Source organism: Phyllobates terribilis, unplaced genomic scaffold (assembly GCF_046119375.1).
Source record: "Phyllobates terribilis strain yellow unplaced genomic scaffold, ASM4611937v1 Scaffold_7__3_contigs__length_470593459, whole genome shotgun sequence".
NCBI classification, from domain to species: domain Eukaryota; kingdom Metazoa; phylum Chordata; class Amphibia; order Anura; family Dendrobatidae; genus Phyllobates; species Phyllobates terribilis.
In genome coordinates, this window is record NW_027362767.1 from 255,347,068 (window position 1) to 255,491,246 (window position 144,179).

The 144,179-nt window shown below is 47.7% G+C and overlaps 1 protein-coding gene across 3 annotated transcripts; it reads right to left on the minus strand.

The window, feature by feature from the left end:
* Window positions 1–7,277: 7,277 nt before the first annotated feature.
* On the minus strand, window positions 7,278–121,506 carry PLXNA3 (plexin A3). Of its 3 annotated transcripts, XM_073640350.1 has the most exons (32): window positions 121,369–121,506; window positions 96,751–97,991; window positions 87,555–87,737; window positions 74,585–74,713; window positions 73,356–73,456; window positions 60,198–60,321; window positions 59,950–60,103; window positions 58,670–58,769; window positions 41,117–41,231; window positions 39,006–39,206; window positions 37,382–37,478; window positions 37,120–37,304; window positions 36,462–36,607; window positions 28,042–28,162; window positions 26,571–26,707; window positions 25,715–25,885; window positions 20,408–20,501; window positions 19,532–19,774; window positions 18,394–18,537; window positions 17,972–18,206; window positions 16,639–16,781; window positions 16,026–16,282; window positions 15,485–15,551; window positions 15,209–15,355; window positions 14,962–15,121; window positions 12,268–12,371; window positions 12,084–12,180; window positions 11,811–12,001; window positions 11,551–11,720; window positions 11,225–11,437; window positions 10,971–11,121; window positions 7,278–10,116 (listed from the first exon to the last, which is right to left on the minus strand). In XM_073640350.1, the coding sequence occupies exons 2-32, from the start codon at window positions 97,894–97,896 to the stop codon at window positions 10,021–10,023; spliced, it is 5,622 nt and encodes a 1,873-aa protein (XP_073496451.1). In that variant the 5' UTR covers window positions 97,897–97,991; window positions 121,369–121,506; the 3' UTR covers window positions 7,278–10,020. The 3 variants fall into 3 exon arrangements, with proteins under 3 accessions (XP_073496451.1, XP_073496449.1, XP_073496450.1); XM_073640348.1 differs by having other exon boundaries at window positions 12,084–12,371; XM_073640349.1 differs by having other exon boundaries at window positions 14,962–15,355.
* Between the last annotated feature and the right edge of the window lie 22,673 nt (window positions 121,507–144,179).

The following is a 144,179-nucleotide window of genomic DNA, read 5'->3' on the forward strand; positions in this document are numbered from 1 at the left end:
AAGAATATAACTACTATAATACTGCTCCTATGTACAAGAATATAACCACTATAATAATGCTCCTATGTACAAGAATATAACTACTATAATACTGCTCCTATGTACAAGAATATAACTACTATAATACTGCTCCTATGTACAAGAATATAACCACTATAATACTGCCCCTATGCACAAGAATATAACTACTATAATACTGCCCCCTATGTACAAGAATATAACTACTATAATACTGCTCCTATGTACAAGAATATAACTACTATAATACTGCTCCTATGTACAAGAATATAACTACTATAATACTGCCCCTATGTACAAGAATATAACTACTATAATACTGCTCCTATGTACAAGAATATAACCACTATAATACTGCTCCTATGTACAAGAATATAACTACTATAATACTGCCCCCTATGTACAAGAATATAACTACTATAATACTGTTCCTATGTACAATATAACTACTATAATACTGCTCCTATGCACAAGAATATAACTACTATAATACTGTTCCTATGTACAAGAATATAACAACTATAATACTGCTCCAATGTACAAGAATATAACTACTATAATACTGCCCCCTATGTACAAGAATATAACTACTATAATACTGCCCCCTGTGTACAAGAATATAACAACTATAATATTGCTCCTATGTACAAGAATATAACTACTATAATACTGCTCCTATGTACAAGAATATAACTACTATAATACAGCCCCATATGTACAAGAATATAACTACTATAATACTGCCCCCTATGTACAAGAATATAACTACTATAATACTGTTCCTATGTACAAGAATATAACTACTATAATACTGCTCCTATGTACAAGAATATAACTACTATAATACTGCCCCATATGTACAAGAATATAACTATAATACTGCTCCCTATGTACAAGAATATAACTACTATAATACTGCTCCTATGTACAAGAATATAACCACTATAATACTGCTCCTATGTACAAGAATATAACTACTATAATACTGCCCCCTATGTACAAGAATATAACTACTATAATACTGCTCCTATGTACAAGAATATAACTACTATAATACTGCTCCTATGTACAAGAATATAACTACTATAATACTGCCCCTATGTACAGGAATATAACTACTATAATACTGCCCCTATGCACAAGAATATAACTACTATAATACTGCCCCCTATGTACAAGAATATAACTACTATAATAATGCTCCTATGTACAAGAATATAACTACTATAATACTGCCCCTATGTACAAGAATATAACTACTATAATACTGCTCCTATGTACAAGAATATAACTATTATAATACTGCTCCTATGTACAAGAATATAACTACTATAATACTGCTCCTATGTACAAGAATATAACTACTATAATACTGCTCCTATGTACAAGAATATAACTACTATAATACTGCTCCTATGTATAAGAATATAACTACTATAATACTGCTCCTATGTACAAGAATATAACTACTATAATACTGCTCCTATGTACAAGAATATAACTACTATAATACTACTCCCTATGTACAAGAATATAACTACTATAACACTGCCTCCTATGTACAAGAATATAACTACTATAATACTGCCCCTATGTACAAGAATATAACTACTATAATACTACCCCCTATGCACAAGAATATAACTACTATAATACTGCCCCCTATGTACAAGAATATAACTACTATAATAATGCTCCTATGTACAAGAATATAACTACTATAATACTGCCCCTATGTACAAGAATATAACTACTATAATACTGCTCCTATGTACAAGAATATAACTACTATAATACTGCTCCTATGTACAAGAATATAACTACTATAATACTGCTCCTATGTACAAGAATATAACTACTATAATACTGCTCCTATGTACAAGAATATAACTACTATAATACTACTCCCTATGTACAAGAATATAACTACTATAACACTGCCTCCTATGTACAAGAATATAACTACTATAATACTGCCCCTATGTACAAGAATATAACAACTATAATACAGCCCCTATGTATAAGAATATAACTACATAATACTGCGCCTATGTACAAGAATATAACAACTATAATACTGCCTCCTATGTACAAGAATATAACTACTATAATACTGTCCCTATGTACAAGAATATAACTACTATAATACTGCCCCCTATGTACAAGAATATAACTACTATAATACTGTCCCTATGTACAAGAATATAACCACTATAATACTGCCCCTATGTACAAGAATATAACTACTATAATACTGCCCCTATGTAGAAGAATATAACTACTATAATACTGCTCCTGTGTACAAGAATATAACTACTATAATACTGCCCCCTATGTACAAGAATATAATTACTATAATACTGCCCCTATGTAGAAGAATATAACTACTATAATACTGCTCCTATGTACAAGAATATAACAACTATAATACTGCTCCTATGTACAAGAATATAACTACTATAATACTGCTCCTATGTACAAGAATATAACTACTATAATACTGCTCCTATGTACAAGAATATAACTACTATAATACTGCTCCTATGTACAAGAATATAACCACTATAATACTGCCCCTATGCACAAGAATATAACTACTATAATACTGCCCCCTATGTACAAGAATATAACTACATAATACTGCGCCTATGTACAAGAATATAACAACTATAATACTGCCTCCTATGTACAAGAATATAACTACTATAATACTGTCCCTATGTACAAGAATATAACTACTATAATACTGCCCCCTATGTACAAGAATATAACTACTATAATACTGTCCCTATGTACAAGAATATAACCACTATAATACTGCCCCTATGTACAAGAATATAACTACTATAATACTGCCCCTATGTAGAAGAATATAACTACTATAATACTGCTCCTGTGTACAAGAATATAACTACTATAATACTGCCCCCTATGTACAAGAATATAACTACTATAATACTGCCCCTATGTAGAAGAATATAACTACTATAATACTGCTCCTATGTACAAGAATATAACAACTATAATATTGCTCCTATGTACAAGAATATAACTACTATAATACTGCTCCTATGTACAAGAATATAACTACTATAATACTGCTCCTATGTACAAGAATATAACTACTATAATACTGCCCCATATGTACAAGAATATAACTACTATAATACTGCCCCTATGTACAAGAATATAACTACTATAATACTGTTCCTATGTACAAGAATATAACTACTATAATACTGCTCCTATGTACAAGAATATAACCACTATAATACTGCTCCTATGTACAAGAATATAACTACTATAATACTGCTCCTATGTACAAGAATATAACCACTATAATAATGCTCCTATGTACAAGAATATAACTACTATAATACTGCTCCTATGTACAAGAATATAACTACTATAATACTGCTCCTATGTACAAGAATATAACCACTATAATACTGCCCCTATGCACAAGAATATAACTACTATAATACTGCCCCCTATGTACAAGAATATAACTACTATAATACTGCTCCTATGTACAAGAATATAACTACTATAATACTGCTCCTATGTACAAGAATATAACTACTATAATACTGCCCCTATGTACAAGAATATAACTACTATAATACTGCTCCTATGTACAAGAATATAACCACTATAATACTGCTCCTATGTACAAGAATATAACTACTATAATACTGCCCCCTATGTACAAGAATATAACTACTATAATACTGTTCCTATGTACAATATAACTACTATAATACTGCTCCTATGCACAAGAATATAACTACTATAATACTGTTCCTATGTACAAGAATATAACAACTATAATACTGCTCCAATGTACAAGAATATAACTACTATAATACTGCCCCCTATGTACAAGAATATAACTACTATAATACTGCCCCCTGTGTACAAGAATATAACAACTATAATATTGCTCCTATGTACAAGAATATAACTACTATAATACTGCTCCTATGTACAAGAATATAACTACTATAATACTGCCCCATATGTACAAGAATATAACTACTATAATACTGCCCCCTATGTACAAGAATATAACTACTATAATACTGTTCCTATGTACAAGAATATAACTACTATAATACTGCTCCTATGTACAAGAATATAACTACTATAATACTGCCCCATATGTACAAGAATATAACTATAATACTGCTCCCTATGTACAAGAATATAACTACTATAATACTGCTCCTATGTACAAGAATATAACCACTATAATACTGCTCCTATGTACAAGAATATAACTACTATAATACTGCCCCCTATGTACAAGAATATAACTACTATAATACTGCTCCTATGTACAAGAATATAACTACTATAATACTGCTCCTATGTACAAGAATATAACTACTATAATACTGCCCCTATGTACAGGAATATAACTACTATAATACTGCCCCTATGCACAAGAATATAACTACTATAATACTGCCCCCTATGTACAAGAATATAACTACTATAATAATGCTCCTATGTACAAGAATATAACTACTATAATACTGCCCCTATGTACAAGAATATAACTACTATAATACTGCTCCTATGTACAAGAATATAACTATTATAATACTGCTCCTATGTACAAGAATATAACTACTATAATACTGCTCCTATGTACAAGAATATAACTACTATAATACTGCTCCTATGTACAAGAATATAACTACTATAATACTGCTCCTATGTATAAGAATATAACTACTATAATACTGCTCCTATGTACAAGAATATAACTACTATAATACTGCTCCTATGTACAAGAATATAACTACTATAATACTACTCCCTATGTACAAGAATATAACTACTATAACACTGCCTCCTATGTACAAGAATATAACTACTATAATACTGCCCCTATGTACAAGAATATAACTACTATAATACTACCCCCTATGCACAAGAATATAACTACTATAATACTGCCCCCTATGTACAAGAATATAACTACTATAATAATGCTCCTATGTACAAGAATATAACTACTATAATACTGCCCCTATGTACAAGAATATAACTACTATAATACTGCTCCTATGTACAAGAATATAACAACTATAATACAGCCCCTATGTATAAGAATATAACTACATAATACTGCGCCTATGTACAAGAATATAACAACTATAATACTGCCTCCTATGTACAAGAATATAACTACTATAATACTGTCCCTATGTACAAGAATATAACTACTATAATACTGCCCCCTATGTACAAGAATATAACTACTATAATACTGTCCCTATGTACAAGAATATAACCACTATAATACTGCCCCTATGTACAAGAATATAACTACTATAATACTGCCCCTATGTAGAAGAATATAACTACTATAATACTGCTCCTGTGTACAAGAATATAACTACTATAATACTGCCCCCTATGTACAAGAATATAATTACTATAATACTGCCCCTATGTAGAAGAATATAACTACTATAATACTGCTCCTATGTACAAGAATATAACAACTATAATACTGCTCCTATGTACAAGAATATAACTACTATAATACTGCTCCTATGTACAAGAATATAACTACTATAATACTGCTCCTATGTACAAGAATATAACTACTATAATACTGCCCCATATGTACAAGAATATAACTACTATAATACTGCCCCTATGTACAAGAATATAACTACTATAATACTGTTCCTATGTACAAGAATATAACTACTATAATACTGCTCCTATGTACAAGAATATAACCACTATAATACTGCTCCTATGTACAAGAATATAACTACTATAATACTGCTCCTATGTACAAGAATATAACCACTATAATACTGCTCCTATGTACAAGAATATAACTACTATAATACTGCCCCCTATGTACAAGAATATAACTACTATAATACTGCTCCTATGTACAAGAATATAACTACTATAATACTGCCCCCTATGTACAAGAATATAACTACTATAATACTGCCCCTATGTACAGGAATATAACTACTATAATACTGCCCCTATGCACAAGAATATAACTACTATAATACTGCCCCCTATGTACAAGAATATAACTACTATAATAATGCTCCTATGTACAAGAATATAACTACTATAATACTGCCCCTATGTACAAGAATATAACTACTATAATACTGCTCCTATGTACAAGAATATAACTACTATAATACTGCCCCTATGTACAAGAATATAACTACTATAATACTGCTCCTATGTACAAGAATATAACTACTATAATACTGCTCCTATGCACAAGAATATAACTACTATAATACTGCCCCCTATGTACAAGAATATAACTACTATAATAATGCTCCTATGTACAAGAATATAACTACTATAATACTGCCCCTATGTACAAGAATATAACTACTATAATACTGCTCCTATGTACAAGAATATAACTACTATAATACTGCTCCTATGTACAAGAATATAACTACTATAATACTGCTCCTATGTACAAGAATATAACTACTATAATACTGCTCCTATGTATAAGAATATAACTACTATAATACTGCTCCTATGTACAAGAATATAACTACTATAATACTGCTCCTATGTACAAGAATATAACTACTATAATACTACTCCCTATGTACAAGAATATAACTACTATAACACTGCCTCCTATGTACAAGAATATAACTACTATAATACTGCCCCTATGTACAAGAATATAACTACTATAATACTACCCCCTATGCACAAGAATATAACTACTATAATACTGCCCCCTATGTACAAGAATATAACTACTATAATAATGCTCCTATGTACAAGAATATAACTACTATAATACTGCCCCTATGTACAAGAATATAACTACTATAATACTGCTCCTATGTACAAGAATATAACTACTATAATACTGCTCCTATGTACAAGAATATAACTACTATAATACTGCTCCTATGTACAAGAATATAACTACTATAATACTGCTCCTATGTATAAGAATATAACTACTATAATACTGCTCCTATGTACAAGAATATAACTACTATAATACTGCCCCATATGTACAAGAATATAACTACTATAATACTGCTCCTATGTACAAGAATATAACTACTATAATACTGCTCCCTATGTACAAGAATATAACAACTATAATACAGCCCCTATGTATAAGAATATAAATCATGTAATAGGAGTGAGAAATCTGGAAATGTAGTAGGATTTATGATGCTTGTAACGGCAGGAACAGATGAGAAAAGATCAAGAAAAACTCAGGTTTTTAAAATCATTTATTTTGAAAAAAAAAAATGAAAACAAGAAAATAAAAACAAAATAAAACTGATCATTAAATAAAAGCGCCATGCTCACAGTATCGGATCCGCTGCCACCGTAGACATAAAGTGCTGATAAAATACTGTGGACCCTGCACGCGTCGTGGTGTCACCTCTGGTCAGATCCCATGGGGTGGAGTATGTTACTAAGGCACCTAAATCCCTTCATTCAGTGGTGGAGATTTTAACCCCTTGGATGCTGGACAAGAAATAAAAACATCTCAACAGGTCACCATTCCTTCCGGCAGGAAATGGCAGGGATTGTGAAGGGGGTTATATGTGGGATGAGGAGGGAGGATGGAGGGGCGGACACAGGACAGTGGCACAGATTTACAAAATATATATATATATATGCTTCATCATATTTACACACTGACACCGCGGGGACCCTGCAAGTGTGAGGTATGGTAGATAGGGCACACACCACACGCCCACGCTACTATGGAATGTTTCCAGTTTGGCAAAGAAGAACATTGGCAGTCATGTGCCCATTACCTGGAGAGGGCACAGGGCACTCAGGTATCCAAGCCTGATGACTGGCATGAGAGTAGAAAGGTGCGCACAGCCATGCCAGGGACACAGGAGCCTGGTAACAAGTGGCAGGGAATCATGCAGCATGGCGGGGGCAGAGGATGAATAGCCTGGCACTCAGAGTGCCCCTAGACGGTGCACAACCAAAAACACCCGGTGCCTGGAGCAGCAGTGGGCAGGAGTAAGCACGAGCATACCAACATGGAGGAAAGGGAACCAAGAAGCAATGAGATGCCAGCGGGTGGTTTGTTATTGCTTTCTAGTATATACTTTGGTTTGGGTCCCCAATAAAAAAAGAAAAGGGGGTGCAAGCGATCAGCTGGCAGGGGAAATCCTGGCCGACCCGACACCCACAGAGGGGCAGGTCACATACAAACAAGTCATTACAATGTAGGAACTGCGCCATGTAACACCTCACACACCATGGGGGGAGTAATGGTCAGAATGCCAGGAGGAGGGATAGGGTGATATTCAGGTCACAATGCCAGGAGGAGGGACGGGGTACTCAGGTCAGAATGCCAGGAGGAGTGACGGGTGTACAAGTCAGAATGCCAGGAGGAGGGACGGGTGTACAGGTCACAATGCCAGGAGGAGGGACGGGGTACTCAGGTCAGAATGCCAGGAGGAGGGACGGGTGTACAAGTCAGAATGCCAGGAGGAGGGACGGGTGTACAGGTCACAATGCCAGGAGGAGGGACGGGGTACTCAGGTCAGAATGCCAGGAGGAGGGACGGGTGTACAAGTCAGAATGCCAGGAGGAGGGACGGGTGTACAGGTCACAATGCCAGGAGGAGGGACGGGGTACTCAGGTCAGAATGCCAGGAGGAGGGACGGGTGTACAGGTCAGAATGCCAGGAGGAGGGACGGGGTACTGAGGTCAGAATGCCAGGAGGAGGGACGGGGTACTCAGGTCAGAATGCCAGGAGGAGGGACGGGGTAAATATATGATATTATCGGGGTCCCCAGCGTCAGTCACACCCCAGCGGTGATGGACAGCACATTGCACGCAGCCTCACACTCTGCAGCGTAGGAGAATAAATTAAATAAATTAAATTAAATATAAAAACCAAGGTCTAGATACCAGAGCCTGGAGAGAGCGCAGAGCCGGCGTGTGCCCGCCGCACACAGGTACAGGGGATGGGGGGGGGGGGGGTTAAACCAGGAGGCAGAGCACAGAAATTATAATAAAATCTATATAAAACTCAGTCTATTGCCCGGTGCCAAAGCCTCGGTGTGACCCTGCACCACGTGTCCGCACTCCAGTCTTTCCACAGGACAAGAATTACAGAGGAGGAGGAGGGTGAGATGTGGGAATGGCCAGGCGCCGCTCACATCCAACAGCACCGATACCGCATGGCACAAATCGCATCAACAAAACGGGGTCCCTCCTACCTATGACACCTAATCTGGGGACCCCCGCGTTTCACATCACAGATATGTAGTAGCTCCACCTGCTCTCCACAAAAGTCTGGAGGGATGCACTTAAAACACATATGAGGAGCAGCAAGAAACTGGGGAGAGGGGGTACAATAGTGCAGTGAGATTATTAGTGGATCGTCACGAACACAGGGGCGGGGGAGGGGGCAGGCGTCCCTCTGAGTCATATGGCTTCACTTTACCAAATCAGTCATGTCCTCACTGTATACAGGCTCCTGACCGGCGAGGGAGTCCAGGGACGAGAGGGGTGGTAGTAGGTGAGGACGCGGTCCCTTTAAGGAGTTTGCAGAGCTTGAAACGCCGTTGTGCACACCAGCACCACCCAGTGGTCAGCAAGGAGTATTACAGCAATGCGCAGTCTCCGCTCTGCTCTCCCAAGCACAAGGCACTGAATACGGGCACCTTGTCACACGGACGTAGAAGAAAGATGAGGAATGGGCATGCCATGGGACGGCGCTGTACCATGGCTGGTGAAGGTCTGCTGTTTGCCTGGGTGAAAGGTTCAGGCGCTGGTCACACAGGTCCCATCGGTGGCTCGCGTTGAGTCTCTGCGGCAGTGCCATAGCTTTGCACATTTGCCCGTCACCCCTCCATGTCACCTTGTGGTAATATTGGCCTCCAGTCGGGCCCCTACCTATCAGTTTGTGATTCCTCTTGGGGTCCTGGGGAGTTAAGGTTGAGGGGGTAGAAGGGGCTGAGGGGGAATTCACGCCATTCAGCTGTTACTGGAGACCATGTTAATGACTTGTTCCAGCTTCTGCCGCAGTTTGTGTTTCCGGCAGTAAGAATCGCGATCCAGAGCGGTGAGGATCTAAGAGGACAGAGATGAGAAGCCATTATTACCCCGTACACACCCCATCTATCGTCTTGGGGGCCCCTCTATTTGCACTATTGAAAGGGGCACAGGACCTACATCTGCACAGCATATGGGGACGTCACCGCTCAAACAGTTGTTAGACCACTGCAGCCTGTGATTGACTGTAGCAATCAGGTGACTTGGGAATATTTTTCTAATGATACGATGCTCAGAGTCGCCTGACCGCTGCCGCCAATCACAGACCAGAACAGTCCAAAGGCTGGCCACATCCTATACCGAGGCAGAGGCAGAGAACAGAGCACCCTGCACTGGATCCAGGTGAGCATTTATTATTTTATATAGATCTGAACCCCTTGGGGAAAGTTTTTTTTCTACTCCAACAAACCCTTAAAGGGTAGGTCAGATTGGGGGCGATCCAAAACCCCCACTGTTCAGCTGATACCAGGGGTCCAAATAGCATAGCTCCATACACTAACCAGTGGACATTCTAGGGTACTGCAGCTTAGCCCTTACTGAAGGGAATGGAAGATGAGCTGCAGTACCGAGAACGGCCACTACACTGTTCCGGCCCTGTGTAAACCACACAGCCACAGAAGCTGCAGACAACTGGTAACTGGGCGTGGGACCTACACGGATCTGATAGTGACAACCTAGCCTAAGGACAGGTGGTCAATATCCAAGCACTGGACAAGCCCTTTAAGACTCTTTTTGCTTGGATATGGCATCAGTGTTTACCAGATGGAGGTCCAAGCACAGTCTCGTTGGCCTTCTTCCAAGGTTCATTGAAGTCAATGGCTAAGTGTAATTTAACCCTCTCTTTTCCTTCACTCCCCCCGACAACCTCTCACCTCTTCCCGGTATTTGTTCACATAGAAGAAGAGCTCGCTGAGAGCGCTGAGTGAGTTGAACTCGTTGGCGTGCAGACGGGATTGCTCCACCAGGTAGGCGTCCATGTCCTGGTCGCTGATTGCAGGCATCTTGTTGATGTCTCTGTAATATCTATGCAGGAATATAAAAAGGGAAAGTGAGTGGGATGCAATACCAGACGGCGCCCAGAGAGGCGCTGCAGAGACCAGTGCCATGCACCCGACCCTCCGCTCACCGCTCCACCCAGGTCTTGTAATTCGGGATGTCCTTGGCGTACAGCAGCTTGTTGCTCGGCGAGTCTTTCCCGAGCCGATGTTCGGAGGTGGAGCAGGAGTCCATGAAGGTTTGGGCCACCACGGACAGGCAGGCGTCTGTGATGCTGTTCTTATGGATGTCGAAGACGAACTGCGGGTTCTTTATTACGTTCACCCAGAAACGCAGCGGCAAGCTAGAAAGGGGTTAAAAATGGAGGATCGAATCAGATGTCTCTAGGTTCTCACGCATTTCTTTACCCCCATCGCAGTAACATGAATGCCGCGTGGCCCCTTGTGCGCCATTTACCAGTTGCTTTTCCACGTGTGCCGCACGTCCGGGTCGGTGATCTGCCTCCGATCCGCTTGCTCGTCTAAAAAGTCAAACATGTACTTGATGGCGAGCGGGAGGGCGCTGCCCCTATGCGCTGTGCTGAACACCGTCTCAAATAGGTCGTCCACAAACTTCTGCAGAGTTCCCTGCAGGGGGCAGTAGAGGACCGGAATCAGCCACAGATGGCCACGTGTGCCCTCCGCAGTCACTGCCGCCATCACAAGCGTCACCCTCACCTTTGTGGCCAGTAAGCGGGTAAGGTAGATCTCCGATACCATCTTGCTGCCTCGGTCGCCCTCCTTGTGGTCCGTGTGGTCGTGGTTTTTTACAAGATGCCAGAGTTTGGTGCCGGTTTCTTGGTCGGGCGTGATCATTGGGGCTCGTGAACGCAGGCTATCGGGGCTGCTGGAGGTGCGGAGCAAGCTCTCTGCAAAGGAAGGTGACGTCAGGTATACGGCGTATACCAGACTCAACCATGGTGATCAGCTGATGCAAGCACCGATACCTACCGTACCGACTGAGCGAGCGGGTGAAGGTGAACGAGTTGGTGATGTTGTATGCGGACACCTGCTTGGGGATCAGAGCCACGGTGGACCCGTCTGTGACCTTATAGGAGAGAAGTACAAGATATGGTGGTCTGTGGAAAACCAAGGGCACATCCTGGTCAGGGAAGTGGTGCACGAGCGCCCTCACCTGATAGTGTGCCAGTGTGTTCAGCCTCTTCCAATCACACTCGATTTTGGTGGTGACATCCTCATCCTGAAGGACGATGCGGGTGATGCGACCCTGACGCCACTCTGCAAACAGCCCAGAAGAGGCGCCATTATTGTCAGATCTACCATCTACCACCTCCTGCTGCCACGGCCTCACCGGGTACAACAAGAATCCATGGCCCAAAACCTACAGCCTGGCCACGGCCATCAGGAAGGAGCACACCATGGAAGAGCTACCGTTGTATACAGGGAACACCCCACAAGACCCGTTGTATACCAGGAACATCCCACAAGACCCGCAGTATACAGGGAACACCCCAGAAGACCCGCAGTATACCGGGAACACCCCCACAAGATCCGCCTTATACCGGGAACACCCCACAAGATCCGCCGTATACTGGGAACACCACACAAGATTCGCCGTATACCGGGAACACCCAACAAGACCGGCCGTATACCGGGAACACCCCCACAAGACCCGTCGTATACCGGGAATACCCCACAAGACCCGCCGTATACCGGGAATACCCCACAAGACCCGCCGTATATCGGGAATACACAAGACCCGCCGTATACCGGGAATACCCCACAAGACCCGCCGTATATCGGGAATACACCACAAGACCCGCCGTATATCGGGAATACACCACAAGACCCGCCGTATATCGGGAATACCCCAAAAGACCCGCCGTATATCGGGAATACCCCACAAGACCCGCCGTATACCGGGAATACCCCACAAGACCCGCCGAATACCGGGAATACCCCACAAGACCCGCCGAATACCAGGAACACCCCACAGGATCTGCCGTATACCGGGAACACCCCACAGGACCTGCCCTATACCGGGAACACCCCACAAGACCCGCCGTATACCGGGAACACCACACAAGATTCGCCGTATACCGGGAACACCCCCACAAGACCGGCCGTATACCGGGAACACCCCCACAAGACCCGTCGTATACCGGGAATACCCCACAAGACCCGCCGTATACCGGGAACACCCCACAAGACCCGCCGCATACCGGGAACACCCCACAAGACCCGCCGTATATCGGGAACACCCCACAAGACCCGCCGTATACTGGGAACACCACACAAGACCGGCCGTATACCGGGAAAACCCCCACAAGACCCGTCGTATACCGGGAATACCCCACAAGACCCGCCGTATACCGGGAACACCCCACAAGACCCGCGGTATATAGGGAATACACCACAAGACCCGCCGTATATCGGGAATACACCACAAGACCCGCCGTATACCAGGAACACCCCACAAGATCCGCCGTATACTGGGAACACCACACAAGATTCGCCGTATACCGGGAACACCCAACAAGACCGGCCGTATACCGGGAACACCCCCACAAGACCCGTCGTATACCGGGAATACCCCACAAGACCCGCCGTATACCGGGAATACCCCACAAGACCCGCCGTATATCGGGAATACACAAGACCCGCCGTATACCGGGAATACCCCACAAGACCCGCCGTATATCGGGAATACACCACAAGACCCGCCGTATATCGGGAATACACCACAAGACCCGCCGTATATCGGGAATACCCCAAAAGACCCGCCGTATATCGGGAATACCCCACAAGACCCGCCGTATACCGGGAATACCCCACAAGACCCGCCGAATACCGGGAATACCCCACAAGACCCGCCGAATACCAGGAACACCCCACAGGATCTGCCGTATACCGGGAACACCCCACAGGACCTGCCCTATACCGGGAACACCCCACAAGACCCGCCGTATACCGGGAACACCACACAAGATTCGCCGTATACCGGGAACACCCCCACAAGACCGGCCGTATACCGGGAACACCCCCACAAGACCCGTCGTATACCGGGAATACCCCACAAGACCCGCCGTATACCGGGAACACCCCACAAGACCCGCCGCATACCGGGAACACCCCACAAGACCCGCCGTATATCGGGAACACCCCACAAGACCCGCCGTATACTGGGAACACCACACAAGACCGGCCGTATACCGGGAAAACCCCCACAAGACCCGTCGTATACCGGGAATACCCCACAAGACCCGCCGTATACCGGGAACACCCCACAAGACCCGCGGTATATAGGGAATACACCACAAGACCCGCCGTATATCGGGAATACACCACAAGACCCGCCGTATACCAGGAACACCCCACAGGATCTGCCGTATACCGGGAACACCCCACAAGACCTGCCCTATACCGGGAACACCCCACAAGACCCGCCCTATACCGGGAACACCCCACAAGACCCGCCCTATACCGGGAACACCCCACAAGACCCACCATATACCGGGAACACTCCACAAGACCCGTTGTATACAGGGAACACCCCACAAGACCAGTCGTATACCAGGAACTTCCCACAAGACCAGCCGTATACCGGGAACACCCCACAAGACCCAACACATACCACGAACACCCCACAAGACCCACTGTATACAGGTAACCCCCCCCAAATCCTGCTGTTTTGGAGATGCTCTGACCCAGTCAACTACACATCATAATATAGCCCTCGTCTGACTTCTGTTTGCCCATTTTCAGTGTCCATCGCTCGGCAGCACTGACTGCTCAGTCGCTGCCTGACATACTCCATACCTGCCGGGCTCTGAGATGATCAGTGGATGGATTTACCCAGAGTCCTCACCTAGGTCCATGTCTTCTGCCTTTGGCCTCTGGGTGTAGGAGATTCCCTTGTACACCGCATCCAGCAGCTTGTCCTTCACCTGGGTGACCGTATCGCAGTTCAAGACCTTAACGGGGATCTCGGTGCCATTCTCACTGTCTGGACAGATGCAGCTCAGCGTCTGCAAGGGAGAAGAAGTCAATGATAGCAATGCCAGCCATTGTGACGGGACAGGAGACCCCGCAGGGGTTGGGCACCGTGCACTAACCAGGACTTTGTAGTCAATCTGCTGCCGGATGAGCTTGTCCTCACTTAGTGAGTAGCGCGCCTCCCCGGTGATGGCGTCTATAGGTCCCTTCTCCATCTGTTGCTTTATGGCACAGAAAAGCATGAAGAGCGGCTCTCCGGCACATTCCTAGGGAGGAACGCAGCATATACCATCACTAATGCCCCTATATACAGCCAGGTGGGGCATGGCACAATGCGGGGCACTGAGTGACTGGTGACAGCAGGGTAGTGTCATGGATTAGCTCGATTTCCTCACCTTCAGGAACTTATTCAGCAGGAAGGTAAACCAATTCGTCAGCATCTTCTCGGCTACCGACTCCGTCCTACAAAGATATATGGAGATATTAACCCTTCTGCTATATGAACGCGTTAAGTGCATGTGTTCTTTCTTCCAAAAACAGGGCCACACCTGTTCACAGGTTGTGTCTGCTATTGCAACTCTGCTCCAATTAAGTGAATTGGGCTGAGCTGCAGTACCACACACGACCTGGAAAAGATGTGGCGCTGCTGGAAAAAAGCAGCCGTGTTGTTCTAATACTGGACAACCTATTTAAAAGGGGTTCTCCACCTAATTTTTCCAAAACTGTGATGAATATGACTGGAGGAGAAAAAGACTGGCATGATGGGACGGCTGCAAGTACAACACCAATTTGGTTTGGGTTTTAAAGTTGAAAACATAAGTGGCGGTCCGATTTCTAGGAATACGCTGCGTAACGACCAAAAGTTGTCAGGCAACAGGTCCATATCAACCAGATCCCGGGACAGCAGCGGTGCAGACCCCCAGGACCGTATCTCACCTGCGCAGTAACAGTTTGGGGTGGTTCTTGCTCTCCAGGTTCTTCTCTATTAAGTCACTGAGCAGCTGCTTCAGGAGGACGGTAGCGTACTCCATGCGGCCTTGAAGGGATACCATGACCAGCGAGGCCACGTTCCCCCGATCCCGCATGGAGAAGCTGCGCTGGTTTTCCAGGGTGTGAATGAACGTCAGCAGGAAGGTTTTATTATTTAGGAGCTGCCCGAAGAGTCTCAGCGCTTTCTCCACATTGGGAGGGATCTGCACAAAAGAAAAATGACATATAAAGCAGACAAAATAGGTAAATGGTTCATAGGACACTGGTTCAGCACCACACTGGTAGTCCACGGCTAAGCCTTGACGGTAGGCCTGGCACAACTTCATCATTGCATCGTGCCACACGCTAGAAGAGGAGCCGGCAGATGGGAGGTTCACAGGGCTCTGGTCCGGCAGCCACAGGCGGCTACTGACGTGGCCACTGGACCAGGGTCCTGCAGATCATTTTGCTCAACTCTGGAAATAAAATGTTACATACATATAAAATATGAGGATGACGTCTCCATCACCCACAGGAGCAATGGTGGAGAATGACATCCCTAACACTGGGAATAACTCACATCCAGTTCTTTGAGCACCGGGTGGTCTTCAATGCCAGGAAACAGGACCCGCATGGCGTACGTCTTGTAATCCAGAAACGGGATCTTCACGCCGTCCATATTATTGGTCAGCTCATTGATGTCTGTCTGCAGCTCGGCAAATGCTGGAAACATTAATAGATGGAGGTCGGTTACCAACATGGTCGGCAGACAGGTAAAGCACCACAAATACATTATGTGGGTATACGTGCGCCACACGGCAGCTAATTCCTCCCTTTCTATCAGGAACACAGGCCGGGTTGAAGGGTGGATGTGTGCGGGGATCAGAAGGAATAGCTGCCTTGGGCAGAGCAAACAGGAAGTGTTGTCATGAGGCCACAATAGTTGGAAAACATGGAAGAGATCCAAAAAAGGGGAAGAAATATCAATAAGGAGCTGCATATAACCAGGAGCATTAGGCTGGTGGGGGGGTGGGGAGGGTCTGTTTTATACGTTCTCCTTCCACCTGTAGGGTACCATCTCTCAACGCCAGTCCCGGCGCCTAGTGTGCCCTCGGGATGCCGGATCGGACAGCTGCTAATATCTGTGGGGAATGTGCTGTTATTGTATCCAATCAGACTTCTCGCTGCTAATGAAGTCCCAGGAGGGGGGAACTTCAGTGATGAAAATGTTCATGCCAGAGGGAAGGAGCCGATTCCAAAAACCCTGAGTGTTCCAGTCAGAAATAGGACTAAATGCGCACAAGACCCACACAGCCCGCGCACGTGGTGGTGGCAATACACCAGCCACAATGGCCAGTCCTCAGCTACCTGCTGATAATCCACAGCCGGCAAACATGGAAGTCATGGTGCCAGGGTGATGCCAGTCTCCTTGGTGGCTGCTGCACCCCATTACCTCCAGGAATGGACGTCAATGTGTCTGATCGCCCCATCAGTCGCCCCGTGGAGTGAGGACGCAGCCCTGCCGCCTGTGGACGTGCACCATTAATCACACCGCCATTAGCTTATCTTATGCTTACTCCTAATTGTATTCCCCACCCCCATCCCTGATCAACAGAGCACCAGCGTAAAGCTTTATTGATCCAGAGAAGAAAGCGCAGAGACACAAGGCATTCGCTTGTATGAGGTCATGCCTGCTCAATTAACCCCTGGCATGACAGCACTTAATACCTGATAATGAAACACCAGAATAACCATCCACATGCGATATAGGGTTATTGCCCTTTATTAAAGTGCCCCTGTGCAAAAGACGAGGGTAATAAAAGCTCCCAGGAAAGCTGGGTAACAGGCAATATGGCTGCCGGGCTTGTCACCCAGCTTACCAGACCCCAGAGTAGGGCTCGCTCGGTACCCACCTTCCTTGCACTCCAGCGCCACCCGTGACTCCAGGTTATCCATCTGCATCTGGAGCCTCTTGAGCGTGCGGTCCGCGTCCCTCGTCTTCCTCTTGTATGCGATAAGGACGGTAATGATGGCAAGAAGCAGCAGCCCTCCCCCGGCCCCGATCCCCACGATGGCTGGCAGGGTGAGGGAACTGTCCGAGTAGATCCTAAGACTTCCAGGGGAAAACTCCATCCCGCCCACCAGGATCTGTAAGGGAACAGCAAACTAAATCCTAAGGATAAACTGAAGACGTTTTCCAAAGTGGTAACTCTGAAGACAGGATAGGAAGAAAGCAACAGGAGTTGTGTGTGAGGGTATTCAAGGGGCACAATGAAAAGTGATCCACTGGATTCCCGAATTTAAGGCAAAACTCAGAAACACAAGTAGTACTCACAGTGACCCGATGCTCTCCGGTTTGGCTGGGGGAATCGCACAGCAGCTGGGTGTCCGACACAGTGAGAGCGCACGGGACATCACCAATCAGCACAGTGTAATTCAGCTTGGCTCCTCCGGGGGCAGCAGGCTGCAAATTCCTTCCCTGCACAGAAAGTGAAGAATGGTCCAATCACTGACAATTACAGTCGACTCCAGACACTTTCCCTCCAATGTCAGAATATTAAATGCATGGTGCAGGCGGACTGTCCCGCCATGATCATACTCCGGTCCCATTCACTATGATAGGACCTGTGCTTGACGGTCGCTGGGCATTACACGGCTCCTCATGCTGTTGAGACTTTCCATGACAGATTGTGTAGGAGAACATGTCTGGCGCTACTTCTTGGCAGTGGTTGCATCTGGTATTGCAGCTTAAAGGGGTTGTCTCATCTTGTTAGGAGGGTAAAATTGCAAAGTGCTTTAAAAAACAAGCAACTCTGCAATATACAGTACCTCTTGCTTAAAATCCTCTCAGTTCTCTTTCACAGTTTATTGCTCGTTGCCAAGGTTACTGGCCACCTCTGCGATCTATCAGTGATGGCCACTTTCCTAGTGCAAGATCTTTGGTTTAGCGCTTGTAATCACTGCTGTGATGGTGGCCAGATCGCTGGCACTCCTCTGATACTGCAGGCGCAGAGTGGCCTCTGTTTGCAACATCGCAGAATGTATGGCTTAGACCAACGGCGCCACCATGGCAAACCGTCAATCTTCAGGAGCGCACTGCCTCCCAAGTACGAAGGAAGAGGGAGGCTGGGGAGCGGTGCACCCCTGAAGATGAGACAAACCCTTAAAACCCATTTAAGGGAATAGGACTGTGCTGCAATACTAGCCACAGCCCACAGACAAGAGTGGCGCTGCTCCTGCCAAGAGGTTTTTACTAATCTCATAAAACCTGTGTCAGGCATTAGATCTACACCATGTCATTGTTTATGTGTAGTGCCGTCCTCATCCCCAGATAATCCATAATCCTCTCTAGTCCGGATCTGACAATTATCTACTTAGAGGAGAAATCAAGACTCTGACCAAGTCCTACAATGAAGAGGCCGGTGCAAAGCTCATTTTTTATCATGATTTCCTAATAAATAAAAAAGTCCCACCTTGAGGATGACATGTGACCCTGGCTTGATCTCCAAAATGCCACCAGACCCGAACGTCTCCACCACGGGGTTGGGGTAGTAGGTGAAGGAGGTGAAGTTTAAGGTGAGGAGACTTGTCACGTTGTCCAAGATGAAGCCAAACTCATCTGGAGGGACGCCGTCATTGGGGACAATCTCGCCAATCAAGAGATGAATCCCGGGGGCCTTACACACCATCAGGGTGTCGTTCATTATCTGGCAGGTCTGAAAATAAAAAAAAAAGGACATTGTGTTATCGTCCTGATAGTGGGGCACATAGATGAATTAAACAGTGATTTTCCAATGACAGGCAATCAGATATCAGCTTAAATCTGAGAAAGTATTAGAAAGTCCTAGAGCGCCGCCACAGGACAAGTGAAGCATTACACAGTAGCTATTAAAATGAATGGGTTCTTATGTAAAGCATGGACGAGAAAGGTCCTCTAAAGCTACAGTTACTCTCTCTGTCTCTTGGTGGGACACAAATTACTTCTACTGTCAAGGGGAAAAGAAAGACAGCCCAAAGGGGATCTTACCCTGGCAGATGCTGTCCATACAACTGAAGCAAAGTGTATGGGGATGGGCAATCAATAAAGTGATCGTTCAGTCCCCATAAAAATCGGCGTATGGTCATTACATAAGGAGATGTGCTGCCGGCAGCCATGATACTTAGGGACCATGAAACCAGCCATGAACCACTGCTTTGCTCGTTCGCTGGCTCATCGGTCGCAGGCTTACCAGTTCTGATCATTGTGATTTTTTTGGGCACGTGGTCATCTACATATATAACACTAAATCAACTTCTCTGTCCTTGTTAAATCAGAAACGCCCATCAGCCGACACCTGGCAGATACTCACATTGTTTGTCTCATGGCTGGAATACTTGGCGCGGACTCTGGGCTCTTGGATGGTGAGTAGATGGGTCCCGGTGACGGTGATTGCGGTGCTGCCGCTGTGCAGGAAGAGGATATACAAGAGAATGAGGAGAAAGGACCTTCATCAGACATAGGAGATAACAAGGAGCAAAGTGGCCCCAGAGATAGCACATATCATGTAGCATCATCCAGAGAGATAGCGGGAGCCAGGTCTGATAAGGGACTGACCAGCGCTGCACAAATTACTGACAGATAAACCGTTCTTCTATTTTTACTGACTCAAGAAAAGGAGGAACCTAGATAAGGGACGGGCTTTACAGATAGCAATTGTTTGGTGCTTATTATTTTACTGACATTTGTAAGACTAAGCACATACATGCGGTGTCTGGAGCGTGCCGGACATATCATCCACGTACGCTGCAGCCTTCCTGATCTGAGGGCTTCCTGTCCCTGCCAGGAGCACGGACGGGCAGTAAATACTGCACAAAATGGCGACACGATGGGACACCTGTAACATACCTGGCGGCGTCCTTGCATGGTGGTCCATCTCCCACTGTGCAAGAGGGCGCACTTGATCTCCTGTCCAGAATGTCTCTCTGGCTTCCCTCCATGCTGTCTGTTTGTGTCTGTTTCTGCTGCTTAAGGGCGGCGCCCGATCACTTCCTGCCTTTTGTACCTGCTGTGGGTCACACCCCTTGTGCGTCCTCAGCCTATTGCTGTCTGTCACTTGGTATATAGCTCAGCAGCTCCCTTCTATCCCTGCCTGAGCATAGTGTTTCCTTCAGTGTGTGCTTGCACTCTGAAGGTGCCAGGTCCCGTCTCTTGTCTCCTGCTTTTTGTATCAGTTCCCGTGTCTGAACTGTGTCCTGTATGTCTCCTGCTTTGCGGTATCAGCTCCCGTGTCTGAACTGAGTCCTGTATGTCTCCTGCTTTGCGGTATCAGCTCCCGTGTCTGAACTGAGTCCTTTCTGTGCTCTCTTGTCTGTCCTGTCTGAACACGCTCCTAGCCTGTTCCTCTCGCCTTCTAGTGGCCGATTTCCTAGACCCGCTCCTGTGTCTGGTCTGTCCTGTCTGAACACGCTCCTTGCCTGTTCGTTCCGCCTTCTAGTGGCCGATTTCCTAGACCCGCTCCTGCGTCTGGTCTGTCCTGTCTGAACACGCTCCTTGCCTGTTCGTTCCGCCTCTCTGGGGGCCGTATTCCCAGACCCGCTCCTGTATCCCTCTGCAGTGTCGGTCTCCTCCGTACACTCAGTTCCAGTCTGAACTCTCTCCTGTCCTTTACCTGTTTTACCTCTATGTCCGTTCCCTTCCTTTTTCTGCAGAGTCTGAACTCGTACCTAACTCCTGCTTGTTGTCTCTGCAAGTACTGTGTGAGTATCTGGCTCTGTCTTTCCCTTCCTGTCTGTTCCGTGTGAACAGAGCCCTGTCCTCCCTGCTCAGCCTTGTCTGCACTCTAGCTGTGCTTGCCTGTAACCCTCTGCCTGTATTGTTCCTGAGTCCCGGTGTGTACTGGGTCCTATCCCGCCTGTGTTCCTACCTGCTAGTGCCTCCCTGTCTGCACTCTAGCTGTGCTTGCCTTTACCCCCCTGCCTGCATACCCGCCTGCCTGCATACCAGTCGTGCCTGCCTATACCCTCCAGTCTGTGTGCCAGCCTACCAGCCTGTTCCTGTATTCCCCTGTGTGGGTCAACAGCCGTGTCCGGGGTCTGTCCTGGAGTAGCACCTGGTCCCTCTGCTCGGTTCCTCCTTGGTGCACTGGCGTCGTATGCCGTCGTGCGACCCTGGTCGGATCGGGTGAATACTTAGTCACGCCCCTCCAGGCATTCACTCTCCGGCACGGTCCAGTGGAATCACTACCAATCACACGCACACGCCGCTTAGCCCGGGCGTGTGCATAACAGCATGCTCAGGCCATGGTTCCCGTTGAGCCCCACGGCCTTCGCTCTTTGAGAAGTTTTTCCAGCGAATACATGCATTAAAATAAAATAAATAAATTTTTTTTCCCCCTTTAGCTGAGTTCCAGGCGAATTACGCACCCGTCCAGATGGATCTATCAGCCCTCGTTCCTGCGGATCCGCCACGTTACTATGGGGATCCAAGACAGTGTCGTGCATTTGTGGAGCAATGCATGCTACACTTTAAGGCCTACCCTCTCTATTTTCCTTCCGATTGGGCTAAAGTGGCCTTTATGATTGACTACCTGGCGGGTGATGCCTTGAAATGGGTCACCCCCCTATGGGAAGCATGGGATCCTGTCATCCTTGACCTGCAGGCCTTCCTGGTGGCCTTTCGTATGGTCTTCGAGGACCCTAACTCTGAAGCCCCTGCTGAAGCTTCACTTCCCAATATCCCGGAGCAGCCCCGACGGGTAATGTGTGTGGGTAGCGCAATAGTCCTCCAGCCCAATGAGACTACTGCCCACCCAGAATCCTCACAGGGTGACTACGCTTTCCGGAATACTTCTCTCAACCTCAAGAGGCAGTCCAGACGTGCTAGACTTAGAGGCAAGCCGTCACGCCAGGGTCTGTCCTCCCTGAGACCTCCTGACCCCAACCTTGAAGTCCCTACTGAAGCTTCATCTCCCTGTATCCCGGAGAAACCCCAATGGGTAATGTGCGTGGGTAGTGCACCAGTTCTCCTGGCCGAAGAGACTTCTGCCCATCCAGACTCCACACAGGAGAACTTCCTGCACCCGGCATCAGATGCTTCTTTCTCTTTAACCGGTGTGCATGTCCAAGGATGCTCCAAAGCTGTGGTTACCTCAGAGTCTGTGCACCTCTACTACCTGGCGGAGGATCCCCTGTTGCCTCCTGAACCCTCCGGGATACCACTCGATGACAAATGGAGAGAGACTTCTCTACACCCGGTACTCAATACTTTGTCCGCTTCGTCCTGTGAGCTTGACAATGGGTACCCCAAAGTGGTAGTTACCTCCGAGTCTCTACACCCCTCCGACCAGGCGGAGGATCTCCAGTTGTCTCCTGAACCCTTCGGGGTGCTACCTGGTAGCGAAAGGACAGAGACTCTCCTATACTCTGTACCTGATACCTCGCTCGCTTCGTCCAGTGAGTCCAACTTAGTGTACTCCGAAGCAGAGGTTACTCCTGAGTCTCTACACCCCTCCGACCAGGCGGAGGACCTCCAGTTGTGTTCAGAATCCTTCGGGGTGCCACCTGCTGGTGAATGGACAGAGACTTTCCTATATCCTGTACCTGATACCTCGCTCGCTTCGTCCAGTGAGTCCAACCTAGTGTACTCCGAAGCAGAGGTTACTCCTGAGTCTCTACACCCCTCCGACCAGGCGGAGGACCTCCAGTTGTGTTCAGAATCCTTCAGGGTGCCACCTGGTGGTGAATGGACAGAGACTTTCCTATATCCTGGATCTGATACCTCGCTTGCTTCGTCCAGTGAGTCCGACCTAGTGTACTCTGAAGCAGAGGTTACCCGTGAGTCTCTACACCCCTCTGACCAGGCGGAGGACCGCCAGCTGTCTCCAGAACCCTTCGGGGTGCCACCTGGTGGTGAATGGACAGAGACTTTCCTATACTCGGTACCCGATACCTCGCCTGCTTCCTCCAGTGAGTCCGACCTAGTGTACTCTGAAGCAGTTGTTTTCTCTGAGCCTCTGCACTCTTCTGACCCGGCGGAGGACCTCCAGTTGTTTCCTGAATCCTCCGGGATACCACCAGATAACAAAGAGACAGTGACTTTTCCTCATTATGTACCTGATAACCCGTCTATTTCTTCCTGTGAGCTTGACAAGATGTACCTCGAAGCAGAGATTACCCTTAAGTCTCTGTCCCCCTCCAACCCAGTGAACGACTGGTCCTCGAATTCCCTGCGGAAGATTCTGGCAGGCCTGAAGAAGAGGGGGCGTAAGGGGGGAGGTACTGTAACATACCTGGCGGCGTCCTTGCATGGTGGTCCATCTCCCACTGTGCAAGAGGGCGCACTTGATCTCCTGTCCAGAATGTCTCTCTGGCTTCCCTCCATGCTGTCTGTTTGTGTCTGTTTCTGCTGCTTAAGGGCGGCGCCCGATCACTTCCTGCCTTTTGTACCTGCTGTGGGTCACACCCCTTGTGCGTCCTCAGCCTATTGCTGTCTGTCACTTGGTATATAGCTCAGCAGCTCCCTTCTATCCCTGCCTGAGCATAGTGTTTCCTTCAGTGTGTGCTTGCACTCTGAAGGTGCCAGGTCCCGTCTCTTGTCTCCTGCTTTTTGTATCAGTTCCCGTGTCTGAACTGTGTCCTGTATGTCTCCTGCTTTGCGGTATCAGCTCCCGTGTCTGAACTGAGTCCTGTATGTCTCCTGCTTTGCGGTATCAGCTCCCGTGTCTGAACTGAGTCCTTTCTGTGCTCTCTTGTCTGTCCTGTCTGAACACGCTCCTAGCCTGTTCCTCTCGCCTTCTAGTGGCCGATTTCCTAGACCCGCTCCTGTGTCTGGTCTGTCCTGTCTGAACACGCTCCTTGCCTGTTCGTTCCGCCTTCTAGTGGCCGATTTCCTAGACCCGCTCCTGCGTCTGGTCTGTCCTGTCTGAACACGCTCCTTGCCTGTTCGTTCCGCCTCTCTGGGGGCCGTATTCCCAGACCCGCTCCTGTATCCCTCTGCAGTGTCGGTCTCCTCTGTACACTCAGTTCCAGTCTGAACTCTCTCCTGTCCTTTACCTGTTTTACCTCTATGTCCGTTCCCTTCCTTTTTCTGCAGAGTCTGAACTCGTACCTAACTCCTGCTTGTTGTCTCTGCAAGTACTGTGTGAGTATCTGGCTCTGTCTTTCCCTTCCTGTCTGTTCCGTGTGAACAGAGCCCTGTCCTCCCTGCTCAGCCTTGTCTGCACTCTAGCTGTGCTTGCCTGTAACCCTCTGCCTGTATTGTTCCTGAGTCCCGGTGTGTACTGGGTCCTATCCCGCCTGTGTTCCTACCTGCTAGTGCCTCCCTGTCTGCACTCTAGCTGTGCTTGCCTTTACCCCCCTGCCTGCATACCCGCCTGCCTGCATACCAGTCGTGCCTGCCTATACCCTCCAGTCTGTGTGCCAGCCTACCAGCCTGTTCCTGTATTCCCCTGTGTGGGTCAACAGCCGTGTCCGGGGTCTGTCCTGGAGTAGCACCTGGTCCCTCTGCTCGGTTCCTCCTTGGTGCACTGGCGTCGTATGCCGTCGTGCGACCCTGGTCGGATCGGGTGAATACTTAGTCACGCCCCTCCAGGCATTCACTCTCCGGCACGGTCCAGTGGAATCACTACCAATCACACGCACACGCCGCTTAGCCCGGGCGTGTGCATAACAACACCTACTTGAAGATACTCCATGCCGGTTCCAGGCGGGTGATGGTGGGATCCTCCGTGTACGTGTAGATCACATCCCGGTTCCATATGCTGGCCTTATCTATCCTGAGAGTGATGGCGGCCGCGCTGGGGCCCTGAGACGACGCCGGAGAGATGCAGACTATTTCACTCCAATTCCTCCTGGTGAACAGAGCACATGTCGGTGTGTTGTGTGGAAGTATATATATATATATATATATATATATATATATATATATATATATATATATATATATATATACACACACACTATATACATACGCATTGTACACACATATATGAGTGAATAAATCACAGGTTCCAGCTGTCAGGTCAGTATGCAATGGCCACTGGACGAATCACTTCCTTCTCGCCGGCGCCCCCTGTTCCTCATTTGATTAACTAAAAGAGGAGTCAGTGATGCCAGTAGGCAGGAGGAGGTTCGCAGGGCTCCTGTCCAGTGGCCACGGACTACAAACGTGGCTGCTGGACTAATATGGCATATTAATTAGTGCTGGCTTTAACGGCCTGTGTTCCTATGATCGTTCCATCCATGCATATTGTCAGCCCTAATAAGACACGGAGATGTGCTGCCGACATCGGCGATTTTTAGGACACATAAAATATATGTGATTGGCCGACTAGCGAGCTGATGGCTGCCATGTTTACATGGACCAACAATCAGGAATGAGCATTCTTGCACTTATCAGTCTGAAAAAAAGTTGTATCCTGGCAGTTCTCCATCCCATTTGTGTGATTTATACATATACTGTGACTGTCCGCTAATTCAGAATACCTGATACTCCACAACCTAGCAGACCCCACTGGTGTCAGATAATAGACCTACATGATAAATCGGCACTCGGAGTCTCGGATGAGAACGGACACGGAGCTGCCGGCGTTCAGGTTTTTCCCACTGACTGTGAGCAGGGTGCCTCCTGAGGCCGGACCCCGCATGGGAGTCACGTCATCAAAAGTCGGAGTCTGAAGGAAAAGAAAAGTACAGATACAAGATTATTAGTAATAAATAACAGAACAGGATCCAAGAAAAGGAGATTAACCCCTTCACGACCTGTGACGCATGTCAAAAGTTGTGTCCCCACCTTTGATGCGGGTTCACACGCCGAGCCCGCATCTTTTCCCGCACATGATGGCTGATTTAATCACCCATCATGTGCCTCTAACAGACGCGGGTGCAGTTGAGCTCAGCACATGCTGTTAATTCCAGCAGAGGGTGCGTCATTTCACTCGCCCATCGGTGTGGTGCAGATGAGATGCCAAGACAGCTGGGGGTCTGCTGAAAACCCCCGTGCCGATCATAACAATCCTACTATGAAAGATAGACTGTGGAAGGCATTCATAGGAGATCATGATTTTCTCTAAACGCAGCAGCGCTGCAGTGGTGAAGACAATTGCAGCTTCAAGTCCCCTAAGGGGACTAATGAATACAGTAAAAAGCTTTTAAAAATATGAAAAAAAAGCACAAAAGTTCAAATCTCCCCCCTTTTCCCTATTAAAAATAAAAATGAAAAAAATATATAAAAAATACACATATTTGGTATTGCTGCATTCGTAAAAGTCCTATCTATCAAGATAAAAAATTAATTAATCCGATCAGTCAACAACATTGTGAGAAAAAAAAACAAACACCAGAATTAAGCTTTTTTGGTCGCTGTAACATTGCATTAAAATGCAATAACGGGCGATGAAAACATCGTATCTACCCCCAAAATGGTATAACTAAAAGTGTCTGCCCAGGGTGCATAAAAATAAGCCCTCACCCGGCCCCAGATCCTGAAAAAAGAAAACGTTACGAGTCTCGGAAAATGGTGACACAAGCAATAACATTTTTCCTTGCAAATTTCTGAATTTTTTTCACCATTTAAAAAAAACAACAAAAAACTATATATGTTTGGTATCCGTGTATCCGTACTGACCTGGAGAATCCTATTCCAGGTCAGTTTTACCATATACTGAATATGGTAAAAAAAAAAATCCAAAAAACAATTGTGCAATTGCACTTTTTTGCAATTTCAACGCACTTAGAATTTTTTTTCCCTCTTTTCAGTGCAGCGCATGATAAAATGAATGACGGCACTCAAAAGTGCAACTCATCCCGCAAAAAGCAAGCCCTCATATGGCTAAGTGGTCGAAAAAATAAAAGGTATTGCTTTTGGAAGAAGGGGAAGAAAAAAAAAAAAAAGGAAAATCACAAGGTCGTGATGAGGTTAGGGGGCAAAGTGCTGGGATGTAGATGCACTTTTATTTGTGCTTTTTCTGACCTGTCGCATGTGATGGTGAAGAGTGCAATATCTTACCACAAAGGTGTAGAGCTGGTCAGACTGGGTCCTGTACTCAGAGCTGCAGTCTCCGATGCACAACTCGACCACACCAGGGGCAGGTTTAGGGACAAGCGACTCCTCCATCTCACACACTATCCTGTTAAAAGGAAAACAAAATGTGTACATGCAGATGCTTTCTAAAATGTCCATATAGTTAGGTCCAAAAATATTTGGACAGTGACACGTTTTGGCAAAACATATTTAAGATACAGTTATATAATCAATATGAGCTTAATACGCAGACTCTCAGCTTTAATTTGAGGGTATTGACATCCTAATTGGAGAAAGTGTTTAGGAATTACAGCTCTATAATATGGAGCTACTTCTTTTTAAACGTGCCAAAGGTACGGTAGTTGGACAGTTATCTCAAAAGCTCTTTAATGGGCTGCAGGGACTTTGCCCTTGTTAATCCATCATCAATTAAGCAGTTAAAAGGTCGGGAGCAGATTCCAGGTGTGGCATTTGTATTTGGAAGCTGTTGCTGTGAACCCACAACATGCGGTCACAGGAACTCTCAATGGAAGAGAAATAGACCATTATTTTTTTTTTTTTTAAACCAATTATTTTTATTTAGGTTTCAAAAATTTACAGCAAACATTTATCAATATACATATAACAATTCACATAACGTGTAGTAATACAGTCAAAACCCTCTCCCCCCTCCCGCCAATACTCCTTATGCCGGGCATACCTGGGAACATTGACAATCATATTACCGCCATCCATGCGGACCATATTTTCCCAAATGTTCTCTCTCCATGCCTCCGCCTGTAAATGCTTTCCTCTAAATGCATTACCGTACGTGTCTGAGCAATAAATTCCCTCCTAGTGGGGGGTTCCGAATCTGTCCATTTTCGTGCTATTAGTTTGCGTGCCACATATAGCAATCGCGCTATCGCCACTTTGTAATGTTCTGAGACAGGTATTCCATCCACCTCCCCCAAAACACACAGCACCGGGTTTCTGTCAATTGTACATGTATAAGCCCTCTCAATTTTGTTAACAACGACCAACCAATAAGCCACTAGCCGCGGGCATGACCATAGCATGTGTAGCAGTCCGGCCTGGTCCGTGCCACATCTAGGGCAATTGGAATCTCCCCTCAAGCCCGCCTTGTACAGGCGCAGCGGTGTTTTGTATGTCCTATGTATTATGTATAATTGGGAGATCCGTGCCTGCTCGCTTAGAGAGATCTTCGGGACATATTCTAGAATTGCCTCCCATTGTTCTGTTGTGAGGGTACCCACCTCCCTTTCCCATTTACTCTTTGCAATGAAGTGATTTCCCCCCAGATAGGAGTGCAGTAGGTCATGATATAGGCTCGATATGACTCCCCTCGTCCCTCCCTTCATGCACACAGAGTCTAGTACAATATCACCCTGAACCGTCATGGCTCCCAATCCACACTGTGCCCTCCAAGCATGTCGAAGTCTATAGTATTGAAATCCCCACACCAAAGGCAAATCAAATTCTTCTCTCAATTTCTCAAAGGTCTTCAGGTCCGTTCCACTCTGCAGCTGGCACACATATCTCACTCCTTGCGCCTTCCAATTGCCCATTTGACACAGCTTATTAAGTTCCGGCAGATGTTCATTGCCCAACACCGGTGAGTACTTAGTCAGCCCGTCCACCCCCCTGATCTTTTTAATAGTGTCCCATACCTTCTGAGTCAAGCCTAAGGTAGGATATATTGCTCCCAATTTCTTAAAGGTACCATCCTCTAACACCTGGACCAGTGGGCGTCTCCCCGACACATGTACCAGCACCCGGCAAGCTGCCCCTCCACAATCGGGTTCTCTCCATCCCCTGACATGCTGGCCCTGTACTGCCAAGAAATAGACCCAGGGATTGGGTGCGGCCAATCCTCCCTCCTCCTTCCCATTTTGCAGCGTTCCCAATTTAATCCTTGCCTGCCTCTTGCCCCATATCAAGGATCTGAAGATAGAATCAATACTCTGAAACCGTTTTTTTGGTAGCCATATCGGTGAGTTGTGCAAAACGTACATTAGTTGTGGCATAAGGACCATCTTAATCAGGTTAGTTCTACCCGTCACCGTCAAAGCCAATTGGCACCATGCGCCTATTTTCTTTTTAAATTTCTCTAGCAGAGGAACTAAATTCAGATCCGTGAATCGTGTCAATGGAAGCGCCACCCATATCCCAAGGTATTTAAATTGTGAAACCAGCTGGAGCTGCTTCCCCCTCTCATCTATCTCCTCCGCTTTTATTGGTCTATCTACAGCCATGACATAAGACTTGTGCCAGTTTATCTCCAGTCCCGAAATGCTCCCAAAGTGTTTAATTACATCCATCGTGCACCCCAATGTCTCTCCTGCATTTTCCAGAAATAACAGGATGTCATCGGCATACAGTGATATTTTTTCTTCCAGCCTCCCAAATTTAAATCCGACCACTCCTCTCTCAGCTCTTATTTTGGCCGCCAGGGGCTCCACTGCCACAGCAAACAATAGCGGGGACAGCGGGCACCCCTGCCTTGTGCCCCTATGTAAGTCAAACATCCCGGACCGTTCACCATTCACCTTAACTACCGCCCTTGGGGATGAGTACAATAACTTCACCCAGGCCATGAATGCGGGGCCAAATCCCATTATTTCCATGATTTTCCATAAATATTTCCATTCCACGCTATCAAATGCTTTTCTAGCGTCCAATGACATCACTATTCTCCCGCCACCATTATCAGCAGGCAGCTGCATATTAAGAAATAATCTTCTCAAGTTAACAGCCGTGGAGCGGTTGGGCATAAAGCCCGACTGGTCCTCGTGAATAACAGTATGCGCAACCCCGGTGAGCCGGGTGGCCAGGATCTTAGCGAGTACTTTGACATCCGTTGTCAACAACGATATGGGCCTATACGACTCCGCATCCATGGGGTCTTTCCCCTCCTTTGGCAGAACCACTATCACCGCTTCCTCCATTGATCTCGGTAACGCCCCCTTCACCAAAGCCTCATCAAACACAGATTTCAATTTTGGAGAAAGCAGTTCCACCAGCTCCCTGTACACCTCTCCAGGTAGACCATCAGCACCCGGTGATTTGTTATTGGGCATAGACAGAATTGCACATTCCACCTCCTCCACACTCACAGGTTCATCCAACCTCATCCTATCTTCCTCAGACAATTTAGACAGTGAGATGCCTTCCAAAAATTCCTCTACGGCCCCCTCCGTGTCCCGTACTCTTGAATTGTACAGTGCCATGTAATATTCCTTGAAGACCTCCAATATGTCCTTTGTGTCTGTCAGAGTCGTCCCCGTTTGGTCTCTCAACCTGTACACCCTGGAAGACTCCCTCTGTGCCGCAGATATCACCGCCAACAAGTGACCCACTCTCTCTCCTTCCTCAAAGAATTGGGCTTGCTGAAATGCCCTTTTCTTCTCAGCTTGCATCATGTGCAGTTTATTAACTGCCTCCTGTGCCAATTTTAGTCTATTGTGAGCTACACTCGTTGGCGCCAAAATCATGTCTGCCTCTGCCCTTGTCAAGTCATCCTTTATTTGTTGATCTGCCAATTTAGTTTTGGTCTTACACCGTGAGATCTCACTTATAAAGAGTCCCCTCGTAAATGCCTTCATAGCCTCCCACACCACTGTGGCCTCAGCACTCCCTTCATTCACTTGGAAGAAGTGCTCTAGTTCTTTGGTTATGCCACCCATATCCACCACTTTAAGCCACGTCGGGTGAAGACGCCAACCTCCCCTCTGACCCTGAGCAGATCCCACTAGAAGCGTGACAACCATAGGACTATGATCCGATAGAGTCCTCTGTAGGTATTCCACCTCCCCAACCATCCCATCCATAGCAGTATCCCCAAAAGCCAGGTCTATCCTTGACAGTGTTCCGTGTGTAGCCGAGTGACACGAGAAGGTCCTCTTACCCTCATTTCGTACTCTCCACAGATCCACCAGCCCCAGCTCCCCCACGTAGGTGCCAAATGCAGTCATTCCGTCCCGTCCAGCTTCCATACCTGCCGGACGTACTTTATCCCAGTAATCATTCATGGTGTTGTTAACATCTCCCATAATCAACATCGGAGCCTCCCCCCATCTGGCCGTCAAGTCCATTACTGCTTGAAGTTCCTTTTTAGAATAAGGTGGAGGGATATATAAAGCCACTAAAATCATTTTGTGTCCATACAATCTGCACGCAATCCATACATACTGCCCTTCACTGTCTACTTGCACTGCCAGCTCTTCATAATGAGCGTTTTTGTGTATTAGGACTGACACCCCCCTGGAGTACGAGGAATAAGTGGAATGATATGTCTTTAACATCCACCCTCTCGATAGCCAGTGCCTAGTATCTCTAGTGAGATGGGTCTCCTGTAAGCACGCAATCATAGGATCACAAGATCTGATGTGATTCAGAACTGCTGACCTCTTAATCCGGTCAGATATACCACGTACATTCCAACTTAAAATCCGAACCGTACGGTTACTCATTGTGCATTAGAAAAAACAATCCACCATCATCAAGTAACATCTTTCCATTTTGTTCCCCAGCATACCAGGTCAAACAGCATAAGCAACCCCATTTTCCCGCAAATCCAACCCATCCACCTCCCCCCCTCCCTCCCCCTCCCCTCACCCTTCTCTTGTCACTCTCTTCCCAACGTGAGAGTGGGAGCTCAAAGAACCTGAGCAACATCGTAGTATACCACATATCAACATGCGCCGTGTCCTCCTCCAGCATTGGCAGTCTCTCCACCACATAATCAATAGTATGCATAGTCCCGAACCATTAATCAAACAAATTAACTATAAAACTATAAAACGTAGATCCCAGCGGGGGTTTCTCCCCCTCCTCTGCGGTTTCGCAGAGCAATGCAGAGCCACAACCCTGTCCAGTGGTCAGGATAGCAGGGTCGTGCATTCACCGTGCCGAGTCCTCAGCTTCTCTCAATTTGCTCCGGTTCCGCTCCAACCACGAGGCGGCCTCTACCGGTGACGGGAAAAAATTGACCTTTCCAAAGGCTTCCACTCTTAATTTGGCAGGATAAATTGTAGAGTATTTCACATTCAAAGAGCGGAGCTGTTTCTTCACTTCACCATACCGTAGCCGCAGCTTTTGCACCTCAGCCGAGTAATCCGGGTATATTTCAATGCGTTTGCCCTCCAGGGTAAGATCTGTCAATTTTCTGGCCTTACGTAAGATAGTGTCCCGGTCTCTGCAGTTCAGGATTCTGGCTAACATCGTACGAGGGCCCTCTCCAGGCACTGGGGGTCTCATGGGCACTCGATGGGCACGCTCCACAGCAAACACCCTCGACAGGATATTAGACCCAAACTTTCCCAGCAGCCAGGTTTCAACAAAGGTCGTGGGGTCAGCACCCTCAGCTCTTTCAGGGATGCCCACAATACGCAAATTGTTCCTGCGTGACCGGTTTTCCAGGTCATCGTTTTAGTTAGCCACTACCGTGATCCTCTGAGTGTGCTGTTGCTGCGTCTTTTGCACTGAGGTTAAATGATCTTCTGTTACACCAACTCTGCCCTCCACCTCAGTCAATCTGGCTGTAACTTTCTGCATAGAAGCCTCAATGCCTCCCATGTCGGCTTTCAGACCGTTCACCTGCTTTGTCAGAGCAGTTAAAGCAGTCTTGCAGTATAAGACAGCCTGGAATACATCTCGCAGAGTCGGCTCTGCCTCATCTGAACTTTCAGCTGCCAGCACAGTGTCACCATCCCCCTCCTCCTGCTGTTCATTATGTAGCACAGGCACAGGCAGCTCCTCACCATCTTCCTCCTCATCTCCATGCTTCTCACTGCCTTCACTTCCTTCTTCATCTGCCTTCATGCCCCTCGCATACCTGTGCAGCCGTGCTGAAGCCTCCAGCCTCCGTGCATAGGCTGTGTTCCTCCTTCCCGCCTCTTCCTCTGTCTCGGTGCCATCTTGGGCTGAGGCACTGCTGCAGGCCCCGGCATCCTTCTGCCTTTTGCGGCCCATGTTGGACTCTCTGAGTCTGGCAGAAGCTCGCCTCTGACTCCCGAGACCCTCAGACTGCAGTTCCTGATAAGGGATTTGGCTGGTTCGGGCTCTGTGCAGGATAATTGAAGCTAATGGTGGTGGAGAGGCACTGCCACCCGACCTCTCACATCAAGAGCTAGGCCACGCCCCAGAAATAGACCATTATTAGGCTGAAAAAAAAATATCCATCAGAGAGATAGCAGAAATGTTAGGAGTGGACAAATTAACAATTTGGTACATTCTGCAAAGAGAGCACACTGGTGAGCTTGGGAACTCAAAAAGGCCTGGACAGTAAATGGAAGACAATGACAATGGAAGACAACAGTGGTGGATGATCGCAGAATCCTTTCCATGGTGAAGAAAAACCCTTTCACAACATCCACCCAAGTGAAGACTCTCCAGGATGTAGGTGTTTCAGTATCTACATCTACCATAAAGAGAAGACTTCATGAGAGCAAATACAGAGGGTTCAGAACAAGGTGTGAACCATTAATCAGCCTTAAAAAAAAAAAAGGCCATATTAGACATTGCCAAAGAAACATCTGAAGCAGCCACCCAGTTCTGTTAAAGTATTCACAGGACAGATGAAACTAAGATCAACCTGCACCAGAATGATGGGAAGAAGAAAGTCTGGAGAAGGCTTGGAACGGCTCATGATCCAAAGCACAGCACATCCTGTGTAACACATGGTGGAGGGGTGTGATGGCGCAGGCATGCATGGCTTACAATGGCACCGGGTCACTAGTGTTTATTGATGATGTGACTGAAGACAGAAGCAGACGTATGAATCCTGTGTGTACAGGGCGATACTTTCTGCTCAGATTCAACCAAATGCAGAAAGAGTTATTGGACACCGCTTCACGGGACAGATGGACAATGACCCAAAACATACTGCAAAAGCAAAGAAGTGGAATATTCTGCAATGGCCGAGTCATCACCAGATCTCAGCCCCATCGAGCAGAATTTCACATACTTAAGACAAAACGTAAGGCAGAAAGACCCACAAACAAGCAACAACTGAAGTCACTGCAGTAAAGGCGGCAAAGCATCACCAAGGAGGAAATCCAGCAATGGTGACGTCAATGGCTTCCAGACTTCAGGCCATCATTGCTGCAAAGGATTCTCTATGTATTAAACATGAACATTTTATTTATGGTAAAGTTAATTTGTCCAATTACTTTTGAGCCCCTGAAATGAGGAGGTTTGTGAAAAAATGGCTGCAGTTCCTAAACGTTTCACAGGATACTTTGGTTCAACCCCTTTAATTAAACCTGTAAGTATACACTTTAATTACATCTCAGTTCTTTCATTTTTAATCAAAAATAGTGGCCTGCAGAGCTGAAATCACGAAGCTTCATCACTGGCCAAATATTTCTGGACCTATCTGTATATATTACTGGCTATAGACAAATCTGATTGCTTAAAGGGATAGTCTCAAGTTTGAAAGTTATCCCCTTTCCATGAGATTGGGAATAACCTCTTGATCTCTGGGGGTCTGACCGATGCAGAGAAACAGGATAACTTTGCAATTTGAGAATACCCCTTTAAGACATTGCCTCCGGCCTCTTATGTAGGGGTATTTTTAAGGAAATGTGTGCAGCGTAAAAAACAATAGGGAAGGGAAGCGGCTTATTAGATCACTCAATAAGTTTTCAATGTGAGTGAATAATGAGAGCGTGGCGGTGCCGGCACGTGGGTTCTGGCTGCGGGGGACTTTCAGGATAAGTAATGTGGGGGAGTCACACCAGGTGTACACAGCCACACTGGATGGCGATTTAATTAGGAGAGCGAGGAGGATATTGCCCATCCATCATCCTGTAACTATTCATCTAGTCGCAATTTGTGCCGGAGCTTCCTGGCGCAGCCGAGGGTGGAGAGCGCGGCATTTGATTCATGGCGAGAGCATTACGTCTTAATTGCTTCTTACTGGGTTTGGAAGAGCAAGATCGTTTATGGCGTTCATTAAACACAAGGCTGTCCTCCTCCTCGGGGTGAGGGAGAGCTAATGTATTAGAGGAGACCCTGGTGTCGAATCATCAGGTGCTGGCGGCAGGCAGAGGGGACGGGGATATGAAGGTCAATGGAGGAACAGCCCGGCTGTCCAGGACTATAGCTTCTCTGGTCCTTTATTACCGAATGTCTCAGGCTGCGTTTGGACATTTCTCAAGTAACAGGAGCAGAAATGGACATGTCCAGCAGTGGAGCGAGGCTTAGCCTGTCAGGTTACAATGCCTACAGTGTAGTGGGGGGAGGATCCTGCTGCAGCAAGCTGTCTCCGACCCACAGACATGCACCAGCACTGGAGGAGGACGAAGGAGGAAGAAGAGCGCTCAAATTGTATGGATGTAGCTGTAGACAAAAGATGTGCATTCAACACCCTCCCCCAAACTATAGGACTCGGCAAGACTTACCTTTCAGCGCTGATGTACTGCGAAGGCACGGATGCACACTGGACCCCGGCCACTTGCACCCACACCTCTCTGAAGTATAAGCCAAGGTTGGCCCCAGTGATGGTCACTCTCGTCCCTCCCTCTCTGGGACCAGTGAGAGGATGAATCTGTAGGAGGACACAAGAGAAGGTTGGAGATTGCCATTGTAGCCAGTTATCTAGGGGTCTACAGGTGATAAATGGGGGTCCGACCACTGGAACCCTCACCAATGACAAATATGGGGGTCTAATATCCCCCATGTGCACTACTGCTCAACTGGCATGGGACATTGTGACCCCTGTTATTGAGGATCCCCAAGATCAGATCCCCCTGATCATACATGTGCATAGGTAATAAATGCTGTATATGGGACAACTCCTCTAAAGTGACCACACAAGTTAATGTGGGCTGATCTAGATTTAGGGTGTCCTCACTTTCCCTGATGGCATCTTTTGTATTTAGGGGAGACAAGTGGCCGCCAGTACCAGCCAAGCATGTAAATGTATGGGGGCTTGAGAGGAATAGCTGTCAGCCATAGCAGGGTAAATTTTTTGCAGCCCTTACCCTTGACTGTAGACCGAGCTGATGCGTAGGGCCTAGTAATCATCTAGGGTCGGCAGCTGCTCATGCGGGCACTCACCTTCTTGATCTGGGGGTTGGTGCACCGGGTGTTCCTCTTGCTGAGATGCATCCAGTTGGACTTGGGGCAATATTGTCGCAGCAAACACTTTGCTTCCGATACGCACCAGCCACACTCAAAACGCGAGTCAGCCTTGAGACACAGGCCGCAGCTCTCCCGCTGAGCCGGGCACTTGTATAGCAGAGCTGTGGGGGGAAGACACATGATGGGGGCGGATATGGGCGGCTGGGGGGTGTAGATCACAGACTTTTTATGCTCTTACCTTTGAACGACGCTGGTTTATCAATGTAAAAATGTCCGTCCCACACGATGGAAAAGTCGACGGACATGTCACCGAATTCGTTGCCTTCATAGGTGTACTGCGGAGGAGTTAGGGGAAGAAGAACATGATTTTGGGAAGAGGAAACCTTTGAGTACATGAACTCCATGCAGATGTGGTCTTTGCCGGATTGGATCCCATGGCCCCAGTAATGCAGAGAGACCCACGTCCAGGGGAGCAGTGCCAACTCTGTGCACATCTGCAATGCTGGGTGCCCCTACCATGGGCAAGGGCACAAACTGCAACACCACTGTACTAAACTAATGCAAAAATAGGATTTTCTTTGGATATCATCCGTGTAACCAAAAACATTTGCACCCGTGATGAACCGTGCAGGCGGTACACATAATATATATGGCGTGAAGATGCTGGGGGGTCATAAGGGGCGGCGAGGGCTCGGCGTAACAAAGGGGGACGCAGGGCGAGGTGGAAGGATGAAAGGCTCCTTACGGTCCCCTCCTGTTTCTATAGCAACGGAGGAGCTCCGTCCCTTAGCAACCTCTTGCATCTCCTTCCTTCAGAATATAACCACACCCCATCTGCCACCACGTCGGGATGGAGAGATTAACCCCTGGAATGCTGCATAATGGACATAAAAAAAAAAAAAAAAAAAAAAGAGGCCGTTTTCCTGCAGTTTAATATTGACTGGTCGCAGGTAAGAATGAAAACCCAATTTATCTACAGAGGGGGGAGGGGAAGTGCTCAGGCTTTGCCCCTTTCCGCTGCCTTCTCTTCTACAGCTACATGAATCCATGACCCGCACAGAGCGTAACCGTAAACCCTGCCCAGGCGTGCGCTATCTGGGGGTCAAGGACGCATGGCGTTGGTACACAGCGCCGCCATCTGGTACAATTCCAGGGGGTCATACCAGCGTCTCTGGAGGCAGATGTTTTAGGGAAACAATCAGCAGATAGTGACCCAATAACTCACTGCAGAAGGAGGATATATAAATGGACACAATTCTGCAGAAATACAACGCAGATAAGTTTAGTTTCAGAAGGAGATAAGCTGCTGGGGGTCTCGCCTTCCAAACCCCCGCTCTTCCCCTCCAAGTGGTGCCCAGCGATCTCATTGCTTCTTTTTGCAGCAGGGACAGGCATGTTACCACTACAACCAATCAGTGGTTGCAGCCGTGATCCTACGTCAGTGATTGCTGCAGCGGTGACACATTTGTACAATCAGGACATGACTTACAGGGCCAGTGTATGTGGTGTACATCTCCTGCTTGTGGTCATATTTTACTGGGGTGATGATCTGTGTAGTGGGTGATTATCAGGTGCTCATATAGTGCGGTGCGCGGACGTTCGGCGTGCCCTCGCCAGTGCGAGGACGTTCGGCATGCTCATATAGTGTGGTGCGCGGACATTCGGCGTACCCTCGCCAGTGTGTGACTGTTCGCTGTGCACCCAGACATGTCATCGAAATCCCCAGTAGTTTTCTGTGAATTTTATACTTTCATAGAGTGGAAAAAGCCATGTCTGAGTTCGAGCACCACCATTACAGCACCCATATAGATGTATGGGGGGTGCACACTGGGCTCGGTGGACACTGTGCGCTGCGCACTTACCGAGGTGTTCTGACACTGCACGCTGCTGCTATTGAAGCGCACGGCGGGGACACGCTGAATCTTGCCCTCAATGTTGAAGATGCACTCGTAGTTCTTCTGGCCGGACTGCGGTTGCGGGAGATTCTTCGCTTTCAGAGTGATCGGTTGCACCACGCCAACTGGTATCAGGATCTCGCCGGTGGGGATAATCTCGGGGCAACCCTACAAGATGGAGAAGAGTGAGAACGGTGAGATCAGACTCATGTTCCCTTATCTGGTATCAGGTTTGGAGCATGAGGGGAGAAAGCTGCTGACAGACACCTCGAGCTTATCTCTCTTCATAATAAAGGATGGGGCATGCTGAAAGGCAACATGACCAACCCTTTTTTTCCCCAGACACGGACCACTCCCAATATATGGAGATATCTACATGATTATCCGACATGTATTCACTGCATATGGCCACCTTCTGCGTAGAAGAGAGAGGTGGGGAAGGGGACCCAGGAGCTGCTAAGTATCAATGGGCCCTGTATCCTCTCCATCCATCTGTATCCCATAGTGTGAAGCTGCTGGGATCTCGCGCTCGTCTGCGGCAGGACACAGAGGACAGATATGATGATGTCACTGGAATAAATCATGGGGCATAAGAGCCGGAGTGCCGCTACTTGCTTTTAGGTTTTATGGCATTTCCGTATAAATCTGAGCTTGTTGCCACTTATCCTGGCAGCACATAAACGTGAAGGGCATATTTATGGCACGGATTGAGCGGAATTACGATCAATATGGCACGGGGAAAAAAGTGAGATATTCCTTTCCTAATTAACCACTACCTTAATCAAGTGGGGTAGAGAGGAAGAGTCAGCAGGAAGACAACCACCCCCATCATATATCTGCCCATGACATCTTCATTTCTTATAGGGACCAAAAACATCCCGTCTGTAGGGGTCCCCAGTGATTCAGACACTGGGGGGTGTCCCCGATAGTGAGGAGGGGCTCTTCGCTATGGTGTGGACAGAAACAGCCGAGCGCGCTTCTGACATAACAGTGTAATAATCACATTAATTTCTCTGTTTTTTGCACGCTCCATTAACCTCCCCCCCTCATGAACAGGATATGCCGGACCCCCTAATAGCAATGTAGCCGGCGCAGCAATATCCCACATCACACGTAATAACCGTATTATTGCTACATGGTTGCGTTCATACTTGTAAGTGATTTCAGACACTTCCTTCCATGTCCCCCACCACTACCCTCTCCTCCTGAAGCCCCCAGGAGATAGGCAGAGAAGGATGAGGGGCCGCGTGCCTCCTACCTACTTACGGCTAGATGCTCAGGAAGGATCCTGTTACCATGGAAACACGTCCCCTCATCTGCTGCGCCGAGCCAATCTGCACGGGTTAGATCTAGGCTAGGGCTGCGTGTATGCAAATCTATCTCCTGCTATGGGGAAAGGATGTACACAAATATGGATCAGACCGCGCATCTGTGCGCACAAGCCCACATTAACCCCTCCGTGCTGGAACATGACCGCTTTATTTCCTGTTCTCGTGCAAAATCTGATTGGCGGGCGATATCACCCCCATATGCCGCTACCGGTCATGCAGGGCTGAGGTCACCCAACTTTCCAAGATTCCTGATAGCTAATTTGCTCCGATACAAGAGTGGCGGATGCAGATCTGCTGGGCAGTAGGGGCTGTAAAGGCGGATACATTGGTTCCCAGAAAGGAATATTAGGAAGATGCAATTTAAGCAATTATCTAGTATATTAAATAAGAGCAAGGGTTAATCCTTTGCTCTTGCTCCAGCAGAACGTGCGCCAGCAGTTGGCAGGATCTGGATTTCTTGCGCGGTGCTGGGTTCTGTATATAGGCGGTATGTATATAGCATTGTTCAGCAGCGAATGACACCCTTCCCGAGGTGTGAGGAAATGGGGAGTCAGGCGCTCATGATTAAACACGTCGCCCCTCCGCCCCCTGACACTTTGCACTGTGTGAATCTCGCACTCACACCAGCGCTTGGCACTAGAACTTGCTGACAAGGTATACGGGGTGGAGGGCGCGGAGAGACGAGACATGGAGGAGTCGGTGCACGGTGCAATACGACCCCCGCCAACCAATAGACCCCGTACATACCTCCGTGTTATTGACTCGTCCCTCCAAGAAGAAGCACTCGTCAGCGTTGTGCGTACAGATGTGACGGTATTTGCACCAGTGACAGGGGTACGGGCTGCTCACGCAGGACAGGCACCTGCAGACAAAAACAAACATACAACTCATCATACAGAAGTGGTCATTTATGTAAACTCCATAAAAAATCAAAATAAATACAGAAATCAGATCTTTCTGCTGAGCGGCAGTATAAAGCAAGGGGGACAGAGCTCCACTGATTGGTCAGTATGTACTGATCAGTATTCTGTTCAGTTACTTGGGATGGAAGTATGTAATGAGTTAATGATTGGTGTGGAGACCACTGATCCGGGGAATGATTTTTTTCCCTGTACACTGTGGACCCCTTTATCTTTAGGATCTACGAGGTCCCACCAGGGCGAATCACTTGGGAATACGCCTTCGAAATGTGCTGCCCATTGACACCAGCAGTGTGTCTTGCAATCCTTGGCTCCCTTTACTTGCTCCCTGCCCCTCTTCTTTATTGCCCTGGCGCCTGCCATGTTTCCCTCGGATGCTAATCGTTGTAGTTGCGGCTTCTATTTTCGGAACCTACAGACGGTTTAGCGCCATTAACAATTCAGCAACAGAACGGGGATGAGAAAGAAAAAAAAAAAAAAGACGGCGAGGAGGCTGCAGCTCTGCGCACGGGTTACTACTAATTAAAACTCCTGCTTATCGCCTGATGATGCAGCCTGACTTCACACCGCCAGGAGGAAGCAATTGGGAGGATAATCAGCACCAGCGCCGTCTTTTGCTTCATTGACTTGCTATTTTAAGATCTCTGCTTGCTGTCAGTAAAACCTAAAAATTGAGAAAAGACCTCATACATCTCACCATTGAGGGCTCGCTACAACTGAGAATAGACCCCATACACCTCACCATTGAGGGCTCGCTACAACTGAGAATAGACCCCATACACCTCACCATTGAGGGCTCGCTACAACTGAGAATAGACCCCATACACCTCACCATTGAGGGCTCGCTACAACTGAGAATAGACCCCATACATCTCACCATTGAGGGCTCGCTACAACTGAGAATAGACCCCATACACCTCACCATTGAGGGCTCGCTACAACTGAGAATAGACCCCATACATCTCACCATTGAGGGCTCGCTACAACTGAGAATAGACCTCATACATCTCACCATTGAGGGCTCGCTACAACTGAGAATAGACCTCATACATTTCACCATTGAGGGCACGCTACAACTGAGAAAAGATCTCATATCTCACCATTGAGGGCTCGCTACAACTGAGCATAGACCCCATACATCTCACCATTGAGGGCTCGCTACAACTGAGAATAGACCTCATACACCTCAACATTGAGGGCTCGCTACAACTGAGAATAGACCCCATACACCTCAACATTGAGGGCTCGCTACAACTGAGAATAGACCCCATACACCTCAACATTGAGGGCTCGCTACAACTGAGAAAAGACCCCATACACCTCACCATTGATGGCTCACTACAACTGAGAATAGACCTCATACATTTCACCATTGAGGGCACGCTACAACTGAGAAAAGATCTCATATCTCACCATTGAGGGCTCGCTACAACTGAGCATAGACCCCATACATCTCACCATTGAGGGCTCGCTACAACTGAGAATAGACCCCATACACCTCAACATTGAGGGCTCGCTACAACTGAGAATAGACCCCATACACCTCAACATTGAGGGCTCGCTACAACTGAGAAAAGACCCCATACACCTCACCATTGATGGCTCGCTACAACTGAGAATAGACCCCATACACCTCACCATTGAGGGCTCGCTACAACTGAGAAAAGACCTCATACATCTCACCATTGAGGGCTCGCTACAACTGAGAATAGACCCCATACACCTCAACATTGAGGGCTCGCTACAACTGAGAATAGACCCCATACACCTCAACATTGAGGGCTCGCTACAACTGAGAAAAGACCCCATACACCTCACCATTGATGGCTCGCTACAACTGAGAATAGACCCCATACACCTCACCATTGAGGGCTCGCTACAACTGAGAAAAGACCTCATACATCTCACCATTGAGGGCTCGCTACAACTGAGAATAGACCCCATACACCTCAACATTGAGGGCTCGCTACAACTGAGAATAGACCCCATACACCTCAACATTGAGGGCTCGCTACAACTGAGAATAGACCCCATACACCTCACCATTGAGGGCTCGCTACAACTGAGAATAGACCCCATACACCTCACCATTGATGGCTCGCTACAACTGAGAAAAGATCTCATATATCTCACCATTGAGGGCTCGCTACAACGGAGCATAGACCCCATACAGCTCACCATTGAGGGCTCGCTACAACTGAGCATAGACCCCATACATCTCACCATTGAGGGCTCGCTACAACTGAGAAAAGATCTCATATCTCACCATTGAGGGCTCGCTACAACTGAGAAAAGATCTCATATCTCACCATTGAGGGCTCGCTACAACTGAGCATAGACCCCATACATCTCACCACTGAGGGCTCGCTACAACTGAGAATAGACCTCATACATCTCACCATTGAGGGCTCACTACAACTGAGAATAGACCTCATACATCTCACCATTGAGGGCTCGCTACAACTGAGAAAAGATCTCATATCTCACCATTGAGGGCTCGCTACAACTGAGAATAGACCCCATACACCTCAACATTGAGGGCTCGCTACAACTGAGAATAGACCCCATACACCTCAACATTGAGGGCTCGCTACAACTGAGAAAAGACCCCATACACATCACCATTGATGGCTCGCTACAACTGAGAAAAGATCTCATATATCTCACCATTGAGGGCTCGCTACAACTGAGCATAGACCCCATACAGCTCACCATTGAGGGCTCGCTACAACTGAGAATAGACCTCATACATCTCACCACTGAGGGCTCGCTACAACTGAGAATAGACCTCATACATCTCACCATTGAGGGCTCACTACAACTGAGAATAGACCTCATACATCTCACCATTGAGGGCTCGCTACAACTGAGAAAAGATCTCATATCTCACCATTGAGGGCTCGCTACAACTGAGCATAGACCCCATACATCTCACCATTGAGGGCTCGCTACAACTGAGAAAAGACCCCATACACCTCACCATTGATAGCTTGCTACAACTGAGAATAGACCCCATACACCTCAACATTGAGGGCTCGCTACAACTGAGAAAAGACCCCATACACCTCACCATTGATAGCTCGCTACAACTGAGAATAGACCCCATACACCTCACCATTGAGGGCTCGCTACAACTGAGAAAAGACCTCATACATCTCACCATTGAGGGCTCGCTACAACTGAGAATAGACCCCATACACCTCAACATTGAGGGCTCGCTACAACTGAGAAAAGATCTCATATCTCACCATTGAGGGCTCGCTACAACTAAGAATAGACCTCATACATCTCACCATTGAGGGCTCGCTACAACTGAGAAAAGATCTCATATCTCACCATTGAGGGCTCGCTACAACTGAGCATAGACCCCATACATCTCAACATTGAGGGCTCGCTACAACTGAGAATAGACCTCATACATCTCACCATTGAGGGCTCACTACAACTGAGAATAAACCTCATACATCTCACCATTGAGGGCTCGCTACAACTGAGAAAAGATCTCATATCTCACCATTGAGGGCTCGCTACAACTGAGCATAGACACCATACATCTCACCATTGAGGGCTCGCTACAACTGAGAATAGACCCCATACACCTCAACATTGAGGGCTCGCTACAACTGAGAATAGACCCCATACACCTCAACATTGAGGGCTCGCTACAACTGAGAAACGACCCCATACACCTCACCATTGATGGCTCGCTACAACTGAGAAAAGATCTCATATATCTCACCATTGAGGGCTCGCTACAACTGAGCATAGACCCCATACAGCTCACCATTGAGGGCTCGCTACAACTGAGAATAGACCTCATACATCTCACCATTGAGGGCTCACTACAACTGAGAATAGACCCCATACACCTCAACATTGAAGGCTCGCTACAACTGAGAAAAGACCCCATACACCTCACCATTGATGGCTCGCTACAACTGAGAAAAGATCTCATATATCTCACCATTGAGGGCTCGCTACAACTGAGCATAGACCCCATACAGCTCACCATTGAGGGCTCGCTACAACTGAGAAAAGATCTCATATCTCACCATTGAGGGCTCGCTACAACTGAGCATAGACCCCATACATCTCACCATCGAGGGCTCGCTACAACTGAGCATAGACCCCATACATCTCACCATTGAGGGCTCGCTACAACTGAGAAAAGATCTCATATATCTCACCATTGAGGGCTCGCTACAACTGAGCATAGACCCCATACATCTCACCATTGAGGGCTCGCTACAACTGAGAAAAGATCTCATATCTCACCATTGAGGGCTCGCTACAACTGAGCATAGACCCCATACATCTCACCATTGAGGGCTCGCTACAATTGAGCGTAGACCCCATACATCTCACCATTGAGGGCTCGCTACAACTGAGAATAGACCTCATACATCTCACCATTGAGGGCTCGCTACAACTGAGCATAGACCTCATACATCTCACCATTGAGGGCTCGCTACAACTGAGCATAGACCCCATACATCTCACCATTGAGGGCTCGCTACAACTGAGCATAGACCCCATACATCTCACCATTGAGGGCTCGCTACAACTGAGAATAGACCTCATACATCTCACCATTGAGGGCTCGCTACAACTGAGAATAGACCCCATACACCTCAACATTGAGGGCTCGCTACAACTGAGAATAGACCCCATACACCTCAACATTGAGGGCTCGCTACAACTGAGAAACGACCCCATACACCTCACCATTGATGGCTCGCTACAACTGAGAAAAGATCTCATATATCTCACCATTGAGGGCTCGCTACAACTGAGCATAGACCCCATACAGCTCACCATTGAGGGCTCGCTACAACTGAGAAAAGATCTCATATCTCACCATTGAGGGCTCGCTACAACTGAGCATAGACCCCATACATCTCACCATCGAGGGCTCGCTACAACTGAGCATAGACCCCATACATCTCACCATTGAGGGCTCGCTACAACTGAGAAAAGATCTCATATATCTCACCATTGAGGGCTCGCTACAACTGAGCATAGACCCCATACATCTCACCATTGAGGGCTCGCTACAACTGAGAAAAGATCTCATATCTCACCATTGAGGGCTCGCTACAACTGAGCATAGACCCCATACATCTCACCATTGAGGGCTCGCTACAATTGAGCGTAGACCCCATACATCTCACCATTGAGGGCTCGCTACAACTGAGAATAGACCTCATACATCTCACCATTGAGGGCTCGCTACAACTGAGCATAGACCTCATACATCTCACCATTGAGGGCTCGCTACAACTGAGCATAGACCCCATACATCTCACCATTGAGGGCTCGCTACAACTGAGCATAGACCCCATACATCTCACCATTGAGGGCTCGCTACAACTGAGAATAGACCTCATACATCTCACCATTGAGGGCTCGCTACAACTGAGAATAGACCTCATACATCTCACCATTGAGGGCTCGCTACAACTGAGCATAGACCCCATACATCTCACCATTGAGGGCTCGCTACAACTGAGAATAGACCTCATACATCTCACCATTGAGGGCTCGCTACAACTGAGCATAGACCCCATACATCTCACCATTGAGGGCTCGCTACAACTGAGCATAGACCCCATACATCTCACCATTGAGGGCTCGCTACAACTGAGAATAGACCTCATACATCTCACCATTGAGGGCACACTACAACTGAGAATAGACCTCATACATCTCACCATTGAGGGCTCGCTACAACTGAGCATAGACCCCATACAGCTCACCATTGAGGGCTCGCTACAACTGAGAATAGACCTCATACATCTCACCATTGAGGGCTCGCTACAACTGAGCATAGACCCCATACATCTCACCATTGAGGGCTCGCTACAACTGAGAATAGACCTCATACATCTCACCATTGAGGGCTCGCTACAACTGAGCATAGACCCCATACATCTCACCATTGAGGGCTCGCTACAACTGAGAATAGACCCCATACAGCTCACCACTGAGGGCTCGCTACAACTGAGAATAGACCTCATACATCTCACCATTGAGGGCTCGCTACAACTGAGAATAGACCTCATACATCTCACCATTGAGGGCTCGCTACAACTGAGAAAAGATCTCATACATCTCACCATTGAGGGCTCGCTACAACTGAGAATAGACCTCATACATCTCACCATTGAGGGCTCGCTACAACTGACAATAGACCCCATACATCTCACCAATGAGGGCTCGCTACAACTGAGAAAAGACCTCATACATCTCACCATTGAGGGCTCGCTACAACTGAGAAAAGACCTCATACATCTCACCATTGAGGGCTCGCTACAACTGAGAAAAGACCTCATGCATCTCACCATTGAGGGCTCGCTACAACTGAGAAAAGACCTCATGCATCTCACCATTGAGGGCTCGCTACAACTGAGAAAAGACCTCATACATCTCACCATTGAGGGCTCGCTACAAATGAGAAAAGACCTCATACACCTCACCATTGAGGGCTCGCTACAACTGAGAAAAGACCTCATACATCTCACCATTGAGGGCTCGCTACAAATGAGAAAAGACCTCATACACCTCACCATTGAGGGCTCGCTACAACTGAGCATAGACCCCATACATCTCACCATTGAGGGCTCGCTACAACTGAGCATAGACCCCATACATCTCACCATTGAGGGCTCGCTACAACTGAGAATAGACCTCATACATCTCACCATTGAGGGCTCGCTACAACTGAGAATAGACCCCATACACCTCAACATTGAGGGCTCGCTACAACTGAGAATAGACCCCATACACCTCAACATTGAGGGCTCGCTACAACTGAGAAACGACCCCATACACCTCACCATTGATGGCTCGCTACAACTGAGAAAAGATCTCATATATCTCACCATTGAGGGCTCGCTACAACTGAGCATAGACCCCATACAGCTCACCATTGAGGGCTCGCTACAACTGAGAAAAGATCTCATATCTCACCATTGAGGGCTCGCTACAACTGAGCATAGACCCCATACATCTCACCATCGAGGGCTCGCTACAACTGAGCATAGACCCCATACATCTCACCATTGAGGGCTCACTACAACTGAGAATAAACCTCATACATCTCACCATTGAGGGCTCGCTACAACTGAGAAAAGATCTCATATCTCACCATTGAGGGCTCGCTACAACTGAGCATAGACACCATACATCTCACCATTGAGGGCTCGCTACAACTGAGAATAGACCCCATACACCTCAACATTGAGGGCTCGCTACAACTGAGAATAGACCCCATACACCTCAACATTGAGGGCTCGCTACAACTGAGAAACGACCCCATACACCTCACCATTGATGGCTCGCTACAACTGAGAAAAGATCTCATATATCTCACCATTGAGGGCTCGCTACAACTGAGCATAGACCCCATACAGCTCACCATTGAGGGCTCGCTACAACTGAGAATAGACCTCATACATCTCACCATTGAGGGCTCACTACAACTGAGAATAGACCCCATACACCTCAACATTGAAGGCTCGCTACAACTGAGAAAAGACCCCATACACCTCACCATTGATGGCTCGCTACAACTGAGAAAAGATCTCATATATCTCACCATTGAGGGCTCGCTACAACTGAGCATAGACCCCATACAGCTCACCATTGAGGGCTCGCTACAACTGAGAAAAGATCTCATATCTCACCATTGAGGGCTCGCTACAACTGAGCATAGACCCCATACATCTCACCATCGAGGGCTCGCTACAACTGAGCATAGACCCCATACATCTCACCATTGAGGGCTCGCTACAACTGAGAAAAGATCTCATATATCTCACCATTGAGGGCTCGCTACAACTGAGCATAGACCCCATACATCTCACCATTGAGGGCTCGCTACAACTGAGAAAAGATCTCATATCTCACCATTGAGGGCTCGCTACAACTGAGCATAGACCCCATACATCTCACCATTGAGGGCTCGCTACAATTGAGCGTAGACCCCATACATCTCACCATTGAGGGCTCGCTACAACTGAGAATAGACCTCATACATCTCACCATTGAGGGCTCGCTACAACTGAGCATAGACCTCATACATCTCACCATTGAGGGCTCGCTACAACTGAGCATAGACCCCATACATCTCACCATTGAGGGCTCGCTACAACTGAGCATAGACCCCATACATCTCACCATTGAGGGCTCGCTACAACTGAGAATAGACCTCATACATCTCACCATTGAGGGCTCGCTACAACTGAGAATAGACCCCATACACCTCAACATTGAGGGCTCGCTACAACTGAGAATAGACCCCATACACCTCAACATTGAGGGCTCGCTACAACTGAGAAACGACCCCATACACCTCACCATTGATGGCTCGCTACAACTGAGAAAAGATCTCATATATCTCACCATTGAGGGCTCGCTACAACTGAGCATAGACCCCATACAGCTCACCATTGAGGGCTCGCTACAACTGAGAAAAGATCTCATATCTCACCATTGAGGGCTCGCTACAACTGAGCATAGACCCCATACATCTCACCATCGAGGGCTCGCTACAACTGAGCATAGACCCCATACATCTCACCATTGAGGGCTCGCTACAACTGAGAAAAGATCTCATATATCTCACCATTGAGGGCTCGCTACAACTGAGCATAGACCCCATACATCTCACCATTGAGGGCTCGCTACAACTGAGAAAAGATCTCATATCTCACCATTGAGGGCTCGCTACAACTGAGCATAGACCCCATACATCTCACCATTGAGGGCTCGCTACAATTGAGCGTAGACCCCATACATCTCACCATTGAGGGCTCGCTACAACTGAGAATAGACCTCATACATCTCACCATTGAGGGCTCGCTACAACTGAGCATAGACCTCATACATCTCACCATTGAGGGCTCGCTACAACTGAGCATAGACCCCATACATCTCACCATTGAGGGCTCGCTACAACTGAGCATAGACCCCATACATCTCACCATTGAGGGCTCGCTACAACTGAGAATAGACCTCATACATCTCACCATTGAGGGCTCGCTACAACTGAGAATAGACCTCATACATCTCACCATTGAGGGCTCGCTACAACTGAGCATAGACCCCATACATCTCACCATTGAGGGCTCGCTACAACTGAGAATAGACCTCATACATCTCACCATTGAGGGCTCGCTACAACTGAGCATAGACCCCATACATCTCACCATTGAGGGCTCGCTACAACTGAGCATAGACCCCATACATCTCACCATTGAGGGCTCGCTACAACTGAGAATAGACCTCATACATCTCACCATTGAGGGCACACTACAACTGAGAATAGACCTCATACATCTCACCATTGAGGGCTCGCTACAACTGAGCATAGACCCCATACAGCTCACCATTGAGGGCTCGCTACAACTGAGAATAGACCTCATACATCTCACCATTGAGGGCTCGCTACAACTGAGCATAGACCCCATACATCTCACCATTGAGGGCTCGCTACAACTGAGAATAGACCTCATACATCTCACCATTGAGGGCTCGCTACAACTGAGCATAGACCCCATACATCTCACCATTGAGGGCTCGCTACAACTGAGAATAGACCCCATACAGCTCACCACTGAGGGCTCGCTACAACTGAGAATAGACCTCATACATCTCACCATTGAGGGCTCGCTACAACTGAGAATAGACCTCATACATCTCACCATTGAGGGCTCGCTACAACTGAGAAAAGATCTCATACATCTCACCATTGAGGGCTCGCTACAACTGAGAATAGACCTCATACATCTCACCATTGAGGGCTCGCTACAACTGACAATAGACCCCATACATCTCACCAATGAGGGCTCGCTACAACTGAGAAAAGACCTCATACATCTCACCATTGAGGGCTCGCTACAACTGAGAAAAGACCTCATACATCTCACCATTGAGGGCTCGCTACAACTGAGAAAAGACCTCATGCATCTCACCATTGAGGGCTCGCTACAACTGAGAAAAGACCTCATGCATCTCACCATTGAGGGCTCGCTACAACTGAGAAAAGACCTCATACATCTCACCATTGAGGGCTCGCTACAAATGAGAAAAGACCTCATACACCTCACCATTGAGGGCTCGCTACAACTGAGAAAAGACCTCATACATCTCACCATTGAGGGCTCGCTACAAATGAGAAAAGACCTCATACACCTCACCATTGAGGGCTCGCTACAACTGAGCATAGACCCCATACATCTCACCATTGAGGGCTCGCTACAACTGAGCATAGACCCCATACATCTCACCATTGAGGGCTCGCTACAACTGAGAATAGACCTCATACATCTCACCATTGAGGGCTCGCTACAACTGAGAATAGACCCCATACACCTCAACATTGAGGGCTCGCTACAACTGAGAATAGACCCCATACACCTCAACATTGAGGGCTCGCTACAACTGAGAAACGACCCCATACACCTCACCATTGATGGCTCGCTACAACTGAGAAAAGATCTCATATATCTCACCATTGAGGGCTCGCTACAACTGAGCATAGACCCCATACAGCTCACCATTGAGGGCTCGCTACAACTGAGAAAAGATCTCATATCTCACCATTGAGGGCTCGCTACAACTGAGCATAGACCCCATACATCTCACCATCGAGGGCTCGCTACAACTGAGCATAGACCCCATACATCTCACCATTGAGGGCTCGCTACAACTGAGAAAAGATCTCATATATCTCACCATTGAGGGCTCGCTACAACTGAGCATAGACCCCATACATCTCACCATTGAGGGCTCGCTACAACTGAGAAAAGATCTCATATCTCACCATTGAGGGCTCGCTACAACTGAGCATAGACCCCATACATCTCACCATTGAGGGCTCGCTACAATTGAGCGTAGACCCCATACATCTCACCATTGAGGGCTCGCTACAACTGAGAATAGACCTCATACATCTCACCATTGAGGGCTCGCTACAACTGAGCATAGACCTCATACATCTCACCATTGAGGGCTCGCTACAACTGAGCATAGACCCCATACATCTCACCATTGAGGGCTCGCTACAACTGAGCATAGACCCCATACATCTCACCATTGAGGGCTCGCTACAACTGAGAATAGACCTCATACATCTCACCATTGAGGGCTCGCTACAACTGAGAATAGACCTCATACATCTCACCATTGAGGGCTCGCTACAACTGAGCATAGACCCCATACATCTCACCATTGAGGGCTCGCTACAACTGAGAATAGACCTCATACATCTCACCATTGAGGGCTCGCTACAACTGAGCATAGACCCCATACATCTCACCATTGAGGGCTCGCTACAACTGAGCATAGACCCCATACATCTCACCATTGAGGGCTCGCTACAACTGAGAATAGACCTCATACATCTCACCATTGAGGGCACACTACAACTGAGAATAGACCTCATACATCTCACCATTGAGGGCTCGCTACAACTGAGCATAGACCCCATACAGCTCACCATTGAGGGCTCGCTACAACTGAGAATAGACCTCATACATCTCACCATTGAGGGCTCGCTACAACTGAGCATAGACCCCATACATCTCACCATTGAGGGCTCGCTACAACTGAGAATAGACCTCATACATCTCACCATTGAGGGCTCGCTACAACTGAGCATAGACCCCATACATCTCACCATTGAGGGCTCGCTACAACTGAGAATAGACCCCATACAGCTCACCACTGAGGGCTCGCTACAACTGAGAATAGACCTCATACATCTCACCATTGAGGGCTCGCTACAACTGAGAATAGACCTCATACATCTCACCATTGAGGGCTCGCTACAACTGAGAAAAGATCTCATACATCTCACCATTGAGGGCTCGCTACAACTGAGAATAGACCTCATACATCTCACCATTGAGGGCTCGCTACAACTGACAATAGACCCCATACATCTCACCAATGAGGGCTCGCTACAACTGAGAAAAGACCTCATACATCTCACCATTGAGGGCTCGCTACAACTGAGAAAAGACCTCATACATCTCACCATTGAGGGCTCGCTACAACTGAGAAAAGACCTCATGCATCTCACCATTGAGGGCTCGCTACAACTGAGAAAAGACCTCATGCATCTCACCATTGAGGGCTCGCTACAACTGAGAAAAGACCTCATACATCTCACCATTGAGGGCTCGCTACAAATGAGAAAAGACCTCATACACCTCACCATTGAGGGCTCGCTACAACTGAGAAAAGACCTCATACATCTCACCATTGAGGGCTCGCTACAACTGAGAAAAGACCTCATACATCTCACCATTGAGGGCTCGCTATAACTGAGAAAAGATCTCATACATCTCACCATTAAGGGCTCGCTACAACTGAGAATATACCTCATACATCTCACCATTGAGGGCTCGCTACAACTGAGAATAGACCCCATACATCTCACCATTGAGGGCTCGCTACAAATGAGAAAAGACCTCATACACCTCACCATTGAGGGCTCGCTACAACTGAGAAAAGACCTCATACACCTCACCATTGAGGGCTCGCTACAACTGAGAAAAGATCTCATACATCTCACCATTGAGGGCTCGCTACAACTGAGCATAGACCCCATACAGCTAACCATTGAGGGCTCGCTACAACTGAGAAAAGACCTCATACATCTCACCATTGAGGGCTCGCTACAACTGAGCATAGACCCCATACACCTCAACATTGAGGGCTCGCTACAACTGAGAAAAGACCCCATACACCTCACCATTGATAGCTCGCTACAACTGAGAATAGACCCCATACACCTCAACATTGAGGGCTCGCTACAACTGAGAATAGACCCCATACACCTCAACATTGAGGGCTCGCTACAACTGAGAAAAGATCTCATATCTCACCATTGAGGGCTCGCTACAACTAAGAATAGACCTCATACATCTCACCATTGAGGGCTCGCTACAACTGAGAAAAGATCTCATATCTCACCATTGAGGGCTCGCTACAACTGAGCATAGACCCCATACATCTCAACATTGAGGGCTCGCTACAACTGAGAATAGACCTCATACATCTCACCATTGAGGGCTCACTACAACTGAGAATAAACCTCATACATCTCACCATTGAGGGCTCGCTACAACTGAGAAAAGATCTCATATCTCACCATTGAGGGCTCGCTACAACTGAGCATAGACACCATACATCTCACCATTGAGGGCTCGCTACAACTGAGAATAGACCCCATACACCTCAACATTGAGGGCTCGCTACAACTGAGAATAGACCCCATACACCTCAACATTGAGGGCTCGCTACAACTGAGAAACGACCCCATACACCTCACCATTGATGGCTCGCTACAACTGAGAAAAGATCTCATATATCTCACCATTGAGGGCTCGCTACAACTGAGCATAGACCCCATACAGCTCACCATTGAGGGCTCGCTACAACTGAGAATAGACCTCATACATCTCACCATTGAGGGCTCACTACAACTGAGAATAGACCCCATACACCTCAACATTGAAGGCTCGCTACAACTGAGAAAAGACCCCATACACCTCACCATTGATGGCTCGCTACAACTGAGAAAAGATCTCATATATCTCACCATTGAGGGCTCGCTACAACTGAGCATAGACCCCATACAGCTCACCATTGAGGGCTCGCTACAACTGAGAAAAGATCTCATATATCTCACCATTGAGGGCTCGCTACAACTGAGCATAGACCCCATACATCTCACCATCGAGGGCTCGCTACAACTGAGCATAGACCCCATACATCTCACCATTGAGGGCTCGCTACAACTGAGAAAAGATCTCATATATCTCACCATTGAGGGCTCGCTACAACTGAGCATAGACCCCATACATCTCACCATTGAGGGCTCGCTACAACTGAGAAAAGATCTCATATCTCACCATTGAGGGCTCGCTACAACTGAGCATAGACCCCATACATCTCACCATTGAGGGCTCGCTACAATTGAGCGTAGACCCCATACATCTCACCATTGAGGGCTCGCTACAACTGAGAAAAGACCTCATACATCTCACCATTGAGGGCTCGCTACAACTGAGCATAGACCCCATACATCTCACCATTGAGGGCTCGCTACAACTGAGCATAGACCCCATACATCTCACCATTGAGGGCTCGCTACAACTGAGAATAGACCTCATACATCTCACCATTGAGGGCTCACTACAACTGAGAATAGACCTCATACATCTCACCATTGAGGGCTCGCTACAACTGAGCATAGACCCCATACAGCTCACCATTGAGGGCTCGCTACAACTGAGAATAGACCTCATACATCTCACCATTGAGGGCTCGCTACAACTGAGCATAGACCCCATACATCTCACCATTGAGGGCTCGCTACAACTGAGAATAGACCTCATACATCTCACCATTGAGGGCTCGCTACAACTGAGCATAGACCCCATACATCTCACCATTGAGGGCTCGCTACAACTGAGAATAGACCCCATACAGCTCACCACTGAGGGCTCGCTACAACTGAGAATAGACCTCATACATCTCACCATTGAGGGCTCGCTACAACTGAGAATAGACCTCATACATCTCACCATTGAGGGCTCGCTACAACTGAGAAAAGATCTCATACATCTCACCATTGAGGGCTCGCTACAACTGAGAATAGACCTCATACATCTCACCATTGAGGGCTCGCTACAACTGACAATAGACCCCATACATCTCACCAATGAGGGCTCGCTACAACTGAGAAAAGACCTCATACATCTCACCATTGAGGGCTCGCTACAACTGAGAAAAGACCTCATGCATCTCACCATTGAGGGCTCGCTACAACTGAGAAAAGACCTCATGCATCTCACCATTGAGGACTCGCTACAACTGAGAAAAGACCTCATACATCTCACCATTGAGGGCTCGCTACAAATGAGAAAAGACCTCATACACCTCACCATTGAGGGCTCGCTACAACTGAGAAAAGACCTCATACATCTCACCATTGAGGGCTCGCTACAACTGAGAAAAGACCTCATACATCTCACCATTGATGGCACGCTATAACTGAGAAAAGATCTCATACATCTCACCATTAAGGGCTCGCTACAACTGAGAATATACCTCATACATCTCACCATTGAGGGCTCGCTACAACTGACAATAGACCCCATACATCTCACCATTGAGGGCTCGCTACAAATGAGAAAAGACCTCATACACCTCACCATTGAGGGCTCGCTACAACTGAGAAAAGACCTCATACACCTCACCATTGAGGGCTCGCTACAACTGAGAAAAGACCTCATACATCTCACCATTGAGGGCTCGCTACAACTGAGAAAAGACCTCATACACCTCACCATTGAGGGCTCGCTACAACTGAGAAAAGATCTCATACATCTCACCATTGAGGGCTCGCTACAACTGAGCATAGACCCCATACAGCTAACCATTGAGGGCTCGCTACAACTGCGCATAGACCCCATACATCTCACCATTGAGGGCTCGCTACAACTGAGAAAAGACCTCATACATCTCACCATTGAGGGCTCGCTACAACTGAGCATAGACCCCATACATCTCACCATTGAGGGCTCGCTACAACTGAGAAAAGACCTCATGCATCTCACCATTGAGGGCTCGCTACAACTGAGAAAAGACCTCATGCATCTCACCATTGAGGGCTCGCTACAACTGAGAAAAGACCTCATACATCTCACCATTGAGGGCTCGCTACAAATGAGAAAAGACCTCATACACCTCACCATTGAGGGCTCGCTACAACTGAGAAAAGACCTCATACATCTCACCATTGAGGGCTCGCTACAACTGAGAAAAGACCTCATACATCTCACCATTGAGGGCTCGCTATAACTGAGAAAAGACCTCATACACCTCACCATTGAGGGCTCGCTACAACTGAGAAAAGATCTCATACATCTCACCATTGAGGGCTCGCTACAACTAAGCATAGACCCCATACAGCTCACCATTGAGGGCTCGCTACAACTGACAATAGACCTCATACACCTCACCATTGAGGGCTCGCTACAACTGAGAAAAGACCTCATACATCTCACCATTGAGGGCTTGCTACAACTCAGAATAGACCTCATACATCTCACCATTGAGGGCTCGCTACAACTGACAATAGACCCCATACATCTCACCATTGAGGGCTCGCTACAACTGAGAAAAGACCTCATACATCTCACCATTGAGGGCTCGCTACAACTGAGCATAGACCCCATACATCTCACCATTGAGGGCTCGCTACAACTGAGCATAGACCCCATACATCTCACCATTGAGGGCTCGCTACAACTGAGCATAGACCCCATACAGCTCACCATTGAGGGCTCGCTACAACTGACAATAGACCTCATACACCTCACCATTGAGGGCTCGCTACAACTGAGAAAAGACCTCATACATCTCACCATTGAGGGCTCGCTACAACTGAGAAAAGACCTCATACATCTCACTATTGAGGGCTCGCTACAACTGAGAAAAGACCTCATACATCTCACCATTGAGGGCTCGCTACAAATGAGAAAAGACCTCATACATCTCACCATTGAGGGCTCGCTACAACTGAGAAAAGACCTCATACATCTCACCATTGAGGGCTCGCTACAACTGAGAAAAGACCTCATACATCTCACCATTGAGGGCTCGCTACAACTGAGAAAAGACCTCATACATCTCACCATTGAGGGCTCGCTACAAATGAGAAAAAACCTCATACATCTCACCATTGAGGGCTCGCTACAACTGAGAAAAGATCTCATACATCTCACCACTGAGGGCTCGCTACAACTGAGAAAAGACCTCATACACCTCACCATTGAGGGCTCGCTACAACTGAGAAAAGACCTCATACACCTCACCATTGAGGGCTCGCTACAACTGAGAATAGACCCCATACACCTCACCATTGAGGGCTCGCTACAACTGAGAATAGACCCCATACAACTCACCATTGAGGGCTCGCTACAACTGAGAATAGACCTCATACATCTCACCATTGAGGGCTCGCTACAACTGAGAAAAGACCTCATACATCTCACCATTGAGGGCTCGCTACAAATGAGAAAAAACCTCATACACCTCACCATTGAGGGCTCGCTACAACTGAGAATAGACCCCATACACCTCACCATTGAGGGCTCGCTACAACTGAGAATAGACCCCATACAACTCACCATTGAGGGCTCGCTACAACTGAGAATAGGCCTTGTATGGACTGGGCTCAAAGAGATCACACTCTCAGATGTGGGAAATTTTAGGTTTGTTGGGGAGTTCTCAAGGCTTGATGCAAATATGAATATTTCTGATAGTTGACAGCAAGCAGATGTAGTGGAAAAAAACAACTTACGACTGGAGGACGCTGCAATTGTAGAACACGAAGTCGGTGCTGGCGAACCTCAGGTGGGTCTCCTTAGACTTTAGATGGAGCTGGACGGTATGCAGCGCTCCTGCAAAATATAGAAATAATTAGTATTAAGGACAACAGGGGTTAATTAAAGGAAACTCCTGACAAGAAAAAGTGCAGGAGCGGAGCACTAATGTGTTAGGGAGCGCCGCTGCATTCAGAATTTAAAGGGACACTCTGAGCACCACAGATACAGATGCCCTGAGCAGAAGCCGGGCCTCCCGTGTACTGCACCAATGCAATGTTTTGTTTGGAGTGTTCCTTTAAATTCTGTGTACAAAGCTATAAATATGACGGATGGCATCAGGATTGGTCAGCAAGTGAAAGACCCGGCGGGGTGAGTGAGGACAGACGGAGCGGGCACAGCGGCTTCACTGACGGAGGAAGAGACGAAGTGTGAGGTTAATCCGGGTGTAGCGCAGTTTAGTACAGGATGACAGCGGAGTGACTGCAGAATGCGGAGCTGGGATGTACGAGCGCACTATGATTCAGCACGGCACGTCTGTGCAGGCAGTGAAGTCACCCGGATGTGTAATGGAGGCTAATTTACTTATTACGATGGGCGTCTGGATTTATGCAAATAAACTTAAAAGGGGATTGCACTTTTTTTTAGGAAAAAATGTGTCTGCTTTCTTCACAAAACAGCGCCACACCTGTCCAGAGGCTGTGTCTGGTACTGCAGCTCGACATCATTCACCTCAATAGAGATGAGCTGCAGTATCAGACACAACCTATGGACAGGAGGGCGCTGTTTATGGAAGACAGAAGCCGCCAGAGAAGCCTGTTAATCACTGCAGAAAAGCTCTGCAACTTTCTAAAATACTTTATGTTTCATTTTCAAGATATCTGCTGAGTGTTAGCCTCAAATCCCAGATTGGGGATGGTGGTTGGGCCGGAGCTCGGGGGTAGGTGGAGGTCCCAGCCAAGCTCAAGGTGGATGGGTGTACGAGCTGAGCTCGGGGAGGGTGTGTAGGGGTATGAGACGAGCTAAGGATGGATGGATGAGCCGAGCTCGGGGTTGGTGGGTGTCCAAGAATCACAAAGTATAGTAGAAAATTGCAGAACTTCCCGTCCTATAATCATTAAAACCCAAACCTGCCGAACTTTAGGTGGCAGGCCGCTATGTCGACAAACTGGGCAGTTTTTGTCTTACAGGTAATTCTTATAGAGCGGCAAGCACATGCCGCCATCACCACCCTTCAGCAGTGGTATCACCATCTCACCTCTCCCTCCGGTAATCCCAGGAATGTCCCGCAGTGAAGGCGATGAGCACTGAATCGTCCCATCTTGCAGCACGGCCTCACTCTCCGCCAAATCCCCGAATGTACAGGTCACCCCCGCTGACAGATCGGGGGCATTCTGGACAGACAGATTCAGCTGTAAAGAGAAAGACAGGATATCCGTAATGTAAGTACCGACAGTCCTATGTAACCACAGACAACAAAGTCCAGCCAGGGGGCGCGCATCTTACCAGCAGCTCGGGGACACTGACGGAGGCGTTATTGGGCGTCACTTCCAGGCGGACACATTGACTCAGGTCACTGGTAAACCGGTGCGGCTCGGTCGCTCGCTCACATTCGCTCTCTCGGCAGCACCTGTGTGCGAAAAGTCAATATCAGTGACCAGAACCGATACATCAGGCGGCAGACAACGGTAAATCACAGGTGTCACCTGTGTAGGATCTACAGGTACGGATCGCTGTAGCAAAACCTTGGGGTGTATTTAGCAATGTGCCAAATCCACTGACAGCAAGCAGAGATCTTGAAGATGGAGGCCCAGAAACACATGTAATATAATAGTTTAATGGCTGGGACATGTGTTTTGTACACAGCTGTGAATCGGGTCGGACCCTCCGCGTGGATGTGTGATCGCCAGGTGTAAATACCGTCCGCTACTCGCCAGATGTGTTCTTGCTGTGTGCAGCAAATGCACCGGAGCGAAGAGACACCCGTCACGTATAAACACACCTGTATTCACACCTATACGTGACACCGCCGCGCGCCATCCAAGCAGAATTCACACCTTCACGTAACACATCCACGCCGAGGTACGAAAACTAATTATATCTTCATATAAAACACACGACCAGGAAAATGTATAAGTGAGTGAACCGCTCCATTACACAGGATAAAACGCTCAGCCACCAGCAGAATAGTGAGTGCAGCTCTGGAGTATAATACAGGATAAGTAATGTAATGTATGTACACAGTGACTGCACCAGAAGAATAGTGAGTGCAGCTCTGGAGTATAATACAGGAGGTAACTCAGAATCAGTACAGGATCAGTAATGTAATGTATGTACACAGTGACTGCACCAGCAGAATAGTGAGTGCAGCTCTGGAGTATAATACAGGATGTAACTCAGGATCAGTAATGTAATGTATGTACACAGTGACTGCACCAGCAGAATAGTGAGTGCAGCTCTGGAGTATAATACAGGATGTAACTCAGGATCAGTACAGGATCAGTAATGTAATGTATGTACAGAGTGACTGCACCAGCAGAATAGTGAGTGCAGCTCTGGAGTATAATACAGGAGGTAACTCAGGATCAGTAATGTAATGTATGTACACAGTGACTGCATCAGCAGAACAGTGAGTGCAGCTCTGGAGTATAATACAGGATGTAACTCAGGATCAGTACAGGATCAGTAATGTAATGTATGTACACGGTGACTGCACCAGCAGAATAGTGAGTGCTGCTCTGGAGTATAATACAGGATGTAACTCAGGATCAGTACAGGGTCAGTAATGTATGTACACAGTGACTCCACCAGCAGAATAGTGAGTGCAGCTCTGGGGTATAATACAGGATGTAACTCAGGATCAGTAATGTAATGTATGTACACAGTGACTCCGCCAGCAGAATAGTGAGTGCAGCTCTGGAGGATAAGTAATGTAATGGTGGTATTGATGGGTTATTACTATTCGCTGTTCTGTAAAGTGTTAATGAGCGCTGCTCTGTGCAGTACACGTTTCTCGGCTGCGGGTGCTTTGTAGCTTTCTGGGAGCTGCTATAATCACGTGTGAGCATTTCTCTTATAATCAGCGCTTCCCTGATACTGATGTGACTGTTTCGGTTGGAGCCTCGGGCAACACAACGGTTAGGAACAATCCTCAGAGACACCTGAGCAGACAAGGCTCCATTGTAAACTCTGTTCTCAGCAGCCGCATCTCCCCTCCCCCACTGTAAAACTCCTCTAATCCAACATCTGATCGTCCAGAAATGCTCATTGTGAAAGCAGAATAGTGAGAAATTATAAAAATTGCCAAATTCTGTCCCATAATTAAAAAGATTTTTAACTATTTAATTGCCACAAACAATAGAAATCGCTGCTTAGAAACATTCCTTCCATATAATTTGGCCCCTACATCTGACGGTGCAAATAATCAAATGAATGGCTTTTTGTCATCCTGAATTTTTGCAGAGTCCTCCCCGAATCCCCTGTGCATAGACCAGGCAATTAAACTTCACTCTGGCACAGTAAAAGAAAAGGGCAAAGTCATAGCAGGCGGCAGCGCACAGAGCATCGGGAACAGCGGGCCGCCATGTGTGCATAATACGCCAGATCTCCGTCCATGGGGGGCCCCAATGTTCACCCCTCATTGTGCTCAGTGCCAGTGACCGGAAGAGCTCAGCACTTTATTAGCACAAGGCATCCTACATATTCTAATAGGATCACAGTGAACGACCCCTGGATCGGGCGGATTGAATGATCTCCCACATAGCCCCATTGTCCGCAGCCATTTCCTGCTCCTGGAGGAAGAATAGCTGTAGAGAGCCATAGTCATACATTACAGGCGGACTGTGCCGGGGTCACAGACGGTCTATGCATCTGCTTTAATCACCATCCTAAAGGAGGGGGGAGAAGAGGGCAAGAAGGCCAAAGTGCTGACAGGGAGGAGAGAAGGAGGGTGGTGACAGGAGGGGTTGTCTGGTGGGCAGCCTTGCCTGGGTGTGTAAGGATGGAGCCGGAGATTTACTGTCATATTAACAGCCTGGCCGTTTAATACAAGAGATGAGGACACAATATAATTATCAGGAGAGGCAGGCCGGCCATTAAGAGATGTGACCTCCGGAGCGGGATGCTCTCCATCTTACTATGAATTATGCTGTAAGAGGGGCGCGGGATGAGAACGGACAATCCGCCGGCTCCACCATCACTCTTCACGCCAAAGATTGGGGAAATCATAAGCTTAGCGGTGGGAACATCAAAGGCTAGAAGACACTGGTGGCTGGCGTTCCTACCAGGCGGCTCGTGTAGGGCGGGGGTAACCGCTGTCCACCATCCCGCTGATTAACCCCTTTTTATGTTTTTGCACTTTCGTTTTTCCTCCCTTCAGCTATACATTTTTAATATTTCTGGCAACATTACTGTAAGAGGGCTTGTTTTTTTTATATATCAATTTGCGATACGTACATCGCTTTTTATTGCATTTTTGTGGGTAACGCATGGCAGCTCTATTTTTAGTGCCCATAGGGAACTTGAACCTGCAACTGATTGATCACTTTACTATATATTGCAGTACTTCAGTGTTGGAGTATATAGTGATAATCATAGTCTGTGTGATCGCATCGCGTGAAGGAGGGGAAAGGTGATGGCACGTGGACAGACAGCACACTGGGTCTGCCCTACTTAAATGCCATCATCAGGGATTGATATCGGCATTTACGTAGTTAAACATGAGCGATTGGAGCTGGCTCTGGTCGCTGTTGATAGAGGAAGATGCTCGCTGCATAACACAGCCAGCACCTACCATGTGTGGAGAGGGCTAAGTTCCTACATTCATCCACACCCAACACAAGACGTAATACTACATCCTATCTTGGGAGGACGTTAAGCGGGGTATTACCCATCTAAAAGTTCTGACCTCTGGGGCCTGCACTGATCTTGAGAATTAAGGGGAAACAGGTGTGGTAAAGCGCAAAATCCTTTGTAATCATTACCCTATACAGCCTCCGCCATCCAGGTGTGGAGGACCAGCAGGGAACTCCATTCACGTAAATGGGGCTGTGCTACAGTTCAGGAAACACTAGTGCTGCAGCCCCTTCATTCTCAGAATTAAGGGGGTCTCAAAGTCCAATTATAGCGGTGAAATATTGCTATATGATAGCACTTTATAATCAGAGTGGGTCTGACTTTCGGGACCCTTACCAATCCCGAGAAAGATCAGACTGCTGGGCAAGCAGCTATGGAGGGGAGTAAGAAGGGGACGGAGACCTACATCAGTAATGTGTCCCCTACATTCGCAGGATCTCAAATCATAAAGTGATGAGCCCACTGACGAGAATGCACTTTTAAGATATAGACATATCCCTTTAAACACAAAGAATAACTGGAATAGACTAGGCGTGAAAATACACCAGGTCATGTGATGGTCACATAGCTGACGGGCTCATTACATTACATTACAGTCATCAAGAGTTCACAGCGGGGACGGATTCTAATCCTCTGGAAGGAAACTAGGAAGATTCTTATTCCTTGACAACAAGCAGAGATCTTAGAAAAACACCTGTGATCTCTGTGCTAAATGCCATATAATGAGCTAGGCTGCAAATGGGTGACATCATAGGATATATATCAAAGATATATAATCTAAAGAGAATGCAGCGTATACTTTATTTGCATCCAGAGCAGCATTCTGAACTCTGCTGGCTTTTCTATACTGGAGAGAAAAAGCCAGTTAGATCCATACATGTCTGTGGGGTGTGCACAAAAGAACAACAGCATTGTGATTGCAGCTCTGGAACATAAAGCATTCTGAAATCACAACCATAAATCAAAGGATTTCCAAGCTGTAAAATGTTGTGTAAAATGGAGGGGGCCATCCCATATTTTGGATATTTCTCAGTCAACACTCTCACAAACACTTGGCAAAACTGCGGGGTCTGACGTTGCCCAGATAACAGGCGTTCAGGGTGGATTTCCACATATTTCCGCGATGGTCGGGTGACGGCAGGAGAAGCTGGAATTTATAAACTGCCGACAGCTGGAGCGTTAAGTACAGCAAGCGTACGACTAGAAACACCTGTTATATGGCTGAAAAGGGGGCGCTGTGACTGACCGGCTACCTCAGAATATAGCCATTGGTCACCATTGCTTAGATGTGAGGAGACAAATGGCTGCCAATCAGTGGTCATATAAAAAAACAGTAAATTACGGCCTACACAGTCTCATATCATCCTAAGGCGCCTTTTACTCTAATATTTCCTCTGCCATATTCCTATCTGCCCTGCTGCCAGAACAGGTGGCATCTGTGGCCATTATTGTGCTTGTAAGGAGATGCTAGGCCTCAAAATATCAATGGTTACTAGGGAGACATGTTCATAGCAACCAATCTTTTCTAAATGACACAGGTCCTCCGCTCAAGTGAAAATTGTCACAGCCTTCTAGAATCTGTTATGGTCATATATGTATTAAAGGGCATGAAGGTAGAAATCCTAATGGGAGATGAAGCGGGGATGTGTTCTCATTGAGAAGATGGAGGAAGCTGGTACCAGATACATCTGGCAGTGGCTTATGTCTCCATGAAGACCAAAGGACTGAGAGTGAAAATTCACAACATCGGATCCTTCCTTCGAATTTGGGAAAAGTTGAACCAAAACTGTGGCCGCCATTATTTTCAGACATTATATATATACACACACATTAATATATATCTATATATATATCTATATCTATATACACACACACACTGTATATTAGTGTATATATATCGGTCGGATGACCATGCTAATAGCCGCCCATGTATTAGGGGCTTCAGATGGCAGGTTGAGAACGACATGACCATAAAGGTGATTGATCTTTGGCGAGATCGGGGATCTGATCTGGGATTCCTTTGATGGGATGCAGATTTGTCATATCACATTTCTGATTATCAGCTATCACACATGTCAAGATGGTTGACACAAACTAAGCTGAGTTGCCCGCTTCCTGCAGAATATAATGAGGTCGATGGCACACGTGCAGCATATGAAGAGTTAATGGCAGACTGTTTGAAGATGAGAGTACTACTGAGACATGGCACTCAGGAGGAGGGCTCATTAGTGCCGGAGCAAGCAGTCAGCCAGAGATTTGACATTTCGGGGGGGGGGGGGGAAAGAAAAAAAAAAAACAAAAACAACGAAAGATGTCGAAAAAAAAAATGTGCCCGGCAGCGCCAAGCTGGAGGTTCAGAGGCTGTCACAGCGCACACAACGCACATCCACCACCGGGAGGGGGTGACAGGGACATCATCACTTGTGATTGCACAATCAGTTGTGTCGCACACACACAGGAACCTGTCAAGAGGACGGGAAGAATGGCGCTGATGACAGAGGGCACACGGCGTGGCTGGCGAAGGCATCTTGTAACATTGATGGAAGTGGAGAGAGAGATAAGGAAAAAGGCAGGAAAAAGCTGTGGGTTCCTAATCACGGAGGAGATGATGGGAGTATTGAAGAGACAAGAAGAGAATGGTCAGTATGGAGTGAAATTGAAAAAAAAAATCTCAAAAAGTAAAAAAAAAACAAAAAAACAACGGTGGTTCTGGTTCTAGGAAAGTTGGGTGACAATCAACATTGTAACATTGTAGGGTTTTGCCATGCAACTTTCCAAGAACTGCCATGCTATTCGACAATATGGGAGGTAACAGTGAAAAGGAAAATACGTTGACTTGGTGTGAACTGGCGGGAAGGTGAGCGCCCAATACTCAGTATAAAAAGCTTTTATTCAGACTACGGTGTTATGGAGCCGAGCTGGCCCCTTCCTCGGGTACATAATGACAGGATATTGGTCATGACCTTTTATAGGGGTCATCGATAACGTAATGAATGGATTTCACAATAAGAATTACACATACAACATCTAAAAAAGACACCATATTTTGTCTATAATATACAACCCTTTTTATATCCACATGATAAGAATTTCTAATATATTATTTATATAACAAAATATAATGAAAAAACCTCAGACACGATCCATTAAAAAATGATTAGTCAAGTTAAACTGTGCGATGGACATCTATCGCCTGCTGATGGTTAAATGCATTTATAAAGAACGCACAATTCATGTCCTAATTCTACTGAACGAGTGTATACAATATGGGAGGTGACACCCGATAATGTCACCATTGTCCGCCATGGGAGTAGTCAGCCGGCCCTGTAATAGCAAAGTTCTACATTTTTCTTGCAAATGTAATTTTTGATTCCTTTTTGCTGCGTGCAACTTGCACAATGCACTATACAGAATACAGCGGGAGTGGGCAGAGACCCCCTGAAATCTATGCAGGCCTCCAGGTCCCCCTCACAATGGCCGCATTGTAATATTGGGTTCTTAGCCTTTTTAGCCTTACACAGAATTTTTATGAGGGACTGTAATATAAGGGTGGCCAAGGGCTGGACCCCATAAAGCAGGCGGATTCGGTCAGCAGCAGAAGGTGAAGCGGGAGGACGAGCGGTGACGATGGCCTCCAGGGACAGCTGTGTGTGCAGACCCTCCCCGGTCACATACTGAGCACATCCAGCTTCTCCAAACAGGATTTGTGCCCCTCCTAATAGGATTAGAAGTGTGGAGCTGGCTGATAATCCAGACCCTCTTCACAGCACCACATCTGAGGGATGGAAACGTGAAGGGGGGGAATAAAGAGACAGATCAACAGTCTCAGAGAGACCGGAACTACGAGACTGTCAGAAGAAGCCACCAAACCATACCGAGTCTATGTGCCTCTCTGTAGCCCCCCATTATATGTAGTATAATCATTTCTAGTGCGGGAGAGGCCCGTCAGAGACATCCAAACAGTCTCATTACTCCAAATGGTGCTTTTAGACAGTTCGCGTAGATGAGAGGGATTCTTAGTGGTCATACAACTGCCCCCACCTAGGAATAGAATTTTGGCCTGTAGAAAATACGTCCTTCCCTAATTTACCCCATATTCCGACATAAGTGGCACAAAACAACCAGTTTTAGGGAAAAAAAGGGGACATTTTTTGGGTAAGCTGGTTATCTAGCGCAGCTCAGAACAACTCAAACCAACAGAAAAGGTACGGAAGGAGGTCTGTGTGACGGGTGGATTTTTCAGTTTCCATTCACTGTCAGCAAGCAGAGCTCCGGAAACAAGGTAAGGAATAGAGATGCAAAGGAAATGAGAAAGATGCAGATGTTCACAATATACAGAAAATCAGCGTCTTCTGCAGTGGAGCTCGCAGATGTGGTGAACCGGTCCCAAGGGGCGAAGCTTGTACCGACCCTACAAAAGTAAAACATTCTGGAGCATTAAATCTGCCGTCCCTGGGAGACAGCCGCCCGAGCCATTTCCCCGAGACCTTGCGCACTTCGCCAGCTGTCCCCCCTTTTTAAAAGCATTCTTTGAAAATCAGACTTGGCCCAGAGCAGACAGCCCGAGTGTCTCATAAAAAGACATCAAACAGCGGTCTCTTCCCACCTCTCCGAGAACGAGAAGCCAGCGTGGCATTGACAAGCTCTTGATGGAACGTCGCAGCCCGGCCTGGCACAGAGAGCAGGTGTAATGACCCCGCCAGGCCCTTGTACTTGTTTATGCCACTACAAGAATCCCTGGCATCGCCCAGGGCAGATGTGGGAACTGGGGCCAAGTATATAACGGGCAGGGGGTGCAATCTCTGTGGGTGGGATATTGTCTGCATGTTTTGGGCACACACAAAAAAGATTTGTACAATATCTGGGGGTGGGGGAGGTCTACGGGAGACGCCGAACATGCACATACTCAGGGGCTCCGCTGTATTGTGGAAGGTTTACAGATTTACCATTGAGAACAGTGAGTCAATGAAGAAAACAGGATACACACAAATATAATTTATTTATATATATATACATACATACATGCACACACACATACATATATACATATACACGCACACATACATATATACACATTATATACATACACACCCATGTACATATGTATATGCTGAGTGTGTTCGTGTGTATATGTGTATATATATATATATTATACACACACAGTACAGACCAAAAGTTTGGACACACCTTCTCATTTAAAGATTTTTCTGTATTTTCATGACTATGAAAATTGTACATTCACACTGAAGGCATCAAAACTATGAATTAACACATGTGGAATTATATACTTAACAAAAAAGTGTGAAACAACTGAAAATATGTCTTATATTTTAGGTTCTTCAAAGTAGCCACCTTTTGCTTTGATGACTGCTTTGCACACTCTTAGCATTCTCTTGATGAGCTTCAAGAGGTAGTCACCGGAAATGGTTTTCACTTCACAGGTGTGCCCTGTCAGGTTTAATAAGTGGGATTTCTTGCCTTATAAATGGGGTTGGGACCATCAGTTGTGTTGTGCAGAAGTCAGGTAGATACACAGCTGATAGTCCTACTGAATAGACTGTTAGAATTTGTATTATGGCAAGAAAAAAGCAGCTAAGTAAAGAAAAACGAGTGGCCATCATTACTTTAAGAAATGAAGGTCAGTCAGTCCGAAAAATTGGGAAAACTTTGAAAGTGTCCCCAAGTGCAGTTGCAAAAACCATCAAGCGCCACAAAGAAACTGGCTCACATGAGGACCGCCCCAGGAAAGGAAGACCAAGAGTCACCTCTGCTTCTGAGGATAAGTTTATCCGAGTCACCAGCCTCAGAAATCGCAGGTTAACAACAGCTCAGATTAGAGACCAGGTCAATGCCACACAGAGTTCTAGCAGCAGACACATATCTTCAACAACTGTTAAGAGGAGACTTTGTGCAGCAGGCCTTCATGGTAAAATAGCTGCTAGGAAACCACTGCTAAGGACAGGCAACAAGCAGAAGAGACTTGTTTGGGCTAAAGAACACAAGGAATGGACATTAGACCAGTGGAAATCTGTCCTTTGGTCTGATGAGTCCAAATTTGAGATCTTTGGTTCCAACCACCGTGTCTTTGTGCGACGCAGAAAAGGTGAACGGATGAACTCTACATGCCTGGTTCCCACCGTGAAGCATGGAGGAAGAGGTGTGATGGTGTGGGGGTGCTTTGCTGGTGACACTGTTGGGGATTTATTCAATATTGAAGGCATACTGAAGCAGCATGGCTACCACAGCATCTTGCAGCGGCATGCTATTCCATCCGGTTTGCGTTTAGTTGGACCATCTTTTAGTTTTCAACAGGACAATGACCCCAAACACACCTCCAGGCTGTGTAAGGGCTATTTGACCAAGAAGGAGAGTGATGGGGGGCTACGCCAGATGACCTGGCCTCCACAGTCACCAGACCTGAACCCAATCGAGATGGTTTGGGGTGAGCTGGACCGCAGAGTGAAGGCAAAAGGGCCAACAAGTGCTAAGCATCTCTGGGAACTCCTTCAAGATTGTTGGAAGACCATTTCTGGTGACTACCTCTTGAAGCTCATCAAGAGAATGCCAATAGTGTGCAAAGCAGTCATCAAAGCAAAAGGTGGCTACTTTGAAGAACCTAGAATATAAGACATATTTTCAGTTGTTTCACACTTTTTTGTTAAGTATATAATTCCACATGTGTTAATTCATAGTTTTGATGCCTTCAGTGTGAATGTACAATTTTCATAGTCATGAAATACAGAAGAATCTTTAAATGAGTAGGTGTGTCCAAACTTTTGGTCTGTACTAATATATATATATATATATATATATATATATATATATATATATATATATATATATATATACATACACACACATATATATATATATATATATATATACACATACATACTGCATGCATATACAAACACTGCATACATATATGTGTACACGCACATTGCAAACATAACATATACATACAGCATACATTTAGGAACACATTACATACGCATTGCACACATAGTGCATACACACACACACACATATATATATGTATATATATTACACAAACATACAGTGAAACACATTGTGTGTACATATGTTTCTAAAACATCTAGTATAATGGTGATGTGACCGGCTGCTTCTGCAAGGCCAACGTAAATACCCACACTACATTTCCCAACAGCTGTTATGTAGGACTATCACTCTCATCAGGCACTTTCAATCCTCACTGCACCCCAGTCTTCCTGATATATGAGCATTGCAGATAATCTAGATACCAGGGATTGATGGGGGAAGGCATGGATGGGTGAGGGGCCATTCCAGTCTCACTAATGAGGTAATGATGGGGGGGAGTTGTGTGGGGACACTATGGAAGACGCTCTTGTAAGTACTTTTTGCCCCGTCCTGTGTGCCCGCTTGCACCTGTGCTGCCTGCAGAGGGCGCACACAGGGTTAAGGCTGGGGTTGAGCTCTGCTGTGTATGAGGACCTGTCTGGAGAATCTCTCTCCTCACCTGGGAACACACAACTGCTAAACCCATCGGGTGGGGGGAAGGGAATACAATACTTCCTCCTTGTTAAATCCCAGCCAGGAAAGAGAGAAACAGACACCCAGACACACACATCAATCCTGTGCCTCCACTGACAGCCACGCAGCCCTATCTGCCCCGCCATACCCTGCTGGAATGGAAACTGCTGGATCACTTTTTTTTTTTTTAGTATTTCGTTAATCCATAGTAAAAAACAAAAAAAGAAAGTGTGTGGCTTACCGGCCGTTGCAGAACTACAAGTGTCAGCATGCACTACCAGCCTAAACTGTACCATAACTGCAAAGCAGCAGCCCGCCCGTATATAGCAGCATTTTTTTTTTACACCATTTAATGTTTAACACTTTCATCAATCCCACAATTCTCCACGTCAGACGACCATTTCCGTTTGCACATTTTTACCGTCGGGGAACCCAATAAAAACACATTTCCCACTTACAACAGCCACACGGATCAGATTAATGGCAGCCAAAAATCCCCATTTTGTCCGGAAAGGGTGACAGTCTAATAGGGGTGTGGGTTTTTTCTGGTGTTTTCCTAAACGCTTTCCATAGGATTTAAATAAGAATTCAAAGAAAAACATTTGTAGCAAATATGGCAAAAATAGAAAAAAAACACCATAAAAAGTGCTGGAAAAAAAACAAATCTGTTTAAAATGATTTATTTTATGAGCATTTAAAATGTTGGGGAAAAAAAAGGGTGTTGAAACGAGACACAAAAAACACTGACAGTATACAAAGGAATCGGTGGAGAAAAAAAATATATAATGAAAAATAATGGGAAAAAGTTCTAAAAAGTATTAAAAAAATAAAAATTAAGCATCCTCCTTTTCCCAATCCACGAAAAAAAAATAAGCAGCCGCATCTGTAAAAGTCCAGTTTATCAAAATATAATATATATTTATCCCATAAAGTAAATGCCGAAAAAAAAAAAGGACAAAATTGCCTTTTTTTTGCAGGGCATTTATTATACAAAATGAAATACAAAGTGATCAAAATGTCACATGTACCCCAAAATAATCTGAATAAAAAAAACAAGCTGGAAAAATAATAAAAAGGTAAGGATCTGAGAAAATAGCACCATGTACCCATATAATTAAATAAGAAAGGAAGGAAAAATTATTTACTTTTTACAAAGTTCTGAATTTTTTGCACCACTAAAAAAAACCTATACAAGTTTGTATTGACCTAGAAAATCATGTTATAAGGTCTTTTTTACTGCACAATAAATGCTGTATATTAAAAAAAAATGGCGGAATTGCGTTATTTTGAAAAAAAAATAACCTCACTTGGAATTTTTTTCCCATTCTTCAGTACTTTATAGGGTAAAATTAATGGCGTCATTCAAAAAATACAACTTATCCCGCTCTTGGAAGAAGGAGGAGAAAAAAAAAATTTGAAAGCGCAGGAACTAAGGGGTAAGTTTTACCATCACTAATCTGATTAAAAACCAATTAGAAAATATCCAAAAAGTGAAATAATAATCACGGATTTAGCAAAAATAATAAAAATAAAAAAATAAAAAAATTCCATGTCCGACTATTCGTGCGGCTTAAAAAAAAATAAAAAAAAAAAGTAGAAAAAAAAAACAACTATTCGACACATGACAAAATTAGATGCGTCTCATTTAAATAAACAGCAATCTCCCTTCCATATGAAATGAAAGAGCCGGCGACGTCATCAGACCGCGCACAGAACCGCCTTGTTTACTTTCCCCCCTTCTGAATTTGTATGTCACAACTAATCATCCAGATTGCCAAGCAACTGAACAATCATCTTCTTTCACGGGCAGAAGTTGGAGGGGAGAAAAAAAAAATTACAGAAGCGACAAACCATTAACAGAATGTGCTACTTAGAGGAAAAGACGACATATTGTCTGGGACGGCGCTCCGTTTGGGAAAATGTGGAGTCTTGGCTCTCTAGCGGAGGCATCGGCGGAGCCAAGACAACATATTTTCATAAATTAAGCCGCGCATTAGCGGATATCTTGTAAACTATTAGCTGTGAATGTGCATAAGCAGAGAGAGGGGAAAACAAGGCTACAGAGACGGCTGCGAGCGCACGAGACGCCCTATACCTGCTGGTGAGGTGACGTCGCCGGTCTGCACACAGTTAAAGGCCCTTTAAAATGCACTGAAAAAAGTGACAGCCGGTTTTTAATATCTTCCTTCTAAGTCGAGATCTGATTGAATGAAGTTGTAGGTCTGAAGCCTGAGGCTGCACTACTGAGACCCGCCGAGGGGTCAAGCATCCTACATGGCACAGAGGCCCTGGTCTCACCTGCTGTGTAGTACACACCAGCCGCAGTGAGGGTCTCCGGACCCCAGACACTCTCCGCAGGTGTTATACCTCTGGCAGCTCTCCACCGGGACGCGACTGACCTGTAACAAGACCAAAAGCTCTTTACCCTCCATCATATTTATTAATGAGACATTATCCGCTTCTCAAATGCCACCAAGCATCTTCTCTGTCCCTCTGTTATTCCTCCAGGAAATGTATAAACTGATGACATTCAGGGTTGTCCTATCATTGCCGACACTACCAGGACACACCACTTTAACAAGGTGAAATGTCAACGCCCAGTTGTCTATATATTTCCAGGAGGAACAATAAAGGGACTGACTTTATTTTTAAAGCACCCGTCAGTTCTCCTGACATCTAGTTTAAAGGTTATTTGCTTTTCTTTGCAACCTAACAGTTCAGAATTATTTCTTACAAATTTACACTGCACTTTTTCCTTCATTATTCCTCCTGGAAACTGATGAATGAATAAATTGACAATGTTGAGGAAGTCCAATCAGTGCTGGACAGTGTAATGACACTCCCCTGTAACAAGGAGAATGGTAACACCTAGACGTCCACTTATTCATATATTTCTAAGAGGAATAACAGAGGGACTTTTCTGAACACATTGACAATGTTCAGGGTGCCCAATCAGCCATGACACTGTCCATTCAGTGCTTACAGTGCAGGGATACACCCCTCCTCCGATAAAGAGAATGGTAACAGCCTGTGGGCAATGGATTCCCATATTTCCAGGAGGAATAACAGAGGGACGGACCTCTTATTTTATTTCTTTAAGGAACTGTCAGTGCTCATGACAAATGTAGTTTAAAAATAATTTCTACTTCTTTATGTCATAACAAATCTGGAACATCTCTTCTTAGAAATCCACACGGTGCTTTTCCTCTGGTTGTTCCGCCTGGAATTCATGAATTAATTCACAACTGGGTAACACAGCGGGTTAAAGTCATTAGTAGTGCCAGACAGTGAAGAGTCACAGCCCAGTGACAAGGGAAATGGTAACACCCAGTTGTCAATTTATTCAGAAATTTACAGCAGGAACAACAGAGGGACAGTACAACACAGTTCAAAGACAAGAGGTTATTTCATACGGAATACAAGGATTTAGTAAGACGGACATGTCAGGAGAGGCGACAGGCCCTCTCCACTGCCAGGCCAGACAATCAAGGCCCCCTGTGCTATTTAACCCTTTCCCGCGCTCTCACCTGTTTCTCGCTGATGATGTACACAGACTGCCAGTCCGGGCTGAACACCATGTCTCTCAGTATGGGTTTTCCTGGCACCACGGCCGCCGTGTCGTACAAGATGGCATCTGCGGGGCTGTCTACACGAATCTGTCAAGGCAAGAAAACACTTGTGGTGAGCGGCCGCAGGACACAGTGGTCTTTGTGTGACCGGCCATTGTTACCCGGGACTCCCCCCCCATGTTTCTGCTCTTTACAATCCTCGAGTGGCAAACATCATTAGTCTCCATCACCGGGAACAGACTGACAGATCCAGGGGTGAAGAGCCGGGAAAAGGGGCCGAGCCGCCTGCCAGCCCTGACCAGACACTGCAGGGGGATGAGGGGAGATGTGCGGCGCCCCTTACTGCAGGGATCAGCGGCCCGGTGCAATGTCAGCGCCGTCCTCTCTTCCCAAATCTGCTCTAACAGCATCTGCTACAAAACAATTAGGACGTAATTCCTAAAATGTGTTTGCTATAAAAACATGTGAAATTCCCCGCAGGGGCACACGGGTCCAGCTGCTCGCAGCGGCTGCTCCAGGGGTGGACGGAGGCGACACAGATATCGGCCGGACATCTCACAGCTGCTTGTGGTGTGTGATGGGCTGCAGCCGCTCACAGCCCACGTGCCACGAGCACGGCCCAGAGCCAGAGGAGGGTCTGTACAGCCCCTGGTCACAAGTCGGGCCCGGCCTGGGAAATCGCTACTTTCAAGTATGGTCCCCCAGGAGCAGACCCAGCCCCGTGCAGAGCAGGCCCAGCCCCGCAGGGTAGGCTGTGCCCATGTGGAACATACAGAGCCCCGCGCAGGGTAGGTAGAGCACAGGTGGAACAGACAGGGCCCCACACAGAACAGGCCCAGCCCCGCGCATAGAAAGACACGACCATGAAGGGTAGGCCAGGCCCAGGTTGAAAAGACAGAGCCCCGCGCAGGCTAGGCCGTGCCCAGGTGTGGTAGGCCGTGCCCCCTGCGCAGGGTAGACAGGGCCCCGCTCAGGGTAGACAGGGCCCAGGTGTGGTAGGCCGAGCCCCCTGCGCAGGGTAGACAGGGCCCCGCGCAGGGTAGACAGGGCCCAGGTGGAACAGACAGAGCCCCGCGCAGGGTAGGCTGTGCCCAGGTGGAACAGACAGACAGGGCCCCGCGCAGGGTAGACAGGGCCCCGCGCAGGGTAGACAGGGCCCCGCGCAGGGTAGACAGGGCCCAGGTGGAACAGACAGGGCCCCGCGCAGGGTAGACAGGGCCCCGCGCAGGGTAGACAGGGCCCAGGTGGAACAGACAGAGCCCCGCGCAGGGTAGGCTGTGCCCAGGTGGAACAGACAGACAGGGCCCCGCGCAGGGTAGACAGGGCCACGCGCAGGGTAGACAGGGCCCCGCGCAGGGTAGACAGGGCCCCGCGCAGGGTAGACAGGGCCCCGCGCAGGGTAGACAGGGCCCAGGTGGAACAGACAGGGCCCCGTGCAGGGTAGACAGGGCCCAGGTGGAACAGACAGAGCCCCGCGCAGGGTAGGCTGTGCCCAGGTGGAACAGACAGAGCCCCGCGCAGGGTAGGCTGTGCCCAGGTGGAACAGACAGAGCCCCGCGCAGGGTAGGCTGTGCCCAGGTGGAACAGACAGAGCCCCGCGCAGGGTAGGCTGTGCCCAGGTGGAACAGACAGAGCCCCGCGCAGGGTAGGCTGTGCCCAGGTGGAACAGACAGAGCCCCGCGCAGGGTAGGCTGTGCCCAGGTGGAACAGACAGAGCCCCGCGCAGGGTAGGCTGTGCCCAGGTGGAACAGACAGAGCCCCGCGCAGGGTAGGCTGTGCCCAGGTGGAACAGACAGAGCCCAGAGCAGGGTAGGCTGTGTCCAGGTGGAACAGACAGAGCCCCGTGCAGGGTAGGCTGTGCCCAGGTGTGGTAGGCAGAGCCCCCCGCGCAGGGTAGGCAGAGCCCCCCGCGCAGGGCAGGCAGAGGCGCCCCCGCGCAGGGCAGGCCGGGCCCAGGTGGAACAGACCAAGCCCCGCGCAGGGTAGGCCGGGCCCAGGTGGAACAGACCAAGCCCCGCGCAGGGTAGGCCGGGCCCAGGTGGAACAGACCAAGCCCCGCGCAGGGTAGGCCGGGCCCAGGTGGAACAGACCAAGTCCCACGCAGGGTAGGCCGGGCCCAGGTGGAACAGACCAAGCCCCGCGCAGGGTAGGCCGGGCCCAGGTGGAACAGACCAAGCCCCGAGCAGGGTAGGCCGGGCCCAGGTGGAACAGACCAAGCCCCGCGCAGGGTAGGTCGGGCCCAGGTGGAACAGACCAAGCCCCGGGCAGGGTAGGTTGGGCCCAGGTGGAACAGACCAAGCCCCGCGCAGGGTAGGTCGGGCCCAGGTGGAACAGACCAAGCCCCGGGCAGGGTAGGTCGGGCCCAGGTGGAACAGACCAGGCCCCGCACAGGGTAGGCTGTGCCCAGGTGTGGTAGGCAGAGCCCCCCGCGCAGGGTAGGCCGAGCCCAGGTGGAACAGACCAAGCCCCGCGCAGGGTAGGCCGGGCCCACGTATGTTAGGCAGAGCCCTGCGCGGGGGGTAGGCAGAGTACACTCAGAGCCCAGGCCAATAAGTGTCCACCATGTAATACCCAGTGCTGCTACGTCTCATGTGACTGCCCAGAGCAATGCCCGCGTGTATGGCCCTCCGCACTGACCAGTGTGCAGCCATGGTGACCTGTACATCCAGCCCGGAGCGGCCCCTTCACCCTGTGCTGTGATTTCGCACATTGCCGGCCTCATCTCTGCACATTCTCCTGTCTGACAGCTCAGTGCTAAGTGCGGCGTTCTTCTCTCCAAGCAATCATTTCATCCATAAAAACCTGCCAGTAATCCAGCATCCATCAGGAGAATTAGCATAAAATATTAAGGCCGGCACCAGAGAAGGAGGGAGAATGGCGGTGGTTTGGGGGATAGAAGGATGGGGGGGGGGCTGGAAGAAAAACAAGAAATATAGAAGAGCTGAGAAGCGTCATGTGAACCGCTACTCTGAGCGATGGGGTAAATTCCCAGACAGACACTTCATGGGCCATTAATCGGCCATTATCTTACCCCCTACATGCAGTTCCTTGACACTTTATTTGATCCTTTTTCTTTATTTGTATTGCCAGTTACATTATTTTTTGTAAATTCTGAATTATTACAGTAACCAGAAAGGAAGAGCAGGTGGAAGCGAAGTTTTGACACCTGACGATCTCCGAGGACAGGCGGTGGTTAGAGGTGACAGAGGGAAACTGAAATCAGCCCTTTCCTTACCGCCATATAACCACATGAAGCAGATCTTCAGCTCGGAGAAAGGGTTTCTCTTTATTGCAGGCGGTAATTGAGTGCGCTGGTCGAAACCACGAAAAAAAAACCGCTTAATTAAAGGCAAACAGGCAGCGGCCATCCAAATGGTGATCTACGGAGGATGGGGCCTTAAAAGGTCTTTTCTCTGGAGAGCTAAGTGACTATATCCCCCCCCCCTGTGGTGCACACATCACCCGCAGGATGGGACAAACTCGCCGATTCCCCATACAAACGTGCCGCAAACACCGTAATTAATCCTATTTACAGCACTAGGTGAAGACTCTGCCCCCGCCGCAAGATTAAAAACATTAAACCCCTTAGAGGCCCCGTCCTCTGAACCAATTAAGGTCCCCGAGACATAATAGTGATTATTAAAAGCAATAAAGAGGCAGCAACCCGACAATATCCGAACCCGGCAGGACGCTAACCTTCATTATTTTTAGTAGCATCTTGGGCAGAAACAGTAGAAGGCTTGTCGCTTCCTTATTCCATCCCATAAATCTAGCTTTTTTTTCTATGGTGTTCTAGCCGCTGACGACAAAAAAGCACAAAAAAAAGATCCTTACATTGGCATGGTCACATTGTGTACCCAGGATAACTCTGGGATACTCTGTTTAGATGCTCAATTATTCTGCAGTGCCTCCGCAGGAAAGAGAGAGTACGGCAGACGGGCCAATGTCTGCAGTCCTCCAAAACAGAGTACAAATCCCATTACTATATTAACGAGGCGACAAATTGAATGGGGGTTTCTAAATTAGACACCCCACTGTAACCCAAAGAGAAGAGATGATGTGTAAACCCTCGAATACTTCTGTCCAATGTTCAAGGGGGCATTTAGAATAAGCACCCACATATTTGGCTTCTTATTGATGTCCAGACATAAAGTGGTTAGGTTAGCCAGGATTAGACAAACCTCCACAAACAGCGCCACCCCTGTCTACAGGTTGTGTTTGGAACTGCATCTCAGCTCTTATGAAGTGATTAGGGCTGAGCTCTGATACCAGACACAACCTGTAGACAGGAGAGGCGCCGCTTTAGAGAGAAGGCAGTCATGTTTATCCACCTCTGCATTACCCCTTTAAGAGGGGGCTTGCCCTGATGACATATTCACTTTAAGTGAATAAATCCTCCATTTATATATTTCACTGAAGCAGCTTGAAGGTATTTAATAATACATAGTCTAATGTGCTTGTCGTTAATTACCTTAGTATAACTCATCCATTATTGATGTGCTTGATGTTTACATGGAGGAGAATGATAATTATATTCATAGGGACCGGGCAGCACATACTGGCAGCGCTGGGACAGTGGCTTCACACCTGCACCAAGGAAGGTCTGCTAGTTAGAGTAGGGCATGTCTCCCAATCCTTATTCAAGTGCAACCACCACTTTATTTAAGAGAGACATACGACCCCTATTCTTGTCATCTGGTCCTGTGCCCGAGTGGCGGCATCCTGGTGCCGTGCCCAAGCGACTGACCTGGTCTCATGCCTGAGCACCAGCGACCTGATTCCATGCCCGAACGGAGTCGATGCAATCCCATGCCAAAGCGGCAGTGATGTGACTACATGCCTGAATGGTGGCAACTTGATTATGCGCCCAACCAGCAGTGACCTGTTACCGTGCCCAGCCGGCGGCGACCTGATCCCGTGCCCAGCCAGCGGTGATGACCCAATACCGTGCCCAATCAGTGACCTAATACCGTGCCCAACCAATGGCGACCTGATTAAACACCCCACTGGCGGCAACCTGATTACATGTCCAACTGGTGATGCCCTGATCCCATGTCCAATCAGTGAGGGTCTGATGATTGGGACCCCCTGGTCAGACACTTATCACCTATCCAGAGGAGTGTCCATCTTGGGCCAACCCCTTTATTATCATGTCCTATGAGGAACGGTTGCAGGATTTGGGAATGTTTAGCTTGCAAAAAAGAAGACTGAGAGGAGACTTAATAGCGGTCTACAAATATGTCAAGGGCTGTCACATTGTAGAAGGATCATCTTTATTCTCATTTGCACAAGGAAAGACTAGAAGCAATGGGATGAAACTAAATGGGAGGAGACACAGATTAGATATTAGAAAAAACTTTTTGACAGTTAGGGTAATTAATGAGTGGAACAGGCTGCCACGAGAGGTGGGGAGTTCCCCTTCAATGGACGTCTTCAAACAGAGGCTGGACAGACATCTGTCTGAGATGATTTAGTGAATCCTGCTTTGAGCAGGGGGTTGGACCAGATGACCCAGGAGGTCCCTTCCAACTCTACCATTCTATGATTCTATGATTAGCACAGAGTTGCCAGTAGCCTCCCCTGACATCTCCATCTTCGTAAATACTTGTATTCCCCATGAAATAACAATAAGAAGTCTCTTTCCATAGAACACAGTGCCGCACGTTCCTCTGTTATTCCTCCTGGAAGTGGGCGCTGCACACTCACACTGTCAGCACTGATTGGACAGCGTCAGACTGTGCACCTCTGACGCACCTCTTTGATAAGTGGAATTGTAATGCCCAGTTGTTCTTTTATTACCACATTTCCAAGGTGAATAACAGGGGAGCGACACAGTGGACCCTTCAAGGAAAAGATGCCCCAGAATTGTTATTTGATGGGGAATACAAGTGTTTAGTAGAAGTGCCTCGTCAGGAGAGGTGACCGCTCCTCCAAGTGCGGCTGTTCCTGCCTTATCTAGTACAGAATGGTAATTTATTCTTTCTGCACTTTTTTATCTGTTTCCTATGAGGCAGCTGGGATTTGTAGCCCTGGGATACACCACAAAGCTAATCACTGATTAATGATAATTATATCCAATGCAACCAGCGCAGCAAATGTAAATGATATCCCAAAGCAAACACCGTGCAGGCGAGGTATGTATGGAGAGAGTAATGAACGCGGCGAGACACGCCGGAAATATTTAGATCGCAATACAGACAGAGCGCTGGGTACTGACACTTCTGCTGCCCATAATGTGTCCAAATCCGCTGACCATCCAGTATGCATGAGGATGCCCGGACTATTCCCTACGGCAAATGTGGGGGAAAAGAAGGGTAAGGCTTGTTGGTTTTCAACATGCCTGATCCTTTTGACTTCAGGGGAGATAAGCCGCTGCCAGAGGTGTTTGTCAGTGGCTTACTGCCCTTTCCCCCATTGAGAACACATGCAGACAAGACAGAACCCAAGCATGGATGTGTATGGTGGGGGGATAGCAGGAAGAGCAGTCAGCCATCAAAGGTGTACGGCCACCTTTTTAGCCATTGACTGTTGAGCCAACAGCACATTAGCACGGCTCCAGGTTATTGGTTTTCTGAGGCTTTGTAGAAAAGCCCCGAAAAATAATGGCCTCCAAGAATAATCCGCTGTGATCATCTTCTCAGTCACCAGTCCTGGCAACGAATGACCCAAATAAATCTGATGTTTCAGTTCATCTGTTGTATTCTTGATCATTGCATTGATCCCATTCAAGTATCGTTGTGATCACAAAGACTTTCATGCAAGTCCATTAACTTTTCCTAATACCTTTTGACGGTCTTATCTTGAACTCTCGATCTTTTCGATCAGGGGTTTCCCTTCCAATCAACGTTTCGATCACAAGGATTTTATGCACGCCCAATAGTGATCAGACACGATTAATCAATAGTCACTACTGGCTGACATTTTTTTTGTCTCGTTGAATTCTTGATCATTGTTGCGATCACAGGTTTTCCCCATCTGATCGTCTCGATCAGGGGTTTCCCATCCAGTCATCGTGCCTATCAGGGGTTTCGTTTCGATCAGGGGTTTCCCAAGCAATCATCGATTCGATTATGGGTTTTCCCTTCCAATCATCGTTTTTATCGGGGGTTTCCCAAGCAATAATCTCTTCGATCATGGGTTTCGTTTCGATCAAGGGTGCCCCAGGCAATCATTTTGATCAGAAGTTTTCCATCCAATCATCGTTTCGATCATAAGGATTTTATTCATGTCCAATAATGATCAGACGTGATTAATCAATAGTCACTACTGGCTGACATATTTTTCGGCTTATGTGTTGAATTCTCAATTATTGTTGCGACCACGGGTTTCCCATCCGATCATGGTTTTTATCAAGGGTTTTCCATCTGATTGTCTCGATCAGGGGTTTCCCATCCAATCATCGTGTCTATCAGGGGTTTCGTTTCGATCAGGGGTTTCCAAAGCAATCACCGTTTCGATTATGGGTTTCGTTTTGATCAGGGGTTTCTCCAGCAATCATTGTTTCAATCATGGGTTTTGATCAGGGTTTTCCCTTCCAACCATTGTTTCTATCGGGGGTTTCCCAAGCAATCATCTCTTCGATCATTGGTTTTGTTTAGATCAGGGGTTTCCTAAGCAATCACTTTGATCAGAAGTTTCCCATCCAATCATCATTTCGATCAGGGGTTTCCTAAAGCAATCATTCTTTCGACTAGGAGTTTATCATTCGAACATGGTTGCGATCCGGGGTTTTCCACCCAGTAACTGTTTGGATCACAAGGATTTTCGTGCATGCCCATGGTGATGAGAACAGAATACTCAATCACTACTGTCTGAAAACCTAAATAAATCCATCTTTTCAGACACCTTTTTCGGCTCGTCCGTTGTATTCTCGATCCGGCGATCCGGGATTTCCCATCCAATTATCATTTCAATCAGGGGTTTTCCAGTTGATCATCTTTTGTCAGAACTATTTAAATTATCTGACAACTTAAGTAAATCTGACTTTTTGGATACGTTTTTCCATACATCTGATGAATTCTCTAGAAGGGCTGTCATCCGATTTATATATAGGGGTTTCCCGTTCGACCATGGCTTTGATCACAAGGATTTTCAGGCGGGTCCATATGATCAGACCCAATTACTCAATCATGAGCCCCATCGGTGGCATCATGACGTGTCGTCCCAGACTACAAGTGTCAATGACAGAGTGAAAGATAAAATGGTCACCGCACTGTAGGAGAGGAACGTTCCTTTAATACTAGATCTGCGGTGAGTGGGGGAAGGGCTGAAAGTCGAAGAGAAAAGCACGTTGATGTGCCAGAGACATAAATATGTGCGGGACCAAAAAGAAATGTGTAAAACAGGAGTGTGCTAATGGATTCCAGCTGGGGAGGATTGTGTGCCGCGGACTCAGATTTCACACCGTTTTATGAAAAGTTTAATGTTCCGCCTCTCCCTAGGGCCGGCTGCCCTTGGAGCTAAGCTCCATAACCACATTCTCGTCTATCAAACCCCAGGAAAAAATGTACCTGATTTAGTACGGATCACGGCCTGAGCATCACATGGACAGAGCATAGAGAGGACTATAGAAAACATATGTTGTGCTGCAAGGTTCACTGGGACCTACTCATCACGACAACCTGCAGACACAAGGCGCTAACTCCCCGAGCCGGCGGCGGCTCTACAACTGTAGCGTAGTGACCCGCGGAAACTTTATGAAGTAAAATCCTTGTCACTCGCCATGAAGCGTAAACTTTTATCTGGTGTAAAAGACCCTGTTCTCCTGAATCCGACGATGTTTTCCTTTTCTTCCTGCGCCTCTCCGTTCCCGACATATGGCCTCCTCTTCCCTGTATATAAATCTAGTCTTTTTAGCCAAGTGGGTGAGATCCTGAAGAACACAGGAGAGTTGAGGAACACACCCACTTGGCTAACAAGATTACATTTATATTCAGGAAAGAGGAGTTCATAGGTGGGTGTGGGGGGGCTCCTGCTGCAGCCAGTTATCTCACAACCACACAAAGCGCAGTGAGGAAGAAAATAAGGGACATGCCAAGTGGGTGGAGTCAAAAACTCTCACAGAAAAGAGTTGAGGAATACGCCCACTTGGATAACAAGATTAGATTTATATACAGGGAAGAGGAGGCCATATCTCAGGAACAGAGAGGCACAGGAAGAAAAGAAAATCATCGCCGGATTCAGGAGAACAGCGGCATTTACATCACAAACAGAGTTACATATTTATTGCAAGTGACAGATCTTCTTTAAAGATTTTTATCAGTGTAGAAAACCTGCTTACATGAAGGGAATTCTGACTTAAAGGGGTTATCCAGAAATGTATACATGAGATGTGAGCGGTGCTGATGACGTTATGACCCCCCACACCTGCATAACACCTGCTGATCGGGCCGATTCTGATGACGTTATGACCCCCCACACTTGCATAACACCTGCTGATCGGGCCGGTTCTTATGATGTTATGACCCCGCACACCGGCATAACACCTGCTGATCGGGCCGATTCTGATGACGTTATGACCCCCCACACCTGCATAACACCTGCTGATCGGGCCGGTTCTTATGATGTTATGACCCCGCACACCGGCATAACACCTGCTGATCGGGCCGATTCTGATGACGTTATGACCCCACACACCTGCATAACACCTGCTGATCGGGCCTGTTCTGATGACGTTATGACCCCACACACCAGCATAACACCTGCTGATCAGGCCAGTTCTGATGACGTTATGACCCCCCACACCTGCATAACACCTGCTGATCGGGCCGGTTCTTATGATGTTATGACCCCGCACACCGGCATAACACCTGCTGATCGGGCCGATTCTGATGACGTTATGACCCCACACACCAGCATAACACCTGCTGATCGGGCCGGTTCTGATGACGTTATGACCCCACACACCAGCATAACACCTGCTGATCAGGCCAGTTCTGATGACGTTATGACCCCCCACACCTGCATAACACCTGCTGATCTGGCCGGTTCTGATGACGTTATGACCCCACACACCTGCATAACACCTGCTGATCGGGCCAGTTCTGATGACGTTATGACCCCACACACCAGCATAACACCTGCTGATCGGGCCGGTTCTGATGACGTTATGACCCCCCACACCAGCATAACACCTGCTGATCGGGCAGGTTCTGATGACGTTATGACCCCACACACCTGCATAACACCTGCTGATCGGGCCGGTTCTGATGACGTTATGACCCCACACACCAGCATAACACCTGCTGATCTGGCCGGTTCTGATGACGTTATGACCCCACACACCGGCATAACACCTGCTGATCGGGCCAGTTCTGATGACGTTATGACCCCCCACACCTGCATAACACCTGCTGATCTGGCCGGTTCTGATGACGTTATGACCCCCCACACTTGCATAACACCTGCTGATCGGGCCGGTTCTGATGACGTTATGACCCCAAACACCGGCATAACACCTGCTGATCGGGCCAGTTCTGATGACGTTATGACCCCACACACCGGCATAACACCTGCTGATCGGGCCGGTTCTGATGACGCTATGACCCCCCACACCTGCATAACACCTACTGATCGGGCAGGTTCTGATGACGTTATGACCCCCCACACCTGCATAACACCTGCTGATCGGGCCAGTTCTGATGACGTTATGACCCCACACACCGGCATAACACCTGCTGATCGGGCCGGTTCTGATGACGTTATGACCCCACACACCTGCATAACACCTGCTGATCGGGCCGGTTCTGATGACGTTATGACCCCACACACCTGCATAACACCTGCTGATCGGGCCGGTTCTGATGACGTTATGACCCCACACACCTGCATAACACCTGCTGATCGGGCGTCTGTGGGATCATAAATTCATTGGCACCAGTCACTTCTGATGCAGCAGTGAGTGGTGCCGGATAACCCCTTCAACAGAGAGGGGGGTCCTCTGTCCACGATTCTCAGTAACAAATGGTTACAAAGAGTGTGGCCCTCTCTGGAGGACCTGTCCGGCCATACATTACACAGAAAACACATTGATATTAATGAGACCTGTGTAATGCTTCATTCCCCCTGCGGTGGCGCTGCAGGAAAACCAAACACTTACTGCTAGGGATCCCCATTGATCGCAGCTGATCACAAGGGGATTTCAACTTTATTATGAAAGCAAATACACTTTTGTTGGACCACACCTGTAAATGCAAGGAAAAAGTAGTCACCCAGACAGCAGTAGTGGAGCTGATGTAGGGGTCCCTGCAGAGTCCGCCGTGGAGAGGAGAGGAGCTTTGAGTGGAGAAATCCACGGATTCAGCAAAGGCATGTAATACTAATTAATCTGGGTGACTGTAGTTGCTGCAGCGGAGCTCGCTGCCTTTAATTTACAGCTCCCCGAAGATCAGGCTCTGCCAAGACCATTAAACTTTCTGGACTTTAACCCATTATTACGCTTCCAAAGAATTATTTACATCTGTTCATGTAGACAGAGGACATGAGGGGTCCCCCCAGTATAGCGCCATCAGAGGCCGAGGTGAGTACAGGAGTATATACGACAAGTATATAAGTGAGTAAATTAACCCCGGAATAAAGGGTAAACAGAATTATACACATTCGCGCCTATAAGATAATCGCTGTGGCGCGGAGCCGCCTGATTACAGGAACAATAAGAAGTGACGAGATCTGGGCACGGAAAGCTCTCGACTAATTATCTGTATGGCAGTCAGGATTTATGGCGCGACGTGATGAATTCTCTGTCCTTTCCCCCAGCCGAGGTGAAGGCCGATCTATAAAACCCGTCAGTTATATTAGGTGCCAAAACTATGAGCGGCCTCCTGCACGCTCCGAACCAGATGCCCCCCGCACCCGTCTACACCTGACCTCATGCTCAGCCCACGCAGGTGCCCGGCTCTCCTGTACTGGCGGAGGCCCATAATAAGCCCCATAAAGCCTCTCCCAATAACCATAGCAAAACTGAATATAGGGGTACAGGTGACCATCATCAGGTTTATCAAGTTATACAAACATTGAGGGTCTTGAGCGAGCAAATACTTAAGATTAAAGCAGGCAATACATCCCAGGTAATATCCTTGATGAGAACAACAGGATTGGGCATGTTGAAATCCAATGTGTTAGATTTCAACATGCCCAATCCTTTAGTTCTCATCAGGCTTGTTGGATTTCAACATGCCCAATCCTGTTTTTCTTTTTGGACATGCTAGATTTCAACATGCCCAATCCTTTAGTTCTCATCAGGCTTGTTAGATTTCAATATGCCCAATGCTTTTGTTCTCATCTAACATGTCCATTGAGAGCAAAGGGACTGGGCATGTTGAAATCCAACAGGCGCCTGATGAGAACAAAAGGATTGGGCATGTTGAAATCCAATATGCCTGTTGAGAGCAGAAGGATTGGGCATGTTGAAATCCAATATGCCTGTTGAGAGCAGAAGAATTGGGCATATTGAAATTCAGCATGCCCAATCTTTCTTAATCAGCCTTCATAGTAGAGTCAGGACACACCATAGACGTTAGATAAGCAAACAAACAACAGTAATTGTTATTTCAGAGCTGTGACCCTTTGACTGTGATCGGTTCCCTTCCTATTAGAGAGTCGTATGCACTTAGACCTCCACAACTCAATACACTGCTAACCGCATCTACCTAAGGAAAGGCAATCACAGCGATTAGTAGGGGGATCCCTTAGCCAAGTGGGCAGGGCTTACATATCTTATGGCTTACAACAGACAGGGCAGAGGGGGGAGGCTCCTGCTGCAGCCAGGGGTCTTACAACCACACAGGACAGTGAGGCGGAGAAGGGCAGTCATGGCTGAGTTTCCAAGACACACACACACACAATTTCTTTATATATTTCTCAGTTCCCTTCCCAATTAAACAATCCACAAAATGAGAGAACCTGCAAAATATTCCAGTTGTGCACCCACCTTTTTCAGGGTTCCAGCTCGGGTGCCCACGAAAACCACAGAGTGCCCGTTGTATCTGTAAGCGGCAACACTAGCCATGCCGTCCGCTTTATCCTCAAACAGCGGAAGCCCCTCGATCACCTTCAGACCGCCAATGGGTTGATTTAAGGCCAGGCCGCAGAAGCCGTCATGAATAGGCAAAGGCTGCAAACAAAACAACAGGGGTTAAATGTCATCGACAAGCCAAGTATGCTGGGAGTTGTAGTCCTTCACGCCGCAGGCCATTGCACCAATAAGTATAAGAAAACGGAACGAGCAATTCGTCATCGTAACGGTCACCACTTCCTATAAAGGACGCAGCTGCGAGCCAAGGTGACTCGTATCCGCAATGATTTACAGCCCGGCGCGCGTCATTCCCATTAAGACACACATTTTCCTAATGAACGCCGGGGTTTTTATAGGTAATACTTTAGGTTTATAGTGCGTTTCCAACAAAAATCAAAAACATCACCTATAAATATCCTTCAGTCGCCCTCGGAGCTAAAAATTATACTTCGCCATTTCCTAGTTATTTCTGCTAGTGGAGACAGTCAGCATGGATGATCTCCAAACATCAATACAGTCACAAGGCAGATGTCAAAAGCTCTGATCAGAGAAGCACAGGGTGCAGAGACCCCCATAAACTAGTCTTGTGGTACTAATCACATGTACAGTGGGGGTAATAAGTATTTGATCCCTTGCTGTTTTTGTAAGTTTACCCACTGAAAGACATGAACAGTCTATAATTTTAAGGGTAGGTTAATTTTAATATTGAGAGTTAGAATATCCCAAAAAAATCACATTGTATAAATTACATAAATTTATTTGCATTTTGCAGTGAGAAATAAGTATTTGATCCCTCTGGCAAACAACAATTATTACTTGGTGGCAAAACCCTTGTTGGCAAGCACAGCAGACGTTTTTTGTAGTTGATGATGAGGGCTGCGCACATGTCAGGAGGAGTTTTGGTCCACTCCTCTTTGCAGATCATCTCTAAATCATTAAGATTTTGAGGCTGTCGCTTGGCAACTCGGAGCTTCAACTCCCTTCATAAGTTTTCTATGGGATTAAGGTCTGGAGACTGGCTAGGCACTCAATGACCTTACTGTGCTTCTTTTTGAGCCACTCCCTTGTTGCCTTGGCAGTATGTTTTGGGTCATTGTCTTGGTGGAAGACTCAGCCACGACCCATCTTCAATGCTCTTACTGAGGGAAGGAGGTTGTTGGCCAAAATCTCACGATATATGACCCCATCCATCTTCCCTTCAGTACGGTGCAGTCGTCATGTCCCCTTTGCAGAAAAGCACCCCCAAAGTATAATGTTTCCCCCACCATGCTTCACGGTTGGGACGATGTTCTTGGGGTTGCACTCATCCTTCTTCCTCCAAACAATGCGAGTTGAGTTAATGCAAAAGAGCTCAATTTTGGTCTCATCTGACCACAGCACCTTCTCCCAATAACTCACAGAATCATCCAGGTATTCATTGGCAAACTTCAGACGTGCCTGCACATGTGCCTTCTTGAGCAGGGGGACCTTGCGGGCACTGCAGGATTTTAAACCTTTAAGGAGTAATGTGTTACCAATTGTTTTCTTGGTGACTGTGGTCCCAGCTTCCTTGAGATCATTAACAAGTTCCCCCCGTGTAGTTTTAGACTGATTTCTCACCTTCCTCATGATCAAGGATACCCCACGAGGTGAGATCTTGCATGGTGCCCCAGATCGATATCGATTGACAGTCATTTTGCATTTCTTCCATTTTCTTACTATTGCACCAACAGTTGTCTCCTTCTCACCCAGCATCTTACTTATGGTTTTGTAGCCCATTCCAGCTTTGTGCAGGTTTATGATCTTTGTCCCTGACATCCTTAGAAAGCTCTTTGGTCTTGCCCATGTTGTAGAGTCTGACTGATTAATTGAGTCTGTGCACAGGAGTCTTTTATACAGGTGACTATGTAAGACAGCTGTCTATAATGCAGGGAACGAGATGATTAGGAGCGTCTAACTGGTCTGTAGGAGCCAGAATTCATAATGGTGTGTGGGGGATCAAATACTTATTTCTCACTGTAAAATGCAAATACATTTATCTAATTTATACAATGTGATTTTCTTGATTTTTTGGGGGGGATATTCTATCTCTCAATTTTAAAATTAACCTAACCCTAAAATTATAGACTGTTCATGTCTTTGTCAGTGGGCAAACTTACAAAAATAGCAAGGGATCAAATACTTATTACCCCCACTGTTCATCTAAAATATTCAAAGAAATTATATGTGTGCATCTTAGCAGCTCAATTATGTAACCCAAATATCTGGCAGGAGGCCCTCCCCCACCGCACCCCGTCTGCAGCAGGGGCCTCACCCCACCGCCCCATCTGCACCAGGAGCCCCACCCCCACTGCCCAGTCTGCAGCAGGAGCCCCCCCCTTGCCTCGTCTGCAGCAGGAGCCCCCACCCCCCCAAAGCCCCGTCTGCAGCAGGAGCCTCCCCTCCAGTGCCCCATCTGCAGCAGGAGTCTCTTCCCCCATAGCCCCCTCTGCAGCAGGAGCCTTCCCCTCAGTGCCCCATCTGCAGCAGGAGCCTCCCCCCCACCGCCCCGTCTGCAGCAGGAGCCTTATCCCCCCCAGTGCCCCATCTGCAGCAGGAGCCTCCACCTTGCCTCGTCTGCAGCAGGAGCCTCTCCCCCCAAAGCCCCCTCTACAGCAGGAGCCCCCACCCCCCCAAAGCCCCCTCTGCAGCAGGAGCCTCCCCCCCAGTGCCCCATCTGCAGCAGGAGCCCCCCCCCACCGCCCCATCTGCAGCAGGAGCCCCCCCCCCACCTGCAGCAGGAGCCCCCCCCCCCACCTGCAGCAGGAGCCTACCCCCACTGCCCCATCTGAAGCAGGAGCCTCCCCCTCAGTGCCCCATCTGCAGCAGGAGCCCCCCCCCAAAGCCCCCTCTGCAGCAGGAGCCCCCCCCCCAGTGCCCCATCTGCAGCAGGAGCCTCCCCCCCACTGCCCCATCTGCAGCAGGAGCCTCCCCCCCACTGCCCCATCTGCAGCAGGAGCCTCCCCCCCAAAGCCCCATCTGCAGCAGGAGCCCCCACCCCCCCAAAGCCCCCTCTGCAGCAGGAGCCTCCCCCTTGCCTAGTCTGCAGCAGGAGTCTCTCCCCCCAAAGCCCCCTCTGCAGCAGGAGCCCCCCCCCAAAGCCCCCTCTGCAGCAGGAGCCCCCCCCCAGTGCCCCATCTGCAGCAGGAGCCTCCCCCCCACTGCCCCATCTGCAGCAGGAGCCTCCCCCCCAAAGCCCCATCTGCAGCAGGAGCCCCCACCCCCCCAAAGCCCCCTCTGCAGCAGGAGCCTCCCCCTTGCCTAGTCTGCAGCAGGAGTCTCTCCCCCCAAAGCCCCCTCTGCAGCAGGAGCCCCCCCCCAAAGCCCCCTCTGCAGCAGGAGCCCCCCCCCAGTGCCCCATCTGCAGCAGGAGCCTCCCCCCCACTGCCCCATCTGCAGCAGGAGCCTCCCCCCCAAAGCCCCATCTGCAGCAGGAGCCCCCACCCCCCCAAAGCCCCCTCTGCAGCAGGAGCCTCCCCCTTGCCTAGTCTGCAGCAGGAGTCTCTCCCCCCAAAGCCCCCTCTGCAGCAGGAGCCCCCCCCAGTGCCCCATCTGCAGCAGGAACCTCCCCCCCACTGCCCCATCTGAAGCAGGAGCCTCCCCCTCAGTGCCCCATCTGCAGCAGGAGCCTCCCCCCCAAAGCCCCATCTGCAGCAGGAGCCCCCACCCCCCCAAAGCCCCCTCTGCAGCAGGAGCCTCCCCCTTGCCTAGTCTGCAGCAGGAGTCTCTCCCCCCAAAGCCCCCTCTGCAGCAGGAGCCCCCCCCCAAAGCCCCCTCTGCAGCAGGAGCCCCCCCCCAGTGCCCCATCTGCAGCAGGAGCCTCCCCCCACTGCCCCATCTGCAGCAGGAGCCCCCCCCCCCACCTGCAACAGGAGCCTCCCCCCCAGTGCCCCATCTGCAGCAGGAGCCTCCCCCCCACCGCCCCGTCTGCAGCAGGAGCCTCCCCTCCCAGTGCCCCATCTGCAGCAGGAGCCCCCCCCCACCGCCCCGTCTGCAGCAGGAGCCTTACCCCCCCAGTGCCCCGTCTGCAGCAGGAGCCTCCCTCTTGCCTCGTCTGCAGCAGGAGCCTCTCCCCCCAAAGCCCCGTCTGCAGCAGGAGCCTCCCCCCCCAGTGCCCCATCTGCAGCAGGAGCCTCCCCCCCAGTGACCCCATCTGCAGCAGGAGCCTCCCCCCCAGTGACCCAATCTGCAGCAGGAGCCTCCCCTCAGTGCCCCATCTGCAGCAGGAGCCTCCCCCTCAGTGCCCCATCTGCAGCAGGAGCCTCCCCCCCACCGCCCCGTCTGCAGCAGGAGCCTTACCCCCCCAGTGCCCCGTCTGCAGCAGGAGCCTCCCTCTTGCCTCGTCTGCAGCAGGAGCCTCTCCCCCCAAAGCCCCCTCTGCAGCAGGAGCCCCCCCCCCAAAGCCCCGTCTGCAGCAGGAGCCTCCCCCCCCCAGTGCCCCATCTGCAGCAGGAGCCCCCCCCAGTGCCCCATCTGCAGCAGGAGCCTCCTCCCCCCAGTGCCCCATCTGCAGCAGGAGCCTCCTCCCCCCCAGTGCCCCATCTGCAGCAGGAGCCTCCCCCCTCAGTGACCCCATCTGCAGCAGGAGCCTCCCCCCAGTGCCCCATCTGCAGCAGGAGCCTCCCCCCCAGTGCCCCATCTGCAGCAGGAGCCTCCCCCCCCAGTGCCCCATCTGCAGCAGGAGCCTCCTCCCCCCCAGTGCCCCATCTGCAGCAAGAGCCTCCCCCCCCAGTGCCCCATCTGCAGCAGGAGCCACCCCCCCCAGTGCCCCATCTGCAGCAGGAGCCTCCCCCCAGTGACCCCATCTGCAGCAGGAGCCTCCCCCCCAGTGACCCCATCTGCAGCAGGAGCCTCCCCCCCAGTGACCCCATCTGCAGCAGGAGCCTCCCCCCCAGTGCCCCATCTGCAGCAGGAGCCTCCCACCAGTGACCCCATCTGCAGCAGGAGCATCCCCCCCAGTGACCCCATCTGCAGCAGGAGCTTCCCCCCCAAAGCCCCCTCTGCAGCAGGAGCCTCCTCCCTCCAGTGCCCCATCTGCAGCAAGAGCCTCCCCCCCCCAGTGCCCCATCTGCAGCAGGAGCCCCCCCCCCCAGTGCCCCATCTGCAGCAGGAGCCTCCCCCCCAGAGCCCCATCTGCAGCAGGAGCCTCCCCCCCAGTGACCCCATCTGCAGCAGGAGCCTCCCCCCCAGTGACCCCATCTGCAGCAGGAGCCTCCCCCCCAGTGCCCCATCTGCAGCAGGAGCCTCCTCCCCCCCAGTGCCCCATCTGCAGCAAGAGCCTCCCCCCCCCAGTGCCCCATCTGCAGCAGGAGCCCCCCCCCCCCAGTGCCCCATCTGCAGCAGGAGCCTCCCCCCAGTGCCCCATCTGCAGCAGGAGCCTCCCCCCCAGTGCCCCATCTGCAGCAGGAGCCTCCCCCCCAGTGACCCCATCTGCAGCAGGAGCCTCCCCTCAGTGCCCCATCTGCAGCAGGAGCCTCCCCCCCAGTGCCCCATCTGCAGCAAGAGCCTCCCCCCCCCCAGTGCCCCATCTGCAGCAGGAGCCTCCCCCCAGTGCCCCATCTGCAGCAGGAGCCTCCCCCCCAGTGCCCCATCTGCAACAGGAGCCTCCCCCCCAGTGACCCATCTGCAACAGGAGCCTCCCCCCCAGTGACCCATCTGCAACAGGAGCCTCCCCCCCAGTGACCCCATCTGCAGCAGGAGCCTCCCCCCCCCAATGACCCCATTTGCAGCAGGAGCCTGCCCTCCCCCTCTTGCAGAGTGTCATTTGGTTGCTTTTTTGGTCTTTTTACATGTTATATTTCCATAGAGGGACAGAAAAAAGGGTCCAGAGCAGTCATATAAGAGCACAATGACAGGAGCTGAGTGACGTCTTACTAGATTATGCCCCCTTCTCAGGCAGCAGAATATGGCGCACGTGTTGTCCTCTCGCCCTTAGGTGTTGCATGCAGTTAGAGCTTGGGCTGTGGCATTGGCATGCCCCGAGCGGGCTCTGTGCCAAGTGGTAGAAGCTCTGAAGAATGCATTTGCTGTGCCATTTCCCCATCACAATCACACAGGACATGCAGATACAATGTTGTTGGGAATTATTTCTATAGCATTTTTGTCCTTTTCAGAATACCTTACTATATAGGGATAACATGTGCGGATTATCTACAGTTACCGCGTGGGTGGGAGGCTGCGGGGTTGTTGTCTGCCACGTGCAGGTGGATGGACCCCGTCCATAACTCCCCACTCATATCCCCTGGGGATGCTGTGCTGCACTCCCGGGTTCGACCTGTCGGAGGACAGCAGGGAGGTCACCATACAAAGACTGATCACCAGCTTCAGACGACTAATGTATATGGCGGATTCAATCTCATGCTGATCGGTTTCATTTTTGGCAGGTGACACTGACCATCTGAAAAGAGTAAGGCTAAGCTAAGGGGGCAGGAGGCTCCTGTTGCAGACGAGGGCCCAGGGGAGAGGGAGGCTCCTCTGCCGCTGCAGACGAGGGCCCAGGGGAGAGGGAGGCTCCTCTGCCGCTGCAGACGAGGGCCCAGGGGAGAGGGAGGCTCCTCTGCCGCTGCAGACGAGGGCCCAGGGGAGAGGGAGGCTCCTCTGCCGCTGCAGACGAGGGCCCAGGGGAGAGGGAGGCTCCTCTGCCGCTGCAGACGAGGGCCCAGGGGAGAGGGAGGCTCCTCTGCCGCTGCAGACGAGGGCCCAGGGGAGAGGCTCCTCTGCCGCTGCAGACGAGGGCCCAGGGGAGAGGCTCCTCTGCCGCTGCAGAGGAGGGCCCAGGGGAGAGGCTCCTCTGCCGCTGCAGACGAGGGCCCAGGGGAGAGGCTCCTCTGCCGCTGCAGACGAGGGCCCAGGGGAGAGGCTCCTCTGCCGCTGCAGACGAGGGCCCAGGGGAGAGGCTCCTCTGCCGCTGCAGACGAGGGCCCAGGGGAGAGGCTCCTCTGCCGCTGCAGACGAGGGCCCAGGGGAGAGGCTCCTCTGCCGCTGCAGACGAGGGCCCAGGGGAGAGGCTCCTCTGCCGCTGCAGACGAGGGCCCAGGGGAGAGGCTCCTCTGCCGCTGCAGACGAGGGCCCAGGGGAGAGGCTCCTCTGCCGCTGCAGACGAGGGCCCAGGGGAGAGGCTCCTCTCCGGCTGCAGACGAGGGCCCAGGGGAGAGGCTCCTCTCCGGCTGCAGACGAGGGCCCAGGGGAGAGGCTCCTCTCCGGCTGCAGACGAGGGCCCAGGGGAGAGGCTCCTCTCCGGCTGCAGACGAGGGCCCAGGGGAGAGGCTCCTCTCCGGCTGCAGACGAGGGCCCAGGGGAGAGGCTCCTCTCCGGCTGCAGACGAGGGCCCAGGAGAGAGGCTCCTCTCCGGCTGCAGACGAGGGCCCAGGGGAGAGGCTCCTTTCCGGCTGCAGACGAGGGCCCAGGGGAGAGACAGCAGACAGTTGTCTTACAATTGACACAGGACAGTGAGAAGGAGGAAATGGCTAGGGTCCTGACTAATATATAGTCATACACACACACACACTTCAGTTTTAACTGCCGCAGACTGTAAGGGCACGCTGGGAGTTGTAGTTTTGCAACAGCTGTAGAGTCACAACTTGGAGAACACTACTACAAAGTGAAGCAAATACGTAAGGAAGCATTGAGTAACTAGTTTAGAGAAGTCACTCGGGAATCTAAGAAAGCAGAGTAACCCGCGTAAGGGAGCTGGGAGCGGGCGGCCATGACTATCGCTTTAATATGTATGCACTGAGTAGTAGGAGTAAGTCAGAATCCGGACTGGTAGCAGCTCTGCCACGTAGATAGTAACCCTCCTCATGGACACGTTTAGGAATGTCACATTTGCGGCTGCTTAAATGAAAATAGCAGGGTTTCGCAGCTACACGGTCTTTGGACGTGGTTTCTTTAAATAGCGCTTCAATTATAGGGCCCAGTGTCTGCAAGAAGCTGCCAGACCCAGGAAGGGATGAAGCAGGACTGATCAGCACGTGAGCGCAGATTAAAGACCAATCAGAAAGGAAAATTGGGCTGAACAGATCCAGGAATCAGACTGTAGCTGAACGGCTCATGGAAATCGCGGCGTCTTAATTACATTTCCATAATGTGCGCTCTCTATAAGACCTCTCACTCCCGGCGCTCGAGCTCTTTTGGGAAAATAATTTGGGCAGATGCTCACTAAACTATAACTCCCAGCATCTCCATCATTCCATAAGCAGGCACACCCGACTCGGTAATGTACGCATGTGCCCAGGTCAAGCCATGACACTCAGCTTATCTCCCTTAGGAACAAAAGGATGGGGCATGTTGAAATTCAGCATGCCCGATCCTTTTCTCCTCCAACACCTGTCATCAGAGGGCAGTTGGGGTCCATAGAAACTGACAGTTTCGGCACACCCTTAAAGGAGTCTGTCCTCCAGTCACAGAAGGGGCGAATAAAACTAATCTCAAGTATGTGGAGCCCCACAGGAAAGGACTCCTGATAAGAGACTCAGAACTTGGCACATCCTAAAAGAGGTGCTAACCCCTATACAAACCAGAATTCTCAGATTTGGCAGAGGCGTCCTCTAGTTGTGGAGAAGTAAAGGGATGAGCTTTCCCAGATAGAAGTCTTATGGAACGTACATGGGAACACAACTTGCCGAGATGTAAGGCCCACCGCGAGCGTCCTAATAACCAACAGACCTCGATGTGTGTCTCACAGTGCAATATGTGCGCACAAACTGTCTCGCTGACACTTAGCGGGTTACGGAGGAAACGCTGGCTGCAATCCTATTAATCTTGTTTAAGTGGATGCAGCACTATTTGCCTTTCTCAGTTCCGAGCATAGCGTCCATGACAAGCCAAAATCATACAAAGGAATTTAATTAGCTCGCGGAGCACCTAACGGAGCAACTTCCGCCATGAGAAAAAAATCAATTTTTAATAATGTTATACATTCGGCAACAAATCTTCACATGTGCCTTTAACACTCCCCAGTGCCTTGCTTCATCGTAAGACACAGCTGAGAGATGGGCATGGACCCAACCCTTCTTAGTAAGGACGATCAGCTCAGATTTACGGGGACGCGAAACACGAGGATACAACGACCTGCAGCGTTCTTTGGACCTCTTACCGTGTTAATGCAGTGCAGCTCCTTATTAAGTAACCACGGGAGGGACAGCTTTCCTTCTCCGCGGTAGCAAGACTGGATCCGCTCCTTAATGCTTTTGTTGATTTGGCTGAGGGTGAAGAGGCAAAGGACAGACTCGCGGGGAGGATTGGATCTATTCTTTTGACCTTGAGAAAAGACTGTGTACAGAACATCTTCATCTTCTGGTATCCCTAGTTCTTGGGCCAGTTTTTGGCCAGGCCGGCTAAGATACGCACTCTGGATGAGTCTATACTCCACGCCGTCCTTGGTGCATCCAATAGGAAATTCTACGTAAGAGTAAAACTCCGGATCTGCGGTGCACATACGAACGATCTTAGATGTGAAGAACTTTTCTCCGGTGGCATCCAGTAAGGTCTGCTGTGTGTCCAGTTGTAGGGTCAAAAAGTAGACAAACCCACCGCTGACAAAGCCGTACACGTAGTAGATGTCAAAAGAAGGGTGCAGGGAAAGCGTATCAGAAGGGACCTTGATCTGAGAAGACACAAACTCATCCTGGTAGACCAGGCGAAACATCTCCTCGCTCTCCTCATTCTTCAGAAGTTTGCGGCTGGAAAGGGTGGGGAAATACTCTGATTTACCGTCAATGGATGTGCCGATAAAAAGTTTACTCTGCTCGGCATCTTGTTCTACAATGACTCCGGTCATGGAGTCAGGCTCTCTCGCCCCCGACAAATAATGTTCCTTGCGGTGGTGGGGCTCCCCCAACTTAAAAAGATTGTCCAACCTTAAAAACTGGCATATCCCTTGCCACACACTCCCGCATGCCACCACCCGATTACCCGTGTAGTCGATCAGCAATAGTCTATTGACATTGTCGGAGGGGGACAGCTTGTAAGAGCAGTGACGCACAGACGGCGGGGGGTAGCAGCGGGAGTTATCGTCAATGGGACCAGTCAAGTGGGAGCGCAGCTCGGTCAGATTCTCCGACAGTTTGTAAATTCGGTTGACAGCACCGATGTAGACGTCGCCAGTGTGCTTGTGCACCGCCAGGTGCGTAAGAGACGTGTCCGACACGGTAAAGCTTGGGAACGGAGAGGAGGCCGATCTTCTGATGGAAGAATAGACCATGAGTAGGAAGGAAAGATGAAAGCCACCCATTTGTCCCATGGTGTATCCTCAGAGAGGAGGTCAGCTTCTTGGGCGACAATGCCAATATCCTAAGTGGTTTGCCCAGGTCCACATTCAGCAGATCAGTTCTGGGGCTGAAAAAGAAACACAATTGTGTTAATATAGAGTAAGATCATTGGAGCGACCAACACAAAGGCAATAAAAAGGGAACTTCATGGACAATTTACCCCACCCATAATGCCCTTCTTAAAATCCCAAACTTTAGGACCAGGAAGGCTCCTAAAGGCTCCACGGTGTAACTATTTTGGCCGAGGGGATTTCACTCGGATATCCTCTTTAAATCCTAAAAACATGAACGGGCAAAGTAGAGACGCTGCGGATCTGGACAATACATGTGGAAGAAGCTTCCAAAACGCCATCCATGTGTAGCAGAAGACATCCATTCTGCTGCGGATTTGCCAAGGAGTTTCCGCCCAATCCACAGGTAATACATTTGGATTTTATTATCGAAGAGCCCACATGGGTTTCTTCCAGTACATATGAACTCAGCCATAGGGGCAATGCTGGCACCAACACAAATGGTAGAATCCACATTAATTTAGAAAAATCCCCAAAAGACCTTCAAGGGTGGGTGGAGAGGAGCAGAGTACTCTGAAGGCTCCAAAAGGACCAGACAGGCCCTTGTTGTGTCTCCCAAGCGGTATTTATATACCCCCCGTATACGGCACCAACACAATGAACCACAGAATATTATTAGTTCACCTGTCGTCTGTGCTGATCGACTGTACAGACCGTGTAAAAACATTCAGACGTCACGTCCCATATGCTGGATATGTCAAGAGCGGAGGCTTTTAAAGAAAACACACATTTCCAGATCTCTGGGATTTTTTCTCTTTACTTTGCCCCAGCGTTTATGAAACTTCAGTATATATTCATGTAGATGTAGCACGATGAATAATCAGTAAAGGTGGGCGAAACATCTGCACTTCCTCAGGGGCTCTGTTAAATACTGGACCCAATGCTTCCCTTTATATATGAAAAAATGTTGGAAATTCTCTTTCTACCCTTATTGGCCTTTAAAGGCATATCCAGGGAAATATCTGCTATATGTGGTTCCCATCTCACGCACTCTCACCTCTGACCTTCCGGCTCCACTATTATTGTACTGTTTAATATACCATTCTGTTTCACCCCCCAAGGGCAGCACGGTGGCTCAGTGGTCAGCACTGCAGCCTTGAAGCGCTGGAGTCCTGGGTTCAAATCCCACCAAGGACAACATCTGCAAGGAGTTTGTATGTTCTCCCATCGTTCGCGTGGGTTTCCTCCGGGTTTCCTCTGGTTTCCTCCCACACTCCAAAGACAAACTGATAGGGAATTTAGATTGTGAGCCTGCAGGACTCACGGAGGGCATCAGTTTAATAGTCCAAGTGGATAATGATGAATTTGTTCTCGGATCCTGAGGGTTTAATCCTCACAAATGTCGTCAACCCAACACCGTATCGCATGGTCCTCTCTAAGCTGCGAGTTAATATAAGCAGTTTATTAGCCCTGAAATCTGGAAATTGAGATTTACTCAGGGTTACCCTCCTGCTGGGTCCCCAGTCCACCTGACTGGGAGAGACGCCCCATGCCAGGAGAAGCCATCTTGTTTTAAAGACAACTTGACACTTCCACCCGCTGGTGCTGACTCCTGACCCCAAACTGGTGCAGCTTTCACCCGCACAGCTGGAGTGAATTACCGGGAAGGAAATACTAAGGGCCGGCGGGGTAAAGAAAGCGTCTATCCAGATACAGACAAATTATACACAATCTCGTTTATACTGCTAAGTTTTGTATTTTGCTAAAAAATTAAAGAATCGAGGAGCAAAGGTCTGAAGATCATTCCCTCGGTCATTACAAGGGCAATTCTGGCTTCTGGGATGTGTTGGCTATTGGTGACTAAGAGCGTCTCCCTCTCTGGAGGACACGTCCTGTCCTGCATTACACAGACAACCCATTGAATGGATGATGTGTAATGCTTCATTTATCCAGTGTTGGCGCTGCAGGAAAGCTAAACACTTACTGACAGCTTTTCTCAGATTTGAGATCAGCTTATCGTCAAAGGACCATTCTTCCAAGTAAGGCTATGTTCACACATGTTGGTTTTTTATTTACGTCACAAATGTGCAGCAAAACTGATCTCTGGCAGGAAATCAGCTGCATCAAAAACGCTGTTTTTGCTGCGTTTTTTTATGCATTTTTTGTGCGTTTTTTCACTGTCCTTCTGTCTCTATTTATGAATGTACATAAAATTCTGTGAAAAAAAAGAACCCCATTCTATTTTGCCATCAAAAGCACTGAAAAAACGCAGATGCTAATTTTGCTGCGTCTTTTCAGCGTTTTTTTCACCACCCATTATTTCCTATGTGTGAAAAACGTGACATGCTCTATTTTCCAAAAACCCAACCAAGGCACAAAATACGCAGCAAAAAAAAAACAAGATGTGTGAACAGAGAAATCTGGTTTCTCATGGACTTTGCTGGTACTGCAAAACACAGCTGAAAATTTGCATAAAAATCTGCAGCAAAAAAAGCAGAAAAACCCAACGTGTGAGAACATAGCCTAAGGATCAATTAAAGGAATTTGTCATCGGAAGCTTGCCTATTGTTTAAATCAGGTTTGATGTTAAAAGTATTTAAAAAATGGATATTATTTCATATCATTACCTTTACAGAATTAAAAACCATGCAATTATCACACTAGCTAGGTCTAATATCGGGCTCCTACTTCCTGTACTTCACATGGATATTAGCAGAAATAAATGGACTTGGATCTGTTTGTATAAACTGGTCATGCTCTAATCTAAGCATAGATCACTGTGAAGGGAGGATGGGGTGGTGAGCTGTGACATCACCCATTGTGAATGGTTTGTCCTGTGTTATCTACTGTGTATAGAGGTGTTATGAGGTGGTATCAATCATTTTACAGGAGGGGAAGGAGGGGAGCTGTGATATCACCTATTAATGGTGGATCCTGTGTTATCTACTATACAGTATACAGGGAGTGTCAGTCATTGTACAGGAGGAGGTGAGCTGTGACATCACCTATTGTGATTGGTGGATCCTGTGTTATCTACTGTAAAAATGGAGTCATCAATCATTGTCCAGAAGGAGGAGGTGAGCTGTAACATCTATTGTGAATGGTGGATCCTGTGTTATCTACTACTAAAAAATGGAGTTATCAGTCATTGTCCAGAAGGAGGAGGTGAGCTGTGACATCACCTATAGTGATTGGTGGATCCTGTGTTATCTACTGTATTATAGTGGTGTTATCAGTCATTGTCCAGAAGGAGGAGGTGAGCTGTGACATCACCTATTGTGAACAATGTATGTTGAATTATCTACTGTAGACAGTAATTCACCGCAAACTTCTTGGGACATGCAAAATAGTTTATTTCATGTTATTTAATGTTACAACCATTCCTGGGTCTTATTCATAAAGTCGCTTAGTGTAGATAGCAAAAGGGCGCTCCCGCGCCTTCGTCTTGTGGATTTCTCAATGGGAGCGCCCGTTTGCTATCTACACTAAGCGACTTTATGAATAAGACCCATGAAGGGTTGAAATGTTAAAAAACATTTTATGTCGCATATTCCTGCACCCGTCATGTATGTGCACACGATTAATTTTTGGACATGAAATAAACTCTTTCGCATGTCCAGTGTGAATTACTGTCTACAGTTTTCTGGGGTTGAAGTACCCCACTTCACCAAACCATCAAACCACACAACTGAGAACACGCCAACCTCTCTCCTTGGCATTATCTACTGTATACAGAGTTGCTACCTTTCATTGTAATCCTGTCTGTGATGACAATGAGACTGTTGTAAAGTTGTCTGTACAGAACTGGAATTATGAGTCCAGTGTAAGGCCTAGTGGCCAGTGTGAAAATTGCAGACAGGGATGTGGAAAAATGGAAACTTTGTAAACCATACAGTTAACATAAAAACTTAACGATAGGTCATTTTCTGAAGACACATTCCCTATAATGAGGACAAGCCTCCAAGTCTTAAGGGAAGCCAGTCAAAACTGCTCAGCCCAAAATGTCGCCCCACAACGAAGATGACCTAAAAATGGTTAATTACTCTTACTGTGGTGAAGTCTCCAGGGAGGGCTTGTGTGGACAACCAGCAGCCAATCTTATAAAGACGAGCTGCAGTGTAAAGCATGAGAGTGGAACAGCGCAGTAGACCGCAGAGCGTCAATGTATCGGGGTGGATAATGGCAGCATTTCCATGGGTGACGTTTTGCTCTGTAGGATGGGGGGGTATTTTTGGAGGGTGGGGTCATAGCAGTATGAAGTTTTACATTTGTTCTAAGTGGCTATAGTGTGACATGCTGGGATTTCTAGTACTCCCCACAGCTATACAGGCGGGTGGGTGGCGAGGAACATCTGCCGTACATCAGACATGATGTCAGAAAATGTTATTAACTAAATTCGATTGTAGAATAAGTCTGGTCGCATCGACGGGTTTGTAAATCACAGGCAGGTCTCTGCTCATGGTCAATGCCGAAAATGTAAATTTACAAGAAAGCTTTTTCGTTTTCTTTTTTAAAAACCTTGGACTTTTATTCTGTAATTTTTGAATGATCTCATTAAGGAAGAAGAGCATCTTAAAGGAGCAGGTTGTAATGTCAATCATGGCCACAAGCTAATGACATTACTATCTATCTCATTGTGCAGTCACCAGGATGACTACACAAACATAATGCAGCAGAAGGGAAGCCGATCACAGGTTGTCCCAGGCATCTGCTGTAATTCCTGGGGGAGGATGTAGAACCAAGTGCACAATATTTCTACAGCGCCCCTGCAGGGGAGATGAGGCATTACAGAGTCCCAATAAAATAAGTGAGCTGTTTGTGTAACATATGGACATTATGGGTCCTCCAAAGTGACACTAAGTAGGTATTCCCATCTTAGTAAGTGATATTGCTAGGATATGGATAATATATATATATATATATATATATATATATATATACAGTACAGACCAAAAGTTTGGACACACCTTCTCATTTAAAGATTTTTCTGTATTTTCATGACTATGGAAATTGTACATTCACACTGAAGGCATCAAAACTATAAATTAACACATGTGGAATTATATACTTAAGAAAAAAGTGTGAAACAACTTAAAATATGTCTTATATTCTAGGTCCTTCAAAGTAGCCACCCTTTGCTTTGATGACTGCTTTGCACACTCTTGGCATTCTCTTGATGAGCTTCAAGAGGTAGTCACCGGAAATGGTCTTCCAACAATCTTGAAGGAGTTCCCAGAGATGCTTAGCACTTGTTGGCCCTTTTGCCTTCACTCTGCGGTCCAGCTCACCCCAAACCATCTCGATTGGGTTCAGGTCTGGTGACTGTGGAGGCCAGGTCATCTGGCGTAGCACCCCATCACTCTCCTTCTTGGTCAAATAGCCCTTACACAGCCTGGAGGTGTGTTTGGGGTCATTGTCTTGTTGAAAAATAAATCATGGTCCAACTAAACGCAAACCGGATGGAATAGCATGCCGCTGCAAGATGCTGTGGTAGCCATGCTGGTTCAGTATGCCTTCAATTTTGAATAAATCCCCAACAGTGTCACCAGCAAAGCACCCCAACACCATCACACCTCCTCCTCCATGCTTCACCGTAGGAACCAGGCATGTAGAGTCCATCCGTTCACCTTTTCTGCGTCGCACAAAGACACTGTGGTTGGAACCAAAGATCTCAAATTTGGACTCATCAGACCAAAGCACAGATTTCCACTGGTCTAATGTCCATTCCTTGTGTTCTTTAGCCCAAACAAGTCTCTTCTGCCTGTTGCCTGTCCTTAGCAGTGGTTTCCTACGGTAGCAGCTATTTTACCATGAAGGCCTGCTGCACAAAGTCTCCTCTTAACAGTTGTTGAAGAGATGTGTCTGCTGCTAGAACTCTGTGTGGCATTGACCTGGTCTCTAATCTGAGCTGCTGTTAACCTGCGATTTCTGAGGCTGGTGACTCGGATAAACTTATCCTCAGACGCAGAGGTGACTCTTGGTCTTGCTTTCCTGGGGCGGTCCTCACGTGAGCCAGTTTCTTTGTAACGATTGATGGTTTTTGCAACTGCACTTGGGGACACTTTCAAAGTTTTCCCAATTTTTCCGACTGACTGACCTTCATTTCTTAAAGTAATGATGGCCACTCGTTTTTCTTTACTTAGCTGCTTTTCTCTTGCCATAATACAAATTCTAACAGTCTATTCAGTAGGACTATCAGCTGTGTATCCACCTGACTTCTGCACAACACAACTGATGGTCCCAACCCCATTTATAAGGCAAGAAATCCCACTTATTAAACCTGACAGGGCACACCTGTGAAGTGAAAACCATTTCCAGTGACTACCTCTTGAAGCTCATCAAGAGAATGCCAAGAGTGTGCAAAGCAGTCATCAAAGCAAAAGGTGGCTACTTTGAAGAACCTAGAATATAAGACATATTTTCAGTTGTTTCACACTTTTTTGTTAAGTATATAATTCCACATGTGTTAATTCATAGTTCTGATGCCTTCAGTGTGAATGTACAATTTTCATAGTCATGAAAATACATAAAAATCTTGAAATGAGAAGGTGTGTCCAAACTTTTGGTCTGTACTGTATATACATATACACACACACACAGGCGTGGAGGCAGATATATCGCTCAGTAGTTATAACTACCAATACCAACCAAAGTAGGTTCCATAAAGGCAGCCATATTGGTGGTCACTCAGCCATCACCAAGTTAAAATTCTATTTAGTCACTTTTCATTTATTACGCTTAGTGGGGATTTTTTATACTATGGAAGACGGCTACTTTTGGGGTATTTAATACTAGACCTCTTAAAGGGGAAGTCCAATCAAATGGTCTTCTGAGAAGGTGACATTAGAGAAGTCTGTCTTTGGGGACCACCACTGGTTTTCTTGATCCTTCTGTCTGGGGACCATTATTCTAACCTGGGTGCGTGCAGAGATGGCCGGCCATACTTTACACGTGAAATCAGATGGATTGTGAAGTATTTTGAGTGCAGGAATGTGGAGGAGAGACGGACACGGCACGGCATTCCTCCATTGTGAATTCCACACGCCAGGTGCAGCTCGGTCATAATATGGAGATGAGCGTACCAGAGCAGACATGAATGTTATGGGGGCACTTTATGAGGTATTTACACGTGAGGAGAGAATTATAAAAAGGAGAAAGTGGAGACTCCATGGAGCCAGAGAAAGGAGCAAAGGGGACATGTCCTGCACCAACGCACAGGAGGCGGGGGTGCGGAATTATAATGCCGCCATACTGTGACCAGCAAATACCGCGAAGGTCCAAGAAGCTGAGATAAGAGGAGTTGTTTTGTGGTATCCTTATGGAAAAAAAATCACCAATCAGAACCAAACCAAAAGCCTCTGATATCTCAGCTTTCATCAGCGGTGATCATGAGATGAAGCCTGGGCGCTATAATACAGGGCGTGAGGCGATATCCTTCTCGTCTGACCGCACGTTGACCCAATGTTCAACCTGAACGGATTCTGCTTTTTAGTTCAGGCCATGACATGAGTGAAGCCCCTCATCCTGAACAGGCCTGTCAGCCAAAGGGCACTAATGAGTTAATCACCGAGTAACATTATACCAATAGAGAAAAGTGGTAAATTTATCAAAGAATATAATAAAAGATGTGCAAGGAGCACAGTCTGAGGCAATTTACACACAGTCTGAATCTATCCAGCCCCATCAACGTAAAACTTCCCAGTCAGGCGCAAATGAAAATATAGTGAATTATTCAATGTCCGCCATCTTTGTAGGTCATTCCTGTCACAAAAATAACAGCAGAGGAACAAGCCAATATGGTCCCTACAGGGCACTATGGCTTCCCATCAAGATGGGTGAACAGCAAGGTGTTTCTGAGAGAATATGGTCCCGGATAATAACCTCTATACACAGTGTAACTGGTCTATTGTTCCCTATTATCTGCCATGTAAAACTGTAGGAGACCTTAGAATTTTTCAATGAGATGACTGAAAACGCACAATCTCTACTTATATTATATGATTTTATGGGCTTTTTCAGAGGAAGATGATCGTCATTGACAATCGCGATCGTTTGGGCGATCATCCGCCATCATTACCCAGTGATCAATTGCTTTTAAGGTGACGCAAAAACCATTGCATGTCGTCCGCACGTCCCTCGTGTAAATATGCATCTAATAGGTGTGCAATCGAAAAGCTTCACAATTACTGAAAAATATGGAAGCAAATGATGGGGTTTATTATGTCGGCGATCATGATGAGCCATTTATCTGCCCCTGTGAAGGGACCTTTAGTTTTCGTGGCCCTTTAATTAGTGGAATAGCAGAGTGATGTGCTGGAAATAGTGTAGGGCTCGGGCAGTACATCATACCGCAGCGCTGGCAGGGTGATATAGGACGCTGTTCTCATATCCCCGGGTGACATGCACTATAATAAAACACTTATTCCCAGCTCCTCCTATCGATCCTCAGGGCTGAGACTAAATCAGTCACAGGTTTCTCGAACGGATGGCAGTGACGTTATCAACCGGGAATAATCCTCAGCGACCTGGCGACAGCTGTCCGCCAACTACTTATCCATCATCCTGTACCTCACTTCTGACTGATGGTGCCCATATCACAAACCATATAGTGAAAAGTAGTATAGGATACATGTCTTCATCATTACATTTGGATTTTTTATTCCCCAGTGTATAACCTCCCCTGCCCCTGGGTTATAACCTCTGGCCACATTGACCTTAGTGTATAACCTCCGGCCCCAATAAGTCCAATCATGACATTACTTCCTCCTAAATCTTCCCCCATCACCTGTAGTGATATTATTGGGAAGAGGAAGGAACCGCAGCAAATCAGCCACAAAGTGGAGATCCCCATGACGTTTCAGAGCGGGGGGCCGAGTGCTGAGGACCAGAGGGCAGAAAAGTCACCACCGCTCTGCTGACCCCATAACTGCAGAGTCCAGACCTCTTCTGGTATAATATCAGCACAAACACAGCGCCCCCGCCAGAAGCTTCATGGCCGAGCAGCTGCATGCAGCCGTACATCACCAAGCACAATGCCGAGCGTCGGATGGAGTGGTGTAAAGCCGCCACCACTGGACTCTGGAGGAGATGTGTTCTGTGCAGGGATGGATCGCACTTCTCTATCCAGCGTTTGATGGAGGAGTCTGGGTTTGGTGATTCCAGGAGAACGTTACCTCCTGACTGCATTGTGCCGCTGTACAGATGGTAGAGGAGGATAATGCTATGGGCTGTTATCAGGGGTCGGCCTCGGCCTCTGAATCCTAGGGAAGGGAAATCTTAATCTTCTCCACAAGACATTGTGGACAATTGTAGCTTCCAGCTTTGTGGGAACAGTTTGGGGTTTGCCCTTTTCTGTTCCCCATTACTGTGCCCAGTGCACAAGCTCCATACAGACATGGAGGGAGAACATGAGCGGCCGCACAGAGTCCGGACTTCAGCCCCATCCTATAATGGAGATGGTGACCCCGCCCTCCCCCCAAAATCAGTATCTGACCCCACAAATGCTCTTCTGGATGAAGGGGCAAAAACTCCCACAGACGCCTCCAAAATCTTGTAGAAATTCTTCCCAGAAAAGGGGGAGCCGTTATATCTGCCATGGGGCGACACCATATTATGTCTATGGGTGCAGGATGGGAGGTGAGAAAACCCCTGGAGGTGTAATGTGCGTACACTGGGGCAGCTATAGGCTAGCAGTATATATTACCGCCATATTACCGAACAGATACACAATGCTAGTATGTGTGAATTCATCACTCCCCTGCCGCCGCTGCAGGCTCAGCCATCTTGTCACAGGTGTAGTAATCATCTAAAATCTCCCTATTCACCAATTTCTGGATCCCAATCACATTTCCACGTCGTGTCATCAGCTCCTCTCGTACAGGCGGCACGTGATTATATGGACTGGAGGAGAGCAGGCCTCTATATGGAGGAAATCACTGCCTCCATCCCATAATAGCACAGTGATGTCATCACCCTGGTTCTGCACTTCTCTCCAGTCGCCATGACAACCCCACCGCTGTATGGCTTCTCTCTCTAATTGGCAGTGAGGAAGGTGGGTGGGGGGCATCCAAATAGCTCTTTGCACTGTACGTGGAGACCCCCAGCACACAATTCCTCATATTTCTATCCCCTGCATGTCTCTATGTGCACAGACCCCCCACCACACACACACATTTGGGCTTCTATTACAGCAGAGATAACCCAAACCCCCACCCCATGAAACCTTTCCATTAAGTGCATTAGAAGACCACCTTAGGATGTCCACCCAGCCGGCAGTCCCCTGTATACAAGCGCTGGACACATTCATATAATTGCACTATACTAATCGCCCCCTCTGCAGGATCCCTGCCCGTTTTGGATCATTTCTGTCATGCGAGTGCAGGTCGTACAGTACACCCCTGTATATCTGCTATTCCACCATTTATCACTGTCTCCTCTCCACATTTTGGAATCCCAGATGAAACACAATTCAGAGTAAACGTACTTTCCAGCGCCCCTTCCCTTCCTCAGAGTGCCCCTTCCCTTCCTCAGAGTGACCGTACTTTCCAGCACCCCTTCCCTTCATCAGAGTGACCGTACTTTACAGCGCCCCTTCCCTTCCTCAGAGAGACCGTACTTTCCAGCATCCCTTCCCTTCCTCAGAGTGATCGTACTTTCCAGCGCCCCTTCCTCAGAGTGACCGCACTTTCCAGCGCCCCTTCCCTTCCTCAGAGTGACCGTACTTTCCAGCGCCCCTTCCCTTCCTCAGAGTGACCGTACTTTCCAGCGCCCCTTCCCTTCCTCAGAGTGACCGTACTTTCCAGCGCCCCTTCCCTTCCTCAGAGTAACCGTACTTTCCAGCGCCCCTTCTCTTCCTCAGAGTGACCGTACTTTCCAGCGCCCCTTCTCTTCCTCAGAGTGACTGTACTTTCCAGCGCCCCTTCCCTTCCTCAGAGTGACTGTACTTTCCAGCGCCCCTTCCCTTCCTCAGAGTGACCGTACTTTCCAGCACCCCTCCCTTCCTCAGAGTGACCATACTTTCCAGCGCCCCTTCTCTTCCTCAGAGTAACCGTACTTTCCAGCGCCCCTTCTCTTCCTCAGAGTAACCGTACTTTCCAGCGCCCCTTCTCTTCCTCAGAGTAACCGCACTTTCCAGCCCCCCCTCCCTTCCTCTGAGTGACCGTACTTTCCAGAGCCCCTTCCCTTCCTCAGAGTGACCGTACTTTCCAGCATCCCTTCCCTTCCTCAGTGTGACCGCACTTTCCAGCGCCCCTTCCCTTCCTCAGAGTGACCATACTTTCCAGCGCACCTTCCCTTCCTCAGAGTGACCGTACTTTCCAGCATCCCTTCCCTTCCTCAGAGTGACCGTACTTTCCAGCATCCCTTCCCTTCCTCAGAGTGACTGTACTTTCCAGCGCCACTTCCCTTCCTCAGAGTGACCGTACTTTCCAGCGCCCCTTCCCTTCCTCAGAGTGACCGTACTTTCCAGCGCCCCTTCCCTTCCTCAGAGTAACCGTACTTTCCAGCGCCACTTCCCTTCCTCAGAGTGACCGTACTTTCCAGCGCCCCTTCCCTTCCTCAGAGTGACCGTACTTTCCAGCGCCCCTTCTCTTCCTCAGAGTGACCGTACTTTCCAGCGCCCCTTCTCTTCCTCAGAGTGACTGTACTTTCCAGCGCCACTTCCCTTCCTCAGAGTGACCGTACTTTCCAGCATCCCTTCCCTTCCTCAGAGTGACCGTACTTTCCAGCGCCACTTCCCTTCCTCAGAGTGACCGTACTTTCCAGCGCCCCTTCCCTTCCTCAGAGTGACCGTACTTTCCAGCGCCCCTTCTCTTCCTCAGAGTGACTGTACTTTCCAGCGCCACTTCCCTTCCTCAGAGTGACCGTACTTTCCAGCATCCCTTCCCTTCCTCAGAGTGACCGTACTTTCCAGCGCCCCTTCCCTTCCTTTGTTGTCGCCCCAATGCAGAAGCCGTACCTGGCAAGGTTCTTGCCCCCTCAATGCTTTCCAGCTGGTGTAAAACAGCAACTCCCAGGATGTCCTGACAGCCGACTACGAGTAGTAATTTTGCAATAGTTGGTGACCTATCAACTTGGAAAGGACAAAGACAGGAGAATCTGGCCCAACCTGTGGCTTTCCACAAGGTTCAGGTGACTAACAGACAGCAGTGGGTCCTCATACTAGACTGCAAGGAACTGGGCTCAAACCTGTGGCTCCAAAATTTTTGCAAAACTACAACTTCCACTATGTCCCAATAGTCATAAGTCCTACCAAAATGTTCTGCAGTCTGTGGCTCTCCAGTGGTTGCACAACTACAACTCCCATTATGCCATGAAAACCTCATCCTACACAACAGTTTCCCCCCTGCAATCTCTGACTCTCCAGATGCTGCAAAACTACAACACCCATCATGCCATTGCAGTCATAGGCTGTTGGGGAACACTGTCCTACTAAAGCATACTCCCCAGCTGTAGCAACATTACAACTCCCATTATCCCAGGACACCCACAAACCCTACCACAATGTTCTCTTATCTGCCGCTCTCCAACTGTTGCAAAACTACAACTCCCACTATTCTTCGAGCCCCATCACAATGTGTAAAACTACAACTCTCACTGTGCTCCAAAAAACTTCAGTACCAAAAAATGTTTTTCCAAGCTGTGACTTTCACTCTGTTGTAAAACTACAACCCCCAATATGCCCCACCACAGTGTTCTCCAACCTATAGCTCTATGGCTGTTGTACAACTACAACTCACTATTGGGGCGTTGTGGGATTACAACAGCCGGAGACTAGCAGATTGGAGATCACTGCTGTAGGGCATGAATGTAAAAAGGCAAAAGGACGCCCACCAGGCCAATTACCAGCGATGAAGACCCCGTCCAGCGTGAGAAGATTCCTGCACCTACACTTGGCCTTGAGTCTCGCTGGGCGTCTCCTCATTTATATTTGTGGCCACATGTCCCCGTTAATGACGTCCAGTTGTTATTCAGCCATTACCCCATTCTTCTCGCCCCCTCCTGGCTCAGCCGCTAAATCTGGCTCTTTCTGAAAGCCTCTTTCAGGACTTGTCAATAAATGTGATGTCTGTCCCAACACATGAGGTGCAAAAAAAGGATCTGGAGGCCCCGTCTCTAGGGCTCGGCCAGCGGGGTCAGAAGGGACCCAACAGTCCCTCGTAAAAAAACACACTTGTGCCATAAAGCAGCAAATAAGGGTTTGTTCTACTGCCTGCGAGCTAAAAGGAGAAAGTCGCCCTGGTAAACATGCCTTTCATCCCGTCCGGAGCCATGTTTGTTTCTGTGCCGCTAGCAGAATCGAATAACCCAATGTCAGGAAAGGGGCAGACAGCAGAGGTATTGCTATGGGGGCGGGGGTACTTTTATCTGAAGGTCATCAGCTTATAAAATGTGATCATACACATTAATGTTGGCTGAATCGGCCAATTTGACCAACAAAGGCCATCCATCTAATGTGAGGGAGGAATAAGGATTGGGCATGTCAAAATTCAACATGTCCAATCCTTTTTCAAGGGATAGGTCAGCTTATTCCCCTCTCCTTATTGAGAACACAAGCACGCTCAGCCGTTGTGAGCATGCATAAGTATGAAGGGAGGCGGTTGGCAGGAACAGCTGTTAAATGCTAAAATGTATGGAAGAATCTAAGGAGTTTTTTTGAGGCATTGAACCAAAGTTTTTACAAAAATGCCCGTTTTCAGATTTGGGCACCATCTCTAGTGACATCCGGTATATGGACGCAGTGATGTAGGAGATGTGCAGTCTCGCTGCTAGGAACGCACACGGAGGAGCATACTACACGCCATTTACAGAAGCCAGGCACGACGGATAGCTTTTTCAGGCTTTTTTTGTTTGGTATACTGTGGGAAAGTTTTTCATGTTATTTTGGATATTTGGTACACAGATTTAAAGTGTTTTTATTTTATACTTAGTACACTGTAGGAAAGTTTTTCATGTTTTTTTTGAATAGTAATCATGGGTGAGGATCGCTATCTGGAATAAAAATGGCTGATAACAGGGAATTATAGGTTGCCTTTAACGCTAGCATAGGAGATAGGTTTAGTGTCTCTCCTAGGATTTCAATGCAAAATCTCCTCCGTCCGCTAGTTCTGACCTATATGGTGGCATTAACTGTAAAGTCTGTGCCCCCCCCCCCCATTACAAAGTCCCACAATGTACTGACAGCCTGAATCCTGCAGTAAAAGGGACTTTTCTCAGTAATCTGCCCTCCCAAGTCGTGGTACGGTTGGGACCTCGCACCTCGGCCCCTGCCCCCACATTCACCTTATGATTGCATCTGGCATAGACGAGGGCTCTGCGACTCTCCGGGCCCCGCACAGACGTAACGGCATCGGGGTAATAATGGAAGTCAACAGGGAGTTTGCACTCATGTTGGCAGCGTTCCCGGTTTGCCAGCTCCGGCCCAGGTCTGGCTTCATTACACCGGTCTCCAGAGCCAAGACAAACGCTCGGCTCCCAGAAAACCTGATCCAGGTACTTTTCACCAGCCGTAATATATTAGCTTAATTTTACATTTCACGTAGTAATTGGAGCAGAAGGCAGAGCAGAACCCGAGCCGCGGGGTCCGAGCCATGACTCCATACACATCAGACAGCAATGCTTGTTGACAACCTATATCCCATTATTCCCCCATTACTATGCACGTCCCATTTACATTCCCAACCTCCTAAGCGGTGAGGCAACCGTATCGTCTCTGGCACTGGATGTCCGGGCAGGACAAATTATTTCTAGAAAAAGGATTGGATAAGAGTAAAGTTTATTTTCAGCATGTTGTAAAGTAAGTTGTTGAAGCGCTTGACAGCACACCATATATGGTCATGTTAAGCAAGTTGATAACTGCTCTCCAACTGTTGCAAAACTACAACGCCCAGCTTAACCCGACAGCCAAAAGCTGTGGTGTTTTGCCACCGGTTGAAAAGCAACCACATTGCGTTTGACCCCACAATCGAGACACCATCAGGGGCTTCTAAGGCCCCAAATAATGGGATTCAGTGAAATCTCCTGCCAATCAATATAATGAGTCAGATGGAGTCACTTTCTGGTGGTGTCCGTCATGGTAGACCGCACGTGTCCTCCTAGAGAGACAAACAATGCCAGAACAGAAGCGTAAGTGACTCCATCTGCCTCATAGTGAACGGCTCCTTCAGGGGTTTCCACCAAATCCATTTTTGGGGGCTTCAGATGTAAGCCTTGATCGTGGGTCTAAAGGTGATGAGTACCCAGCCTTAAAGGGGTTGTCCTGATAGAACAACAGGAAAATGATTGCTGAGGGTTGCAGCTTTCATCACAGGCGAGGACCACCAGGGCCGATATACCCAACCTGCAATGTGGTATTACACATCCAAAGCCAAGGGTGTCCTCAATGGCAATAAATGTACTACCCGACAGTGCGCCATGCATTTCCCCAGATAAGCCCAGGCTGTCTGTATCTATAATTAGGGCCCATGCAAGTCCTGATGTCCCCCGACCCCTCCATACCCAGGCTCTATGACCGCACATCACACAGGCTTCTCTACCGCAAAATCTTTGGCGCCTCCCATACGAAGCATTCTTTTTCTGAATGACTTATGGATATTCACCTTTTCTCCGCTGAACCATCAATACTCCATAATTACAAAGGTCGGCCACGATCATTAATATCGCAGGTCACAAGTGTTATACATATGATTACGCGCTGCCTCCATTATAATGAGGCCCGCTGCTCGCACACCATTTCTCCCAAGACCACTTTAACCCAAAATCGGAAAAATCATCAGTGTCGTCAAGTCAGGGAGAGCAGGGTGACAACTTCTTGGAGGCCATTTCCGCTCTACAAGGGTTGTCGCTCAGCTTTCCAAAGTCCTGACTTGCCTTGTTACACCGAATAAAACGGCCTCGATCTGACCAAATACGACATGGAAAAAATCTGCGACAACCCCCCCTTTATCTCCACTTTCCCTCATTCCTATGACATGAAAGTGATGGGGTGAAGGGAAGTGTGGAGACGCCGCGGATGAGTATGAGATCAGCTGCAATTTCCTGCTTCACTGTCAAGAGCACCGCGACCATGAACAATAGATCTGAAACTCCACAGATCCCGGTCGCCACTGTGCAGGTACCGCCATGGCTGAGGACAGGCCGAGGAGGCCAATGCACCCAGAAATTAGGGTCTGGTCTATGATGGGCCCTAAGAGTAAGGTTGGCATCAGATATGGTTTCACCAAGGTGTAGAACTGTGCCCATTGTGCAGCGGGGCGGACTGTCCGGCAGAGTGGACTGTCCAGCGCAGCAGGAATGGGTTAATGGGCAGCTGCCGATACGCTGTCAGAGTTACACATTCCAGAACATACCTGGACATGATATATTTATCTCTCAGGATGTTTCCTGGTAAAACGCTTAACATAAATATGGGAGCAGAACGCTGGCGAGAGATGAGGAAATGCTGTAACCCCTTCTAGGCTAATGCTTTGCAGACAGCGGCTCTGGCAGAACCGGCGAGGGCTGAGCTCACCACCGAGGGTGGAGGTTGTCTCACCACAAGTGTTGGGAGAGCAATGGATGCCGCTCCCAAAACGCAACATATAAAAGACCCTTATATCCACCACATCCGTCAAGCAGCTTTCCCAGCCTCAGCGTATTCATTCTGTATAGGATAGGGGATGTATTTCTGCACCACTTTGTCACTTTGGGGTTTTGGAAAGATGGGCGACAACCCCAGAAACGTCGGCCGCGTGCAGCGATTCCGATCAGGGCTGTGGAGTCAGAGCCGGTATAAAATGGACCAACTCCGACTCCTAAAATATATAATAAATTGGGTACAGTAGCTCAATGCAGTTTGTGGGGAATATTTTTTCATTAGAATTTGGGAAAGTTATGAAATGTCCTATAAATGTCTGTCCTATTCCTGATCTAAGGGTCTGGACTTTTAGCTGAGATGAATCTGTGCTACAGTAAATTTATCACTTAAACATGAGCCGTGTATGAGGGAGTCGGTGTCAAGGAAATTGAGGAGTCGGAGGTTTGGTTTACCAACTCCACAGGCCTGATTCCGATGCTACAGAACGGCAAATCCATCCAGTTATTTCGGACTCCTAATAATTGTGGTCACCCAGCTTTCCCAGAAACAGATTTAACAGGACGATCAAGGGATTTGTTTTTTTCTCCTAATGACCATCCAGGGATGGGCAGACCGTTTCAGATCTATCAGGACAAGTCATCTGGAGAATGTCCCGCAACCCGGACACAGGAGAACAAAGGGAATTTGGCAAATATGTAGCAGGATTGGAGCCGGACAGATGGACGCAGCAGAAGGCGCGGGGAAAAATCCTGACGTATTCTCACACTTTTTTGATAAACAAGAGCCGAGAGTCTTTTGCAAACCCCCCTCCTCACCCTTCCCCAATCTGAGCCCCGGCCGCCTCGCCGTGATCCCTACAAACCTCGCGATTTAGTCATGTCCAAACAAACACACACAATATTTACTCGGATTACGGCTACTGGCGCTTCCGTCCGCTCGCTCGCGCTCTAGGAGCCGGAGGGCGCTCAGTTCACAGAAATCACTTATTAGATGCCAGACGTTATTAATTCCAACTTCGCGCTACGGCCGCCGTGTTTTGGATATGACGCTCTATGGTGCGTCCTAGTGCAGGTAGGTCTCAATAACATTCAGAGGTCCAATAGGGAATTGCACTTAAAGCAATTCCCCAATTTCAGAAAATCTCTATTTACAGGACTGGCACTGTATTGCAATCTTCATGTATGTACGTGGGGGACCCAGTACCCCGAATCTTGAGGTCCTAATAGTCAGACGCTAACGATCTGACAAATCAAAGCAATACGTGGTGATATGCTGTAATACGAAAACCTGTATAAAGTGCAAATATCAGCATCGCCCCATATAGAGGATACAGTATAATAATTGCCCTCGTCCCAGGAGCTTACAGCTAAAAATATCCAACATGTAAATGTCACCAGAATAACAATTGCAAAATATCTGAAGGTCTTCTGAGACCCCGACGTCTCTGGGGGGGCATCCTAGAGACGGGGAGGACTCCTTCTATATAATGAAGTCACTAATGAGACGGCTACAAATAACAATCGCCCTAGTGAGATGTCACGTGCAGGGTGGGAGCCATCGGCTGCGGTGGAGGTGAATGGGGGTCTACACAACAGCTGGAAAATACAGTGGGGAAAATAAGTATTTGATATGCTGCCGATTTTACAAGTTTTCTCACCTACAAAGAATGGAGAGGTCTGTAATTTTTATCGTAGGTACACTTCACCTGTGAGAGACAGAATCTAAAAATAATAACCAGAAAATCACATTGTATGATTTTTACATAATTAAATTGCATGAAATACGTATTTGATCACCTACCAACCAGCAAGAATTCTGGCTCCCACAGACCTGTTAGTTTTTCTTTAAGAAGCCCTCCTTACTCTGCACTCATTACCTGTATTAATTCCACCTGTTTGAACTCGTTAACAAAAGACACCAGTCCTCACGCACAATCAATCACACTCCAACCTCTCCACCATGGCCAAGACCAAAGAGCTGTCTAAGGACACCAGGGGCAAAATTGTAGACCTGCACAAGACTGGAATGGGCTACAAGACAATAGGCAAGCATCTTGGTGAGAAGGCAAAAACTGTTGGCGCAATTATTAGAAAATGGAAGAAACACAAGATGACTGTCAATCTTCCTCGATCTCAAGCTCCATGCAGGATCTCGCCTCTTGGGGTAAGGATGACTGAAAAACATCAGGAATCGGCCCAGAACTACACGGGAGGACCTGGTCAATGACCTGAAGAGAGCTGGGACCACAGTCTCAAACATTACCGTTAGTAACACACTACGCCGTCATGGATTAAGATCCTGCAGGGCACGCAAGGTCCTCCTGCTCACGCCAGCACATGTTCCATTTGAAGTTCGCCAATGACTATCTGGATGATCCATAGGAGGCATGGGGGAAGGTCATGTGGTCAGATGAGACCAAAATAGAACTTTTTGGTATCAACTGCACTCGCCATGTTTGGAGGAAGTAGAAGGATGAGTACAACCCCAAGAACACCATCCCAACTGTGAAGCATAGTGGGGGAAACATCATACTGGGGGTGCTTTTCTGCAAAGGGGACAGGATGACTGCACCGTATTGAAGGGAGGATGGATGGATCGATTTTGGCCAACAACCTCATTCCCTCAGTAAGAGCATTAAAAATGGGCTGTGACTGGGTCTTCCAGCATGACAATTATCCGAAACACACAGCCAGGGCAACTAAGGAGTGGCTCTGTAAGAAGCATTTCAAGGTCCTGGAGTGGCCTAGCCAGTCTCCAGACCTGAACCCAATAGAAAATCTTTGGAGGGAGCTGAGACTCAATGTTGCCCAATGACAGCCCTGAAATCCGAAAGATCTGGAGATCTGTATGGAGGAGTGGGCCAAAATCCCTGCTGCAGTGTGTGCAAACTTGGTCAAGATCTACAGGAAACGTCTGACCTGTGTAATTGCAAACAAAGGTTTCTTGACCAAATATTAAAGAAGTTGTCCACTACTTTCACATTGATGCCCTATCTGTAGGATAGGGCATCAAAGTATGATCGGCCAGGGTCCTGCACTCAGCACCGCCACCGATCAGCTGTTATCGGTGCCAGCGGCGTTGGCCGCCGGCCGGAAGTCCTTACCTGCGGTGCTTGTCCGTCCATCTGTAGTAGCCGCCGCGGGGTACTGGGCATCCGCATCCCATTGAATTGAATAGGAGGCAGATGTGCAGTAACAAGCGCCGGCCCCTGCAACTTGGCGGCCAAGCACTGCAGGTAAGCACTTCCGGCCACCGTCATCGATAACAGCTGATCGGCGGGGGTGCTGGGTGCGGGACCCTGGCCGATCATACATTGATGTACCATCCTACAGATAGGGCATCAATATGAAAGTAGTGGATAACCCCTTTAAGTTCTGTTTTTCTATTGTATCAAATATTAATTTCATGCAATAAAATGCAAATGAATTATATAAATATCATACAATGTGATTTCCTGGATTTCTTTTAGACTTTCTCTCTCACAGGTGAAGTGTACCTACGATAAAAATTACAGACCTCTCCATTCTTTGTAGGTGGGAAAACTTGTAAATTCGCCAGTGTATCAAATACTTATTTTCCCCACTGTAAATGTGACAGTACAGTCAGTATCCAGTCTCGGACACACGCTTTGATTTTGGCAGAGGGTGTGGGGGCATCCCAGCTCTCCCCGATTATGCCAGGATCAGGCATGTTGCATTTCAGTGTCAAAACATTTTTTTTTCCAATGAAGATAATGCTTTACCCTTTCCGCATGCACGCTCATGTCGGCTGACCATGCATGTGTTTTAGAGGACGGGACAGAAGACAATTGTCGGCAAAGTGCATAGGCACCTAAAAAAAAGCTGGGTGACAAGTTGTAATGTCAGCCATATTAACTGTCACCCCTCAATGAATGAAGGGCACACAAAAGGGCGGACCCCTTTAAATTAAGGCACCTGGTACCACTGTATATCCATACCAAGCCGGTTACATAATAACGTACTATTGAGCAATTTCTGGCCGTAATCCAGCGGCTGAAATATTTATCACCCGTATGAGTAAGTACACATCACTTACTGCAGCAGCACAGATTCTGCAGTTACAGGGTCAGCCTGCAGGGGGAGCTCCCATGGCTGATCGCAGGAGGTGACTATCCCGGCCAGGTCCCACATTAATCCATGTAATGAATCATCTCTGCACATAATAAACCTTATCACAGCCAAAAAGACAAATGATTTACAATACTTCTCCCATTCATTCCAACGCTGTGGTCTGCTGTGGTCTCCTGAGGATGGATAATGAGGAACATCAGGTTACAAGTGGGGTGCATGTTTCTTTAAATGAGGACCTGTCATGAGAAGTATCAACCTCAATGAGGCAGTAGGCACCTGGTACACCTCCGCTCACGAAGAGTGGCACGGCCTTAAAAATGCTGAAACATTGCCCCAAAACCATTACATGCAACCTGCAGAATGGAAAGCTGGGAGATCACTACAATAGCTGCCCTAAGAGCTTCATCCAGCTTTCCATGACCCCTGCATGGGTCCCCTAATAAAAGTAAGGCCCCAGGATGACACGGTATAACCGGGGCTCCTGTCCTTCAATGTTTGTGCCAGTCTATGCCGCACACTTGCAGATGTCATTCTACACCCAATTTTTGCATTTATGGGTTAACATCAGTTTTGGACCGTCTTTAGGCAAATTGTACGATCATGAAATGCCATTCATAGCACTGTAGTCCTGGCAGCCGGGTCTTATGGTCCCAACGAAGACTGGAGCCAAGGTATGGGGCACCCCGCTATAGCTAGGCTTGGTCTCTATTGGACTGGCACTGCCACCGTAGTAACCAAAGTGGCAGCACATAACCGCAGGGGCTCACGTGACATCGGCATCAACATTTTTCACTTATTTGCAAGAAAATTGAAAAATATCCGGTGGTGCCACCGAACACCATGTTCCTCCGCAGCTGCATGACCGGAATGGGGCAGAGCAGCGGTCGAGCATGCTCCCTGCAGACCAGTCATCAACAGAGGCACGCTCACCCACGCTCCAGTCGAAAGCCTCCTCACTGCGGTCTTGCGTCAGGACCCCTGCTCTAGTGACAGGAGGGGTCCGCAATGGTCAGACATTTATCATCTACTCTGCAAGTGAGTGTTAAAGTCGCCCAATCGAAACAACTTAAAGGGGATATTCCAACTAGGCACCTTCTCACCTATACATGTCGGACCCCCAAAAATGGGGTTCTGAAATGCTTTGGTTGTGCTGAGCACATGCATCATTTATCCATTCCCGGTCTATGGGACTGCCAGTCATAGCCTAGGACTCTACTCTGTTCTGTCCGGGGGTCCCGTAGACAACAAATGGAGCATTTCAGAGGCCCATCCTGATTATCGGCGGGGGTCCTCTCACCTATTCTGTGGATGCTAAGATAATTGCAGGGGCAACAAGACGGCTTTGGCAGCAACGCAGGTGGCGTGGCCAGAAATCGCTCTATTCCGCTGCTTCATTGCAGCGTAATACAGGTGAATGGGGTAACACTGCACCCCACAAGGGGCCACTTCAAGCAAGTGGCAAAAAGTCGGACTGTCGGCTGTTCGTGACTTGCTCGTCGTGGTTGCAGATGTAGCAGATGCACAGAGCGATGTTTGGCCGAGCGACCTGTGACGGAAGCACCAAAGTTAGGAGCCAAAGGACACGTGAAAAGCAGATCGGGGTCCACTGTGGCCGCAGACAAACTGTGCAAAAAAAACAAAGAGCCAAATAACAGACAACTTGCATAGAAGTTCAAGGAGACAGTTGTTACTAAAAACCTGACAAATTTGCCATGTGTGAATTGACTCTCAATGGCACCATGGAGCCGCGGCCCACGACTCACCCACAATCACATAATCTAGAGGGAAAAACTTGCAAAACAGAAAAAGCGAAAGGAATCAGGAACTGTCAATCATCAGCCCACGATGACATTCCTGGCATTACTAAAGTGCAAGCTCTTGTGCCCAGAGAAGCGACGTCCATCCTGGCATGACCTGATATCCTGACGATTTACATCCAGCCGGGATCCGTCCTCGTCATGAAAACCACATCTGTTCTCTCCATTGTGACAAGAGCTCCAATCTGCTGCGTCCTCCAACGCTCGTCTCGCTGCACACCGCGCGCTCATCAGATGTGGCAGCTCGCTATGAAACTTATATCCGCAAGCTGGAGTCGCCATTGGCGTTACGGAGTGACGGAAGGGGGATGGGAATATCGCTCCCTAGGGAGTAGAGCGGTCCGCTGCATGGCAACAGGTTGCAAGCTCCTGGGGTTCCCATGGCGCATATAATACCGCCATAAGCACACGACACTACGCCAATATGAGGGCGATCAGACGGAACATATATCACGAGCTCCAGCGTCCACAAAAATAACCCATGGGGATCATGGTAAACCTCACAACATGATACATAGGATATTTACCATCAGCCGAATACCGCACGATCGTACATCACAAGCACATGCCCCCTGGGTATAGAGTGTAAGCTCTGCGGACCACCGGTCACATACATGAGAGCCCTCACTGTACCCAGTCACTGGGAGGCACAGGGTGGGGTGCAGTCAGGTTATAGGACTGGATAGAGGGGTCAAACCTTGGTGGAGAGGAAGGGGTTAACTGTGCAACACCCCAAAAGTGTAAGATGCTGAAAGACCCCCCAAAATAAGGGGTCACACCCCAAAACCATACAGGGAGGAGTCACAACCCACAGCACCAGCCTGCATGCCACGACCAGGGGCACCCACAATTCCTGCCCTTGCGAGTGCCCCTCCCTCTCTCTCTCCCAGGGGCTCCTGGCGTGCACCCCACATAACACCGCACTGAAGGCAGAGCCACGGCTCCTACTCACCGGCCATTGTGTGGTCTAGCTCCGGATATTGGGGGAAGGGGGTCCAGGGTAGAACAGAGCAGCAGAGACCCCCGAATAAACAGACGGACAGAAGCCGCTCCCACCCGCACTGCCGCCTGCTCACACTGAGCCGCTCCGAGCCCCAGAGACCCTTTTCTACATGGACGCTACCAATGCAAAATAGGGGACGGCGATCACTTCTAAGCTCCAAGGACAACGATGTCATAAGCAATTGTCAATGTTAATTAATCGGAATGTGTATATATTAATTGTAAAATGAGATTGAGTCACACTGATTATAGCACACGTTACATGTGTCCCTGGTAACAATACACAAGAAGCTAAAGCACCCCTGTGCCGGATGGTACAGTCCATCACTTTATCACATCGCTGTAGAGAGATGCTGCTGCTCAGTGTGAGGAGGATCTGTGCGGTTAGTGGTTGCACCGTGTGCTGATGGCACTGTGCTAGGTGGGCACCGTGTGCTGATGGCACTGTGCTAGGTGGGCACCGTGTGCTGATGGCACTGTGCTAGGTGGGCACCATGTGCTGATGCACCGTGCGCTGATGGCACTGTGCTAGGTGGGCACCTTGTGCTGATGGCACTGTGCTAGGTGGGCACCTTGTGCTGATGGCACTGTGCTAGATGGGCACCGTGTGCTGATGGCACTGTGCTAGGTGGGCACCGTGTGCTGATGGCACTGTGCTAGGTGGGCACCGTGTGCTGATGGCACTGTGCTAGGTGGGCACCGTGTGCTGATGGCACTGTGCTAGGTGGGCACCGTGTGCTGATGGCACTGTGCTTGGTGGGCACTGTGTGCTGATGGCACTGTGCTAGGTGGGCACCGTGTGCTGATGGCACTGTGCTAGGTGGGCACCGTGTGCTGATGGCACTGTGATAGATGGGCACCATGTGCTGATGGCACTGTGGTAGGTTGGCATTCTATGCAGGAATGCCCTATCATTGGTGGGCAGGGTGTGATGGGATGCCACTATTATGGGTTGGCAGTGTGTGTTCTGTAAATATTGTTATGAGGTCACCACCTGTAGGATGGTATGCTGGATTGCCACTGGTCCAGGTGGGCATCCTGTGCTAGAATGTCACGCTTATAGGTTGGCACCACATGCGCTAATATGGATGGGCAGTGTGGTTTATTTCTATGCCGCTGGCACATATTACACTCATTATTGGCACGATTCCATGTCACTGGCACTCTGCCCTCTATTATATGTTCTGCCCTCTATAGTGGCTGATGTCATGTATTCTAAAATAAAAAGTGGGCACACCCCAAAATCCCACATGTGTAAGTGCCCCCTGTAAAAGGCAGCCAGTGCCCTAGAAACTGCTGTGCCAAGAGTTCACATGACTGCCAGTCGCAGCACCCCAATAAATGCCAAAAACAACTATGATAGTGGAACGGTAAAGATATATTTTCAGGGTCTTTGCAAAGCTGGATGAACGATTCTGCAAGTGGAATCCAACATGGCGGAGTCTCCGCGTTCCCCGACACTCAGATTTCCTTTGACGCTCGGTAATGGCATTATATCACTGTATTTCCCAGCTCCCCCATAAAAGTGGCCGGTTTGGCAAGTCGATATGGCATCTGAAATGTGAGATGGATAAGTGGCTGCCAGTGACGGTCCCCGCTTATCTATCAGGAGAAAGTCGGACTGTCCCTATAAATATTAAAGGCAACCTCTTACAAGTTCAGGTTCTCTCTGCGGAGATCCAGCTTGTGTGGGGAGTCTTATAGGCAATAAAACTCTCTATCTGGTGCCCCCCAGATTACATACTGCTGGGTTCTTGCTTCTTGCCAGTATAGTGCAGAGTGCAGGATGGCAGGGTGAGATGCCCATGATACAGGCCTCAGAGGGCTAATTTTAATAGCTAAGCCAGGCCCCTTGTTTATGGATTAGCTGTGACACATAAGGGGGCTGGCTAAGTGTAATTTCAGTAGCATTGACTGTTGCACATAAGGGGTTTTATTGACTGCAATTTTAAAAGCTAAGGCAGTCCCCTTCACTGTCTATGCAGTGGCAATAACACCGAAGGGGGCTGGCTGTGTAAGGGGATGAATGAGTGAGCAGACACACACAGAAATGCCTAAACAGAGTGTCTGCAAGTGAACATCGCCATCTGCTGACCGAAGATGATAAGGAAAGAGAAAGCAGAGTGAATTACATTAGTAGGAACTGAAGAGTGAAGGACTTTTTCCCTGAGGGAAGAGATTAGGGAAGACACCAGGTCAGGTGATAGCTGTGGTGCTGTTAATAATTCTAAAAATCCCGGGAAGGCATAGAAGAGGAGTCGGCGCCTGGACCTGTAGGTGGACAGGCGTGTGAGCAGTGGAGATGGCTTATAGCCGCCATTACGAGAGACCAGACCCAAGTGAAGACTCAAGTGATCAGACCCGGAGATCAGAGTCAAGTGAGCATGGCCAGAACCGGGAGAGGTGACTGGGCTGCAGAAGAGGGACATTCTTGTGAGCTGCAACCCCCGAGGCAAGCATACGGTACAAAGGGGGGGATCGGGGCCGTGCTTCAGGAAACGGAGGCGACCAGCGTATTGGGTGTGCCAAGTGACTCATCGAAACGAGGGACTCGCAGCCTAACGGGGAGAAATGTAGACTCCTGTTGGGGCCTGTACGGCGCTTCATCTTGCTTAGGGAGTGACAATGGTGACGGGCCTGTTAGTGACGGTGACGCACCCTAGGTCAAGGTATTAGGACTGAGACTTTGTTGACGACAATAGTTGCTTAATGGTGATTATAGAACGACAGCGTGTAAATACCCTGTTTTAACCATGTGACCGTGTTCTCATTGTGCCATAATTTACAATATTGCCACTGTTCACATTTACCTTTTGATATTGTGCCGTAGTCACTAATTATATATTTGTGTTAACCAAATAAATAGTTGTTGGTTACGTACCGCTGTCTCTCATTCCTGCGCTGTTGCAGCTGAATGCAAGCTCAATAGCTGAGCCAGAGCCTATGTGCATTTTCTGTAACCAATAAGGGAGCTGGCTGACTGCAATTTGAATAGTTTAACCAGACCCCTTCTCGGTACATGCATTAGATGTAACACAGAACGGCGGTGACTGTTCATTTCTATAGCTTATTGCGCAAGAATAGTATATATCTTCCGGTATGTTCTCCAATTATGTGAATCTAATAGGACCTGACGCGCGAGCGTCGCCGCTTTCTGAGTACCCCGTGCCGCCTGGCGTCTTTATGCAAGGACCTGCATCACATGGGTCCATGTGACCATCATGTGATTCCTTGCATGACGCCCGCGTCACTGGTTGCTTAGCAGCGGGGACGCTACGCGCGTCACTACGGGTCCACCCCCTCCATCTGATTGGCCAGCATGGTATTTAAGTCCATACTCCCCCGGAGGAAGTTGACGCCCCCTGAAGAAGGCAAACGCCGAAACGTGCGTTGGGGTGGGCGAGCGGTCCACGTGGGGGAGCCCCGACATTACAGCTTGTAGCCCAGGTAACCTTCTTGATATTATGCAGTATTTGCCTTTATTCAACTCTACACCTACCTATTTTCATACTGTGCATCTGATATGATGAAAAGCACAGTCTAGTAGCCCACATATGGCATTCAGATAGTACTGATTATGAGTCCCCCCTGAGGAAATCTTCAAGTACTCTAATACTGTCTGTGACATGCATCACTATATGGATATTATTATGGGTATTTCTCTGTGGCTATCCGATAGTCCTCCTTATTGACATTACAGATGAAGGACTAGATATATATATGTTTTTGCTGTGGTGCTGAGGCCCCCCCTTCGTTATTTGTGGACCACATCGTCCCTTCAGTGAGACGGTTTTTTCTACATGTTATATGTCTTTTCGTATTTGTGTACTGTGCCCTATATTGACTATGTAGTAACTTTTTATACTATTTATGAATAAAAGTTAATTTTTATTACAACTTTGGGTTGATATGGTCGTATTCTTTCTCTTCAAGTATATTTCTATAGCTTAGCCAGACCCCTTCAAGGTTTATACACTTGCTATAAAACAGAGGTAGTTGCTGATTGCAATTTTCATAGCTAAGCTAGACTCCATTTCTGTCTATGCATTGGCTGCAACACAGAAGGGGGCTGGCTGAGTGCTTATTTCAATAGCTAAACCAGACTCTTTCTTTGTCTATGCATTGGCAATAACACAGAAGGAGCTGACTGCTTATTTCATTAGCTAAGCGGGATCTCTTCTCTCTCTATGCATTGGCTGTGACACAGAAGGGGGCTGGCTGACTGCATTTCAACAGTTATACCACATCCCTTCTGTGTCTATGCATTGGCTGTAATATAGAAGGGGGCTGGCTACTCATTTCAATAGTTAAGCCAGTCCACTTTTCAATCTACACATTGGCTGTAACATACAAGGGGGGAATGACTGCAATTCCACTAGCTGAGCCAGCCTCATCCTCTGTCTGTGACCGGTGACATTGAAGGAGGCTGGCTTAGCTATTGAAGTCATTCAGCCCCCTTCACACTGTACTGTGGGAATTGTGGATTGCTGGCACCTAACAACTTGATAGGTAAAGGTCAGGGCAACTTTGGAATTTAAAGTATATTCTAATATTTTTACATTACAGATACATTAAGGCACATTTTTTTTTGGAAGTGGAAAGTCCCTTTAAGAAACGAGAGCTGAGCTCTGATTGGCTGCTATGAAATATGCACTAATATGAAATGTATTTGGACAGCAGGGCCCATATAATGTAGCAGATGGTGCGGTTATTATCGATCACTGTTAAAAGCGATCGATATATAGGAGAGCGTTTGGGGGTGATCAATGGCGATTACCGGCCACGCACGTCTGCCATTAATGAATAGCGTGTTCGTATGGGGCGGGCCCGTTTGTCGCTTATCTGGATTAATTCTACACGCCATTGATCTGTTATGGGGATTCCCCTTTAAGTGATTTTGTTATTGATCTGTATCTAGTGGTATATGGACGCTATACATAAAGGAAACTCTAGCCAGACAGCTGAGGGCTACAGTGTTTGTGCACTTGGCAAGTAAATTGGATTAAAAAGCGATCTGCATTTGTGGTGACATTTTATTGAAGGCTAAATGTTCAGGAGATGCGATACTAACTCGATTCCCGGTGACAGGGGGGAATATTCATAACCGCATTAAGGTCACAGAGGAAATGTTATTTTGTGTAAGGACGATCTGTAATATCAGAAGTACATTACTTAACCCCTCGTGTGCCGGAGACCACCGCTGAAGAGGATGAAACCCTGGTCCCCGACCACTGTGATGATCTTATTGTGGGCGGACGCTTTATACCTCGATGTAGACAAAGGGGGGCGCCGCTGTTCAAATATTTGCTGTTATTGCCATAGTTGTGGAGGGGGCCCCTGTGCAGAATTCTGCAGCTCATGCTTCCAAAATGTAAAATCTAATCATGGGCCCCACAACTAAAGGGGGCCCGACAACTAAAGGGGGCCCCAACAACTCATTTCTATTCAGACTTAAAATGCAGGTTTGGATGATAATGTAAAGGGGGTACATATAACTGAATGATCCTTTTATGTGTGACATCACTTTTTGCATTATTTCTCTGCTGTGACATCATTATACCAGGATGTGACATCATTGCACGGCTTTTCCTATGCTGTGAAGTCACTGGCACATGGTGAACTTTCTGTGTAAGGTATCATGTACAGTGACATCAAGTACAATATTCCTGAGGAGATGATCTGTGTGCTGACACCACTGTGCATGTCACATTACTTTATGTCCTTTAATCCTGTCCTGTGACATGACTGTGTATTATCCCTGTACTGTGACATTAGTGTGCGTTCTCTGTACTGTGACATTAGTGTGCGTTCTCTGTACTGTGACATTGCTGTGTGCGTTCTCTGTACTGTGACATTAGTGTGCGTTCTCTGTACTGTGACATTAGTGTGCGTTCTCTGTACTGTGACATTAGTGTGCGTTCTCTGTACTGTGACATTGGTGTGCGTTCTCTGTACTGTGACATTAGTGTGCGTTCTCTGTACTGTGACATTAGTGTGCGTTCTCTGTACTGTGACATTAGTGTGCGTTCTCTGTACTGTGACATTAGTGTGCGTTCTCTGTACTGTGACATTAGTGTGCGTTCTCTGTACTGTGACATTGCTGTGTGCGTTCTCTGTACTGTGACATTGCTGTGTGCGTTCTCTGTACTGTGACATTGCTGTGTGCGTTCTCTGTACTGTGACATTGCTGTGTGCGTTCTCTGTACTGTGACATTAGTGTGCGTTCTCTGTACTGTGACATTAGTGTGCGTTCTCTGTACTGTGACATTAGTGTGCGTTCTCTGTACTGTGACATTGCTGTGTGCGTTCTCTGTACTGTGACATTGCTGTGTGCGTTCTCTGTACTGTGACATTGCTGTGTGCGTTCTCTGTACTGTGACATTAGTGTGCGTTCTCTGTACTGTGACATTAGTGTGCGTTCTCTGTACTGTGACATTAGTGTGCGTTCTCTGTACTGTGACATTAGTGTGCGTTCTCTGTACTGTGACATTAGTGTGCGTTCTCTGTACTGTGACATTAGTGTGCGTTCTCTGTACTGTGACATTAGTGTGCGTTCTCTGTACTGTGACATTAGTGTGCTTTCTCTGTACTGTGACATTAGTGTGCGTTCTCTGTACTGTGACATTAGTGTGCGTTCTCTGTACTGTGACATTAGTGTGCGTTCTCTGTACTGTGACATTAGTGTGCGTTCTCTGTACTGTGACATTAGTGTGCGTTCTCTGTACTGTGACATTAGTGTGCGTTCTCTGTACTGTGACATTAGTGTGCGTTCTCTGTACTGTGACATTGCTGTGTGCGTTCTCTGTACTGTGACATTGCTGTGTGCGTTCTCTGTACTGTGACATTAGTGTGCGTTCTCTGTACTGTGACATTGCTGTGTGCGTTCTCTGTACTGTGACATTGCTGTGTGCGTTCTCTGTACTGTGACATTGCTGTGTGCGTTCTCTGTACTGTGACATTGCTGTGTGCGTTCTCTGTACTGTGACATTGCTGTGTGCGTTCTCTGTACTGTGACATTGCTGTGTGCGTTCTCTGTACTGTGACATTGCTGTGTGCGTTCTCTGTACTGTGACATTGCTGTGTGCGTTCTCTGTACTGTGACATTGCTGTGTGCGTTCTCTGTACTGTGACATTGCTGTGTGCGTTCTCTGTACTGTGACATTAGTGTGCGTTCTCTGTACTGTGACATTAGTGTGCGTTCTCTGTACTGTGACATTAGTGTGCGTTCTCTGTACTGTGACATTAGTGTGCGTTCTCTGTACTGTGACATTAGTGTGCGTTCTCTGTACTGTGACATTAGTGTGCGTTCTCTGTACTGTGACATTGCTGTGTGCGTTCTCTGTACTGTGACATTGCTGTGTGCGTTCTCTGTACTGTGACATTGCTGTGTGCGTTCTCTGTACTGTGACATTGCTGTGTGCGTTCTCTGTACTGTGACATTAGTGTGCGTTCTCTGTACTGTGACATTAGTGTGCGTTCTCTGTACTGTGACATTAGTGTGCGTTCTCTGTACTGTGACATTAGTGTGCGTTCTCTGTACTGTGACATTAGTGTGCGTTCTCTGTACTGTGACATTAGTGTGCGTTCTCTGTACTGTGACATTAGTGTGCGTTCTCTGTACTGTGACATTGCTGTGTGCGTTCTCTGTACTGTGACATTAGTGTGCGTTCTCTGTACTGTAACATTAGTGTGCGTTCTCTGTACTGTGACATTAGTGTGCGTTCTCTGTACTGTGACATTAGTGTGCGTTCTCTGTACTGTGACATTAGTGTGCGTTCTCTGTACTGTGACATTAGTGTGCGTTCTCTGTACTGTGACATTGCTGTGTGCGTTCTCTGTACTGTGACATTAGTGTGCGTTCTCTGTACTGTGACATTAGTGTGCGTTCTCTGTACTGTGACATTGCTGTGTGCGTTCTCTGTACTGTGACATTGCTGTGTGCGTTCTCTGTACTGTGACATTGCTGTGTGCGTTCTCTGTACTGTGACATTAGTGTGCGTTCTCTGTACTGTGACATTAGTGTGCGTTCTCTGTACTGTGACATTAGTGTGCGTTCTCTGTACTGTGACATTAGTGTGCGTTCTCTGTACTGTGACATTGCTGTGTGCGTTCTCTGTACTGTGACATTGCTGTGTGCGTTCTCTGTACTGTGACATTGCTGTGTGCGTTCTCTGTACTGTGACATTAGTGTGCGTTCTCTGTACTGTGACATTAGTGTGCGTTCTCTGTACTGTAACATTAGTGTGCGTTCTCTGTACTGTGACATTAGTGTGCGTTCTCTGTACTGTGACATTAGTGTGCGTTCTCTGTACTGTGACATTAGTGTGCGTTCTCTGTACTGTGACATTGCTGTGTGCGTTCTCTGTACTGTAACATTAGTGTGCGTTCTCTGTACTGTGACATTAGTGTGCGTTCTCTGTACTGTGACATTGCTGTGTGCGTTCTCTGTACTGTGACATTAGTGTGCGTTCTCTGTACTGTGACATTAGTGTGCGTTCTCTGTACTGTGACATTAGTGTGCGTTCTCTGTAGTGTGACATTAGTGTGCGTTCTCTGTACTGTGACATTAGTATGCGTTCTCTGTACTGTGACATTAGTGTGCGTTCTCTGTACTGTGACATTAGTGTGCGTTCTCTGTACTGTGACATTAGTGTGCGTTCTCTGTAGTGTGACATTAGTGTGCGTTCTCTGTACTGTGACATTAGTGTGCGTTCTCTGTACTGTAACATTAGTGTGCGTTCTCTGTACTGTGACATTAGTGTGCGTTCTCTGTACTGTGACATTAGTATGCGTTCTCTGTACTGTGACATTAGTGTGCGTTCTCTGTACTGTGACATTAGTGTGCGTTCTCTGTACTGTGACATTAGTGTGCGTTCTCTGTACTGTGACATTGCTGTGTGCGTTCTCTGTACTGTGACATTGCTGTGTGCGTTCTCTGTACTGTGACATTGCTGTGTGCGTTCTCTGTACTGTGACATTAGTGTGCGTTCTCTGTACTGTGACATTAGTGTGCGTTCTCTGTACTGTGACATTAGTGTGCGTTCTCTGTACTGTGACATTAGTGTGCGTTCTCTGTACTGTGACATTAGTGTGCGTTCTCTGTACTGTGACATTAGTGTGCGTTCTCTGTACTGTGACATTAGTGTGCGTTCTCTGTACTGTGACATTAGTGTGCGTTCTCTGTACTGTAACATTAGTGTGCGTTCTCTGTACTGTGACATTAGTGTGCGTTCTCTGTACTGTGACATTAGTGTGCGTTCTCTGTACTGTGACATTAGTGTGCGTTCTCTGTACTGTGACATTAGTGTGCGTTCTCTGTACTGTGACATTAGTGTGCGTTCTCTGTACTGTGACATTGCTGTGTGCGTTCTCTGTACTGTGACATTAGTGTGCGTTCTCTGTACTGTGACATTAGTGTGCGTTCTCTGTACTGTGACATTGCTGTGTGCGTTCTCTGTACTGTGACATTGCTGTGTGCGTTCTCTGTACTGTGACATTGCTGTGTGCGTTCTCTGTACTGTGACATTAGTGTGCGTTCTCTGTACTGTGACATTAGTGTGCGTTCTCTGTACTGTGACATTAGTGTGCGTTCTCTGTACTGTGACATTAGTGTGCGTTCTCTGTACTGTGACATTAGTGTGCGTTCTCTGTACTGTGACATTAGTGTGCGTTCTCTGTACTGTGACATTGCTGTGTGCGTTCTCTGTACTGTGACATTAGTGTGCGTTCTCTGTACTGTGACATTAGTGTGCGTTCTCTGTACTGTAACATTAGTGTGCGTTCTCTGTACTGTGACATTAGTGTGCGTTCTCTGTACTGTGACATTAGTGTGCGTTCTCTGTACTGTGACATTAGTGTGCGTTCTCTGTACTGTGACATTGCTGTGTGCGTTCTCTGTACTGTGACATTAGTGTGCGTTCTCTGTACTGTGACATTAGTGTGCGTTCTCTGTACTGTGACATTGCTGTGTGCGTTCTCTGTACTGTGACATTGCTGTGTGCGTTCTCTGTACTGTGACATTGCTGTGTGCGTTCTCTGTACTGTGACATTGCTGTGTGCGTTCTCTGTACTGTGACATTAGTGTGCGTTCTCTGTACTGTGACATTAGTGTGCGTTCTCTGTACTGTGACATTAGTGTGCGTTCTCTGTACTGTGACATTAGTGTGCGTTCTCTGTACTGTGACATTAGTGTGCGTTCTCTGTACTGTGACATTGCTGTGTGCGTTCTCTGTACTGTGACATTGCTGTGTGCGTTCTCTGTACTGTGACATTGCTGTGTGCGTTCTCTGTACTGTGACATTAGTGTGCGTTCTCTGTACTGTGACATTAGTGTGCGTTCTCTGTACTGTAACATTAGTGTGCGTTCTCTGTACTGTGACATTAGTGTGCGTTCTCTGTACTGTGACATTAGTGTGCGTTCTCTGTACTGTGACATTAGTGTGCGTTCTCTGTACTGTGACATTGCTGTGTGCGTTCTCTGTACTGTAACATTAGTGTGTGTTCTCTGTACTGTGACATTAGTGTGCGTTCTCTGTACTGTGACATTAGTGTGCGTTCTCTGTACTGTGACATTGCTGTGTGCGTTCTCTGTACTGTGACATTAGTGTGCGTTCTCTGTACTGTGACATTAGTGTGCGTTCTCTGTACTGTGACATTAGTGTGCGTTCTCTGTAGTGTGACATTAGTGTGCGGTCTCTGTACTGTGACATTAGTATGCGTTCTCTGTACTGTGACATTAGTGTGCGTTCTCTGTACTGTGACATTAGTGTGCGTTCTCTGTACTGTGACATTAGTGTGCGTTCTCTGTAGTGTGACATTAGTGTGCGTTCTCTGTACTGTGACATTAGTGTGCGTTCTCTGTACTGTAACATTAGTGTGCGTTCTCTGTACTGTGACATTAGTGTGCGTTCTCTGTACTGTGACATTAGTATGCGTTCTCTGTACTGTGACATTAGTGTGCGTTCTCTGTACTGTGACATTAGTGTGCGTTCTCTGTACTGTGACATTAGTGTGCGTTCTCTGTACTGTGACATTGCTGTGTGCGTTCTCTGTACTGTGACATTGCTGTGTGCGTTCTCTGTACTGTGACATTGCTGTGTGCGTTCTCTGTACTGTGACATTAGTGTGCGTTCTCTGTACTGTGACATTAGTGTGCGTTCTCTGTACTGTGACATTAGTGTGCGTTCTCTGTACTGTGACATTAGTGTGCGTTCTCTGTACTGTGACATTGCTGTGTGCGTTCTCTGTACTGTGACATTGCTGTGTGCGTTCTCTGTACTGTGACATTGCTGTGTGCGTTCTCTGTACTGTGACATTAGTGTGCGTTCTCTGTACTGTGACATTAGTGTGCGTTCTCTGTACTGTGACATTAGTGTGCGTTCTCTGTACTGTGACATTGCTGTGTGCGTTCTCTGTACTGTGACATTGCTGTGTGCGTTCTCTGTACTGTGACATTGCTGTGTGCGTTCTCTGTACTGTGACATTAGTGTGCGTTCTCTGTACTGTGACATTAGTGTGCGTTCTCTGTACTGTGACATTAGTGTGCGTTCTCTGTACTGTGACATTAGTGTGCGTTCTCTGTACTGTGACATTGCTGTGTGCGTTCTCTGTACTGTGACATTGCTGTGTGCGTTCTCTGTACTGTGACATTGCTGTGTGCGTTCTCTGTACTGTGACATTGCTGTGTGCGTTCTCTGTACTGTAACATTAGTGTGTGTTCTCTGTACTGTGACATTAGTGTGCGTTCTCTGTACTGTGACATTAGTGTGCGTTCTCTGTACTGTGACATTAGTGTGCGTTCTCTGTACTGTGACATTAGTGTGCGTTCTCTGTACTGTGACATTAGTGTGCGTTCTCTGTACTGTGACATTAGTGTGCGTTCTCTGTACTGTGACATTGCTGTGTGCGTTCTCTGTACTGTGACATTGCTGTGTGCGTTCTCTGTACTGTGACATTGCTGTGTGCGTTCTCTGTACTGTGACATTAGTGTGCGTTCTCTGTACTGTGACATTAGTGTGCGTTCTCTGTACTGTGACATTAGTGTGCGTTCTCTGTACTGTGACATTAGTGTGCGTTCTCTGTACTGTGACATTAGTGTGCGTTCTCTGTACTGTGACATTAGTGTGCGTTCTCTGTACTGTGACATTAGTGTGCGTTCTCTGTACTGTGACATTAGTGTGCGTTCTCTGTACTGTGACATTAGTGTGCGTTCTCTGTACTGTGACATTAGTGTGCGTTCTCTGTACTGTGACATTAGTGTGCGTTCTCTGTACTGTGACATTGCTGTGTGCGTTCTCTGTACTGTGACATTGCTGTGTGCGTTCTCTGTACTGTGACATTAGTGTGCGTTCTCTGTACTGTGACATTGCTGTGTGCGTTCTCTGTACTGTGACATTGCTGTGTGCGTTCTCTGTACTGTGACATTGCTGTGTGCGTTCTCTGTACTGTGACATTGCTGTGTGCGTTCTCTGTACTGTGACATTGCTGTGTGCGTTCTCTGTACTGTGACATTGCTGTGTGCGTTCTCTGTACTGTGACATTGCTGTGTGCGTTCTCTGTACTGTGACATTGCTGTGTGCGTTCTCTGTACTGTGACATTAGTGTGCGTTCTCTGTACTGTGACATTAGTGTGCGTTCTCTGTACTGTGACATTAGTGTGCGTTCTCTGTACTGTGACATTAGTGTGCGTTCTCTGTACTGTGACATTAGTGTGCGTTCTCTGTACTGTGACATTAGTGTGCGTTCTCTGTACTGTGACATTGCTGTGTGCGTTCTCTGTACTGTGACATTGCTGTGTGCGTTCTCTGTACTGTGACATTGCTGTGTGCGTTCTCTGTACTGTGACATTGCTGTGTGCGTTCTCTGTACTGTGACATTGCTGTGTGCGTTCTCTGTAGTGTGACATTAGTGTGCGTTCTCTGTAGTGTGACATTAGTGTGCGTTCTCTGTAGTGTGACATTAGTGTGCGTTCTCTGTACTGTGACATTAGTGTGCGTTCTCTGTACTGTGACATTAGTGTGCGTTCTCTGTACTGTGACATTAGTGTGCGTTCTCTGTACTGTGACATTAGTGTGCGTTCTCTGTACTGTGACATTGCTGTGTGCGTTCTCTGTACTGTGACATTGCTGTGTGCGTTCTCTGTACTGTGACATTGCTGTGTGCGTTCTCTGTACTGTGACATTGCTGTGTGCGTTCTCTGTACTGTGACATTGCTGTGTGCGTTCTCTGTACTGTGACATTAGTGTGCGTTCTCTGTACTGTGACATTAGTGTGCGTTCTCTGTACTGTGACATTGCTGTGTGCGTTCTCTGTACTGTGACATTGCTGTGTGCGTTCTCTGTACTGTGACATTGCTGTGTGCGTTCTCTGTACTGTGACATTAGTGTGCGTTCTCTGTACTGTGACATTAGTGTGCGTTCTCTGTACTGTGACATTAGTGTGCGTTCTCTGTACTGTAACATTAGTGTGCGTTCTCTGTACTGTGACATTAGTGTGCGTTCTCTGTACTGTGACATTAGTGTGCGTTCTCTGTACTGTGACATTGCTGTGTGCGTTCTCTGTACTGTGACATTGCTGTGTGCGTTCTCTGTACTGTAACATTAGTGTGTGTTCTCTGTACTGTGACATTAGTGTGCGTTCTCTGTACTGTGACATTAGTGTGCGTTCTCTGTACTGTGACATTAGTGTGCGTTCTCTGTACTGTGACATTAGTGTGCGTTCTCTGTACTGTGACATTGCTGTGTGCGTTCTCTGTACTGTGACATTAGTGTGCGTTCTCTGTACTGTGACATTAGTGTGCGTTCTCTGTACTGTGACATTGCTGTGTGCGTTCTCTGTACTGTAACATTAGTGTGCGTTCTCTGTACTGTGACATTAGTGTGCGTTCTCTGTACTGTGACATTAGTGTGCGTTCTCTGTACTGTGACATTAGTGTGCGTTCTCTGTACTGTGACATTAGTGTGCGTTCTCTGTACTGTGACATTAGTGTGCGTTCTCTGTACTGTGACATTAGTGTGCGTTCTCTGTACTGTGACATTAGTGTGCGTTCTCTGTACTGTGACATTGCTGTGTGCGTTCTCTGTACTGTGACATTGCTGTGTGCGTTCTCTGTACTGTGACATTAGTGTGCGTTCTCTGTACTGTGACATTGCTGTGTGCGTTCTCTGTACTGTGACATTGCTGTGTGCGTTCTCTGTACTGTGACATTGCTGTGTGCGTTCTCTGTACTGTGACATTGCTGTGTGCGTTCTCTGTACTGTGACATTGCTGTGTGCGTTCTCTGTACTGTGACATTGCTGTGTGCGTTCTCTGTACTGTGACATTGCTGTGTGCGTTCTCTGTACTGTGACATTGCTGTGTGCGTTCTCTGTACTGTGACATTAGTGTGCGTTCTCTGTACTGTGACATTAGTGTGCGTTCTCTGTACTGTGACATTAGTGTGCGTTCTCTGTACTGTGACATTAGTGTGCGTTCTCTGTACTGTGACATTAGTGTGCGTTCTCTGTACTGTGACATTGCTGTGTGCGTTCTCTGTACTGTGACATTGCTGTGTGCGTTCTCTGTACTGTGACATTGCTGTGTGCGTTCTCTGTACTGTGACATTAGTGTGCGTTCTCTGTACTGTGACATTAGTGTGCGTTCTCTGTACTGTGACATTAGTGTGCGTTCTCTGTACTGTGACATTGCTGTGTGCGTTCTCTGTACTGTGACATTGCTGTGTGCGTTCTCTGTACTGTGACATTGCTGTGTGCGTTCTCTGTACTGTGACATTGCTGTGTGCGTTCTCTGTACTGTGACATTGCTGTGTGCGTTCTCTGTACTGTGACATTGCTGTGTGCGTTCTCTGTACTGTGACATTAGTGTGCGTTCTCTGTACTGTGACATTGCTGTGTGCGTTCTCTGTACTGTGACATTAGTGTGCGTTCTCTGTACTGTGACATTAGTGTGCGTTCTCTGTACTGTGACATTGCTGTGTGCGTTCTCTGTACTGTGACATTAGTGTGCGTTCTCTGTACTGTGACATTAGTGTGCGTTCTCTGTACTGTGACATTAGTGTGCGTTCTCTGTACTGTGACATTGCTGTGTGCGTTCTCTGTACTGTGACATTAGTGTGCGTTCTCTGTACTGTGACATTGCTGTGTGCGTTCTCTGTACTGTGACATTGCTGTGTGCGTTCTCTGTACTGTGACATTAGTGTGCGTTCTCTGTACTGTGACATTAGTGTGCGTTCTCTGTACTGTGACATTAGTGTGCGTTCTCTGTACTGTGACATTAGTGTGCGTTCTCTGTACTGTGACATTAGTGTGCGTTCTCTGTACTGTGACATTGCTGTGTGCGTTCTCTGTACTGTGACATTGCTGTGTGCGTTCTCTGTACTGTGACATTGCTGTGTGCGTTCTCTGTACTGTGACATTAGTGTGCGTTCTCTGTACTGTGACATTAGTGTGCGTTCTCTGTACTGTGACATTGCTGTGTGCGTTCTCTGTACTGTGACATTGCTGTGTGCGTTCTCTGTACTGTGACATTGCTGTGTGCGTTCTCTGTACTGTGACATTAGTGTGCGTTCTCTGTACTGTGACATTAGTGTGCGTTCTCTGTACTGTGACATTAGTGTGCGTTCTCTGTACTGTGACATTAGTGTGCGTTCTCTGTACTGTGACATTAGTGTGCGTTCTCTGTACTGTGACATTAGTGTGCGTTCTCTGTACTGTGACATTAGTGTGCGTTCTCTGTACTGTGACATTGCTGTGTGCGTTCTCTGTACTGTGACATTGCTGTGTGCGTTCTCTGTACTGTGACATTGCTGTGTGCGTTCTCTGTACTGTGACATTAGTGTGCGTTCTCTGTACTGTCACATTAGTGTGCGTTCTCTGTACTGTCACATTAGTGTGCGTTCTCTGTACTGTCACATTAGTGTGCGTTCTCTGTACTGTCACATTAGTGTGCGTTCTCTGTACTGTCACATTAGTGTGCGTTCTCTGTACTGTCACATTAGTGTGCGTTCTCTGTACTGTCACATTAGTGTGCGTTCTCTGTACTGTCACATTAGTGTGCGTTCTCTGTACTGTCACATTAGTGTGCGTTCTCTGTACTGTCACATTAGTGTGCGTTCTCTGTACTGTGACATTAGTGTGCGTTCTCTGTACTGTGACATTAGTGTGCGTTCTCTGTACTGTGACATTAGTGTGCGTTCTCTGTACTGTGACATTAGTGTGCGTTCTCTGTACTGTGACATTAGTGTGCGTTCTCTGTACTGTGACATTAGTGTGCGTTCTCTGTACTGTAACATTAGTGTGCGTTCTCTGTACTGTAACATTAGTGTGCGTTCTCTGTACTGTGACATTAGTGTGCGTTCTCTGTACTGTGACATTAGTGTGCGTTCTCTGTACTGTGACATTAGTGTGCGTTCTCTGTACTGTGACATTAGTGTGCGTTCTCTGTACTGTGACATTGCTGTGTGCGTTCTCTGTACTGTGACATTAGTGTGCGTTCTCTGTACTGTGACATTGCTGTGTGCGTTCTCTGTACTGTGACATTGCTGTGTGCGTTCTCTGTACTGTGACATTGCTGTGTGCGTTCTCTGTACTGTGACATTAGTGTGCGTTCTCTGTACTGTGACATTAGTGTGCGTTCTCTGTACTGTGACATTAGTGTGCGTTCTCTGTACTGTGACATTAGTGTGCGTTCTCTGTACTGTGACATTAGTGTGCGTTCTCTGTACTGTGACATTAGTGTGCGTTCTCTGTACTGTGACATTAGTGTGCGTTCTCTGTACTGTGACATTGCTGTGTGCGTTCTCTGTACTGTGACATTAATGTCACAGTACAGAGAACGCACACTAATGTCACAGTACAGAGAACACACACAGCAATGTCACAGTACAGAGAACGCACACAGCAATGTCACAGTACAGAGAACGCACACTAGTGTGCGTTCTCTGTAGAAGAGACTTGTTTGGGCTAAAGAACACAAGGAATGGACATTAGACCAGTGGAAATCTGTGCTTTGGTCTGGAGTCCAAATTTGAGATCTTTGGTTCCAACCACCGTGTCTTTGTGCGACGCAGAAAAGGTGAACGGATGGACTCTACATGCCTGGTTCCCACCGTGAAGCATGGAAGAGGAGGTGTGATGGTGTGGGGGTGCTTTGCTGGTGACACTGTTGGGGATTTATTCAAAATTGAAGGCATACTGAACCAGCATGGCTACCACAGCATCTTGCAGCGGCATGCTATTCCATCCGGTTTGCGTTTAGTTGGACCATCATTTATTTTTCAACAGGACAATGACCCCAACACACCTCCAGGCTGTATAAGGGCTATTTGACCAAGAACGAAAGTGATGGGGTGCTACGCCAGATGACCTGGCCTCCACAGTCACCAGACCTGAACCCAATCGAGATGGTTTGGGGTGAGCTGGACCGCAGAGTGAAGGCAAAAGGGCCAACAAGTGCTAAGCATCTCCGGGAACTCCTTCAAGATTGTTGGAAGACCATTTCCGGTGACTACCTCTTGAAGCTCATCAAGAGAATGCCAAGAGTGTGCAGAGCAGTCATCAAAGCAAAAGGTGGCTACTTTGAAGAAGCTAGAATATAAGACATATTTTCAGTTGTTTCACACTTTTTTGTTAAGTATATAATTCCACATGTGTTAATTCATAGTTTTGATGCCTTCAGTACAATTTTCATAGTCATGAAAATACAGAAAAATCTTTAAATGAGAAGGTGTGTCCAAACTTTTGGTCTGTACTGTATATATACAGGGGGGATATATATATATATATATATAGCCTGGTGTACAGGTGGAGCTATTGCCCTGTCCTACCAGAAAGGTCCTTGAACTCTTAGATGGAGAATGCCATCTTACTGGATGGTTGTCCTATGCCCGGAGTATTGGTGCCATCCCATATAACTCGCCATACACTTTACGGTTTCTTTAATACATCCTACATATTCCAATGATCAATGTCTATGACATTCCATTTATTTTGTTTTATGGTCCATCCATGGATATACCTACAGATGTGTTTGTATGTTACAGGTAAGGGAAAGGCTGACTTCACTGCAGGGTTAATCTGAGGATTTGGTGAGGGCTTTACAAGGGTCATAGGTCACCAGGGTAATTTTACTGATATCCAGTAAGGACATGTGTTCCTAATGGCTTCCAAACAAAGCTCCAAATACCAGACAGATTTCTCCAAGGGCAAACAAAATATCCATCATTAGGACTGAGCATCTGGATGTAGAGGGCCAGGTGGGGTAAGGTGGGATGGGCAGTGGGGCATCTAAACATTAAAGAGGAGCTGTCACTTGCTTTCAATAAGCTTTGGGGTCTTTTTTTCTTTTACCTAGGTGTAAATGTCACCATTCTCCTGAATCTGGTGCAGTTTTTGTTTTGTTCCTGCGCCTCTCCGTTCCATTCCGAGATGTGATGCTTTTTTTTTTTTTCTCTGTATATAAAACTTAGCTTAGTTGGCTTAGCCAACTGGGCGTGATCCTCAAGAAGACTCCCACAGAGGGATATTTAGGACCACACCCACTTAGATAGCAAGACTAGATTTATATACAGGAAATAGTGGGCCATAATCCGAGGAACGGACAGGCGCCAAAGCACAAAGAAAAACATCACCGGATTCAGAAGGACAGCGGCATTTACAGTGGTTACAGTGGGTTAACCCTTTTCTGACGTGGAACATAATAGTATACCCCACATCAAATCTCCCTGTTTGGTGCGGGCTTCGGCGCTGAGCCCGCACCTTTCTGGGCACATGTCAGCTGATCTATACAGCTGACATGTGCCCGCAACAGCCGCGGGTGGAATAGCGATCCACCCGCAGCTGTTAACTAATTAAATGCCGCTGTCAATCTCTGACGGCGGCATTTAACTCGCGCTTCCAGGAAGCGCGTCATTGGCCCCGCCCTTCAGCGACCCTGTCACATGATTGCGGGTCACCGATGGATTGGCATAACAATTCGGGATCTGCAGGAGACCCCTGTTGTTGTTATTGCCAGATTGCTATGAGTGCTGCCCAGTGGTCGGCGCTCGTAGCAAGTGAGCAATTCTGCTACACACAGGTGATCTGATCATCGCTTGTATGTAGCAGAGGGGATCAGACAACTGCAGCTTCAAGTCTCCTATGGAGACTATTGAAGCAAACAAAAAGTAAAAAGAAATAATATAAAAGTTTAAATTAACCCCCCTTTCGCCCCATTCAAAATAAAACAGTAAGAAAATACCCCACATACACATATTTGGTATCGCCGCTTTCAGAATCGCCCAATCTATCAATATAAAAAAATAATTAATCCGATCGGTAAACGGTGTAACGAGAAACAAAACTCTAAACGTCAGAATTACGTTTTTTTTTGGTCACCGCAACATTGCAAAAACGGGCGATCAAAACCTTGGATCAACCCCAAAATGGTATCAATAAAAACGTCAGCTCGGCGCGAAAAAATAAGCCCTCATCCGGCCCCAGATCCCTAAAAAATGGAGACACTACATGTCTCGGAAAATGGCACCTTTTTTTTTTTTTTTTTTTTTTTTTAGCAAATTTTGGAATTTTTTTTTTCACCACTTAAATAAAAAAGAACCTATACATATTTGGTGTCTATGAACTCGTAATGACCCGGAGAATAATAAAGGCAGGTCAGTTTTAGCTTTCAGTGCATTTTTTTTTTTGCAATTTCACCGCGCTTGGAATTTTTTTTCCCGTTTTCCAGTACACAATATGGTAAAACCAGTGATGTCGTTCAAAAGTGCAATTTGTCCCGCAAAAAATAAGCCCTCACACGGTTATATTGACAGAAAAATAAAAAAAGTTATGGCTCTGGGAAGAAGGGGAGCAAAAAACGGAAACGCAAAATGCTCCGGTCATGAAGGGGTTAAATAAATTTTTAAAAAAAACCATCAAATCTGACATGTGTCACTTATGTGGAATGTTTCAGCAGATCCCAGTGATTTTGAGATTGTTTTTTTCTGGGCCCATTATATTTTATGATCATGGTAATTTTAGGTCGATATGTTTCGTGTTTTATTTATAAAAATATCAGAAATTTGTCAAATTTCTAAAAATTAGCAATTTTCAAGCTTTGAATGATTATCCCTTTAAGGCCACGTTCACACGTTCAGTATTTGACATCAGTATTTGTAAGTCGAAACTAGGAGTGGAACAATCAGAGGAAAAGTATAAGGCTATGTGCCCACGTTGCAGAAATGAAGCAGAAAATTTCTGCTTCATTTCTGCAAGTCCTCTCCCGGAATTCCGCATGCGTTTATTGCACGTTTATCGCGCATTTTCCACATGCGGAATTGCCTTGCATTTTTAATGCATTGCACAAGGCAATTCCGCTTGCGGAAACGCAAAATTAATGGATATGCTGCGGATTTTTGAACGCAGCATAAACGCTGCGTAAAAATCCGCAGCGTGGGCATAGAACTTGCGGAATCCCCTTGGGGACCATGGGGAGCGGAAAACCTAGCGTTTCACATGCGTTCACCTAAAGGCTTGAAAAACGCTACGTGGGCACGCAGCCTAATAGAATTATAATAGAATAGATTGTTCTCCCACTCCTGGTTTTGACTTATAAATACTGATGTAAAAGGCTATGTGCCCACGATGCAGAAATGCTCCGGATTTTTCCTGAGCGTTTCTGCATCTCCCTGGCAGAAAAAACGCATGTGGATTGTACATGCGGATTGTACATGCGTTTTCCTGCCAGGGACATGCGGATGTGAAGCGTTCTTCACTAGCATTTCTGCATGCGGGTTGACAAGCGCTTTCCAAGCGATTTTAGTATCACTTGGAAAGTGCTTGACAACTTGGTCACACTATATAAATCCATGCAAACGGCCTGGATTTATATAGTGTGTCTGAAAGAATGGTAAAAAATAAATCTATACTTACCCTCTGATGGCCCTCGCAGTCTTTATTCGCTCCGTCCTGGCTGCCGGCAGATCGCGGTACACTGAAAGGACCTGCCGATGTCAGCGGTCGCGTGACCCGTCACATGACTAAATGACTTCAGCGCAGGTCCTTCATTCCATCGCGAACTGCCAGCAAGCGAAGACAAGGAGACCGGGGGCCATCAGAAGGTAAGTATAATATTTATTTTTTATTTTATTCTTTTTTTCACAGTTTCTATGGTACCTGGGTCCGGAGGAGAGTCTCCTGTCCTCCAGACTCGGGTGCCATCTGCATATTGAAATGCTTGGATTCCGCATGTACAGATCCAGTGATGCGTAATCCATGCGCTCCAATGCAAGTCAATGGCGGTGAAAACGCAGCATTTCCGCAAAATAATTGGTAGTGCTGCGTTTTTTTCCGCAATGATAATCCGCAGCGGAAATTTCCGCAGCATGTGCACAGCACAGCGGATTATCATTAGGGAACATGGCAGACCTTCTACCAAGCGTTTTTAAAGCATTTCTGCAGCGGAACTGCCGCTGCAAAAACGCTTAAAAAACGCATAGTGGGCACACAGCCAAATACTGACCGAATACTGAATGTGTGACGGTAGCCTAACCCAGACAGTCATAACACACAAGAGTTAATATATGACATTTCCCTCATGTCTGCTTTACATCACCGCCATCTGTAAAATGTTCTTTTATTTTGTTAGGATGTTAGAAGGTTTAAAATTGTAGCAGTAATTTTTCAATGACATTTACAAAACTTATTTTTGCCACCTAAGTGTCGCTAAGTTCTGAACAGGCCGCTATAGCCGGCAGACTCTAAGGCCGTTACCCGCCATGGCAAACATCAGGACAACACCATCATGATCTCAGGGTGCCAATGGGGTTAAAGAGGGGTCCTCCCACACACAGTCATTATTGTCAGCAGCATCTAAGGGGTTAAACGGCCATGGTCAGTGATCATGACTGAAGAAGCAGGGTGTCAGCATAGTGTACAGCTGTCAGTTGCGGCATTTTCACCCGTCGGGGGGGATGCTGTTCACTTTTATCTCAGGTCAGTTTTAAGTCGTATTGGTGGTCACTAAGGGGTTAAAAGGGTTGTTGGCTGTGAACAAATCCAATTTATTAAAAGGATCCACTAATCATAAGCAGATATGGGAAATCCAGTGATCAGCTGTAATCTATGGAGAAAAAAAAACTAAGTGTTTTCCTACAGCGCCTCCACTGGAGAAATGAAGTATTACAGAGGGCCTGTTAAGATCAATGGGTTGTCTGTATAATGAAGGACAGGTTGGATCTCCCAGAGATGCTCTTTATAGTCGCTCTTCACTCTTGCCAAGGCGAGAGACCCTAAAAAGAGGAGCCCCACTCTAAGACACAATGGTGGTCATATAGGATCAGCCCAAAAGACAAAAAAAGTGCTGAATAGAATATAATTTTCCAAAAGAGGAGAAATGAAGGGCTTTCGTAACCCCTGGTGATATTATTGGCGGGGGCAGCCGCTCATTTTCCCTATAGTGGTGACCATATAATACATGGTTGCGCTGAGTCCTCTAGAATTGTATCGGCTATCCATACTAGTTTTTCTATTCCTCATAGGGAGTCCTAAATGGCATCCCCTCCATGATGACAATATGCCCTTTAATGTTTGTAATGTACAATTCCGCTTCTTACTATATGTTCACCGACCATTAATAGATTTGTCATTGAGACGGCATCAATGGGGATCCAGGAGCTTAATAGAGGGGTTAAGGTTCTCGTCTGAGCACTGCACATCTCCAAATTACACTGACGTCCCTCTGTGACGGACCCCTAAAGATGTGGCCATCTTTACAGAAACATTGAGCTAA

Excerpts from the sequence above, each read along its gene's own strand:
- PLXNA3 (XM_073640348.1), bottom strand. The coding sequence starts at position 97,896 with ATGGGACAAATGGGTGGCTTTCATCTTTCCTTCCTACTCATGGTCTAT. Across the intron at positions 58,770-59,949 it reads TGGGATTACCGGAGGGAGAG|GAGCGCTGCATACCGTCCAG; the intron begins GTGAGATGGTGA and ends TATATTTTGCAG. Across the intron at positions 36,608-37,119 it reads CCAACCCCCAGATCAAGAAG|ATTCATCCTCTCACTGGTCC; the intron begins GTGAGTGCCCGC and ends GTCCTCCTACAG.